Source organism: Stegostoma tigrinum, chromosome 13, assembly GCF_030684315.1.
Source record: "Stegostoma tigrinum isolate sSteTig4 chromosome 13, sSteTig4.hap1, whole genome shotgun sequence".
In the NCBI taxonomy this organism is placed as follows: domain Eukaryota; kingdom Metazoa; phylum Chordata; class Chondrichthyes; order Orectolobiformes; family Stegostomatidae; genus Stegostoma; species Stegostoma tigrinum.
This window is the reverse complement of record NC_081366.1, coordinates 9,575,396-9,719,574: the sequence shown is the minus strand read 5'-3', so window position 1 is coordinate 9,719,574 and position 144,179 is coordinate 9,575,396. Positions and strand designations below refer to the sequence as shown.

The 144,179-nt window shown below is 44.9% G+C and overlaps 1 long non-coding RNA gene across 2 annotated transcripts; it reads right to left on the bottom strand.

The window, feature by feature from the left end:
- Positions 1–24,200: 24,200 nt before the first annotated feature.
- On the bottom strand, positions 24,201–101,558 carry LOC132210464 (uncharacterized). 2 transcript variants are annotated; one of them, XR_009446600.1, is made up of 3 exons: positions 101,409–101,558; positions 47,688–48,124; positions 24,201–24,434 (listed from the first exon to the last, which is right to left on the bottom strand). It is a non-coding gene; the product is annotated as an uncharacterized LOC132210464 (long non-coding RNA). The 2 variants fall into 2 exon arrangements; XR_009446601.1 differs by having other exon boundaries at positions 47,698–48,124.
- Positions 101,559–144,179: the final 42,621 nt, after the last annotated feature.

Below are 144,179 nucleotides of genomic sequence, written 5' to 3'. Positions count from 1 at the left end.
TGCACACACACATAAACACACGCGCACACACACACATACATACCCACACAAACACGCACTCACGAGTGGCACACACACACAGACAAGTGCACACACACACATGCTCGCACATACATGCACACACACACACACATGCACGCACACACACACATTTATGTGAGCACAGACATGCACACATACCTAGTGCAAGGTTACTCAGTATCATCCCTTGGTGTAATAAATAACAAGTTGCTATGATCTGCAAAGTTTTGATTGAAAGGGCCATGAAAGCAAGATTCAGCTATAACTTTTGAAAGGGAACTAGATGGAAGGGGAAATTGAACTTTGAACATATGAAAGGAAATGATTTTCTGAGATGTGGCAAAGACTAGACGGAGTAAATTGAATAGTTCTTTCAAAGGGCCAGCACGTGCATATGCAGTGGGCCAAATGGTCTCCTTTTGTGCTGTGTAAAGAGCATAACTTTTTAAGATAATAAAATGTGAGGCTGGATGAACACAGCAGGCCAGGCAGCATCTCAGGAGCACAAAAGCTGACATTTCGGGCCTAGACCCTTCATCAGAGAGGGGGATGGGGTGAGGGTTCTGGAATAAATAGGGAGAGAGGGGGAGGCGGACCGAAGATGGAGAGAAAAGAAGATAGGTGGGGAGGAGAGTATAGGTGGGGAGGTAGGGAGGGGATAGGTCAGTTCAGGGAAGACGGACAGGTCAAGGAGGTGGGATGAGGTTAGTAGGTAGGAGATGGAGGTGCGGCTTGGGGTGGGAGGAAGGGATGGGTGAGAGGAAGAACAGGTTAGGGAAGCAGAGACAGGTTGGACTGGTTTTGGGATGCAGTGGGTGGAGGAGAAGAGCTGGGCTGGTTGTGTGGTGCAGTGGGGGGAGGGGACGAACTGGGCTGGTTTTGGGATGCGGTGGGGGAAGGGGAGATTTTGAAGCTAGTGAAGTCCACATTGATACCATTGGGCTGCAGGGTTCCCACGCGGAATATGAGTTGCTGTTCCTGCAACCTTCGGGTGGCATCATTGTGGCACTGCAGGAGGCCCATGATGGACATGTCATCTAAAGAATGGGAGGGGGTGTGGAAATGGTTTGTGACTGGGAGGTGCAGTTGTTTATTGCGAACCGAGCGGAGGTGTTCTGCAGAGCGGTCCCCAAGCCTCCGCTTGGTTTCCCCAATGTAGAGGAAGCCACACTGGGTGCAGTGGATGCAGTATACCACATTGGCAGATGTGCAGGTGAACTTCCACACTGCCCTCCAACCCCACCGCACCCGGCACCTTCCCTGCAACTGCAGGAAATGCTACACTTGCCCCCACACCTCCTCCCTCACCCCTATCCCAGGCCCCAAGATGACTTTCCATATTACGCAGAGGGTCTAGGCCTGAAACGTCAGCTTTTGTGCTCCTGAGATGCTGCTTGGCCTGCTGTGTTCATCCAGTCTCACATTTTATTATCTTGAATTCTCCAGCATCTGCAGTTCCCATTATCACAGCATAACTTTTTAATTTTCTTTATTCTCGATTGTGGACCAAGATGATAAAATGATACGAATTTAAAATAAAGGCTGCGGAAAGAGTTGCTTTACTTTTAAGAACAAGTTACTGTAACTCATTGTGAGTTGTGTTTATACTGCTGCCCTGATCCACCACTGGGGGAGTATCTTTGAGACACCTTGACACCACAGGGCTGTGTGCAGAACAAGCTTCACCCAGAGACAGACAGCTGATTGGTTGATGCAGATAGGACCAGTTGTGGAGGTCAGGAGTCATCGGCATGACAACAATTCTCTGAGTGGCTCCTGTCGGAGAGTGTGTGAACAATACAGGAACAGAAACCTCTGCTTGTACAGAAAGGGTCTCTCTGTCTCTCCACAGTGAAGTAACCAAAACCTGAAAGACGGCTAGCTATTCTCTCCCACCAGTTGCCGTAAGCTGTTACCAGTCACTGATAGACTGAACAATTAGCCTGCTAACTTCCCCCGAGATTGCAATAAGGAGCTGAAAAACTACGGGAAGAATGAGAAGCTCAGAAGATCAGAAGGACCTAGGGAGCAAAAGGGACACTGCATCACATCACGTGGACTGATGCTATTGAACTGCATTTCCCCAAAATCTTTTTCTCACTCATAATATCCATGCTTGTCTTCTCCTTTGTGCCTGCGCATGTGTGTGTTTATGTGGTGTGTGCACGTGTGTGTGCATATATGTATGTCAGGATGCGATGTTTGTATGTGCGGGTGCATGTGTGTGGTGTGCGTGCACGTGTGTGTGTACATGTGTGTGCGTGTACGTGTGTGTGTAGTGGTTTGAGAAGGAGGTTAGTGTCAGCTAATAGGGTTAAATGTTGATAATCCATAGCGTGTTTGCCTGTGGTTAGAATTGATTTCTTTGTAACAAAAATGTAGTTTCCTGTTAAGTACAGAAAACTGCTCATGTGTTAACCTGAGTTCATTAGACTGAAAAATTGGAGACTTTGAGTAGTTTAATTAAATGTTTCACATTTGTGATGACCCTGAAATCAGTGGAGCTCAAGTATCAGTGCACTTTCCTAAATGGGTCATGACACATTATTATAGGATTTTAAATAGAGCTACTTAGAAGTTTTTGACAGGTCAGTGTAAAACAGCTAAAATGGAACTTGCAATGTGGTAACGTCATTCAGAATGACAGTACTCTGGTCCAAATCACTCCCCCTGATCGAAATCCCACAGTTCCATCTTCTTTCACATTCCAAAGGTCTCTTACACTGAGAAATTAACTGAGATGTTCTACCCTCATGTTACCATCTTCTGAAAGTGCTGCATCTATGCTATTGCCTGTCTTTTAGGTCATTCTTCAATTATCACCTTCCAACGAGGAACAGTTCCCCTTCCACCATCATTCCTGCTGCAATCTGGTTTTCTAAATTTTAGCGCTTATCACAGAGACCCAGGCTCTTATTAAGCCAGATACCTGGCAGATAATTTAACAATTAAATATGCACACTGATACGACATAAAGCTATACAGCATGGAAACAGGTCCTTCGGTCCAACTCGTCCATGCCGACCAGATATCCTAAATTAATCTAGTCCCATTTACTGGCATTTGGCCCAAATCCCTCTAAACCTTTCCCATTCATATACCCGTCCGGGCGCCTTTTAAATGTTGCAATTGTTCCAGTCTCCACCACTTCCTCTGGATATGTACGCGATTGGGGTTGTAGTTATTTTTAACTACCCTGTTCGTACACACCTCGAGAATGAGTGGTATTTGAACCAAGATCTCTTTGCCCATGTGTTGGAACATGACCACTACACCACGAGAAACCTCTCTGGTTAAATGCATACATGGTGGACTGGCTGACCTGGCTGACCAGCACACTGGCTACCTCTCCAGCTGACAGTAACTGAATGACTGCAGAGAGACTACTTCTTCCACAAGAGCATAACATTTCATCTCTGAGGGAGAGCGCCTTCCAAAATCTGTGCAGTTATGTAACATCCTCCTTTTCCCAAGATACCTGTACTGATAAACATATTTTGAAATGGATATTGGCACATTATTATTATACGTTAAGATAATTCTTTGTCTGGATTTGGTCCTGTTATAATTATCGTGATTGACTGTGCACCTTCTTTATAAGGTGTGCTGCCTGTCATGCAGATAGATGTCAGTTATTTCAGTCCACAGTCAAAAATACAGAAAATAAAAAGGCATAGTTATCTGATGGTACACAGATCTGTGCACACTAATACATAGGAGCAGATGAACATAGTTCTTTGAGAAGGTGACCAAACAGGTAGATGAGAGTAAACCGGTTGATGTGGTGTATATGGATTTCAGCAAGGCGTTCGATAAGATTCCCCACAGTAGGCTATTGTACAAAATGCGGAGGAATGGAATTGTGGGAGATATAGCAGTTTGGATCGGAAATTGGCTTGCTGAAAGAAGACAGAGGGTGGTAGTTGATGGGAAATGTTCATCTTGAAGTCCAGTTACTAGTGGTGTACTGCAAGGGTCGGTGTTGGGTCCACTGTTGTTTGTCATTTTTATAAATGATCTGGATGAGGGCGTAGAAGGATGGGTTAGTAAATTTGCAGACGACACTAAGGTCGGTGAAATTGTGGATAGTGATGAAGGATGCTGTAGGTTGCAGAGAGACATAGATAAGCTGCAGAGCTGGGCTGAGAGGTGGCAAATGGAGTTTAATGCAGATAAGTGTGAGGTGATGCACTTTGGTAGGAGTAACCGGAAGGCAAAGTACTGGGCTAATGGTAAGATTCTTGGTAGTGTAGATGAGCAGAGAGATCTCGGTGTCCATGTACACAGATTCTTGAAAGTTGCCACCCAGGTTGACAGGGCTGTTAAGAAGGCATACAGTGTTTTAGCTTTTATTAACAGAGGGATCGAGTTCCGGAACCAAGAGGTTACGCTGCAGCTGTACAAAACTCTGGTGTGGCCGCACTTGGAGTATTGTGTACAGTCCTGGTCACCGCATTATAAGAAGGAAGTGGAAGCTTTGGAAAGGGTGCAGAGGAGATTTACTAGGATGTTGCCTGGTATGGAGGGAAGGTCTCACGAGGAAAGGCTGAGGGACTTGAGGCTGTTTTCATTAGAGAGAAGAAGGTTGAGAGGTGACTTAATTGAAATATGTAAAATAATCAGAGGGTTAGATAGGGTGAATAGGGAGAGCCTTTTTCCTAGGATGGTGACGGCGAGCACGAGGGGGCACAGCTTTAAATTGAGAGGTGGAGGTGAAAGATATAGGACAGATGTCAGAGGTAGTTTCTTTACTCAGAGAGTAGTCAGGGAATGGAACGCTTTGCCTGCAATGGTAGTAGATTCGCCAACTTTAGGTACATTTAAGTCGTCATTGGATAAGCATATGGACGTACATGGAATAGTGTAGGTTAGATGGGCTTCAGATCGGTATGACAGGTCGGCACAACATCGAGGGCCAAAGGGCCTGTACTGTGCGGTAATGTTCTATGAACATAGAAATTAGGAGCGGTAGTTGGCAGTTCAGCTCTTTCAGCCTGCCCTGCTATTTAACATGATCTTGGCTGATCTTATCCTGGTCTCAACACAACTCTCCTGCCTGCTCTGTATAGCCCTTTATCTGGCTTTTGATCGGAAACATATGTATTTCTTCCTTGGATCTGTTGATCGATTCTGCTTCCACTGCGCTCTGGGACAGTGAGTACCACAAATTCACAGCCCTCTGAGAGAAGTAGTTTCTCCTCATCTCAGTTTTCAACCTACCTCCTCTTACTGTATATCTACGCCCTCTTGTTCGAGACTATCCCACAAGGGGGAATATCTGTCCACCTTATCAATGCTCTTTTTAGCATTTTATATACCTCAATCAGATCCCTCCCTCCCTTTTCTGAACTCCAACAAATGCAAGCCCAAGCTATTCAACCATTCCTTGTAAAATAGCCCTTTCCTTGCTGGAATCAACCCGGTGAACCTCCTCTGATCTGCCTCCAGCTCCACAACATCCTTCCTCAGTAAGGAGACCAAAACTGAGCACAACACTCCAGGTGTGGCCTCACCAATGCCAGTTATAACTGTAACAACACTTCTTTACATTTATAATCCAGTCCTTTGCAATAGGAAACCATTTGCCTTTTTTTATTATATGCTGCACCTACAAACCCACTTGCTGTGATTCATGTACCAGGACCCCCAGATCCCTCTGCAGTGATGCATTTTGAATCTGCTTGCCATTTCAATAATAATTTGCCCTTTTATTTTTCCAGCCAAAAATGCATAACCACACTAAATTCCTTCTGCCAGGTTCTGTTCATTCTCCTAGCCTATCAATATTCACCTGTAAACTCTATCTCCTCATCACAGCCCTCTTTCCCACCTATTTTCGTATTATTTGCAAATTTAATGTAAGAAGTCCATCCCAAGGAACCATATTGACACTGAAGTTGGATAATACCAATGTTGGGGCTGACAGAGCCAATGTAAGCAATTAGACTTTCACATATAGGCTGCTCCTCATTATGCCAATTTCCTGTCAATCCTGGCACATAGAGTGTGTTCTACAGGCCCTTTGGGGAGTATCACTTGGGTGGAGGTGAATGCTTTTCTGATAGTGTTCATGTGGAGTGTCAGATTGATCACATGTACTGTCTGCATGGTGTTTGCAAACTGTAACATTATGGTTACTTCTCAGACTTAGTTGGGAGTTGTGAAATGTGCATGAAATTGTTCCTTGGTTAGCATTTCTTCAGTTGCTGCAGTGCAGAATTTCATTGCACTTTCCCTGAGAACTTGGACTTCTTGCCAACTTTCATCTAATGCCCCCTGGTGATGCACCCAGCCACATCTGGTGCAAGGTGTGGACACTTCTCTGAACCTATCGACAGTCGCAATGATTGTTATAGAATCTAAGAATTTTACAGTACAGAAAGAGGCCGCTCTTCCCATCATATTGGTGTCAGCTCCCAATTCTCCAGCCATCCCTCCTTCGCCCTCTAAATTAATCACTTTCAAATATATATCCATATGTTGAATCAAACACCATTCATTTCTAATGTCCTGCTACAATTACTTCAAATTTGTGTCTTTCTTCTAGCAGTTAACAATACACTCTTGGGCTCCTAGAGATGTGCCTTTCAGAAGGATTTCATGTGTTTAGAGGCAATGACTAGTTCTGTAAGCCTTTAGCTTCAGTGAAATCGCATTCTGTACCATTGTATTGTCATCTGCTACCAAATGATCAATGTTTTCATTTGGATTTTGATGTGAACTCAAGCCTGCATATCCTGAAGTTAACTCAGACCATAAGATGATCATCTAAAAATTAGAAAACTCATCTCAGCAGTCTTGTTGTCATGACTCAAGCTACAGGTGGATTTTATTCTTCACAATTCTTCATTTCCCAAAGTGATAAGAAGTTTGCTTACTTGTCTTTTTTTTACATTAGATCTCAGTTGTTTTACAGACCGAAGATTCCATCTTTCTTTGAATAGTTGAATATCTGACAGTACATCACTGGAATTCCAGTCTACATTCAGATGCTTGTTTTCCTTCCTTCTTATGTTGCTCTCTTGTCATCTCTCTTCAAGGCATAGTGCCCTTTCTCAGGCCTGCACAATGATATCCCAAATGCAATTTTTGCTCTGCATGGTGACGTCTTGAGGGAGTGCAGTGAAGGCTTACCAGGCTGATTCTGGGGATGACGGGAGTGACCTATGGGGAGAGATTCACTAGGCTGGGACTGTTTTCGCTAGAGTTCAGATGAACGAGGTGGGATCTCATAGAGACTAATAAAATCCTTTCAGAGCTGGACAGTGTAGATGCAAGGAGGATGTTCCCAATGGTGGGGATGTCCACGACCAGGAGTCTCAGTCTGAGGATTCGGGGTAGACCATTTGGGACGGAGATGAGGAGACGTTTCTTCGCCCAATGGGTGAGCCTGTGGAATTCATTACCACAGGAAGTAGTTGATGCCAAAACATTGAATGTATTCAAGAAGCGGCTAGACATAGCACTTGGGATGAATGAGACAAAGGTTATGGGGAGAAAACAGGATTAGGCTGTTGATTTGGGCAATCAATCATGATCGTGAAGAATGGCGGAGCAGGCTTGAAGGGCTGAATGACCTCCTCCTGCTCCTATGTTTCACTTAATCCACTAGGACTATGTGTCAGAGTGCTCATTTGTTTTAAACCTTGCCCTATTTTACATTCTACTAAAGGAAATGTGATTGGGTGAGCTTTACGTTAGCTAACGTTCCACATGACAGCTTACAGATATCGTCCCTTAATTCTTCTGCGTGCTCCCTTGAAGGGAGTATCTCTATTTTGTTTAAAAAGCACACAACTTCTGGACAGTCAGTCAATGGGGCACTTTATAAATTCCTGCTTTGAAAATGAAACCAGTATGACTCTCCGTTGAAACACAGACAGATTCTAAACAAGGCCTCACATCAAAAGGTAATAAAGTGTGGAGCCGGATGAACACAGCAGGCCAAGCAGCATCTTTTGTGCTTTTGTGCTCCTAAGATGCTGCTTGGCCTGCTGTGTTCATCCAGCTCCACACTTTAATATCTCAGATTCTCCAGCATCTGCAGTTCCTATTATCTCTGCTCACACCAAAAGGTATTGTGTGACCTGAGATGTCACCTCTTGCATTCATGGATAAAACCTTTTGTTAACGCGGGACATTGAATTGAAAGAAACTCAGAGCGTTGCATATTAATCAATTGAAACCTGCATCTACTTTCTGACTGATTAAGGATTTAACAGGAGGGAGTCAGCCAGCTATTTTAAGGTTATTAAATATATTTGCATTGGTTATATAATCCTTTGATCTTTTACTTATTAATTCTGCGTCTTGACACTTGCTCTCTCAATACACCTGAAGAAGGGGCAGCGCTCAAAAAGCTTATGTGTGTCAACTAAACCTGTTGGACCATAACATGCTGTTGTGTGATTTTTGACCTAGTCCAACACCGGCACCTCCACATCATGGGGAATATAACATCAGCAAGATCACCTTTTTACAACTTAGGGATGGCACCTGATCCCAAAGTGGGCAGGACAAACGCCTTTGAGGGCTCTCTGGGGGCTGGCATTGTAAAATGACATGGGAGGGGCTTGCAGTGACTCACCCAACAAGACACGAGAAGTGGTGAAAATGCAAGGACAGAGAAAGCGGACCCCACGCCATCCCTTGCTCAGAGTGACCATTGTCCTCTTGACCCAGGGCGCAGTGACATCAGCAGTGGCCTCCCGAATAATGACTAACAGCTGACGTCCTGGTTTCAAGGATAAGAGGACAGCATTGGTGATAAATATGTATAATTTCATGATGTGGCTGAAATTGTTACAATATGCATTATTTAGCCAGCTAAATCGTGACTCTTCTTAAACCAGGGAGTGGGTGTAGTTTGTAAATGTATTGTCGTGTTTCTGTCTCCTGGTTAATCAGCCCATCGAGTTACCTCTTGGCTGGATGACACACTGAGGATAGGTGGGGTGCCCATGGCCCATAGTAAATGCAGGCAGATGATCTGTCCCCATTCACCGTTTGATGGCCCTTTATGTAATCTGAAAGGAGTCGCACACTACAAGCCAGCTGGTGCACTGCCAACCCCGCAGTGTCACAAGATGTGGTGGTCACTGCCCATACCGCACTGAGGACACAGCGGTGGTCAGCGATAGGCTGGACCTCCAGCTCTGGATCTCCCTGGGGTCAGGCTAACGGACCCCCAATGAGGGAGGATGGTGGGAGGGAGAGCGATAGAGGCAGGAGAGGATACACTGTTGGCTAGGGTGATTTGGGGAGCTTGCCATTGGCCCTGAAGAGGAAAGGGGACACTTGCAACCCAATGGCACGGCACAAACCTTTACATTTACACTGTTAAATCAGAAAGGTGGTGGAATGAGGCTCTTTGTTGGGCATTAATCACCCAGTTAAGAGGCATTGAGGTGAGAGGCCCAGCCTGTAGCTGGGTGCTAATGGTACGATCAGAAACTGGTGGTAGCTTTGGTCCAATGATGCCCTGCTCCAGTTTACAAGAGTAACCAATTGTTTCTCCATCTACAAGTGATCTCTCTAAAGTGAGGTAAGATATACCACAAATTAATCTGTTTTTCTGCGTGATAAACCTGGTCATTTTAGTTTCAAGGCTATAGCCCAGCTGTTCCTAAACACACTGAATACTTAAGATGATAGATTAATGGCGCTCAATCTATCTTTCTGGCTTGCATATGCTAATCTGTTTAATGTGCAATGAAGTGGGTCAGTTTAATATCTGCTCCAGTTTGGCTCACAAGAAACTGTCTCTTCATTAAAAATACCAAATCATTCTCTATGATCAATGTAATGCACTGCTGCAGCATGCATCATGAGTGTTTTTTTTAATTTACTCTTAGAATTTGGGTGCCATTGTCTGGGTCAGCATTTACTGCCCACCTCATGTTGCCCTTGAGAAGGTGGGGGTGAGCTGCCTTCTTAATCCGCTGCAGTCCACGCGCTGTAGGTTGACCCACAATGCCATTAGGGAGGGAATTCCAGGATTTTGCCCCAGTGATAGTGAAGGAACGGCGATATATTTCCAAGTCTGGATGGTGAGTGGCTCAGAGGGGTCTTGCAGGGTGGTGTTCCCATGTGTCTGTTGCCCTTGTCCTTCTAGATGAAAGTGTTCGTGGGTTTGGAAGGTGCTGTCTGAGGATCTTGGGGGAGGTAATGGCCTAGTGGTATTTTTGCTCGACTGTTAATCCAGAGACCCAGATAATGTTCTGGGGACCTGGGTTCAAATCCCGGCACAGCAGATGTTGGAATCTGAATTCAATGAATATCTGGAATCCAATTTTCTTCCTTAGAAGACATGAGTGAACCAGGCAGGTTTAAAACCGCAGAAGTGAAGATCAGAGGCAGTACTTCACACCCCAAAGTGACAGTTGGTACCACTATATAGACAGCAGAATGTGCGCCCGTGGGACATGGACCAGCACACAGGTCTAGCACTGTGTGGAAACAGGCCCTTAGGCCCAAGAAGGCCACTCTGACTCTCAGAGCATCCCACCCAGACTCATCCCCCCAAAACTTAGCATGGCCAATCCACCTAACCTGCACATCTTTGGACTGCGGAGCACCCGGAGGAAACCCACGCAGACACGGGGAGAATGTGCAAACTCCCCACAGACAGTCACCCGAGGGTGGATTCAAATCCAGGTCCCTGGTGCTATGAGGAAGCAGTGCTCACCACTGAGCCACCGTGCCACCCTACTGGATTACGGCACTTGGCCAGAAACTGTGCTTACATGGAGAGTGACACCAGTGTTAATGCAATCTCCAATGGACAGCTGTAGAACAGCACCATCATCAATCTGAAAGAAACATTGCTAGTAGACGTTGTGATGTTAGTGCATGCACATGCTGTGCAAAAATTTTAGGGACAGTTAAAAGTGAGGATAATGAGTTGCCAACTAACAATCCTAATTCATCTTAAATAAGCTGAAGTCAATAAACTACACAGCAGGAACTGATGTCTTCTAAAGTGACTGCACAAATTTCTCTGTAAAAACTCAGCATCCTGAAATGCAGGAATCCAGGTCCATATTATCATGTTCAATTGTTCTGGGATTACCTGAGTCTGGTAACTTATCCATGTTCACCATGATTAAGCTTTACCAGGGATGGGCTGTGTGGGACATACCTGCCATCTTCCAGTCACCGTTGCTTGTTAGCATTTGTGACTGGAGATCTTCCCTTCCTCAGGGGTCAATTAAGGTCATCCACACTTGGTTAACCCACAGCTGCAGTCCCCATTCACCCGGTCAGTGGAGTGACAGGGTGATCACTTTAAACCATAAGACCTTAAGACACAGGAGTGGAAGTAAGGCCATTCGGCCCATCAAGTCCACTCCGCCATTTAAATCATGGCTGATGGGCATTTCAACTCCACTTCCCTGCACTCTCCCCGTAGCCCTTGATTCCTTGTGAGATCAAGAATTTGTCGATCTCTGCCTCTGACTTTGCACATCATGCACTCCATCATATTACTAAATGGAGGCTCAGGGAGAGGCAGCTACACAGAATGGAATTTGGGGGCAGTGATGGCCTAGTGGTATTAATGAAAGATTATTAATCTCAAGACCAAGGGATCCTGGGTTTGAATCCTGCTATGGCAGGATGTGGATTTTGAACTCAATAAAATTCTGGGATTTTAGTCTAATGATGAGCATGAAACTGTTGCCAATTGTCAGGAAAAACCCATCCGGTTCACTGATGCCTTTTAGGAAAAGAAATCTGCTGCCATTATGGTCTGGTCTACATGTAGCTCTGGACCCACAGCAATGGGCTGGCTCTTAACTGCCCTGTGGACAATTAGGGATGGGCAATAAAATGCTGGCCTGGCCGTGATGCTCCTGGAAGAGTAATGGAGGTGAGGAACCTTGTAACCTTTATTAAAGTACTTGAGTGAGCCCTTGAAGTGTCATAACATTCAAGGCTTTGGGGGCCTAGTGCGGGAAAGTGGGCCAAGAATAGGAAGTAGCATATTTCTGGCAGTTGATTGATTGAGTAACTATCACAAAGTACAGTGAAAAACTTTGTTTATGAGTGGTACAGGCAGATCATAGGAAGCAAAGGATGTACTGATCAAGAAGACTTGGACAGAGGCATAAAAGTTACATTGCACAGGGTGTGCACTAGGCAAGATGAACGTCAGCAAGACTAGCGTTATTTAAGGCTAGAGAGTCCACTCGTCAGTTTGATAACAGCTGGGAAGAAGTTGTTCCCGGAACCTGCTCATGTATTTGCTCAGGCTTTTGTATCTCAAACCTTAACTGTATACAGTATGGACTTGATGGGCCAAAGGGACTCTTCTGTACTGTAAAGTCATCATTCCATTCTATGTGTGCTGTGTCCTGAAGATAGCTCCTTGACAAAAATGATCAGCTGATGGTTCACACTGAACCATCTTTTCTGGCAGTCTGGTCTGTGAAGATTTGCAACTTTGGTCCCAGGCTAGGAATCAAACCTGTGTTATTGGTGATATTCTGAACGATGCACAAACGATACTAATCAGCTTCTCAAAACAGAGCTAAGCAACTGAAATAAACTACGGGATAGAGCATATGAACGTGACAAGTGTTAGAAAGTAAGAAAGACCTAACTTCTCTGTTCTAGCCAAGATGTGGAGGTGCTGGTGTTGGACTGGGGTGGGCAAGGTCAGAAGTCACATGGCACCAGGTTATAGTCCAACAGAGAGAGCAAGAACTGCAGACGCTGGAGTCTGAGATTACACAGCATGGAGCTTGAGGAACACAGCAAGCTGGGCAGCATCAGAGGGGCAAGAACGTTGGTGTTTTGGGTTGGGACCCTTCTTCAGAAATGGGGAGGGGGAAGGGAGCTCAGAAATAGAGAGAGGAGAGGTGGGATGGCGATAGATGAGTGCAAGTAGGCAGTGGTGGGGATGGGTCAGTGAGGCGAGAAGGGCGGATAGGCGGAAGAAACGATGGACAGGTTGTGTCAGATCATGGAGGCGGGGATGAGAGGGAGGGTTGGACATGGATCAGGGAGATTTTAAAAAGAGTAAATTCCACGTTTAGGCCATCAGGTGTTTTGTGCCTCGAATGGAGGTGAGGGGGGAGGTGTAAAAGCAGGTGTAGCATTTCCTGTAGTTTCAGGGAAAGGTGCCGGGGTGGGGTGGGGTTACTGGAGAGAGTGGAGTGGACAAGGGTGTTGCAGAGAGAGTGGCCCCTACGAAAGACAGCTGGATGTGGGGAGGGACATAGCTCTATGGTTATGGGGTCGGATTGTAGGTGGCGGATGTGGCAGAGAATGATACTTTGGATGCAGGATAATATGTGAGGGCAAGGGGAATTCTGTCTTTGTTTGTGCTGGGGGAAGGGATGTGAGGGCAGAAGTGCAGGAATGCAAGAGATGTGGTTAAGAGCATTTTCCAATATATAGTCCAACAGGTTTATCTGAAATCACAAGCTTTGGGAGTGCAGCCCCTTTGTTAGGTAAAGTGAGAAAGAAACACACAGAGTACAGAATAGATGGGCAGGGAGCGATCAAGGGCAGAGAGATCAAAAGACCATACAAATGGTGTAAGTGTAGTGCTGAGTAACAAGTCTCTGCAGGTGATCAGAAGTGTCAGATGGTGTGAGTAAAATATCAACAGCTGAATAATAAAGGGATGACCCATAATCCGATTAAATGGGGCAGAGAGATTATTACAAAACAAAAGGTGGTGCTGGAGACAAACTAAATGACTGGAATAACATGGCAGGTGTAACAGTCGGTGCTGAGGGTCTAATCAAAGTCATAAGAAAACCAGAACTTGGGTTCCTATCACGCTACATGTGACCCCACCAAATTGTTCTGTATCTGTACAATCTTCCTTATTGTCCTGTTTTGTCACCATTACTTTGATAAATTGTTATGATCTCTCTATCTTAATTGGTTTGTACAGTTTTGGATCACTTATGACTTTGGTTAGATCCTCAGCCTGCGATTCTTATAGCTACCATGTTATTCCAGTCATTTAGCCTGTCTCCAGCATCACCTTATTATTAATTTTTTTTTTGCAATTATCTCTCTGCCTCATTTAATTGGATCATAGGTCATCCCTTCACTTGTTATTCAGGTTTTGACACTTTACTCACACCATCTGACATTTTTGATCACTCATAGAGACTTATTACTCGGCACTGCACTCACACCGTTTGTATGGTCTTTTGATCTCTCTGTCCTTGATCACTCTCTGCTCATAAATTCTCTAAATTTCTCTCTCACTTCACCTCCAAAAGCTTTTGGTTTCAAATAAACTTCTTGGACTATAACCTGGTGTCGTACAACTTCTGATCCACTTCTCGTAACACAGGAGGGATTTTAAAATGATAATGTACATTTCAAGAAGATAGAACCATGGAAATAGAATTTGACAGTACAGAAGGATACCATTCAACCCATCCTGCCTATACTAGCTCCTGAAAGAGCAACCCAGTCAGTCCCAAATTCCAGCCCCATCTCTGGAGCCCTCTAAATTCATCACTTTCAAATATATATCCAACTCTCTTTTGGAACATCCGATGGAATCCCACACCATAATTCTCCCAGGCAGCACACTCCAAATCCTAACAACTCACTACGTAGTTTCTCACTTCTTGCCTCACTCCTAGCTCTCTTACTGGCAACTCTTGAAACTGTGACACCTAGTTACCAACTACTGGAAATACAATCTCCTTCTTTACCCTGTCAAAATTGTTCATAGTTTTGACTACCTCAATAAGATCACAACTTAATCTTCTCTGCTCCAAGGAGAATAACTTCAGTCTCTCTAATCTTTTCCTTGCATCTAAAATCCTCCTAAAGATAAAATGCATCTGTTATTTATAATCAGGACTGGATTTATCCCAAAGCCCATACCCAGCAGTTACACTATCCCACTCGCCACAGCCTCTATGTAACACAGATGAAATTCTCTCACCAAACAGTCAGTCACTCGACTTGGAACAGATTTGAGAGTCTGGTGCCATATGAAATGAAATTAAAGCAAAATCCTCAATCAAACATAGCACATAACTTGAATCAATGTCAAACTGTTAAGCAGCAGAGAATGGATAAATATTCAAGCTCTTTCTTTTATTAAATAAAAGAGATAGGAGAACCAAACATTTCGTCAGAGTGATGGTAGCTCAGAGGCACAATTACAGATGAAGTTTTTTCCAATATTCTTTGGTGGATACAGTCAACCCATAGTTCACAATAGCATTGCATCCCATACAACCTGGAATTTTGGTCTTCAACTCCAAAGATGAGGAGTAATGACTGGATCTAATAACTAATTTTTGCAGACAGAGAGGTTAGACTCAGATTTCTTACTACGCCTCTGTCAATCCAGGTGAGGGGAAGTGTGGAAGATAGAAAGCATCTTACTGTGAAGATTTGCAAAAAGGAACCATACACATTGACATCATGCAGCACTACTAGGCTACTTGCAAATATATGCAAACTTTAAAAGCACGCTTAAAAGCTAGTCTGTTCTCTCAGCTCCCAAAGGCAAATATTTACATTTACAGTATCTCTTGATAATCTGTGCAAGCTCCCATTGGCCATGTTATTAAGTGCTCAAAAATAGCCAGCAGCAAACATATTGAGAACCAACCTGTTCAGATGTGTTACAATACAATGGCATGAGCATCACCGAATCCCTCACTCTCCATAACCTAACTGTTTATCATTGACCAGAAACTGAAATGGACCAGCCCAGTAAATTTTTTTTTGTTATTCATTCATGGGATAAGGATGTCGCCGGCCGGGCAGCATTTATTGCCCATCCCTCATTGCCCAGAGGGCAGCTATGAGTCATCCACATTGCTGTGGGTCTGGAGTCACATATAGGTAAGGATGGCAGTTTCCTCCCCGAAAGGACATTTGTGAACCAGATGGGTTTTTCCCAACAATCGGCAATGGATTCACGGTCATCATTAGGCTCTTAGTTCCAGATATTTATTGAATTCATACCCCGCCATCTGCTGTGGCGGGATTCAAACCCGGGTCTCCAGAACATTATCTGGGTCTCTGGAGTAACGGTCCCGCAATAATACCACTAGGCCATCACCTCCTCCAAATATTTTGGGCGCATTTACGGGGTGTAGGTGAGGAGGCTGATGGAATATTCCCCAATTGCCTGGTTGAGTGCAGCTCGAACAACACTAATGACCAGAAGGACAACAACAGCAGATTCAAAGAAGTGCCACCACTTGCAAGTTTCCCTCTGAGCCACTCACCACCCCGACTTTGTGTGAAATTGCCATCCTTTCAGTGTCACTGAAACTTCCTCACAACAGGGCAAGGGTGCTTCCAACACTCGGGACTGCTGCGTGCAAGAAAGTAGCTCACTCCCAACCAAGATAGAAGAGGATGAAATAATGGTCTCCTTTGACGTAACAGCCCTGTTCACATCCATCAACATCAACCTGGCCAAAGAAACACTGACGACACTATTAGAAGAACCGAAGACACATACACCAGACACCACCAACCTCATCAGCAAGGACAACATCATCAAGCTAGTGGACCTATGCCTCACCACCCACTTCACTTTCAATAACAAAACCTACAGACAAACCAACGGTACACCCGTGGGATCTCCGATATCAGGGTTCTTAGCAGAGGCAGTAATGCAGAGACTCGAACAAACAGCTCTGCCAATCATCCAACCCAAACTTTGGGTCCGCAATGTGGATGACACCTTTGTCATCACAAAACAAAACAAATTAGAGGAAACATTCAAGACCATCAATAATACCCTTTACTGGCATAACATTCACAAAAGAGGAGGAAGACAACAACAAACTGCCATTCCTAGATGTCACAGTAGAGCGAACAGCCAATGGGGAACTTCAAACCAGCGTCTACAGGAAAACAACACATACGGACCAAATACTAAACTACAGGAGCTACAGTGGTTCAAGGTGATGGCTAACCATCAACTTCTCGGGACAATTAAGGATAGGAAATAAATGTTCACCTTGCCATTTATACCCACATTGCATGAAAGCTGCTAAGGCAGATTCAGAGCTGGGTGTTGTTAAGGAGATGGGGGTGGAGCCCATATCTGTAGTGACAAGCTCGCTTTGAGGTTAAATGTGACTCCAGGACGGTAGGTATGTCTCAGGCAGTTGCCAGGAAAAGAATGGAGTTGGCCGCTTGGGAACAGAGCTTGTCTTTAGGCCTAAATATAATTGCTTTGGTCTTTCTAATCCTTAGCTAGAGGAGATTTCCACTCATTTGGTATGGAATGTCAGAGATAATAAAGCCACTAGGCACAGGGCATCTACAAACTAATATTAAATAAAACTATTTTATGTAGTTGGTCAGTATAAGAATAGAATCACATGTCAATAAGATATGGTATCATAGAACCCCACAGTGTGGAAGCAGGCCATTCAGCCCAACATGTCCATACTAACCCTCTGAAGAGGATCCCACCCAGATTCATCCCTCTAAACCTGCATTTCCCACAACTGATGCACCTAACCTACGCATCCCTGAACACTATGGGGTAATTTCCCGTGGCCGATCCACCTAGCTTGTACATCTTTGGACTGTTGGAGGAAACCGGAGCACCCGGAGGAAACCCACGCAGACACAGGGAGAATGTGCAAACTCCACACAGACAGTTGACCCAGGCTGGAGCTGAACCCTCTTCCCTGGCGCTGTGAGCCACTACGCCACTCCTAAGAACTTACTTTCTAAGGATTTAAAACTTGATCCTCAAAAGCTTATTTATAATTCTTTCTCAGGCTGTCATAATTTCTACGGGTTTTCTTTAGTTCTCCCTATGTCACCTTGTCCCCTGTAGACGCGGTTTTCCCACATGGAACAGGATGTACCATAAGAGCATGAGATACAGGAGGAGAATTTAGCCATTCAGCCCATCAGGTCTGCTCCATTTGATCATGGCTGATATCCCACTCTCCTGCACACTCTGCACTAACTGACAGTATAAGGAAACTTAAAACTTAAATAGGGACTGACCAGCTCCTCACTAATTAGCAGCTTTCCTTCTGTTAACATTGCTTTTTATAGGAATGTTAAGATAAATTCTTAAAACTGTGTATATTTCACATTTTTTTAATCCACTGACAAGATTAGAACCTTTGTGTTACTGAACCTTGCTATTTAATTATAACCTTATCCTCTAGACCTGACCAGTTAATTAATTAACACCGACTGCAATTATATCATAAATTATCACATTGGTATACGTTTTTGTACTAATTAATTCATTTGGTCTTACCTAAGGTTGAGTAATTTAAATTAAATTAAAATTAAATTAGAATTTGCCATGCCATGTGATTCCGCTTTTCATTTTCTTTCCTTTCTTTGGTTCACATTCATAATCAAAAGCAGCCACCTCCCAGATGGTTTGTGCACAGCTCCACGCCACTCCCAATTTCCTCCTTTACACAGCTCCATTCTGCTCCCAGTCTCTGCTTTCTCATAACTCCACTTCATTCCCAGTTTCCTCTTTTCCACAGGTCCCCTCCACTTCCAGTTTTCCGTTTTGTACTGTTGCATTCTGCTCCCAATTTCCTCCTTTACACAGCTCCATTCTGTTCCCCGAGGTAAGAACCGCAGATGCTGGAGTCGGAGACAGCACAGTGTGGAGCTGGATGAACACAGCAGGCCAGGCAGCATCAGAGGAGCAGGAAAGCTGACGTCTCAGATCAGAACATTTCTGAAGAAGGGTCCTGGCCCAAAACGTCAACTTTCCTGCTCCTCTGATGCTGCCTGGCCTACTACATTCCTCCAGCTCCACGCTGTGCTTTCTCCACTCTGTTCCCAGTTTCTCCTTTCACTCTGCTCCCAGTCTTTGTTTTCTCACCAGTCCGCTTCACTCCTATTCTCTCCTATTCTCTCCTTCTTATAACACAATTCTAATTTTCTAGGGAACTCAGATGAGAATTGCAAAATCTGGCATCAGAGGAATGGAGCCAAGAATAAATTCACAACTGGGATTAATACCAGAATACCTTGCATTTATTCTCCAAATTTCATTTGTGTTTTGGCAACATGACAGAATCCACTGATCTCATCTCACTGAGACAATGTTGCGTTGACAGAATGGTGTGTTAGTCTACATGCATACCCTCTCTGTAATATCTTATCACAGGATGAATTATCACAGGAAAATCAGCTTCAAAAGTAATTAGGAGTGCTGTTCCTTGTAAAAGGACCGAGCCACTGAGCTGGTTAAGGCCAGACATCAACAAATCCGATGTTGATTAAGTCAATCAGACGATAGATTAGTTGAATGAAAATTCATTTGTGTCTGTTTCAAAGCAACCAGACAAAATATTAGCTCAGAATAACAGGTTGCAATGAACATACGTAAAAATAACATTGCCGTGAACGGTCTCAGGAGGAATACTGTATCATCACCAGCTGGTAGCAAACCTAATTGACCAGTTTCACAGCAGCAAGCTGTGTCAGACTGAACAGAGCACATTACAATCAAATTTGCAAAGCATAACAAAGGCCAGGGACCACAGCAATTTTCACCAGACCACACTGGTTACAGAAATATCCAACTACAAAACCCAACTTGATGTAGAGTACAGTAAATAAAAACTGAAAGAACTGCGCATGCTGTAAATCAGAGACAAAAGTAGAAATTGCTGGAAAAGCTCAGCAGGTCTGGCAGCATCTGTGGAGAGAAATCAGAGATGATGTTTCGGGTCAAGTGATCCTTCCTCAGAATTGATTTCTTTTCATGGACCAATTCTGAGGAAGGGTCGCTAGTCCTGAAACATTAACTCTGATTTCTCTCCACAGATGTTGCCAGACCTGCTGAGCTTTTCCAGCAATTTCTACTTCTGTCTCGGGTACAGTATTATCTGTTAAACCACAGTGCACAGTAATGTGCATTTAACTGAAGAGTACAGTAACCTCTGAGAAAACAGAGATACCCGTAACGTCTTAAATCGCAGAGTGCAGTATCCTCTGTTAAACCAGAGTACAATAATTTGCTAAACCTTACAGTACAATCATCGCTATTGACTGTAGGGGACAATAAACCCTCTTAAATTGAAGAGCATAATAATATCTTTTAAACTATAGAATATATTCATCTCTATTGTTGTAGAAACAACAGTCTCTGTAAACCATGATGTTACGACTCACTTGGGAAAACTGGCTCATTCTCAAGCCCCACTCCTCCTGAGGCCCCACCACAAAAATTCATGGGTTGATCAGAGTACAATAAGTTCTTAACTTCCCTGCTTGATGAAATTATTTAACAGAAAACACTGACCAGCTTCTTGGACTTAACAAGAAAAACTGTTTATTACAAATAAATACATTCCAATCATTTGAAGTAAACATTTATGACCTTTCAACATATAGTTGTACTAATTAAAACTCTAAGTGCCTTTTAAAATCCTTCCAGACTCATGCAAAGAAACATTGAGACAGCAAGAACTGCAGATGCTGGAGTCAGAGATATCACAGTGTAGAGCTGGAGGAACACAGCAGGCCAGGCAGCATCAGAGGAGCAGGAAAGTTGACGTTTCAGGTCGGGACACTTGTTCAGAAATGGAGAGGGGGAAGGAAGCTGTGAAATAAATAGAGAGACGAGGGGTCGGGCTGGGGAAGGTGGGTGGGATGGTGATAGGTGAGTGCAGGTAGGGATTGGTCAGTGAGGTGGGAGGGGCGGATAGGTGGGACAGAAGATGGACGGGTTATGTCAGGTCAAGGAGGCGAGAGGGAGGGTTGTTTATGGGATGAGGCCAGGGGTGGGGAGATTTTGAAACTGGTAAAGTCCACATTTAGGCCATTGGGCTGTAGGTTCCCCAGAGGGAATATGAGGTGCTGTTCCTCCAGCTTGCGGGCGGCATCATTGTGGCATTGTGTTTTTTTTACAGGGGTGGGGGATGAGTGAAAGTGGCTGGGAAAGATAGTTTGATGGCAGCAGCCCACGGGGCTCAACGTGATGTACCTTTTGCTTGCCAGCACTTTCTGCTCTTCAGTCTCCTTTCTCCAGGTTCTTCCACACTTCACAGGAAAGACAAGGCAACTGATACACTAACTAGTAACTTTCTCGGTTAAAGGCAACAGCTTACAGCAACTGGTGTGAGAAAATATCTGCCTTTCTTCAGGCTTCAGTAAGCCACACACAGTCAGGAGGGAGAGAGTACACCCAGAGTGAATGACTTTGTAGGTAGTGTGGGCATTCGGTGTAAATGCGGAGATGTGAGCTTTGTCTGCGTTTACAGCTCATTGCTTGTAAGGTCTTTCTAACAGGGTAAACTGAAGCCCAGGGTCAGGGGCCCAGTACAAAAATAAAGAGCAATATCACAAGAAAACTCTATGTTCATTGGTTGGTAATAGGACCAGGGGCAGTATGGTGGTTAGCGCTGCTGCCTCACAGTGGCCACAAATATCATCTACAAGTTTGCCGATGACACCACCGCAGTGGGACGGATATCTGACAATGACGAGTCAAACTACTGAAGGGAGATAGAGGGCTTGGTGTCATGGTGAAATGATAACAACCTCTCTCACCATCAGCAAAACTAAAGAACTGATCATCGACTTCAGAAAGAAAAGAGGAGAACACGCTCCCATCTACATCAATGGAATGGAGGGTGAGAGGGTGGAGAGCATCAAGTTCCTCTTCTTTCTCAGGCGGCTCAGGAAATTGGCCATGTCCATAAGGTCCCTCAACAACTTCTACAGATGCACCATTGAAAGCAAACTGGGTGCATAACAGCCCGGTACGGCAACTGCTCTGCCCAGGACCGAAAAAAACTACAGAGGGTGGTGTGTACAGCCCAGACCATCAGGGAAGCCAACCTTCCATCCACGGACTCCACTGACATGGCTCGCTGCTACCAAAAGGCGGCCAACATCATCAAAGACGCATTGCACCCCGGTAATAATCTCCTACAACCTTTTCTGTCAGGCAGAAGATACAAAAGCCTGAACACATGCACCAGCAGATTCAGGAACACAGATGTAATGGTCAGGCCGCATTTGAAATATTGTGAGCAGTTTTGGGCCCAGTTTTTCAGGAAGGATATGGCGGCATGGGAGGGGTGGTAGAGGAGTTTTACAAGAATGATCCCAGGGACAATGGGCTTGTTGTATGAGGAGCAGCTGAGAACTGTGTGTCCAAACTCAACAGAGCGTAGAGGGATGAGGGGGATCTCATTGAAATTTACAGAATACTGAGAGGCCTGGATACAGTGGACATAGAGAAGATGTTTCCACTAGTAGTACAAACTCTGGGTGTGCAGTCTCAGAGTGAAAGGTTGGCCTTTAGAACTGAGATGAGGAAAAATTTCTTCAGCAGAAGGTGATGAATCTTTGGAACTCACTGCCACAGAGGGCTGTGGAGGGCATCACTGAGTGTCTTTAAGACAATGATTGATGGGTTTGTGACTAGTAAGGGGATCAAGGATTACAGGGAGCAGGAAGGAGATTAGTGTTGAGAAATATATCAGCCAAATGGCAGAACTGACTCAATGGGCTGAATGGCCTAATTCTGTTCCTATATCTTATATTAAACTCCATGGGCTTTCACTGCAGGGAGAGAGAGAGAGAGAAAGAGAAAGAGAGAGAGAGAGAGAGACAGAGAGAGAGAGACAAAGAGAGAGAGACAAAGAGAGAGAGACAGAGAAACAACCCACTGTTCCCATAGTCCAAACACTTCTTCCTGTACATTTCACACCCAAAAAGGTGCTCAGCCACGCAGGAGCAAATCAGAGATTTGTTGTCAGGCTGATGACTTTTGACGCCTGTGACTGATCAGAGTCAAGCCAATCAGATACCTGTTGGTGGCCGAATCTGACGCTGCACACACCCCAGTGTTATGCCATCAACAAACAACATCCCCACTGCCTGAACCATGCAGCAATGTAAACACCACAAACAATGAGTTTTAGTGACTTGTTTTTTCAAAACACAGAAACTCCTTGCACAGTCAGTAGCTTTTAGCAACAATTAAAAATGCAGAAATCAAATTGATATAATCTTTACAGTAGGGTACAGTAATTTCTATCAAACTGGAGGGTCAGACAGCTCTACTGATTATGCAATACAACAATCTTTTGCACTGTAGGGCAACAGAACAGGGTCGAGAACAGAAACTTCTATTAAATTTCTGTACAATACAATAATCACAATTAAATCTTTGGTACAGCAAACCCTATTAAGCTGTAGAGTTTCAATAATCTATGTTGAACTTGGGTATAGTCATTGAATCATACAATTATATAGTGCAGAAGGAGAACATTTGATCCATCATGTCTGTACTGGTGCCTGAAAAAGCTACCCAGCTAGTCCCACTCTCCAGCCCTACTTCCCTGGCCCTTTAAATTCAGCGTTATGGAAGTCATCTCTGTTGTGTCTTGCTTTAACCTGTTAAATGTTACCGTCCAGTAATCTCTATGAAACTGTAGGATATAGTGATCTATGTTAACCTGTAATGTAAAACAATCTCTACTGCACTGAAGACTGCAGCAATTTCTGTTAAACTAATGTTTGTTAAATTATAGAGTAGTTACCTCTATTGAGCAATACGGGATATCATTCTATTAAATTTTTGGGTATAGTAACCTTTATTATACTGTAATGTACATTAATTTCTGTCACTGTAGAGAACAGCAAACTGTTAAATCTTAAGTGAAACATCCTCTGCTAAACTGCATAATACAGTAATCTCTAAGAAACTGAAGGGTGCAATAATCTGTTAAATTGTTGGGTATAGCAATCTCAATTTGACCGCAGCATGCAGTTATTGCTGTTAAACTGTAGGGTAGCGAAAAACCTATTCCTCTTTAGAGTGAATCAATCTCATTAAAACAACAGGTACCACAATCTGTGGCATGCACGGATTATCTCTATTCAGCTGCAGACTACAGTAATCTCTGAAAAACGCGAAATCTGTATCAGACTTCCCTGAGCACAGTATTCTACATGTAATCTCGCTCCATTTGTAGAGTACAGAAATCTGCATTAATTCTCAAATAGCAGAATTTTAGACTGTACAGCAATGTCCACTAAACTATAGAGTACTGTACATCAATCTTGATTAGAGCAAAGCAATTTCTATCAAACCTCACTGAGTGCAGTAATGTCAGAATGCAATCTCTTTCAAACTGTAGGAGTACAGTAATCTTCATCAAACAGAAGAGATTAGCAATCAATGTACTCAGCCATTTCGTCATCTCACATCGGGTGAATTGAATTGGCTAAAGACTGGCACCTGTGCTACTGAGGATTTGGAAAGAAATGGTTCATCCACTCAGTACTCCGAGCTGTAGATGGCTGCGAATCCTTCAGCCTTCTCCTCCACACATCGCCCTACTCTCTACCATCGACGCGGATGGAGCTTTTCTCCTGTTTGGGTTAATCATGCACCGCCCATCCGCAACTGAATGCAAAAGTTCACACATCGTGCCAAAGACCTGTGACCAGGAAAACCCACAGTAAATCACTCATCTTCAAACAAGCGAGCAGTAGATATTTAGAACAACTTTGGTGATAAACAATTCAATGTTAACAGCCCTCATCCCCGAATTTAACAATTTTTAAAAAATTGGACATGTAAAATTGTCCTTTAGCAACTAAAAACGCTCTCAGCCAAAATTTGTTGATTAATTGAAGACTGATGGGATACTTGGCAGTTCTTATCGGGGAGCTGAGTATATTGTATCAGATTCCCTATAAGACAGCTGTAATTGCTGCTCACATTGTTACAGATCCATGCCAGTTGTGTCTGTTCTGATTCACTGTAAACAGGAATACACTGAGCACATAATCTCCAACAGCACAGTAACTCAATGTTTATTCTTCGTCTTCTGTCATATTCAGCAGAAACCAGGGGCTGTACAATTACTCAAAATGGTCACTATTGTTTGAAAATTTCCCTATATCTTCTGAAATTGCTATTTCACTATGTACATGGTTACTATGCTTGAATGCATATATGGCACTGTAGGTTTCCAGATATCCATTACTCAATGCCACACACCAACTGTTCCCCATTTTTTAGTCACCTAGTCCTGGGAGAGAGACTGCATGTTTCTTTTTTCATAAAAAAAATTGATCAAACCTTTGAAAAATGAAAGAATAATCATACAGATCATAGGGTCATTAAATCCCTACAGTATGGAAGCAGGGTATTCGTCTCATTGAGTCCACACTGACCCTCCGTACAGCACACCTTCCAGACACACCTCCCTACCCTATCCCTGTAACCCTGCATTTCCCAGGGCTAACCCACCCACCCTGCACATCCCTGGACACTGTGGCAATTTAGCACGGCTAATCCACCCTAACCTGCACCTTTTTGGACTGTGGGAGGAAACCAGAGTGCCCGGAGGAAACCCACACAGACACGGGGAGAATGTGCAAGCTCCACACAGACAGTCACCCCAGCTTGGAAATTGTTCAGCGCATTTTGGTAATGCAGCAAGCTGAGATTTCTTGTTTTAAAAGAACAATTTCACCAGCCCTGCCTGTGCAGAAATACAAGATTCTTGGATAAGCGGTTAGGAGGGAAAGAGGTACTTTCTGACAGGTATTTCAGGCAATATGATAGATATCAAGGTATGAACCAAGAGCCCTTTGTTGATTGCCTTTTCATCTTTACATGCACTAGATGTGTTCAAGGAAACGTCAATGCGATGACAGCACACTGGAGAAATGCCTGATCAGAACAATGCAGACAAGTATTTGAGGGACGGGGCAGAAGGGCACCGAAGAATGCATCAGCATTCAACCCTAATTGAAATGTCTCATTTAATCAGTTCTTTGATGCTTGCAATTTCACTTTTCATCTGTTTGGTGAAAGTGGGGTTGATAACACTCACCCTTCTGTAGTCCTTTAGGTACGGAAATCTATAAACAGAAGTCCTTTACAGAGGAAGAAAGAAACAAATGGTGTTAAGATTTTCTAAGACTTTTCAGAGAAATGTCCAGCACTTTGATCAATACTGGGCATTTTGAGGGGTTTATCAAAGGGAAACATGCAGCTTTTTCCTTTATGCTTTTTGAATGGGATGTTTGGCTGGTGGAGTTGACATCTGGTGCTTATCTCTAATTGCCCTTGAACTGAATAGGTTGCTAGGCCAATTCAGAGAGATCTTTAGAGCCCACCACTTTGCTGTGGGCCTGAAGTCACTTCGTCATGAAAGAGTTGGACACAGTTCTTAGAGCAAAATGATCAAAGGATAAGGGGGGAAAACTATGATTGTTATAGTGAGTGGTGGAGCAGGCTCAAAGGGCTGAATGGCCTATTCCTATTTATATTTTCTACGTAGACCAAACCAGGCGGGGGAACCTGTGAACCAGATGGTTTATTACTAAATTAATGATAGCCTGCCTAGTTACATCACTAGTGTCACTCAGTTAGGATTTTACCCATTGGACCTGGAGCACTGGTTTGGGCCTTGGGAAAACTAGATAAGTAAAACTAGCATTAATTCACCGCAGTAAGGAGTGTGGGAAAAGCAGGCCGTGTGAGCATCTACCCTCTCATCTTTAAATATTCCACAGGCAAAGTTGCCACAGTTCCAGTGGACTATAAAACTGCGTTTGCATTATAGAGAGAGATAACTGGTTGTGGTTTAACATCTTCATAACCGCTGCCTGGGACAGGAATCGAACCCGCACTGTTGGCATTAATCCAAGTTGCAAATCAACCATCCAGCCAACTGATAACCCTTCCAATGCCTGTTTCTAGTGATCACTGAACTTCATGGCAAGGACAGAAAATAAAACAAAATATAATCAGACCAAGTGAATGTAAGGTTTGATTTTGATTTGATTTATTATCGTCACTTATTCCAAGATACAGTGAAAAATAAAGCTTTGCATGCTAACCAGATAAATCATATCTTATGTCAAGATATCAGGGTTGTAGAACAGAATTCAGAATATAGTGTTACAGCTACAGAGAAGGTGCAGAGAAAGATTAACTCTAATATATGAGAGGTCCATTCATAAAACTAATAATTGCAGGGAAGAAGCTGTTCTTGAATCTGTTGGTGCCTGCTTACAAACTTACAAATTGTTTGTTAGATGGAAAAAAGTATTACTGGGATGAGAGGGATCTTTGATTATGTTGGCTGCTTGTTTTCCTGAGGGGCAGTCAGCAAGCAATGCAGTCAAAAAGGATATTATTAAACTGGCGAGGGTTTAGAAAATATTTACCAGGACATTGCTGGGAATGGAAGGTTTGAATTATAAAGGGAGGCTGGACAAGCTGAGGCTTTTCTCAGTGGAACATAGGACATTGAGAGGTGACCTTATAGAGGTTTATAAAATCATTAGAGGTACAGGTAAGGTGCATGGCTGGTGTGTCTGCCCTAGGGTGGAGGATTTTGAAACTAAAAGGCATAATTTTGAGGTGAGAGGAGAAAGATTTTTAAAAAAGTGAGGCTTTTTTTTGTTACATAGAGAGTGGCTCATGTGTGGAATGAACTTCCAGAGGAAGTGGAGGATGTGGGTGCAGTTACAGCATTTAAAAGACATTTGGATAAGTACATGAATGAGAAATATTTGGAGGGATATGGGCCAAGCACAGGCAGGTGGAACTAGTTTAATTTGGGATTATGGTCAGCATGGACTGGTTGGGCTGAAGGGTCTGTTTCTGTGCTGTATGGCTCTAAACATTTAGTAGAAACATCATCATCCAAAGAAAGGCAAAAAAAAACTTGATTTGCATTTGTATTTTTTAGAACCACCTGACACTTCAAAACTCTTTGCAGCTATTTTGATGAAATATATAAAACACAGCAGCTAGCTTGCACAAGACAATTTCCCACAAACAACAGTATTAATAACCAGATCATCTGTGTTTATAATGGCAACTGAAGGATAAAAATCAGTAGGGACACTGATGAGAACACACTTGTCCTTCTTCAAGATAACACCATGGAATTTTTTTACATTAACCTGAGCAGGAAGATGAGGTCTGGACTGAAAGACAACACCTTTGACAGTGAAGCACTGCTTCAGTATGGCATTGGAGTGTCAGCCCCTGATTTTTGCATGCAAGCCACTCAGAGAAGGGCATGAACCAGAAAATTTGCAATTTGTTTTATTTTTTCATGGGATGTGAGCATAGCTGGCAAGGCCAACATTTGCTCTCCCTAATTGCCCAGAGGCAAGAGTTAAGAATCAATCACTTACCTTGGGTCTGGAGTCACATGTAGGCCAGACCAAGTAAGGACAGCAGATTTCCTTCCTTAAAGGGCATGAGTGAACCAGATAGGTTTTGTACAACAATTGATAACAATCGCCATTATAGTGGAAAGCGTGTGGTATGTACAAATTCAGGAAGTGTTAATACATTTAAGAAGAAGCCAGACAGATACATGAAGTAGCAGAGGGCAAACAACTGAAGTAACAGATTTAGATGAGGAAAAATTGGAGGAGACTCGAGTGAAGCATAAACAGTTATGGACCATGTGCAGGTGGATGGGATTAATTTAGAACGACATCATGTTTGACACAGGTTAAAGGGCCACTTCCCATGCTGTACGGTCCTAGTTTCGAGGAAGGGTCACTTGACCCGAAACATAAACTCTGATTCCTCTCCACAGATGCTGCCAGACTTGCTGAGCTTTTCCAGCAATTTCTATTTTTGTTTCTGATTTACAGCATCCACAGTTTTGTCATTTTCATTTTAAAGTGTGAAACATGTTGTAGACACTAAAATTAATTCTCGGCAGATCAAAAGTTTTAAAATATATAGCTGACTGATTCGACTCAAAACAGAAATGCTGGTGAAATCAGCAGGTCTGGGAACTCTTGCAGAGAGAGAAACGGAGTTAACATTTCAAGTCCAAAGACTCTTCTCCAAACTTTATTTCTGTTCTCGAAACATTAACTACTTCTCTCTCCACAAATTTGCTGAGCCTCTCGAGCACTTTCTACTCCTTTTTCAGACTTCCAGCGTCTGCAGTATTTTGCTTTAATTTGACCAATTGGGTTATAGGGACTGTATCTGTTTAACATATCCTGTGTTAAATATGAAAAAAAATTAATTCATTGAATTTTTAAATTTAATTACAGCTGTGGCATATTCAGTATAAGAATTTAATGTGTTAATTATGGCATTTCAGTACGTTGTTTATGCAATTCACTTTGCAGTTATATTGTATAGGACAGCTCCATGCTAATTTGTGCCAGATAAAAATGTACAAGTGAACACAGGCATACTGTAATACAAAACAGTGGAGAGAGCTGAGGTGATCTCTGCCTTAGAGAGAGGTCTAGGACAGGAAAAGGCCATTTGGCCCATTCTGTCTGTACTGGTCAACACCATGCACCTCAGTATTCTAATCCCATTTTCCAGCATTAGGCCCAGAGCCTATGTAAATACTTCCAAACATTATGAGAGGTTTTGCCTCTGTCACCCCTGCAGGCAGTGAGTTCCAGATTCCCACCATCCTTTGGATGAAGAAAATTCTTTCCTCCCATCTCTTCTAAACTTCCTTTTTGAATTTTTAAATGGACTTTCCAATTAAATTGAAAATTGTGCATGACCTGAAGTGATCTGTAGACCTGCAGAAAACATTGCCAGGTGAGAGGTTTGAAACAGGCAACATTATTGAGAGCAATCAACCAATTTCACATTTTGTCAGAAGTGAGAAATGAAGGTTTTATAGAGAGTAGGAACTGCAGGTGCTGGAGAATCTGAGATAACACGGTGTGGAGCTGGATGAACACAGCAGGCCAGGCAGCATCAGAGGAGCAGGCAAGTTGATGTTTCAGGCCTAGACCCTTCTTCAGAAATGGGGGAGGGTAAGGGGGTTCTGAAATAAATAGGGAGAGAGGGGGAGGCGGATAGAATATGGATAGCCAGAGTTTGTTTTGGAGGGAGGACTAAAGATGCCTGCCCTGAAGAAGTTAACCTCCTCCCTCCGTAGATCCCTTACAGTGCAGAACCAGACCATTCAGGCCAACACGTCCACACCAACCCTCCGAAAAGCAGCCACCCAGTGCCCTATCCCTGTAACCCTGCATTCCCCATGGCTAATTCACCTAGCCTGTACATCCCTGGACAATATGGGCAATTTAGCATGGCCAATCCACCCTAGCCTGCCCATCTTGGGACTGTGAGGGGAAACTGGAGCACCCGGAGGAAACCCACGCAGACTCAGGGAGAATGTGCAAACCCCACGCAGACAGTCGCCTGAGGGTGGAATCAAACCCAGATCCCTGGCGCTGTGAGCCACCGTGCTGCCCATGGGAGAAGATGGTGATGATCTAAAATTGTTACACTCAATGTTGAGTCAAGAAGGCCCAGGGAAAATGAGTGTTCTTCAAACTTGTTCTAGAATTTAGTCAGTACATTACAGCAGATCAAGGGCAGGAAAGTCAGGCTGTGAGAAAGACAGACAATTAAACTAATTGGTAGACGCTGAAAGTATGTTGAGAAACATTTGTAAGACAATAACTGATAGGTCAGTATACTTTCATATTTTGAAACAATATGTGTTAGAAGCAAATTCTTGGAAGTTCAGAAGAATGAGGGCAGATCTCATAGGAACCTATATTCAAGACCAAGGACTTAAGAAAGACCTTAATGTTTGAACTTTCAGCTTTATGCCTTTACTTTCCACTTAAAACTAAAAAGGTTTGCAATGTGTAACTTTTAACCTTATTTTGTATGTTTTAAGCTACTCTATAAGTACCGCAATGTTTAACTTTTAACTTTGTTCTTTCTTTCTACTATGTTTTTAAGATTCTAGGCCTCGGTACTGGTACCCTAAGAATGGCATCATGTGCAGTGACATTATACACCTTGCAATGTGCTCCTGTAGTTTTATACTTGAGTACATTTGACAATAAGACAAAATCAAAATCAGACCAAAATTCTAACAGGACTACACATAGTAAACACAGGAAAAATGTTCCTGCTGGCCTGGGAGTGCAGAACGAGGCAGTCACAGACTAAAGATAAAGGGTAGGCCATTTAAGGCTGAGATGAGGAGAAATTTCTTCACCCAGACAGAAATGAGTCTGTGGAATTCTCTCCCACAGAAAGTGTTTGAGGCCAAACCATTGAAAGTTTTCAAGGAGATGGATACAGTTCTGAGGATTAAAGCCCCTGGGGAGAACGTGGGAACAGGGGACTGCGATGTATGGTCATCCATGATCATATTGAATGGTGGAGCAGGCTCAATGGCCTACTTGGACATTTTCTATGTTTTTGTGTGTTTACTCTAAGGGAGTCTCCTCACTTATAATCAGCTGGAATAGCTCTTGTGGTGGTTCCCATCAACCGGGACTTGCCATGTAAAAAGGTTTAGATTAGATTAGATTCCCTATAGTGTGGAAACAGGCCCTTTGGCCCAACAAGTCCACACCGCCCCTTGAAGTATCCCACCCAGACCAATCCCCCATATAGCCCACACATCCCTGAACACTATGGGCAATTTAGCATGGCCAATCCACCTAACCTGCACATCTTTGGACTGTGGGAGGAAACCGGAGCACCCAGAGGAAACACATACAGACACGGGGAGAATGTGCAAACTCCACACAGACAGTTGCCCGAAGCGGGAATCGAACTCGGGTCCCTGGCGCTGTGTTGAGAAAAATGTGAGGAACCATCCGCAGTGTTGTTGTACGTCAGCCACATTCCCACCGTTACAGCCTGTTTAAACAACAATTTATTCTGTATCCTCACTCTGCCTGAGCCACTCTTCCTAACAAGTGCAGAGCAGCGTTACTGTACAATACTGTCACTCAGTCTTACTGTGCATTATTAAGAATGTCTGGTTGCTCACAACAAACCTGCAATAAACTGATCAATGGCATGAAATGATCCTTCTCAAACCTCACATTTCTGTAATTACATTTTGCCTCCTTCATTGATTATGTAATTACTGTCCCTTACCTCACTAGTTACGTAATTATGGTTTCTTCCTTCACTGATCCTTTTTTTTTCTGCTGGAGGTGTAAATGATGCAGACAGACATTTCCACAATAAATTAAAACTGAACTGCCTGTGCTTTAACTGTTAAATTGAATATTTTAAAGACAGTGTCCCACCAACATGACCAGTGCATGCTGGAATCTGTTGGACCTGGAGTATTGTGAACAGTCGTGAGTGCCACATTGTAGGAAGAATGTGAATGAACTGAAGAGGGCGCAGAATCAATTTACAAGAACAGTTTCAGGAATGAGAGGTTTTAGTGACGAGGATAGATTGAAGAGATCAGATAGAGTTTTCAAAATCAAGAATGTGTTGGACAGAGAAAATGGAGAGAAGCTGTTCCTGCTCGTAAAAGTGACAAGAACGAGATGGAACAAATTCGAACGGATGTGTGAAAGAAGCGGGGTTGATGTGAGAAAAATATTTTTCACACAGCAAATAGTTAGGATGTGAAGTACCCTGCCTGGAAATGTGTAGGAAGCCGATTCAATCGAATAGTTATTGACTGATTATTTGGATAAAAATATACCTGTCTATTAAACCATCAGTTTTGGGTGTCATCCATAAATTTACTAACCATGCCTTCTATATTCTCATCCACATCATTTATGTAAATGACAAAAAAAAGGACCCAGAACCGATCCCTGTGGGACACCACTAGTCACAGACCTCCAGACTGAAAAGCAACCCTCCACCATTATTCTCTGTCTCTTGTTGTTTAAGTGGTGCAGATTAGTACAGTGACAACATTTAAAAGCATTTAAAAATGGTTACACGAATAGCAAGAGTTTAGGGTGATATGGGCCAAATGCTGGAAAATGGGACTAGATTAATTTAGAATATCTGGTCAGTGTGGACAAGTTGGACCAAAAGATCTGTTTCTGTGCTGTACAGCTCTGTAGCTACATGACTGTACAAATGGAGATTTGTTGAAGCAGTAACTTAGGCAGGAAAGTGCTGTCTGAAAGGCAGCATATTGAAGTACACGAGTTGGGCCTGGATGTGCCATTCCTCCAGTTTTATTGAATTGCCTTCTGGGAAATTGCCAAAAGTGATACCAGTTCAAAACACATTCATGACCTGGACGAAGGAACTGGGGGCACTGCTGCTAAGTTTACAGATGGCACAATGGCAGGTGGAGGGACAGGTACTGTTGAGGAAGGAGGAAGGCTGCAGAAGGATTTGGACAGGTAGGGGGAGTGGGCAAAGAAGTGGCAGATGGAAAATGACATGGGCAAGTCTGAGGTGATGCAATTTGATCAGACAAACAGAGGAATAGGCTATTTTCAAAATGGGGAGAGGCTTACAAATTCGGAAGTGCAAAGGGACTCAGGAGTCCTAGATTCTCTTAAGGTTAACGGGCAGGTTCCTTTGGTGGTTAGGAAGACAAATGTAATGTTAGCATTCATTTCAAGAAGGCTATTATTCAAGAGCATAGATATACTGCTTAGGGTATATAAGGCTCTGATCAGACCGTGTTTAGAATATTGAGAGCAATTTTAGGCACTGTACCTAAGAAAGGATCTGCTGGCATTGGAGGGGTGTCCAGAGGAGGTTTACACGAATGATCCTGGGGATGAAGGGCTTATCGTATGAGGCACAGTTGAGGACTCTGGGTCTGTACTCAATGGAGTTTAGAAGGATGGGAGAGAACGTTATTGAAACCTATAGAATACTGAGAGAGATAGTAGGAACTACAGATGCTGGAGAATCTGAGATAACAAGGTGTAGATCTGGATGAACACAGGAGGCCAAGCAGCATCAGAGGAACAGAAAAGCTGATGTTTCAGGCCTAGACCCTTCTTCAGAAAATGTTCTGAAGAAGGGTCTAGGCCCGAAACATCAGCCTTCCTGCTCCTCTGATGCTGCTTGGCCTGCTGTGTTCATCCAGCTCTACATCTTGTTATCTCAGAATACTGAGAGGTCTGTATAGAGTGGATGTAGAGAAGATGTTTTCACTCGTAGGAGCGACTAGGACCTGGGGGCACAGCCTCCGAGTGAAGAAGTGACCCTCTAGAACTGAGATGAGGAGGAATTTCTTCAGCCAGAGGGTGGTGAATCTGTGTAACTCAGTTGCATCAGAGGGCTGTGGAGGCCTAGTAATCGGGTGCATTTAAGACAGAGATAGATAGGTTCTTGATTAGTAAAGGCATCAAGAGTTAAAGGAAGAGTTACAGGAGAATGGGGTTGACAAACGTATCAGCCATGATCAAATGGCACAGCAGAATTGATGAGGTGAATCTCCTAATTCTGCTCCTATGTCTTATGATAATGACGAAGGTGCCCTCCGAATTAATCCAACTAAAGCTGGAAGAAGGCTTAAAGCATGTCCAAAGCAAAACCTGATGCCAGCAGCAGGTGAAAATCTAATCTGTGTACTTGTCCCGAATCAGAAGTATTCTGCATAATTCTGGACCAGAAGCCAATTTTCACTGAGATCTCTGAAGAAGGGTCTAGGCCTGAAACATCAGCTTTCCCACTCCTCTGATGCTGCTTGGCCTGCTGTGATCATCCAGCTCCACACCTTGTTATCACTGAGATTAAACAAGTGCAGTGGGATCCATTCATCCTGAACGACTACAAGACAATAAGACTTTGGTGCAGACATAGGCCATATAGCCCTCTAGAACCTTTATTCATTCATCGGATGATGAATTCGCTGGCCAGGCAGCATTTATTGCCCATCCCTAATTGCCCAGAGGGCAGTTAAGAGTCAACCACATTGCAGTAGGTCTGGAGTCACATGAAGGCCAGACCAGGTAAGGATGCAGTTTCCTTCCTGAAACGACATTAGTGAACCGGATGGGTTTTCACAGCAATCGACAATGGATTCATGGTCATTATTAGACTCTTAATTCCAAATATTTATTGAATTCAAATTCCACCATCTGCTGTGCTGGGATTCGAACCCTGGTCCCACGAACATAATCTGGGTCTCTGGGTGAACAGTCAAATGATAGTACCACTAGGCCATCGCCTTTAGATATTGATGCTTATTTAACTAGACAGTGCAGAAATGATGGGCCAAATTACCGCTGTCTGCATCGTAACAATTCTATGCTTCTGTTAGACCCGAAGGAAATTTAAATTTAATCAAACGTATCTGGAATTAAAAAGCTCATCTCAATAACAGCTCGTTAAATCTGCAAAAACAAGCAAATTTTGTGCACTGACATTCTACAGAGAAGGAAATCTGGCTGCCTCATGTGGCCTGGAGCATATGTGACTCCAGACCAATTGTAGTGTTCTCAGAAATGGCTGGACGAGCCACTTAACTTTATCAAAGCAGAGCCAAAAAGTCACACAAGAGTCAAAATTCATGTTACCTAATACATCATAGAATTGGTACAACGTGGAAGCAGGCCATTCAGCCCATCGGGTCCACACTGACGCTGCAAACAGCATCCACTCCAGATAGGTCACATTCCTGTAATCCTTCATTTCCACAGCAGATCTACCTGGCCTGCACAGCCCTGGTCACTATGGGTAATTTAGCATGGTCAGTCCACCTACCCTGCACATCTTTGTACTGTGGGTGGAAACTGCAGCATCCGGAGGAAACCCACATGGACACAGGGAGAATGTTCAAACTCTACACAGACAGATGCCTGAAGGTGGAATTGAACCTGGGTCCCTGGCGCTGTGAGGCAGCCGTGCTAACCACTGAGCCACCGTGCCACATGAGACATGGGCTGCAGCGGTTTGAGAAGGTGGCTCAATACCTTCTCCCCTTCTCAAGGACATAGAGAGAGGGGCAATAAATGGTAGCCTTGGCAGCACTGCCCACACCCTATTTATGAACAAACTAAACTCGCTGATGAGAGATAGTAGGAACTGCTGGTGCTGGAGAATCTGAGATAACAAGGTGTACAGCTGGATGAACACAGCAGGCCAAGCAGCATCAGAGGAGCAGGAAAGCTGACGTTTCAGGTCTGGACCCTTCTTTAGAAATAATTTCTGAAGAAGGGTCCGGACCTGAAACTTCAACTTTCCTGCTCCTCTGACGCTGCTGGTCCTGCTGTGTTCATCCGGCTCCACACCTTGTCAACTAGTTGACTATTTGCTGTTGTTGGGTCCTTGTTATGCGCACACTAAGTGCCACACGGTAGTGACTGCACATCAAATGTATCCCATTGGTTGTTATGTATTTTAAAGGACTCTGAAGAACAAGCTCCTACTCTGAAGAAGACGAGGAGCAAACCAGCTCAAACTTGTTTGCTGAAGAATTACTGATGTTTCACTTGGTCCATGACTTAAAGTGGCCACATTAAATAAGATGTGTCAATGCGTGCCTGAAAATGACAATAGTGATGGGCAATAGTGGACGCTACATCAGCTGAGATCCAAGGCCAGCAAGTGAAATGGACAGCAATATCCTGAGGCTGTATGTTTCAAAACTGACTTAATTTTTAATTATATTCATGGCACAAGGTGGGAGTTCAACCCTTCCACATCTCAGTTTTAAAAAAAAATCCCTATTATTTTTGAATAATAACTTTGGGGATGTTTCATTATTAACAAGTATTGTGAAGGGTACAGGAGGAATATTTTATGAATTTGTCACTTTTTGATTTCCCATTGAAATTGAAAGGGGGTGCAGCAGCTCAAATGCAATTCTCATTAAATATTGGTGCAGACTTGTGAAGCAGTTTTGCCAACCGTCATATCAATACTCATCTGCTCATAGACAGAGGTACGGTTGGCAACATACATCAGTCTTGTTACTCCTCACCTTCCCAAAGGTGATACCTTACACAGGAAGAACTCCACAGTGAGCGATATTATGTCTCACTTAACCTCCATAGGTAAGTATTTATGGTTGGGCTTTGATGGTGGGAGTGGTAGAGAGTATTACCCGTCAGCTTCACGCTGCCTTTGGTCGTTATGTGTGAGTGTGCATTCCTGTGTTGGCGCATTGCTGCACTGTTGGGGGTTACCATGTGTCAGAGGAGGCATGAAACTGTAGCGCCTGGGCTGACCCTTTCAAGTCGGTGCAAAACAGATCCCAATGGATCATACAATCCCTGGAGGTGCGGAATCAAGCCATTCAGCCCATCAGATCTACACCAACCCTCCAATTAGCATCCCACCCAGACTCACCCTCTCCCTGCAACGCCCATGACTAACCCACCTAGCCAGCACATCCCTGGACACTATGGGCATTTTAGCATGGCCAATCCACCCTAAACGGCACATCTTTGGACTGAGGGCGAAAACTGGTGCACCCAGAGGAAATGCACACAGAGAACACCCAAGTTCTCCCAGAGGCCCAGCCAGTAAGCCAACTAAAAAAATTAGATCTGGGTCACAATACCTCTTTGCTGCTTGTGGGATCCTGCTGTGCACAAATCGATCACAGCATTTCCTACGCCACGACAGCGATTATAAGTCACCAGCCCACAAAGTGCTTCGGGATGCCCTGAGTTCGTAAGGGCATTACAAAAATGCAAGCTGTTCTCTCTCTCTGATCCAAATACAGGCTTGAAGCTAATGCTACAGGACTTAACCAGCAACCCAAGGCTTGCTGTAAAATAACTGTGTTCAAGGATATATTCACTCACTTCTGTGTAGCTGGGACAAAGCGAAGAGGACAGATCAGTCACGTCTAAAGGTGCGCTTGGGACTTTCTCATCAAAAACAAATGGACAGAGGATCAGATGCTGGACCAACACAGCAAGCATTCCCAGCAGTGAGAGAGAGGCTGGACAAAGATATAAATGCATACGATGGATCTTCTCGGCTTTGAGAGAGTAATTCTGAAGGAATGTTCCTTTCATCTCTCTGCGCATCAAAATTTTCCAATCAGCACAATGTTAAAGCTGTGAGGCTAGGCTTGAACCAAGGATTAGTATTATCTTCCAAAAGAAAATCTGAAACTGTCTTGTTTTTGATTGCAGCAAAAGGAGAGAGATGAGGAAGAGCAGGGAGACAAAGTTAAAGTGCAAATGAGAAGGTGATTAATACTCACCAGTGGGAGGTCTGCTATCTGAACCTGTCACACTATGACTGTCACACCAGTATTTTCACATGCTAGAAGGAGTCCATATTCTCCTGTGGCTCTGATAATGGTTCACATGCAATTTATCTGCACATCACAGCCATGTCATTACCGCCTGAATAATTCAGCAGCTACTGAGTCCCACTGCAGCTTTGATCCCAACTGCTCAGACTTTGAGCTTCAGAAACCAAACAGGACAGCCAACTGGTGCCTTCGATGGCAAAGCATAGTAAATAAATTAATTTGCCCCGAGACCATGCTGCAATTTGTCACATGGAACAGGCACCAAACGATTAACAGAAGTTTTAAAGAGCTTAATTTAGGAAAGGTCCCATAATGTGCTAGCTGCAGCTGCAGAATCGCTCTGTCGCTCTTGCACCATAAAGCTATCCCTTGGCGTTCAAACAGGCAATTCTTAGGAAATAGCGAAGATGAAAGATATAAACAACGTTCAGGGTAGGCAAACAAGCAAAGGCAGTTCTTCAAACAATGCAAAATGTTCAGCTTCAAGAAAGTGAGGCAGCTGCAGAAGAGCCTGTCCAAAGGAACAGAGGAGCTGGTTTATCATGCTACATTATCACCACAAGCAACACCAATGGGAGAGCTATAGCCATCTCCATCTGTCCTTTGTTAGCTGTTTATTTCGCTGGTGCTCCTTTCCCCAGAGAAAACAACGTCAATATGATGCAGAGATGTTAGTGGAACAATCACAAGAAAAAAAACCAGGGCAGCTGTAGGTTCAGACCAACTTTGCATGCAGAACGTGGGCTGGTGGGGGGCAGCGGTTTTATATTGACAGGCCTCTCGTTCAGGAGATAAGGAGGAAATTCTTCATACAGCCATACAGCACAGAAATAGACCCTTCAGTCCAACCAGTCCATGCTGACTATAATCCCAAACTAAACTAGTCCCACCTGCCTGCTCCTGGCCCATATCCCTCCGAAACTTTCTTATTCATATATCCATCCAAATGTCTATTAAACACTGTAACTGTGCCCACATCCACCACTTCCTCAGGAAGTTCATTCCACATGTGAACCACTCGCTGTGTAAAAAAAAACTGTCCCTCATGTCTTTTTAAATTTCTCTCCTCTCACCTGAAAAATGGACTGTTTAGTCTTGAAATGCCCCTTCCTTGGCAAAAGACAACTACCATTAACTCTATTTATATTCCTCACGAATTTATAAACTTCTATGAATGTCGCTTCTCAACCTCCAATGCTCCAGTGCAAAAAAAAGTCCCAGCCTATCCAGCCTCTCTTGAGAACTCAAAACTTCCATATCTGGCAACATCCTGGTAAATCCCTTCTGAGCCCACTCCAGTTTAATAATTTTTGTTTCCTTATTTAGGGAGAGATATCCTTCCATTGGAGACAGTTCAGAGAAAGTTCACTCACTTCATTCCTGCACAGAGAGATTACTTATAAGGAAAGGACGTGCTAGCTGGGCCTGTACAGATTGGAATTTAGCTAAATGAGAGTCGACCTCATTGAAACATTTATGATTCTGAGCAGACTTAACAGCAATGATGCTAATAGGAATCCCAATAGGAAACACAGTTTCATAGTAAGTGTTCTGGCATTTTAGACAGATGACTTTCTCAGAAATTCTTGAACCTTTGTGAGACATTCATTGCATCAGAGGCTTGAGTGAGCCATACCAGGACTTTGTGTACAATTCTGGTGCCCTTACTTGAGGAGGAATGTAGATGTGTTGGAGACAGTACAGAGGAGGTTCGCTAGACTGATATCGGAGGTTTGTCTTAGGAAGAGAGATTGAGCAGCGTAAGCCTATACTCTTTCGAGTTCAGAAGAATGAGAGATCTAATTGAGGTATAAGATGCAAAAGCGGATTGGCAAAGTCAACATAGAGTGAATGTTTCCACTTGTGGGGCAATCTAGAACAGGAGGTCATGGTTTTAGAATAATGGGTGGCAGAATTAAAACAGATGAGGAGGAATTATTTCTCTCAAACGGTGGAGAATCTGTGGAATTCATTCCCTCAGAGTGTAGAGGTGCCTGGGCACTGAACAAATTTAAGGAGGAGACACAGATTTTTTTAACTGATAACGAAGTAAAGTGTAATGGGGAGTGGCAGGAGAGTGGAGTAGAGGCCGAGATGGGATCAGCCATAATTGTATTATATGGTGGATCACCTTGAAGGGCTGAATGGCCTACTCTTGGTCCTAGTTCTTACGCTCATTGAAATTCCAGAGCAGAGGAGGTTGAATCACTGTTTAACCTTGAATTAGACTTTTTAAAATATCTACAGGCGAGTTAATGTTTGGGGGTAATTAGGCCAGGATGTGGAATTACAGGGGAGGCGATGGCCCAGGGGCACTATCACTGGACTGTTAATCCAGAGACCCAGATAATGCCCTGGGTACCCAGATGCGAATCCTGCCACGGCAGATGGTAGAATTTGAATTCAATAAATATCTGGAATTAAGAGTCTAATGATGATCATAAATCCATTGCCAATTGTTGGGAAAAATCCATCCGGTTCGTTAATGTCCTTTAGGGAAGGAAAATGCAATCCTTACCTGGTCTGGCTTACACGTGACTCTAAGTCCACAGCAATGTGGTTGACTCTTAACTGTCTGCTGGGCAATTAGGGATGGGCAATAAATGCTACCTGGCCAGTGACACCCTCATCCTGTGAATGAATAAAAGGAAACGAAAAATTGAGGCGATGACCAGAGGGGACGTTGTCCAATTAAATCTGACAGGCCAGGCCCTTTTAACTGTCCAGAGACTTGGAAAGGCGGGCCACTGACCCCAGTTGGAATGCTGTTCTGGCAGTGGCCTCTTAATTGGTCAGCACTGGTGACGTCCTGTCCATCCTGAAATGGCTCCTTTTTTTTGTTGTCAATGGCAGATTTCCAAATTCTAGGAAAATCCAGCACCATAGGTTCACAGCCTGCCTCTTATAGAACTAGGGTGGTCAGTGAGTGCATGGTGAAGAATACTTTCCAGGTCATTGCTTTGTCCCTGGGATACAGAGGGAATGTTTCCGCTTTGTGGGGAACAACATTACGTGATTTCCTTCACTTTTATCAGGGGTAGCATGATAGCCCAGCGGTTAGCACTGCTGCCTCACTGCATCAGAGACCCGGGTTCAATTCCACCCTCAGGTGACTGTCTGTGTGGAGTTTGTACATTCTCCCCATGTCTGCGTGGGTTTCCTCCGGGTGCTCCGGTTTCGTCCCACAGTCCAAAGATGTGCAGGTTAGGTGGATCAGCCATGCTAAATTGCTCCATAGGGTTCAGCTCCACCTTTCGATTATGGTTTTGGCTGATCATCCAATGCTTTCTCTCCATGTCCTTTGATCCCTTTAGCACTAAGAGGTAATCGGTCAAGGGAGAAAGCACATTAGCATGGATAGAAGATTGGCCAGCTGGCAGAAAACAGACCGCATGCGTAAATGAGTCTTTTTCAGATTGGTAGGGTGTGATGTGTCGAGTTCTGCAGGAGTCTGTGCTCAGCCCTCAGATTTATACAATTTCCATCAATGCTGTAAGTGAGGGGAGTGAAGTACGGTGGCCAAATTTGCAGCTGGCCCAAAGATAGGTGCGAAAGTGTGTTGTGAAAGGGTCAAAATGAGGTCGCAGGGACAGATCAGTTGAGTGAGTGAGACAAGAATCTGGTGAATGGGCTATGATGTGAGGAAATGTGAAGTTGCTTACCTTAGTAGGAAAGACTAAAATAAGCAGAGAATTATTGAAATGGGCAACAATGGCAGAATTCTGAGGGGCAGAGAGATCAAGGTGCATAAGTCACTGAAGGTCAGTATAAAATTATAACAGATCATTAATGAGGTTAGTGAAATCTAATTGTTTTTTGTGAGAGGAATTAAACATAAAAGTAAGGATGCTAAACTTTAGTTATACAGGTCATTAATGAGACCACATCTTGAGTAGTGGGCACAGTTTTGCTCTCTTTATTTAAGGAAGAACTGGAGGAAATTCAGAGGAAGTTTACTGGTTGATAGCTGGAAGGAGTGGTTTGACTTATGAGGAAAAGTTGAGCAGTCCGGGCCTGTTCCTGATGGTGTTCACAAAAAGTGAGGTTGGGGGGTGGGGTGATTTGGTTGAAGTGTGTGAATTCCTGAGTAAGTTTGACAAGGTGAACATGGAAAAGATAAAGCCGAGGTCACACAGCATCAGGTTATAATCCAACCAGGTTTATTTGAAATCTCAAGTTTTCAAAGCACTGCCCCTTTGTCAGGTCCCTGACTTCATCCGGCGAAGGAGCGGTCCTCCGAAAGCTTGTGATTTCAGATAAACCTTTTGGACTACAAGCTGGTGTTGTGTGACCTCTGACCTCGTCCACCTCAGTCCAACACCGGCACCTCCACATCATGGAAAAGATGGGTCTGCTTGTGGCTTAAGAAGTAGTAAGGGGCAATGTTTAAAGTTTAAGAGTGTCCCTTTCAGGTCAGAGATGAGGAGAACAATTTTCTCCCAGAGAGTCGTTTGAATTTGGAACTCTCTGCCTCAGCAGGTATATAGATTCTCATTAGTCAGAGAATCAAAAGTTCTTGTACAGGTAGTATCGTGGTTAAAATCCTACACTGATGGTAGGAAGACTTAAGAATGGAGATTAATTTTGTATTTATTCAAGCAACATCAGAGTCTGTCTTCAAACTCCGATACCTTGTGCAGCTCTATCCCATCTCTGTCCAATACAAAAGCCATTAATCTTTATATTCCATGATCATAAATGCATGCATTGTTTATGTTTCATTGTTATACAATTCACAGAAATCTTCCATCCTCAGCCTTTCTCTTATTCTGAGTACAGGAAGCTGTTTATACTCCCTCATTCGCTCTCGAGGCTGACACAGACCTGAGAGAGCATGTGGTACCTTTCCAGTCATTTCTGCCAATGTGAGCCTTTGAAATGCCCACCGGATGCCTGATGTTACCAGCTTGCGAGGTGCTGTCTTACTCCGGCCGCAGCCTCCTTCCTGTGAAATCCTATTTAATTTCCACCACAAACACAAACAGATGACATGGATTAAAGCTCTTTGAGAAGATTTGTGGCTCAGAGGCGCACCGGCGATGTTGCCTAGTGGGAGACGTCTGCAATCAAACACACCTCAGCGTTTACAACCAGATCACACAGATATTGAATGGCAGGGGAGGCTCGAGGGGCTGAAAGCCCTGTTCTGGCTCCTACTTCATATGTCCGTGTGGGTCTGGCCTACATGTGACTCCATGTCCGCAGCAGAGATGCCAATTCTTAACTGGCCTCTGAAATAACCTGGCAAGCCATTCAGTTCAAGGCCAATTAGGTAAATACACAAATGCTGACAATAGCCACGTCCTAGCAAGAGAATAAAGGGAGGGAAAGAAACAAACAAATAAATCAATTCTGGCTTAGTGACTGATGTAAAACATCTTTTTCTGTGCAATTTTTAAACTGTGACTTCAAAATATTTCAATTCTATAGAGCTGGAGGGTAAATCGTCCACTAACAGTGTTATCGCTAGCACAGGCCACAAACGTAAGCATTACTAGGCTGACAAATATAAATACTTGTAAGAGCAATAGTCTGTGTATCATTAACATTGTGCAAAACAAGTGCTGTGACGTACTCTGAGGAACACCAGTTATGTTTACCATCAAGAGATAGAGATGCAGTTTACCTAAATTAGGTGCACAAACGTTAAGCAACCTCTCCCACTACTGTCACACAGTGAACCCACTCCGTTCAATTAAGCAGTTACTCGCTTCATCATCAGCAATACAATTAGTTGCTCGCGATGGGTTAATACTAACCCGCTCACTGGAGATGTAACTGTGAATGTAGATCAATATATCTGCATTTAATGAGGCTTGATTAATAGCATCCAACAAGGAGGTGTTCCCCATTTGGCAGTGGACTCAGAAAGAAGAAAATTCTGACCAAAAACAATAGCAGCCTCCATTCTTACAATGCAAAACGGCATTGTGGACGGCTGCTTGCTTTTTGGGGGGGGGCGGGGGGGGTTGCGGGGTGGTGATCCGCTTCCCTTTTCAAGGTTGGGGTGGAATGAGGGATGGAGAGGAAGAGAGTAACAGCAGTGGCACTGGGCGGTTTGGGGATCAAGGAAGAAGCAGATAGGGATGTGAGGTTGAGGAATGGTCTTTCTGGAGGGTTACACAGATGGGGGACTGAGGGTTAGGGATGGGGGTTTCTAGGGACTATATATAGGGGATGGAGTATCTGAGAAGGGGCTTCTGTAGGGTACAGATAGGGGACTGAGGATTAGGGATAGGGTTTCTAGGGGTATGGATAGGGGAAGGATGATCTGGAATGGGGGCTTCTGTAGGGTACAGATAGAGGGCTGAAGTTCAGGGATGTGTGTTTCGGGGGAGATACAGATAGGGGGCTGAGGTGCAGGGATGGGCTTTTTTGGGGGGAGGTACAGATAAGGGGCTGAGGTGCAGGGATGTGTGTTTCGGAGGGGAGGTACAGACAGGGGCTGAGGTTCGGGGATGGGCGTTTCGGAGGGGAGGTACAGATAGGGGGCGGAGGTTCGGGGATGGGTGTTTCGGAGGGAAGGTACAGAGAGGGGGTGGAGGTTCGTGGATGGGTGTTTCAGAGGGGAGGTACAGAGAGGGGGCTGAGATTCGGGGATGGGTGTTTCGAAGGGGAGGTACAGAGAGGAGGCTGAGATTCGGGGATGGGTGTTTCAGAGGGGAGGTACAGAGAGGGGGCTGAGATTCAGGGATGGGTGTTTCGGGGGGGGAGGTACAGATAGGGGGCTGAGATTCAGGGATGGGTGTTTCGGGGGGGAGGTACAGATAGGGGGCTGAGATTCAGGGATGGGCGTTTCGGAGAGGAGGTACAGAGAGGGGGCTGAGGTGGGTGGTGTGGTGTCTGAATAGCTGGGTGCAGCAGTGATGTAAGTGTGGAGAATGGAAGAAGATCTGAGAGGGATAGTTGGGAAACCTGCAGGCAAAACGAGGGGACTCTACTGGGGATAAACATTCAAAGACAGTTTTCACTGGTGGTGAAGAGGGAATAAAGGGATGAAGACCGAAGATATTCACTGTGGGAGCCAAGCAGCAAGAGAGAATGATAGTCTTTCCAATCGTGAGATACATCACAAACAATGGCTAATCAGGAAGAAACTAGGACATAATTGAAGATAGGAGAAGAAAGATTTGGAGATGAAGAATTTAAGAGGATTAGTCACGTTAAATGTGGGGTTACTGGTATTTAGTAGGATGGTGGGTCTGTGTGGTATGCTCTTCAGAGCATTGGTGCAGTCATTATGGACCCTACGGCCTCTTTCTGCACTGATTTTCTGATCGCGTAGACATGGTCAATTTGAAGAGAACCTGAGGGAGGACAAAAGAAGAGCTAAGGCAGGGGGTAATGTTTTGTTTGGAAAACAGGACTGAATACAGGCTGAAAATTAGCTGGCCGATGGATTCATTAATTCACAAGCTGTGTGTAGTCAGAATCCATAGAGGAGAGAGGAAAGCTCCCCTGGAGATCACAATTCCAATCATGATAATGACACAGGGTGGGAAGCAACATTCCATCCACTTGTGATTCAGCGGCAGCAGCTACAAGTGTGTAGATTTCAGTTGAGAACACATTTGGCTGTAATAATTATTTGTCGTGAGAAACAAGAGGTTCAAGAGCTCGCAATCCCAGACAGCCCACCCTTTACCATCCAGTCAATTCTGAATTCTGCGGATTGACTCATCCTCATGTCGACATCCAACCCTCCGCACCAACAGTAATCCCCTCCAACTCACAAGTCACACGATACCAGGTCATAGCCCGACAGGTTTGTTTGAAAGCACGAGCTTGCTAAGCACTGGTCCTTCGTCGGCTCCAACCCAGCCCACCTCCTGTCCCTGCAAACTGATTTCCGAACCTTCAAACTCTATCTGTGAAATACTCCCTGATCATTGAGTCACTCACTAATCTTTGAGAAAATGGAAGAATGAAAATTAAATGTGTACTCCTTTCCTTTATATGGAGGAGCACAGTTTTTTTTATTACTTATTCCTTGGATGCGGTCATTTATTTTCAAAGAATGTGAGGTGATCTCTTTGAAACATAGAGAATTCTTAACAGGAGAAAATGCAGGACCAGACGGCATAGACTCAGAATATAGGAGCACCAATTTAAGACTGAAATGAGGAGGAATTTCTTCTCTCAGAGGGTTGAGAGTCTTTGGAACCCCTTGCCATGAATACTATGGGGGCAGAGTCCTCGTATATATTTAAGGGTGAGATAGAGTTTCGATCAGGAGAGGAATCAAGGGTTATAGGGAAAGGTTGGCAGCACAGTAACACTGTGGTTAGTGCTGCTGCCTCACAGTGCCAGGGACCCAGGTTCGATTCCAACCTTGGGCGACTGTCTGTGTGGAATTTGCACATTCTCCCCGTTTCTGCCTGGGTTTCCTCCCACAGTCCAAAGATGTGCAGGCTAGGTGGATTGACCACGCTAAATTGCCCATAGTGTTCAGGGATGTGTAGATTAGGCAGGTTACAGGGGGATGGGTCTGTATGGGATGCTCCGAGGGTCAGTGTGGACTTGTTGGGCGAAGGACCTGTTCCCACACTGTAAGGATTTTACGGACAAGAAAGTGGACATGAGGAATGTGTGAGTGGCCACAATCCTCATGAATGCCAGAGCAGGCCCGAGAGGACAGTAGGCCTGCTCTTGTTTCTATTTCTTATGGTCTTATTGCCCATTTGCACCCGTAGGGAGGTTAAGAATCAATCACATTGTCATAGGTATGAAGTCAGATATAGGCAAGACCTAGTAAGGACGGTAGATGTTTTTCCCTGAATCAGGCAGATTTTTAATGACTATGGTCACATGATGGCCATTAGGGCCAACTCTTTTGGTCACTGAATTCAAACTTCACAGCCTGTCCTGCAGGCTTTTGGGCCCATGTCCCCAGAACATTAACCTGTGGCCTCCAGAATGGTAGTCCAGTGATGTTACCACTAAACCATCATTGCTCCTCAAAGTGGGCAAGGAAGTTACGCTAATCACAGAACTGTTACAGCATGGAAGGAGGACATTCGGCCCAGCATGGCTATTCTGGCCCTTGAAATGGGCAATGCACCTCGTCCCATTCCCCTGCATCCTCCCTATAAATCTGTAAGCTTTCCTGTTTCTGATGATAATCCAAATCACCCTTAAATGCTTCGACTGAATTCTCCTTCTTCACACTATCAGTCCAGATCTTAGCCACTGGCTGCGTGAAAAAGTTTTTCCTCCTGTCATGGTTGTTCTTTTGCTTATTCGCTGAAACCTGTGGAAACTGTGCCCAATCTTCCAGTCAACGGGAACACTGGCTCCCTACCTGGTCTGTCCAGAGCCATGTGGGGGTCTGGAGGAAGAGCAGGGGAGGGGTGATAATAGGATAGAAAGCAGCATGTACCCTACCATCTCGATAAAACCCACTTTGTAGGATGGTTAAACCATGGAATAAGAACATTTGCCCCGCTGTGTCCATGCTGGCATTGTGCAGGGACATCTCACGCAGTCGTAATCCCCCACCCTTCCTCCATATGCATTCTTCCCAGAATCCTTTCAAATTACCCTGGCTGTCTCTTCTTCAAATTCTTCTCAAAGTCCCCGTCTTACAGTCACACAGCACAGAAACAGACCCTTTGGTCCAGCCAGCCCACGCCAACCACATTCCCAAACTAAACTAGTCCCACCTGCCTGTACTTGGCCTATATCCCTCCAAATCTTTCCAGTTCATCAACTTATCCAAATGTCTTTTCAATAGTGTAACTGTACCTGCACTCACCACTTCCTCAGGAAGTTCATTCCAAGCACGAAACACCCTTCTTCTCAATAAAACGTTGCCCCTCGTGTCTTTCTTAAACCTTTCTCCTCTCTGGCCAAAAATTCTCGCACTCTCCGTCTTCCTCAATTTCTGACGAGTCCTTTCTGAACCGCTCCCTTGGGAAACCCTCCCACAGGAGACGGTGCTATCCAAATGCAGGCTGGTGCTTGCTGGCTCAGAGCAGGGACCTCAGACCACCAAAAACCACACAGAGAAAACGCTGAAGTAACAAACAAAGGAACCACATTCCTGAGTGAACTTGAAACTTGCGGTAGGTGGAATACGATCTTGCATCACTCGCTGGTGCAGGCTGCGCTGGCACAGCTTCACATTGTCCCAATTTTATCTTCAGGGCTGAGTCCAACTTTTGTCCATGCAGAAATCATACCTACACACCAATAAACATTCCACAGTTAGTACATCAGCCTGGCTGGGCAGGAGTAGAACAACATGGGCTGAAACAGTCCCTCACTTCGTCTAACCCAAATGACTCAAGCGACTGTTTTATCTGAGATAATGAGAACTCCAGATGCTGGAGAATCCGAGATAACAAAGTGCGGAGCTGGATGAACATTGCAGGCCGAGCAGCATCTTAGGAGAACAAAAGCTGATGTTTCGGGCCTAGACCCTTCATCAGAAAAGCCTTTCCTGATGAAGGGTCTAGGTCTGAAACGTCAGCTTTTGTTCTCCTAAGATGCTGCTCGGCCTGCTGTGTCCATCTGGCTCTACACTTTGTTATCTCTACTGTTTTATTCATTGGGAGAAGGGATTGGGGGCATCTCATAGACATTCCAGACACATTATGTTTTCAAGAGACAAGATTGGACCATTAACCACTCAGTCAATATCCCCAATTCACCGCAGGCACCGGCTCAGTGGCAAATGTATCCGCCTCCCCAAGATTAATCACAGAAATCGCTGGCGGAGAGAGAAAGCAAAGTTAGCGTTCTAAGTCCAGTTGCCCTTCTTCAGAAGAGAGTGGCAAAGGAAAGATGACATTTGTGCTGAAGGCAAAGAGTCGGGGGAAGGGGAAGAGTGAGAGGATAGGCAGAGATGGACCGCAGACGGAAAGAGAAGAGGGGAGGGGGGAGAATGACGTAGAGACCAAGGGATCAATAATAGCGTATCAGAGGAAGGAAAAGCTGCTCATGGACACCATTAGTGGGTTGAATGGGTTGACTATGCTGACAGCAGTCAATGTGAAGACAGCACCTGTGATATGGAGAAGCATAAAGGACATGGAAGGAGGTGTTCAAGCCCTAAAATTATTGATCTTGATATTGAGTCAAAAAGGCTGCAGATCCCCAAGCAGAAAATGAGACACTGTTATAGAGTCATATACATGTACAGCACAAAAACAGACCCTTGAGTCCAACTTCAGTCCAGATATCCTAAATTAATCCAGTCCCATTTATCAGCATTTGGCCCATTTCTCTCTAAACCCTTCCTATTCATGTACCCATCCAGATGCCTTTTAAATGTTGTAACTGTACCAGGCTGCTCCATTTCCTCTGGCATCTCATTCCATACACTCACCACCTTCTGTGTGAAAACGTTGCCCCTTAGGTCCCTTTTAAATCATTCCCCTCTCACCTAAAACGTATTCCCTCTATAAGGTCACCCTGCATCCTCCAACACTCCAGGGAAAATAGCCCCAGCCTATTCAGCCTCTCCCCATAGCTCACACCCTCCAGCCCTGGCAACATCCTTGTAAATCTTCATTGAACCCTTTCCAGTTTAGCAACATCTTTCCTACAGCTGGGAGACCGGAACTGAATGCAGTATTCCAAAAGTGACCTAACAAATGTTCTTCCAGCTTGTGCTGAGTTTCGCTGAAGCACTGCAGCAAGTCTGAGACAGAGATGTTGGTCAGGGAACACTGTGCTGTGTTGAATCCTGGCAAGATCAATTTGCTTCCAAAATTTTAAGATACTTACAAGAAAGCCAGCGGGGGGCGGGGGCGCAATACACAGCTTACAGTAAAATGTGAACAGCACTGTATGACATTCGGGCTGGAGCAACCAGGCGATGACATAGTGCTGCTACTCACTGGGCTTAAATAGCACAGCGCTGGTGGAGCTAGTTAGATGTGTCTGGAAATAGACAGAGGGTAGCATATGTAGAGAATAGTCTTAATAACATAACAGTAATATTAGAGCCTGGTAAATCTCAGACTACCATGTTTATTAGTAGTTAGTATTAAGATGCAACACTATGTAATAATGGCGGAGACAGTACCAATAAGAACCATAGAACTAGGAGCAGGAACAGGAAATTTAACCTCTCAAGCCTGTTTCACCATTTAATATTACCATAGCTGATCTCATCTTGTTCTCAACTTCACTTTCCTGACCACTGTGCCTAATCCTTCAACCCATTACAGCCTAATTAAAAAGCCATCTCCGGCTTAAACCTTTTCAGCATCCCAGTGTGAGAGAGAAGTAACTCCTCCTCATCTGTTTAAAAACTGCCACCCCTTAGTCGAAAACTATGACCTCCCATTCGACATTGTCCCACATGAGGGATCCTTCTCTCCAAGTCTACTTTGTTAATCCACTTCAATTAGATCTCCTCTCATTCCCCTAAACTTGAGCTAGCACGGGCTTTAACTGCATGATCTCTCCTCATAAAACAAAGCCTTTCGTCTCTGGGATTAATGTCATCGGACTAGTAATCGCAAACCCAAGGCTGATGTTCTGGGTACAAGGGTTTGGATCCCATCACGGCAGATGGTGAAAGATCTGGAGTAAAGCTGCCTAATTGCCACCACTATCAATTGTCAAAAATATCCATCTGGTTATGTTAGGGGGAGGAAATCTTTATCCATAACTGGCCTGATCTACATGTCACTTCAGACCCACAGCAATATGCTTGACTCTTAACTGTTCTCTGAACAATTAGGATTGGGCAATAAACGCTGGCCTGGACAGTGATGGCTGCATTGTCCTGGGAGAGTGGTCAAGGTAGGAAACCTCACAACCTTTAATAAGTACTTAAATGCCTTCTGGACAACGAGGGAAGGACATTAACTGCTAGTCCAGGCAGCAATGCAGATACTGCAGGAATGAATGAAAACAAAAAGATTTATGAAGAGGGCGAAGACTGAAGATGGTTTTTGATCGATCTATGTAATTTGGACAAGTTGAACGAGCAGGTAAATACTGACAATTGGAGTATAATTGGAGCAAAAAAAAAGTCAGGCAGATTGGTATCTGACTGGGAAAGGGGGAGGCACAGTGAGACCTGGGTATCCCCATACACCCAGTCACTGAGAGTAAGCATTGCAGGCGCAGGAGGTGGGTAAGGAGGTAAATGCGATGTTGGCCTTCACAGCAAGAAAATTCAAGTGCACGAGCAGGGATGTCTTGCTGCAATTGTACAGGGCCTTGGGGAGATCACACCTGGAGTACTGTTCTTGATCTCCTTATCTAAGGATGGATGTTGTAGTGATGGAGGGAGTGCAAAGTAGTTTTTTGCGATAGCTCCTAAGATGCTGCATGGCTTGCTGTGTTCATCCAGTTCCACACCTTGTTATCTTAGTTTTATCAGTCTGATTCCCCAGACGGCAGGACTGACCTAATTCTTTTAAGACTGCGATGAGGAGGAATTTTTTTTTCACTCCGAGAGTGGAATTCTCTGCCGCAGAAAGCGGTTGAGGGGGAAGAACCTGACTCACCATTTGTGAAGCCAATTGTCTCCTCATTGACCTCATGGTCACTGGTGGATTGGCAGCACAGTCTCCACCTCACCCCTGAACCACAAACAAACTGCACGGTGGATCCCTAGGATGGGGGTGGGGACAATAGGGGCTGTAGCACTTGTGTATGTTAACCTCCATTCATCCATACTGCCTAGTCTTCAATTATCTCAGTTATCCCTGCCATTGCACACAGACCCCAGCTCCTCTTCTCTGTTCTAAGCAAACAAAACTACCTTTATGGCTTATTCATTGCTGAACATGTATATCATTCCCAATTCTTTACCAAACAAACAACAGACATCATTTTTACATTACAGGCCCTCCTGAGACCAGGCTGAGGGATTTTATTGTTCCCTGAGACATCAGTCCTGTGTGTATTGCTGGTACACAAGCCCTTTGCTGACACACTTGCACTGCTTGTTATTATTTGTTATTCCAGCATAAGTTCCAGAGAGTTTGAAACAAGCTTGAATGAAAATAGGAGCAAATTATTGCAGAATCTGGAATCTGAAACCAAAAAATGCTGGAAATCAGAGCTCTAATGAAGAGCTATCTAGACTCAAAACATTAGCTTGCTCTCTCTCCATGGATGCTGCCTGGCCCACTGTGATCTCCAGCAGTTTCTGATTTCAATCTTGAGTGAAAATAGTTTTCTTTATCCTCTCACAGAGTGAGAACAGGACCAATGTTCTCCATTATAATAAAGTGTGAAGCTGGATGAACACAGCAGGCCAAGCAGCATCTCAGGAGCACAATTTATTGGGCCTGGAAAGGAGGGGGTCGATGTGTCATTTCAGAGACAGCCAAATTGCTGTGGGTCTGGAGTCACATGTAGGCCAGACCCGGTAAGGACAGCAGATTTCCTTCCCTAACAGGCATTAGTGAGCCAGATGGATTCTTACCACAATGGTTACATAAGGCTAGCTTTGTCATTCGGGATTTTTGTAAATAAAAATGCCATGGTGAGATTCTCAGCACATGAGTCGAAGGTTTTGGATTTAAAAAGCTCAGCAATTAGTGTTGATTTCCTTCATGAATGAAGCAGATGACATTTTGCAATAATTCATGATGGCTCACATGGTCACCATTAGCGAGACTAGCTTTTAATTCCAGATTTATTAGCTGAATTGGAATATAGTTGCATTGGCTGGACTTGAAGCTCTGTCCCCAAAATATTAGGCAGCAGCATTAGATTACCAATCTAGGGGCATTAGCATCACATCACAACCATCTCCCCTTGAATGGAACATGAAGCACAAAGTCTCCAGTCCTTTCCCCACAGTCCTATCATTTGTCTTCTCCTGAGATAATTCTCTATCTCCAGTTTGAAATCCTCAATCGAAGAGGGTTTTTAAGAAAGACTGATTAGCAGATGCTTCAAAAGACAACAAAGACATCAGCAAGGTCAAAAAGAGATAAAGCAACTCTCTCAGAGTCACAGAGAATGTCTTTTGCGACTTTAGTAAAGGTAAGTATGTCATGTCGTATTAATTATGCAGGGGACTGTTCCTTTGAAAAATAGTTCACCGTCTATCCTGATTCAAGTTCACTGCTTCATCAAATTCACTCACGTCCTTCTGCCCTCGATTCTGAAAAAAAAACTGTCAGCACACTCCGTACTGTTTAAGGTCATTGTGTATCCTGCTGCTATACATTTCCAATAGATGGAGCCTTCTTAACACCATCATTCATTTGGTCAGCTTTTGACTGGGCTGTAAAGAAATAAAACATGTCCTGCTGTCAGGTTACACTAGCTGGAAGTAAAAGTAACATCTTAGAAAAGAAGTGGCTCCCCTTTGAATTTATTTAGTCTGGTTTCACACATAGCACCCTCTATTCGATTGCTCACAAAGACCTCATGTCTTTGGAGATAACATAATGGGGTACAAACTAACGGACAAAGCCACATCTCTCCCTAACCCGCTCAACGCTTTCAACGCTCAGTTTGAGCAGAAAACCACCAGCACGGGGTCACCTGCCCCGACAGCCCCAGACACACCTGTTCCTTCCAGCACCACTACAAACATCAGAGTGGTCTTCATGGAAATCAACGCGAGGAAAGGGATGGGCCTGGATGATGTCCTTACCTGTGAACTCAGATCCCATGCGGGCTAAATGGCAGACGTATTCATCAACATCTTCAACCTTTCCCTCCTATAAGCCAAAGTCCCCACCTGCTTCAAGTAGACCACCATCATGCCCATACCCAAGAAAGCACATGCAAAGTACCTTAGTGACTCCCGCTCCGTGGCTCTGACCTCAATAATCACAAAGTGCTCCAAGAAGTTGGTAATGGCCCACTTCAACTCCAATCTACCATCCTGCCTCAATCCCCAACAGTGTGCCTACTGAGAGAACAGGTTCACAGAGCGGATGCCATATCCCTAGCCCTGCACTCACCCCTAGAACATCTGGACAACAAAGACACCTACATCACACTCCTGTTCATTGACTACAGCCCCACCATCAGCACCATTATCCCCTCCAGACTGATCTCAAACCTGGATCACCTTGATCTCGGCCCCACTCTCTCCAACTGGATTCTCAGCTTTCTGACCCACAGGCCACAATCAGTGAGGATAGGGAACTGCTCCACAATGACACTCAATACTGGAGAATCCCCCAGGGTTGCGTTCTCAGCCTGTACTCCCTGTATACCCACAACTGCATTGCCAAATTCCAGAGGAACACCATCTACAACTTTGCTGATAACTATCAAACAACAAGGAGTCAAACTACAGACGGGAGATAGAGAGCTTGATGACTTGGTCCAAAGACGACAACCTCTCTCTCAATGTTGGCAAAACTAAAGAATGGATCATTGGCTTCAGAAAGAAGGGAGGAGAACGTGCTCCCGTCTAAATCAATGGAACCGAGGGTGAGACAGTTAAGAGCGTCAAGTTCCTCAGAGTGATGATAACCGACAACCTGTCCTAGACATCCCACGTGAATGCAAGAGTCAAGAAGGCATAACAAAGCCTCTTCTTCCTCGGGCAGCTCAGGAAATTTGCCATGTCCATAAAGTCCCTCATCAACTTTCTCAGGTACACTGCTGAAAGTATACTATCCAGGTGCATAACAGCCTGGTATAGCAACTGCTCTGCCCAGGACTGTAAGAAACCACAGAAGGTGGTGTGCAAAACCAAACCTCCCATCCATGGACTCTATTTACACTTTCCATTGCCACAGTAAAGCTGCCAAGATCATCAAGGATCTATCGCACCCCAGTAACGATCTCCTACAACCTCTTCCATCAGACAGAAGACACAGAAGCCTGAACACACACACCAGCAGGTTCAGGGACAGCTTCTTCTCTGCCATTATTAGATTGATCTTGTTACTGTTAATTTTGCTTTGCACCCCTCCTGTGCAGCGTAACCTGTAGGCCTCATATTGTCCAAGCACCCTATGATCTGTTTGTCCTTGTCCTTGCCTGCATTGCTCACAAACAAATCTTTTCACTGTACTGAGGTACACATAACAAAAATCAAATCACTTACACTGACCTGTACATTTGTGCTGTTGTCAGTTCTCTTAAGTGTTTAGACATTGTGGCTAAGCTGGCCCCTGGCTAGGATGGGGTAAATACTTGGTTGCAATCAGGGTGTGACTTTGGAAAGTATAAATTTGAGCATCTTCTCTTCTTCTTAGGCAGCCCCTTGGGATTGGGTTCGTGGCGGTGGGGGCGGTAACTTGCCTGTATTCTGGTTCAGTGGGCTCTGAGACTTGCCCAATGTAGACACCTGGGACAGGCAGCACTTGGAGGGTTGAGTAGATGCAGTTTGGAGGTCTGTGCACTCCGTCCAATGCCTCAACCTCACCTCTGCACATCCCCAACCAAGTCCCCTTACGTGTTCATTCTCCGTCCCCACCTCCACAACTAGCCCCCACCCGAACCCCACCCCCTCCCAGTGAGCAGTCCTATTTGCTTACTCAAAAGCCGGCATTTCCCAAGAATCAGCTGGTCTGTTTTGACCTCTCCAATGATGCTTTGAGAATATCAAGAAAGCATTTCAACAGACCTCTTCTGGATCTCCAAGTAAAGATTCACTTTCTAAATGCAAACATAATCACAGTGTTGATGGTCAGAAAGGGACATGAAGTATCCTGGACTTGAGGAGCCCAGCATAATAGTCAGGGGCTAACAATAGTCTGCTCGATATATTCTAAAATTCATTGGACATATTCAAATTAGCAACATATCTTCTTTCTGCCTGGAAGTTAAGAAGAGTTGTTGCTGTGTATATCATTGAAGAATCTTAGAATCTCTACAGTGTGGAAACAGGCCCTTTGGCCCAACAAGTCCACACTGACCTCAGAGTATCCCACCCAGACCCAGTCCCCCCCAAAACCCTCCTAATCTACACATTCCTGAACACTATGGGCAATGTAGCATGGCCAATCGCCTAGCCCACACATCTTTGGACTGTGGGAGGAAACCAGAGCACCCGGAGGAAACCCACACAGACATGGGGGGGAATGTGCAAACTCCACACAGTCATCACCCGAGGCTGGAGTCGAACCCGGGTTCCTGGCGCTATGAGGCAGCAGTGCTAACCACTGAGCCATCTAAGCTATCTAAAAAGAATTGCAGTAAAATAACACTTCACACATTTATTTTCAGACTAACATTTTTCATTGCTGATTCAAATACTATGTTTTCTAAGCCTGAGCCTAAGGACTAATAATTAGATTTTTCAGGGAATCATTCTGCAGCAGGGTTGTTTGATACGTTGGTTTTTGCAATGAAAGAATTCAAGTCCAGGAGCAGGGATGTCTTGCTGCAAATGCACAGAGCCTTGTGAGATCAGACCTGGAGTACTGTGTGCAGTTTTGGTCTCTTTGTCTGAGGAAGGATGTTCTTGCAATGGAGGGAGTGTAGCAAAGGTTTACCAGACTGATTCCTGGGACGGCAGGACTGTCATATCAAGAGAGATTGGTTCAGTGAGCACTATATTCACAGGAATTCAGAAGAATGAAGGGGCATCTCATAGAAACCAATGAAATTCGAACGGGACATGAACAGGGTAAACACAGGAAGATGTTCCCATTGATGAAGGAGTTCAATACCAGGGGTCACATCAAGATAGGCTACTCAGGCCTGAGATGAGGAGAAATGTTTTCACCCAGAGAATGGTGAGCCTGTGGAATTATCTCCCTCAGAAAGTGGTTAAGGCCAAAACATTGAATATTTTCAGAAAAAGGTAGATATAGTAGATAATATTACACAAAATTAAGATGAGATTTTGTTCTTAGAACATCTAAAATGAATTTCGTTAAAAGTAACAACTTACATATATACTTTCAGGCACAACATTTTATACTGCTGATTTGAAAACCATCTTTTCTAAACCAAACCCAAGGTCTGAAAAAGCCTTTATTACACCATTTTAGTGAGCTGCGTTACGGTCTTATGGGAAACATTTTGGATAAGGTTTGGTTGGATGATATTATGCTATTGCTTCTTGTACTAACCAGTGGCTTACTGAAGAAAGTGAGGACAGAGGAAGGGAAGGAGCTAGATTATGAGTAATGATGATCTGTGAAGGTCTGTCAAGACTGGAAATGAAAAGGTTGAGTGGTAACATTATGACTGACTTTTGGATTTTACAGAAATGAGATAAGAAAGACTGTGAGATGGGTCACCATGTCCAGACTGAGTGAACACGAGCTCCATGGTGCCTTTTTCAATGATGGGGTAGTCCAGCTCTGAAATGGGGAGGTATATGAAGAAAATAGTTTTATTTGATTTACATGCAGATTGGGTAAGCTTCTTTCAGAAACTGTTACTAGTATACTATTAGTATTTTAAGGTAAGATATACTTTAATTCTGACATGTTTGGGGAATCCAAAGTCAGCTGTTCCCAGAGTCCCTAATGCTCCCAAACATTGGGCGATCCCTCACTTCACTTCTAGATTGACTGACACAGTTTCATAAAATATATGAAATAAAACGAAGAACTGCCAGTGGCTGGAGATCTGAAAATTACAAATAACAGAAACTGCTGGAGAAATTCAGCAGGTCTGGCAGCATCTGCGGCGAGAGAAACAGAGTTAATGTTTCAGAGCTGAAGAATCCTTTGAATTGGTATTCTTGCAAATTGTCCTATGAGTGCAAGATGGAAGGCTTCAGAAAAATGAAGGAATACTCAGGTTCTGCACTACCAAATGACTATTTGTAAACGTGAACCTTTACAACAGTTGGATTTTAATATGAGAAAGTGCGAGATTATCCATTTATACTGAAAAAGAATCGATCAGAGCTTTTTTCAGAGTACACCAAGTTAGGTGCTGTCGATGTCCAATGAGATTTTGGGGGTTCAGTTGTGTAGTTCTTCATTTGCCATGAACAGGTGTAGAAAATAGTCAAGGCAGCTAATAGAATGATGGCCTTCATATCTAAAGGGCTGGCGTACAGGAATGCAGGCGTTATGTTGTATTTAGACTCCACAGTTAGATTAGATTAGATTCCCTACAGTGTGGAAACAGGCCCTTCGGCCCAACAAGTCCACACCGCCCCTTGGAGCATCCCACCCAGATCCATCCCCCAAAAACCCACAAACCCCTGAACACTACGGGCAATTTAGCATGGCCAATCCACCCAGCCTGCACATCTTTGGACTGTGGGAGGAAACCGGAGCACCCAGAGGAAACCCACACAGACACGGGGAGAATGTGCAAACTCCACACAGACAGTCGCCCGAGGCTGGAATTGAACCCGGGCCCCTGGTGCTGAGAGGCTGCAGTGCTAACCACTGAGCCACCGTGCCACTTCAGAAGGTTAGACCCCACTTAGAGTACTGTGCGCAGATCTGGGCACCTCAGCCCTTATGGAGGATGCTTTGGGCCTGAAGAGAGTTTGGTACAAGCTTGCAAGAATGACTCCTGGACTTCACGGGTCACGTTGTAGGGCAAGATTCAACAAATTAGGCCTTTATTCTGCAGAATTTATAAGGTTAAAGAGTGATCTAATCAAGGTCTTCAGGATATTAACAGGGAGAGACAGAGTAACGAAAGATAAACTATTCCCATTGGTTGAAGATTGTAGAACCAGGTGCATAGTTGAAGAATGATGGCCCAGTCATTTGGGAAAGATGTTAGCAAGCACCCCAACAGTATTGGAGATAACAGTCAATGTTAATTCAATTGTTCAATTTAAATTTGAGCGAGACAAATTTTTATTAAGTCAGGGAATCAAGGGAAAACAGCCAGTAGGCCACAGATCAGCAGGATCTCATTGAATGGCACAGGAGGTTTGATGGGCTGAATGGTCTACACCTTTTTGTATGTTGCTAACAGACACGGAGTTAGAGAAACAGAGTATCACAGGGCTGGCAATGTTGGTGTACCAGCAAAGAGAAAGTGGGTGGAGAAACTGTTGTTAACTTTAAGTGTGCAGGCCAACATCAAAATCAAGTGCAGTGAGAACAAAAAGTGGAATTGACTTTTTGCTGAGGATCTGGGTTTGTTACGCATTTGAGTAGCTGAATGGCAGGTGAACTTTAATATTGCAACTTTAATGGAGGAAAGAGCAGAGTAGATATTTTGGAGGGATTATGCTTCAGGTAGAAAGGGCCCCTGTGCATGCACTAATGTGGGCGGTGATGGGCTGCAGCGCCATCTGCACCAGCACAGTGACACCAACAACATTGCACACTCAGTCTGCCCCTACTGAGGCTGTTGCAACTGCACCCAGGGTGTTAACATTGTTCCCCTTTCCACTGCCTGAGGCCTCTTTATATTTATTCACAGGATGTAGGGATCACTGGCTAGGCCATCCCCTAATTACATAGAGGGCAGGTAAGAGTCAACTGTGCTGCTGTGGGTGTGCAGTCACATGTAGCCCAGACCAGGACGGCCATCTCTCTCCCTGAAGCAGATTTGTGGACCAGTTGGGTGCTTATTGTTCCCCCAAACAATTGACAATGGATTCATGGTCATCACGAGACTCTTAATTCCAGACTTCTATTGAACTAAAATTCTACTATCTACCGGGGTTTTCAGCCCAGCGATAATACCATCAGGATATTGCCTCCTGTCACTTAGGGAGAGAGTTGGGCAGGGTGGGGGGAAACGCTGTGCTTGATGGGATAATAAGGGGGGGGTACTGTGGGGAAGTGGCGGGAGGGCGAAGGATTTGGGTTGTGGGCAAAGTGGAGGTGAAGAGTGGGGCTGGAGGGGGCAAGGGGAAGCAGCCAGGGGAAGCACACTGGGGGGTCTGGCCCCCAGCTAATGGCCTCATGGCTCCAGGAAGGACGCCAACCCAGACAGGAAGGTGTGGCGAGCGCAGGAGCCAAGGTGATACCACTGGGGACGGGGAAGCTCCTTCTCGTCAGTCCCGGCCTCCACCTCATTGAGTCCTGGGTCACAAATTCTGGCAGATTTCTGAACACTGACCACCACTGCTTCCCATTGCCTTGTAACTCTGTGGTGGGCCTCTAAGCATGCGCACACTGTCTGTGTCACCCAGAGGTAATGTTTACATAGCCTTAGTATTTAATGAAGAGAACAGGACTAGCAAAGGGACTTTAATATTGTTCGAGATAGACAAGGGATGACGGCTGTTTTTATTCATTTGCAGGATGTGAGCATTGCCCAGAGAACAGTTACGAGTCAATCACATTGCTGTGGGTCTGGAGGTACATGTAGGCCAGATCAGGTAAGGATGGCAGATTTCCTTCTCTAAAGGTAATCAGTGAGCTAGGTGGCATTTTCTCCTCCCAACAATCAGCATCAGTTTTATGGTCACCACTAGACTCTTAATTCCAGATGTTTATTGAATTCAAATCCCACCACTTTGGGATTTGAACCCAGGTCCCCAGAACATTACCTGGATCTCTGCATTAATGGTCTAATATTAATACAACTTTGCCTCCACATTGCATTTTCAATGTCATCGCAATGTGAAGAAGCAATTAGAAAGGCAAATAGAGCATTGGGATACACAGTCGGAGTAGCACAGTATTCAATTCAGCAGCAGTTACACTGAGGCTTGGTTGACTACACATGGACTTTGCATATATTACTTGTCACACTTCAATAGAAGCATACATACATTTAAAATGTGCAGTGAAGGACAATGAGAATAATCCCAAATGTCAAAGGATGAGCTGTGTAGGAAAGATTAGAGAAGCTTACTTCCTGTTAACAGGAAAGGTGGTTTAGAGGAGATATCGACTTATGAAGTATTAAGTAGCAATGATAAAGTAAATTCAGACCATGACTTCAAGCTAACTTCATCCAACAGGATGGCAGACTGTTACAGCATGGAAGGTGGCCACTCTGCCCCAACTCTTCAAATGATGCTCTCACCTAACGCCGGCCCCTCATCTTCTCACCACAACACCGCTCTCTTCCTTTTCGAGTCTAATTCCCTCGTGAATATCTTAATTGAAGCTGCCTCCTCCACACTCCGTGGGCAGGATGTTCCAGGCTCTGAGCACTCACCATGTGAAAACATTTTTCCTCATATCACTTTTCCATCTTTTGCTAATTGTTTTAAATCAGGGGGTCCATCAGTTCAGGTGGCTGGGTGGCCAGAAACCAACAATATAGGTTCAATTTTCCACCAGCTAAGGTTACCTGGAAAGTCTTTCCTTCTCAACCTCTCCCCTCCTCTGAGGTGTGGTGACCCTCAGGTTAAAACCAATGCCGATTCTCTCTCTTGGATGAAACAGCAGCTCCTATGATCTGGTAGAACTATGGCAAATTTAACTTTTTACCTCTTTTCTTTTAAATCAGCAAACCGAGTACATCCGGATATGATAAATATTTTTAAAAATACATTTAATAATTTAGAGAGGATCTTTATAAGAAGTGATTTACTCAAAAGGACATTTGAAGTGGTAGAACCAAGTAAAAGGAAAGATGAAGGACTTTAGTGTATACAAACTTCAAATGGATGCAGGGTAATCATTCCTGACAAATTTACTAGAATTCTTTGAGGAAGTAATAAGCAAGATACATAAAGGGGAAGCAGTGAGTGTAAACTATTTGTATATTTGTGACCCCTCCTCAGAACCCGACCCGAAATGTTAACTCTGTTTTCTCCTCCATAGGTGCTGCCAGACCTACTAAGCTTTTCCAGCAACTTTGTTTTTGTTCCTGATTTACAGCATCTGCAGTTCTTTTGGTTTTTATTCTGGTGAAGAAGCAACGTTCTGAAAGCTTGTGATTCCAAACAAACCTGTTGGTCTATAACTTGGTCTTAACAAATGGACAATGTAGTTCGGCTGGCTCCTCAGCAGTCTAGCCACACAGCATAACCTGGAGTGTCCTTCAGTCAGGCTCTCTCACGCATACACACTGTCATACAACTGCCTATCCCTTCTGAACTGCTTTTCTGTGACTCTTGAACGGTCTCAAGTGACTTATCAAATATCTTGTAACAAGCTACACCCTGGTTCCTGGGCCAGTTGGAGCATAGACACTCACCAGCCATTGGAACATCTTTTGTTTTAATTATTCACAGGACGTGGATGTAGCTGGCCAGGCCAGCATTTGTTGCCCAGAGAAAAGTTAAGAGTGACCCACATTTGCTGTGGGACTCAAGTCACATGTAGGCCGGACCAGGTGCGGAAGGCAGTTTCCTTCCCTGAAGGATGGGTCTTTCTGACAATCGACAATGGTTTCATGGTTACCATTGAATTATTAATTCCACTTTTTTTAACTGAATTCAAATCCATCTGCAGGATTTGGACCCAGGTCCCCCAGCACACTATCTGGGGCTCTAGATAAACAGTCCAGCAGCAATACCAGTAAGCCATCACTTCCCTTGAATGTTATAATTCAGGATTACTGGCTCCCACAGATCAGTTGGTCACAACAATGAAAATGGAATTCATCACATATTATATTAAAGGGAAATCACTATTGATCATTAATATCACAAAGGAAATAGCACAGTGTCCTAGGGAGATTTGTGGACAGGTGGAATTGAGCAATAAAAGGAGACAGTCTTTACACTCAGCCCTTACAGCGAAGAACAGCAGATCTTCAGGGATACCTGCCTGTGGAGCACTGGTAAATAATGTATTACGCTGGGGAGCTTGGCAAATAGCAGGGCTTATACAGCTTGAACGTTTGGGAAAAAAAACATAGTATCTTCTTCAAAGCTCTTGTATAGGAAAGCAAGTTGAATCAAATGCATTAACTGAGGAGTAAGAAAGGGAAATGTTAGGAATACCCAATAGGTCAGGCAACATCTGCAGTGAGAAACAGAACGACTATTTCACAGGTCGACCAAATTTTATCATGACTGATATCAAACAAATATAGGGGCTCTCAACAAACAGAGAAAGACTGCCATAAAAGTGATTGAGTTTAAGAAATAAAATCTCAACGTTTATTGGAAAACGAAAGAACTTGAAACAGCAAAGGATGGAGGGTTATTCTTTAGACATTATCTTCGGTAAACGTGGCTGATCACAGAGTCAACACTGAGGCTACACAAACATTTTTACAAAAGGCACACTTCTGAGAATGCTGTTTTTACAAGGTTGTGTAGGACTATGTTGTGGTAAGTTGACTGGCAAATGTCATATGGATATTGAATGGTTCTTTTTTAACAGTATTCATGAGGTTTCAAATGTGACGCCGCAGATCATGTTTTCTTCGAGGTCAATGAGATACTGATTGTATAAGTTGTGGCTTTTGACCTAGTGACATTTATGAACATTCACAAACACAATCCTCTGAGCTAGGCAAAGACACAGAGCCTGTCAACAGTCTAATCTGCTGGGAATGAGCCTGACAGCTGTCCCGGAGAGAATCCTCAAAAAAAACACACAAAGACAGGGTCCAGGCAGGATGAGTTTTGCCCATCCAAGCACCCAAACTATCACAAGTCGAGAAAATGTTGATTAACAGCAAAAATTCAAGGCAACATTGCACTTAGCTCTTTGAAATCATTATTAGCAAAGTGTTTGCTAAAACATTCAATAAAGAATAAAATCACAACACCACCCATGCAACAGCTGTTCTTCTTACAACATGCATCTTGTAGAGAATCTGTTCCACCTTTCAACCAGATCGTGGCTGTTTTCATACTCCTCAACTCCACTTTCCTGTCTTTTCCCTGTTAACTCTTGATTCCCTCACCGATTAAATACCTGTCCATCTCAGCCACTGGGGCCCTTAGTGATAAGGAATTCGCCACCGTCTGAAAGATGAAATTCCGCCTCATTTCTATCTTAAATGTGTGACCCCTTATTCCAAGGTTAGTCCCTCTGACCCTAGAGTCTCCCATAAGGGAAACAACCTTTCTGCAGCTATTCTATAAAGTCCCTCGAGTCTCTTTTATCTTTCAAATCAGGTTGCCTTTTATTCTTCTAAACTCCAACGAGTACAAGACTACTTAACCTCTCTTCATAAGACGGTCCCTCTATCCCTAGTCCCAGCCAAGTTAACCTTGGCCTTACAGGAGTGGGGATGACAAAAAAAACCACTTACAATACTAGAGGGGTTTGAATAGGTGTCATTGCCCCAAAAGTACTCACAAGTATCCACTTTCATTTTGAGTTTGATAACGTCAGTAAATTGGTGGTCACAATGTCAAGATTGTTAGCAAGGGAGCCGAGTGTGAGATAAGAGAGGAAAGTTTGAACTCAGTTGTTAGGATTCAGAATGCATTGCCTGAGTGCGTGGTGGAGGCTGATTCCACTGGAGGCCTTAAAAGAGAGCTGGACATATATTTGAAAGTGATGATTTTAGAGGGCTATGGAGATACAGGGCTGGAGAGTGGGTCTAGCTGGGTGGCGCTTTCAGGAGCCAGTACAGACACGATGGGTTGAATGGCCTCATCCTGTAATATAAAAGTTTATGATTCTAGTGAGACAGATGTACTTTTACAACAATCACTGAAACAGCTAATAGCACCAACATCCAAGCCATGATCATCTGAAACCAATTCCGCTGGACTGGCAATATACTTAAAAAAGATGCCTGAGTTCCAGCTGCCAAAGCAAATCATCTTGCCCCAGCTCAAATGAGAGGACGGCAAGGAAAAAGTGTTTCAAAGACTGCCTGAGAGCTTCCCTCAAAAAAATGCAACATAGACGTTAATGTCTGGGAACCCCTCATTCAGAAGAATCACAGTCATAGAGCTGTACAGCACAGAAACAGTCCCTTCGGTCCAACTTGTCCATGCTAACCAGATATCCTAAATTAATCTACTCCCATTTGCCAGTATTTGGCCCATATCCCTCTAAACCCTTCCTCTTCATGTACCCAGCCAGATGCCTTTTAAATGTTGTAATTGTACCATTCTCCACCTCTGTAGGAACACAATTCTTGAGGGGGCACAATTCTTTGATGCACCCACTGGCAAGAGGAAGTACAGAAAAGGAACCAGAGAAAATATTGCCAGTGATCTTGAGGCCAAGGACCAATTCCACCTCCCAGAAACACCTGCCAAAAGTGTGGTGGGAGATGTGACTCTAGGATCAGCCTCATCAGCCAAATAAGGACTCATTGAACCCATGATCAGTGACATGGAATTTCCAAAGTGGACGATCATTCTTGGTAGCATACAACAACGGATCATGGTCACCATCGCTAAAGCTAGTGTTCAACTCCAGACTTTATAATTAATTAATAAGTCCAACAAATGCTGTGATGAGATTTGAACCTATGTCCCTAAAGTCTGAGTCCCCTACAGTACTGGTCAAGTGATGTATGCCACCATCCACGTTTATACCAATCATTCATGCTCGTAAGATTATTGACAAGAAATATTGCTATGGGACAACATCTCAGACAGGTGCTGCCAAATTATGTTGCATTGGGATACGTTCAGAGCAAGTAAGTGTGTATGTAAATATGAAAAACACTTGCTTGTCTCAAGCACATTTAGTTCCATGGGGAAAACAGAAACTACACTCAAGAAATCTTTCAATTAAGACAAAGATTTAGGAGCAGAAATTAGGCCATTTGGCCCATCCAATCTGCTCTGCCATTCAATCATGCCTGATCAGTTCCTCAACCCCTTTCTCCCACTTTTTCCCTGTAACCCTTGATCCCCTTGATAATCAAGAACCTATCCTCCACAGCCTTCTGTAGCAGTAAATTCTATTGATTCACTTCCCTCTGGCTGAAGAGGTTTCTCCTTATCTTCATTCTAAAATGTCTTCCCTTTACTCTAAGGCTGTGCCCTCAGGTCCTAGACTCTCCTACCAATGGAAGCATTTTCCCAACATCCACTCTGTCCAGGCCATTCAGTATTCTGTAAGTTTCAATTAGATCCCACCTCATCCTTCTAAACTCCAATGAGTATAGTCGCAGAGTCCTCAAACATTCCTCATATGTTAAGCTTTCCATTCCTGGGACCTTTCTCGTGAACCTCTTGTGAGCCTGCTCCAGGGCCAGTACATCCTTCCTGAGACATGGGGCCCAAAACTGCACACAACTCTCCAAATGTGGCCTGACCAGAGCCTGATAAAGCCTCAGTAGACCATCCCTGCCTTTTTGTCTGAGTTTGTGGTCACTGCGCTGCATGATCCACTCCACAAAGTTTACTTGAAATTGCAAAATATTTTGGAAACTATTTAAAAAAAACAAATAAGGCTTTCATTGCCTTGTCACCTTTCACAGTCTCAGGGCTATTCATCAATTGACTACTTGCAACACAATTACAGGAAACACTTAAGTCCTACAAACAGCAATGCTAAAGTAATTGAATAGGATTTTCCAGCTGGGGCGAGGAGGGCTTCAGATGGAGGGGGCCTGGACATGCTACTGGTCTACACTGTTGAACATTTATCAACTCCAGCAAGAAGTTGGGCCGGCAAGCAGTAAGTTGGATTGAAGTGTGTCTATTTCAATGCCAGGAGCGTCCGGAATAAGGTGGGTGAACTTGCAGTATGGGTTAGTACCTGGGACTTCGATGTTGTGGCCATTTCGGAGACATGGATAGAGCAGGGACAGGAATGGTTGTTGCAGGTTCTGGGATTTAGATGTTTCAGTAAGAACAGAGAAGATGGTAAAAGGGGCGGAGGTGTGGCATTTTTGGTCAAGGACAGTATTACAGTTGCAGAAAGGATGTTTGGGGACTTGTCAGCTGAGGTTAGAAACAGGAAAGGAGAGGCCACCCTGTTGGGAGTTTTCTATCGGCCTCCGAATAGTTCCAGAGATGTAGAGGAAAGGATAGCAAAGATGATTCTCGATAGGAATGAGAGAGACAGGGTAGTTGTCATGGGGGACTTCAACTTTCCAAATATTGACTGGGAACACTATAGTTCGAGTACTATAGATGGGTCAGTTTTTGTCCAGTGTGTGCAGGAGGGCTTCCTGACACAGTATGTAGATAGGCCAACAAGGGGCGAAGCCACATTAGATTTGGTTCTGGGTAATGAGCCCGGCCAGGTGTTAGATTTGGAAGTAGGTGAGCATTTTGGTGATAGCGATCACAATTCTGTTATGTTTACTTTAGTGATGGAAAGGGATAGGTGTATACCACTGGGCAAGAGTTATAGCTGGGGGAAAGGCAATTACGATGAGATTAGGCAAGATTTAGGGAGCATAGGTTGGGGAAGGAAACTGCAGGGGATGGGCACATTAGAAACATGGAGCTTATTCAAGGAAAAGCTCCTGTGTGTCCGAGATAAGTATGTACCTGCCAGGCAGGGATGAAGCTGTAGGGCGCGGGAGCCGTGGTTTACAAAGGAGGTGGAATCTCTGGTCAAGAGGAAGAAGAAGGCTTATGTTAGGATGAGATGTGAAGGCTCAGTTAGGGCGCTTGAGGGCTACGAGATAGCCAGGAAAGACCCAAAGAGAGAGCTCAGAAGAGCCAGGAGGAGACATGAGAAATTGTTGGCGGATAGGATCGGGTAAACCCTAAGGCTTTCCATAGGTACTTAAGGAATAAAAGAATGACAAAAGTAAGATTAGGGCCAATCAAGGATAGTGGTGGTAAGTTGTGTGTGGAGTCAGATGAGATACAGGAAGTGCTAAATGAATATTTTTCAACAGTATTCACTCTAGAAAACGACAATGTTGTCGAGGAGAATACTGAGATATAGGCTACTAGACTAGGTGGGATTGAGGTTCACAAGGAACAGGTATTAGAAATCCTACAGAGGGTGAAGATAGATAAGTCCCCTGGGCCAGATGGGATTTATCCTAGGATCCTCTGGGAAGCCAGGGAGGACATTGCCGAGCCTTTGGCATTGATCTTTAACTCATCATTGTCTACAGGAATAGTGCCAGATGACTGGAGGATAGCAAATGTGGTTCCCCTGTTCAAGAACGGGAGTAGAGACAACCCTGGTAATTATAGACCAGTGAGCCTTATCTCAGTTGTTGGTAAAGTGTTGGAAAAGGTTATAAGGGATAGGATTTATACTCATCTAGAAAAGAATAAATTGATTAGGGATAGTCAGCATGGTTTTGTGATGGGAAGGTCATGCCTCACTAACTTTATTGAGCTCTTTGAGAAGGTGACCAAACAGGTAGATGAGAATAAACCGGTTGATGTGGTGTATATGGATTTCAGCAAAGCGTTTGATAAGGTTCCCCACAGTAAGCTATTGTACAAAATGCAGAGGAATGGAATTGTGGGAGATATAGCAGTTTGGATCGGAAATTGGCTTGCTGAAAGAAGACGGAGGGTGGTAATTGATGGGAAATGTTCATCCTGGAGACCAATTACTAGTGGTGTACCGCAAGGGTCGGTGTTGGGTCCACTGCTGTTTGTCATTTTTATAAATGACCTGGATGAGGGCGTAGAAGAATGGGTTAGTAAATTTGCAGATGACACTAAGGACGGTGGAGTTGTGGATAGTGACGAAGGATGCTGTAGGTTGCAGAGAGACATAGATAAGCTGCAGAGCTGGGCTGAGAGGTGGCAAATGGAGTTTAATGCGGACAAGTGTGAGGTGATGCACTTTGGTAGGAGTAACTGGAAGGCAAAGTACAGGGCTAATGGTAAGATTCTTCGTAATGTAGATGAGCAGAGAGATCTCGGTGTCCATGTACACAGATCCTTGAAAGTTGCCACCCAGGTTGACAGGGCTGTTAAGAAGGCATACAGTGTTTTAGCTTTTATTAATAGAGGGATCGAGTTCCGGAACCAAGAGGTTATGGTGAAGCTGTACAAAACTCTGGTGTGGCCGCACTTGGAGTATTGTGTACAGTCCTGGTCACCGCATTATAAGAAGGATGTGGAAGCTTTGGAAAGGGTGCAGAGGAGATTTACTAGGATGTTGCCTGGTATGGAGGGAAGGTCTTACGAGGAAAGGCTGAGGGACTTGAGGCTGTTTTCATTCGAGAGAAGAAGGTTGAGAGGTGACTTAATTGAAACATATAAAATAATCAGAGGGTTAGATAGGGTGGATAGGGAGAGCCTTTTTCCTAGGATGGTGACGGCGAGCACGAGGGGGCATAGCTTTCACTTGAGGGGTGAAAGATATAGGACAGATGTCAGAGGTAGTTTCTTCACTCAGAGAGTCGTAAGGGAATGGAACGCTTTGCCTGCAACGGTAGTAGATTCGCCAACTTTAGGTATATTTAAGTCGTCATTGGATAAGCATATGGACGTACATGGAATGGTGTAGGTTAGATTGGCTTGAGATCGGTATGACAGGTCGGCACAACATCGAGGGCCGAAGGGCCTGTACTGTGCTGTAATGTTCTATGTTCTATGTTCTTAATTCATGGAATGTCGGTGTCATTTCCTGTCTGTAACTGGTGGTGGTTACCTGGCTTCTTAAACTGTTGCTGTCCATGTGCTGTAGGTATTCTGCAATGCCATTAGGGACTGCGTTCTAATATTTTGACCCATCACAGTGAAGGAACGATGATGTACTTCCAAATCATTGTGGTGAGTGGGCTGGAGGGGGACTTGCACTTGGTGGTGTTCCTAGGCACCTGCTTTCCACGTACATCCCATCAGCGTTCTCTCTAATTTTCTTTCCGGCTACATGAGCGTCCGGAGCTCGTGTGCAGCAACAACTTCTGGAATTGGAAGTCAATGCCATGACTGGCATGGAAACGCCCATTGCCATGCAATGTTGGAATAGTAGCACATGTGGGCAGCAGTGCAGCTCATGGGAATGTTGCTTCTTGGTGGTAGAGGTCATGGGCTTGCAAGTGCAGTCAAAGGCGATAAGATGCTATAGAGCATCCTGTAGGTGCTAGAGACTGCTGTCACCATGCACAGGTGATACAGGGAGTGAATACTGAAGGTGATGAATGGGGTGACAATCAAGAAAGATGCTTTGCCCTAGATGGCTGTTGGTATTGGATTAGCTTAGTTGGTTGGAAGGCCAATTTGTAATGCAGGGTGATGCCAACAGTGTAGGTTCAATTCTTGCATTGGCTGAGACTCTCCTTCTCAACTTCTCTCCTCGTCTAAGGTGTGGTGGACTTTCAGGTTAAACTCATCACCAGCTGTCTCTCTCTACTGAGAGAGCAGCACTATGGTCTGGTAGGACTATGGTTATTTCACTTTCCCTTTAATGAGGCCTGAGGTTAGGATGATGGATTTGAAATCCATGGGGTCTCCCTGCGCAGGTTTGAGCCATCCTGGCAATTTTTCTCATTTTGAGACTAGGATCCAAGGAAACGGGCTCAGAGTAAAGGGACGACCCTTTAGAACTGAGATGAAGCGGAAATTTTTTTTTCAGCTGGAACCCATTACCATAGAAGGCTGTTGAGACCAAGTCATTGAGTGTATTTAAGACCAAGATAGATAGATCAGTAAGAGGATCAAAGGTTATGGGACGAAGGCAGGACAATAGGGATGAGAAACATATAGGTAGGGTGGCGAGGTGGCTCAGTGGTTAGCACTGCAGCCTCACAGTGCCAGGGACCTGGGTTCGATTCCAGCCTCGGTTGACTGTCTGTGCGGAGTTTGCACATTCTCCTTGTGTCTGCGTGGGTTTCCTCCGGGTGCTCCAGTTTCCCCCTCAGTCCAAAGATGTGCAGGCTAGGTGGATCGGACATGCTAAATTGCCTGTAGTGTTTAGGGAGATGGGTCTAGGTGGGATGCTCCAAGGGGCAGTGTCGACTTATTGGGCCAAAGGGCCTGTTTCCACACTGTAGAGGATTTAATTAATTAATATCAGCCATGATTGAATGGTGGAGCAGACTCAATGGGCCAAATAGCCTAACTCTGATCCTTTCTGTAATTGTCTTAGGGTGTTGAGCCTCTTGAGTGTTGTTGGAATTGCACTCCTCCAAGCAAGTAGGGAGTATTCTATCAGACTCCTGACTTGAGCCTTATGGAATTAAACAGGCTTTGAAGACAAATAGGTGAGTTAATCACTACTTACTCTCGTGGAGAAGCATTGGTTGAGCAGGAATTCACTGGACCCTTCTTCCCAATCCCCTGTGGTTCAACATCACCTAACACCACCGACAATTAGCAAATAGCTTTAATCACACATACTGCACCACCCCGCCAAGTGTGCTCCAGCTGTAACCCTTCCAAATTCCTTTACTTACATTGTTATCCTCATCCTACAGTATCCCACCCACAAGTCACTTTCACCAAATGTATAATGGCCAAAAATGTTCTAAAGTCATGTTGAGGAAGCGAGGGACTCGTGCTCCCTTACTTTTTTCTTGGAAGGCAGACAGGAACGTCAGATTCTCATTCAGCTGGTCCCAAGCAATGACGCAAATCTAAAGGCAGCAAAAAACTGAAGCAGACAACAACCAGAAATTCTCATTTTATTTTCTCTTTTGCACTCTCAGGAAAGGTTAATTAATTTCCATACACTACAATGGAAAGATAGCCCGGTATAAAAATGTTATAAAAGTTGAGAGACTAATGATGCCTAGGACATGGGGTAAATCAACCCTGCCTCTTGGTGAAATAGTAGCCATGGGATTTGATTTGATTGGAATTATTGTTGTCGCATGTACCTAAGTACAGTGAAAAGTTTTGCTTTGAGAGCAGCAGAGGCAGATCATAGCAAACAAGGACATATAGATCATAAGGTGCTCAGATAGAGTGAGGCATACAGGGTTACACTGCACTGGAGGTGTGCAAAGCAAGATTAACATTAGATTTGCAATTCAAGAGGTCCATTCAACAGTCTAATAACAGCAGGGAAGAAGCAGTTCTTAAGAGATGCCGCTTGACCTGCTGTGTTCATCCAGCTCTACACTTTGTTATCTTGGAAGCTATCCGTGAACCTGTTGGTGGATGTGTTTAAGCTTCTGCATCTTCTGCCTGACAGTAGAGGTTGGAAGAGAGCATTGTGGATGGGAGGGACCTTTGATGATGCTGGCCGCCTTTCTGTGACAACAAGAAGTATAAATGGAGTCTATGGATGGGAAGTTGGCTTCCCTGATAGTTTGGGCTGTGCACACAACTCTCTGTAGTCTCTTACATTCCTTGGCAGAGCAGTTGCCATACCAAGCTGTGATGCACAGAATGCTTTCTGTGGAGTGCCTGTAAAGGTTGAGGAGAGTTTTTATGGACATGCCAAATTTCCTCAAGGGTTTGTGGTTAAACATTGTGAGCATCAACAGGGCAGCACTCCTTCAGCACCCTGTTGAAGTTTCAGCTCAGATCTTGTATATAAATAATAATTGGTGCTCAGGGATTATCTTTGGCTTTGAAATCATATCGCACTGGATCATTAATTCCTTTTTTTTGAAGTGGATTGGCCATGAGATGAAGGTTGGACTTGATTGTATTTGCTAAGTGAGAAGGTCAGTATATTAGCAGAACCATTGACTCTGATCCGAACAGTGTTGTGGGATTGAAACATTTATGTAAACCACTAAAACAGCAAATAGCATCTCATCCAATAAATTAAATGGCTGGAGATGAAACAGTTTATTGTCACGGCCTAGCCATTCATTATCACAAATACATTTTAAACAGAAAATGTACAATGTCTGGTGAACTAGAATAAACAAGTCACGATTACTGGCTGTACCGGTGAAATTAGGTTTTCAAAACTAGTTGTGTCCATTAAGCTGGAGAGGTTTAACATTTGTACTTTGGTATAATATGTCTTTGCGCTCTGCAGCAGCTGTAGAATTGAAAGGTGTCTCCAGCACTAAATTTACAAGATCACAAGAAATGGGATGAGGAGCTGGCCATTTGGCCCCTCCAGCCTGTGCTACTGTTTAGTAAGAGGGGATCTGATCTGGTTGTGTCATCAACCTCACTTTCTTCTTAGATTCCCCATAAATCTTGTCTATCAAAGGACTGGATAAATCAAACCTTGGATTTATGACAAAGAGTGATAAGAGACACAGAGAATCATAGAATTTTACAGCACAGAAGGAGGCCCTTCAACCCACCATATCTGCTCCTGAAAGAGCCACCTAACTGATCTCACTCTCTAGCCCTATCTCCACAGCCCTCTACCTTCATTAATTTTAAATCGATATACAGCCCTCTTTGGAAACATCCTGTAGAATCTGCCACTCCACTCTCCCAGGCAGCGCATTCCTAATCCTAACAACTCTCTGAGTCAGAGATAATGGGAACTGCAGATGCTTTAGAATCCGAGATAACAAAGTGTGGAGCTGGATGAACACAGCAGGCCCAGCAGCATCTCAGGAGCACAAAAGCTGACTTTCAGGCCTAGACCCTTCATCAGATTTGTTATCTTGGATTCTCTGAGTCAAGGCCTTTTATCTCAGCTCACCCCTAGCTCTCAGTCTGACAACCTTGAAATTGTGAGAACTTAGTAACTGACATAACAACTCATGGAAACAGAATATTCTCCACTATCGTGTCAAAATTGTTCATAATTTTTAACACCTCAATGAGGTCACCTCTTAACCTTCTCTGCTCCAAGGAAAACAAGCTCAATTTCTCTAATCTTTCTTTGAATCTAAAACCCCTCATTCCTGGAATCATTCTACTAAATCTCCTTTGTATTCTCTCCAGGGCTCTAACATTCTTCCTAAAATAAGGTGCTCAGAACAGAACACAATACTCCAAATATGGCTCAACCAATGATTAATCACTCCCTTGCTTGTATACCCTATGTCTCTATTTATAAATCCAACTGTTTCACCTTGCCTGTTCCACCTTCAGAGAATCAGGCACATGAATTCCAAGGTCCCTCTGCTCTTGTACTCCCCTCAGAGTCGCACCACTGAGCCTGTATTGTCTCTCCATGTCTTTTCAACCCAAGTTCATTGCATCTCATTTCTCTGCATGGATTTTCTGAAATAGCTTGAAAACTTCGATCAAATCACCGCCCAATGTTCTAAATTCCAGAGAAATCAATCAATCTGGATGGACACCCTTTGTCATATTGATGTGTGCAAATCAAAATCAGCATTGTAGGTCAAGGGTCATCCTTATCGCATGCTCAAATGAAGGGGTCAATTCTAATTCAAAACTTCCTCCATAACATTGGACTTCCCTGTATAGCAGCATGTCAGTGCTCTTGTTTACAACATAGAATAGTTTAGCACAGGAACAGGCCCTTCAGCCCATGATGTTGTGCGAAACATTACGCCAGGTAAAACTAATCTCTTCTGCTTGCCCATGGTCAATATCAGAGGGAAACGTAGAAATTACAGAGGACATGGGGTGGGGAGAGATAGAGAATAAATACAGTTTAAGGCTGATATGAGATTACCTCCAAAAGGGTACCCGATATGGCCAGACTCATGTTATCCCTTGTAACATGAGACTCGGTGTGGTTACTGTGGTATTGAAGAATCCAACAGGCATTCATTATAGCTAAGTATTACACATAAAAATTATATTTGCAGGCATCAATGAATTAAACTATAAGTTTACAATAGAGCGGCATGGTTCCAATAGCATTACATGCTTCAAGTGATTCAGGTTAAGATTGAATCTGAGATCTTTTTATCCGCAACATCATGTGATAATATCATGACCATGTCTCTTAATGATGACTAACATACTTTTTTTTTAATACAGTCACAGGGTGTCCCTGGCTAAGCCAGTATTTATTGTCCATCCCTAATTGCCCATAGGGCTGTTAAGAGTCAACCACATTGCTGTGGGTCTGGAGTCACATGTGGGCCAGCTCAGGTAAGGATGGCAATTTTCTTCCGTAAAGGGCATTAGTGAACCAGATGGGTTTTTCCAACCATTGACAATGAATTCACAGTCATCACTAGACTCTTAACTCCAGATATTTATTGAATTCAAATTCCACCATCTGCCATGGCAGGATTCGAACGTAGGTCTCCAGAACAGTACCTGACTCTCTGTATTAATAGTATAGTGATAATACCACTAGGCCATTGCATCCCCATGCTGACCATGAAACATTCACACAACAAAGGCTGGATGGAGAACATTTGAGGAACTTTGGCCAGCTGGGCGAGCAGAAGAGTGGGACAACACAGAGGCAGTCAATTGAACAGTGCTGATATTGTACAAAACGCGGAGGAATGGAATTGTGGGAGATATAGCAGTTTGGATCGGAAATTGGCTTGCTGAAAGAAGACAGAGGGTGGTAGTTGATGGGAAATGTTCATCCTGGAGACCAGTTACTAGTGGTGTACCGCAAGGGTCGGTGTTGGGTCCACTGCTGTTTGTCATTTTTATAAATGACCTGGATGAGGGCGTAGAAGGATGGGTTAGTAAATTTACAGACGACACTAAGGTTGGTGGAGTTGTGGATAGTGACAAAGGATGCTGTAGGTTGCAGAGAGACATAGATAAGCTGCAGAGCTGGGCTGAGAGGTGGCAAATGGAGTTTAATGCGGACAAGTGTGAGGTGATGCACTTCGGTAGGAGTAACCGGAAGGCAAAGTACTGGGCTAATGGTAAGATTCTTAGTAGTGTAGATGAGCAGAGAGATCTCGGTGCCCATGTACACAGATCCTTGAAAGTTGCCACCCAGGTTGACAGGGCTGCTAAGAAGGCGTACAGTGTTTTAGCTTTTATTAATGGAGGAATCGAGTTCCAGAACCAAGAGGTTATGGCGAAGCTGTACAAAACTCTGGTGTGGCCGCACTTGGAGTATTGCGTACAGTTCTGGTCACCGCATTATAAGAAGGATGTGGAAGCTTTGGAAAGGGTGCAGAGGAGATTTACTAGGATGTTGCCTGGTATGGAGGGAAGGTCTTACGAGGAAAGGCTGAGGGACTTGAGGCTGTTTTCATTAGAGGGAAGAAGGTTGAGAGGTGACTTAATTGAAACATATAAAATAATCAGAGGGTTAGATAGGGTGAATAGGGAGAGCCTTTTTCCTAGGATGGTGACGGCGAGCACGAGGGGGCATAGCTTTAAATTGAGGGGTGAAAGATATAGGACAGATGTCAGAGGTAGTTTCTTTACTCAGAGAGAGTAGTAAGGGAATGGAACGCTTTGCCTGCAACGGTAGTAGATTCACCAACTTTAGGTACATTTAAGTCGTCATTGGATAAGCATATGGACGTACATGGAATAGTGTAGGTTAGATGGGCTTGAGATCGGTATGACAGGTCGGCACAACATCGAGGGCCGAAGGGCCTGTACTGTGCTGTAATGTTCTAATTAGTGACAAGACAGTTCTTGCAATTGCTGTTGAGGGTGAGAGATGTTGAGACAGGGGAAAGGGACGGAAGAAGATTGGTGTAAAGAAAGGAGTATGTGAGGATAATCCTGAAATAGAATGCAATTATAGCAGATGAAATCCAAACTCAATAATGCAATGGTCCACCAGACCTGTAATGAGATGGTCAAACTAGCTGTCATCTGCATTCTTTCAAGATTTACTTTATGCTAAGTATGAGAGCGTGAGAGACATTCAGGGTGAAAGAGAAATAGAGGACTAAATGAATTCAAACACATTAAATCAAGGAAGAAGTTTGGTGCAGGTAATATTAATGTGTCAAAAAACATTTGCCTTTTGTTATTTGTAATGGATTTTTGATGGAGCAATTATTGTTTAATTTCTGAAAGCAGTCTCAAGGTTTGAAGTCATGGTTTGCATTTTCTAAATTTTGACTTCAGTCAGCGAGCAAGATGGGGAGACTTAGAGTATAATTACACAAACGGTCATTTCCAAAATCGAAAAGCTTACATTTATCGGGATTATTCATGCAAAAGTCATTAAAATTAGACCAAAGCTCATTAACTATAGACGATTTTAAAAAATCATCAATGTCCTCTATCTCATTACAGCAAGAACACAAGGGAAAATTGAAATGCAGTGCATTAGTATAAAGCTCAGTAGATAGATAATATCTCTATAATTTTAAAGTAACTCTTCCATTTTATTAAAAACCGAGTAACTAAAATAAGGAATTTCATTTTAAAAGTTTCAGTAGTCTCTTAATGCCTCATCCACCAAACTTTGCTGTTGGTAGCAGAACAATTGAGCCCATTTCAAACAAATCTCTTCAATTTGAAACTCGAGTTAATGTTTCCATAAACATATAAGAATGTTGCATATTAATCTTGTAACTGTGGCAAAACCTCACGTCAATTTAAAGTAACCACTTTGTTTTGGAAATGTATCAAAGCGGCGATACCTGTCTCTTCAGAGTTTTGGTAAAATCAAATCTTATCTGAAGTGCCAGAAAAGTTACAAATGGTCTACTAGGCTTTGTTCGCTGATATCAGCTTGCTGCCAAAAACAAGATCTGGAAATATTTGCTGTGCAGGTTGAATTATTGTTTTTTTTTATTTCTGGTGTCTGAATGGATGTGGGACTACTCTAATTGCTCAAAATTTCCTGGGGGAGAGAGGGGGAAATCTAGTTACAGACCCAACTTCTGCTTAGTGTGCCCTGTTAGCTACATTAGTTAAGCTTGTATTGCCTATTCTAAGTCAAACATTAACTTGGCATAAACTATCTAGCCTTTAAAATTATTAGAATGTGACCCCTGTAAGAGTCCATGCTTTCAGGGCATAAAAGTTAGTGATACTTTTCAAATGCCACAGAATTTCTGGTTGCCTCAGTCCCTTCATTCATTCTGCTTCATACAAAATATGTAATCAATCTATAAGTGCATATCTATTAAAAATTCAGAGGATTGTTCAAGAACTCTCGCTCAACATGAGGAGAGCGCAGATTTACTTTTTTTAAAAATCGTCCAGTGTTGTCTCATCATAAACAAAGCTCAAAATAAAACATGCATTGTATTTACTGTTGCCAACATTGGATGCAGTGTGGTGAAGTTTATGGGGTTTGGCAGGGAGAGATGGTAAGATTACACACACCATTCCCCATTCCCCCCCCCATTTGGAAAGTCTGCACCCAACTCTTGGACCAGAATTCCTGCGATTCCCACATCACAATAAGCAGCTAAGGGGCAGCCATCACTGATTCATATTGGGACCACTGCCCTCCCCTTGGTGTACCTCCAATGGGTACTGAAGACCCCTTCCCAAGGGAGGAATTCCCAACCTCCCTTCCCCAACTCCCAGAAACCTGTGTAGTGGAAGTTTCTGAGCTGCCAACGTTGCCTCTGCTTTCTCCTGCCACATACATCACAGTGGCAAGATGTAGGAGTAAGACCTCCAAGTGGCCAGCAACAGAACTCTCAGGGGCCTCTGAAGGTCAAAGGATGGACAGCCTGCCTGAAACCTTCCTACTACTCTTTACGATGGGAGACAGGTGGGGTGGTATGTGTGGGTCAGAAGGCGGCAGGCACACTGACCACTTTGTTTTCGTGTCGCATCCCTCCCTCCCCTGCCATTTTTAAAAACCCTGACACAGTGCCACACAGTTCACCCTTTGGATCACATCATACACGATCAGGAGTGTGATGGAATACTGCCCACTTGCCTGGATGGGTGCAGCTCCAACGACACTCAAGAAGCCTGGCACCATCCAGGACAAAGCAGCCCGCTTGAATGGCACTGCATGCACCAGCATCCACTCCCTCCACCAGCTACACTCAGTATATACCACTCACCATCCTAACCTGGAAACATATCACTTTTTCTTCACTGTCATTGGGTCAAAATCCTAGGGCTGCCTCCCTGAAGGCAATGTGGGTCTACCTACAGCACACGGACAATGCAGCTCAAGAAAGGAGCTCAGCACCACCGTCTCAATGGGACAGTCAGCGAAGCTTCCGTCCCCAAAATTATACAACTCACTGACTATCTGGTCATTATCACGATGAAACATTCAAAGAAACACACATCACATGTGTTATGCTACTTAACCAGTCTATTATTAATTATATTGTATGGAGATTGCCAAACTATTTCAAAGAAAGGACGAGCACAAGAGAATAGAAATATAAAATTTAATGTAAGAAACCTTAGCTGGAGATTACAAGATAATAAAATGTGAGGCAAGCCTCACATTTTATTATCTTGGATTCTCCAGCATCTGCAGTTCCCATTATCACTGGAGATTACAAGAAATGTTTCTCACACTGAAGGTTGAAAAACTCTGGTGGATCTACACCAACAGAGACTGGTAGGATTGACTGGTCTGTCCCCGTGGTGTAATTATTATTCAAAGTTTGATTCAAGTCTCAGTTAATCTGTAATCATCCAGATGAACTCCTGAATACTTTTAATGGACCTTATTCTGTCAATGGTTTAACCGTTAATTGGGAGAATCTGCTCATGTATTGGTTACTTCCCCACAGAACCATGAGAAAGTTCTGGAACAGAAACAGATTATTTGGCCCACCAAATGTTTCTGTCCACATGAGCAAGGCTAATGATTCTCTCCAGCTTAAATCCATTGAATTTGACACAGCTCTTCTCTCAAGCACAATCCACATTAACGTCTCTACTTTGGCAAGTCTGTGGCAGATTCATAGCCAGTTGCAACACATACAAATCTTTTCATTTTCCCAACAACCACTTAAAATTCTTTTTTGTGGTTACATTAAACTTAACACATTTGATACTAATTTGAAAAGCTCTTCTTCAGAATGTGCACATCACTGGCATTTTCAATGACAAATTTCTTTGGCAAGCATCTGGTTCATTTTGCCAAAGTTTGTTTTCCAGTGGGTTGTGTCGTAGCCTGATCCCTCCATTATTATATAATTTGTAACAACTAAGCTACCAATTCACGCCCAACATATTTTTTGGATGCCGTGTTTTCTGAATGTGCAAAATTTATTAAATACTATTCGAAGATTAAGTTGTTAAACAAGTTCTTAGATAGTTTCTTGAAATGTATGATGTAAGAATGTTGTTAAATCCCATTCCAAATCCCTGTAGAGAATCCAGTAAAATGTAATTTTGAAAGCACTACAATTAAGTTAAGAAGTAACTGTCTAGCTAAAGAGTTTAATAGTGAAGAGTTGTCTTCTTCAATTTTAGTCTACACAAGCGTACGAAATAGACACAGACATTAACCCCCTGATACTGGTCCGCCATTCAATTAAATCACAACTAAGCTGTTTGTGTTTTGAATTCCACTTTCCCATCCACACATAATCAAAACCAGAAGTTGCTGGAGGCACTCAGCAGGTCTGGCAGCAACTCTGGAGAGAAAGCAGAGCTAATGTTGAGTCCAGTGACCCTTCTTCAAAACCCCAATGGCATTCACTTCCACTGCCTAATTTTCGAACTATCACTGATTTTTCATTACTTTAGTTTTATTCTTTTATCACTTTTGGTTTGGAGCTGTGAACTGTGAGATGGAGAAAACCTTTGGGCTATGAGCAGCAGCTGGTGTTAAAAGGACAAACAAGCTGTTGTGAGGCCAGGCCTGAAAAGTTAATTCAGGTTGGTTCTCGATCAAAAGATTACAAAAAGGATTCAACACCAGGGGAGGTCAGTGTGTTTAAACAGATAGCAGTTAGGCCATTGATGAGGTCAGTACCTGGGAATTGGTGTCAGCAAGTCTGGAAGCAAACATGATGGTCAAATAGAGGGAAGGGAAAGAGAGTTGAACTGTTTATTTTTTGGGCTGTGTTTCTGAGAGAAGAAGTTTGACTGCTGATGCTATAGCATGAAGTTCTGAAATAAGATAATAAAATGTGAGGCTGGATGAACACAGCAGGCCAAGCAGCATCTCAGGAGCACAAAAGCTGACGTTTCAGGCCTAGACCCTTCATCATCTGATGAAGGGTCTAGGCCCGAAACGTCAGCTTTTGTGCTCCTGAGATGCTGCTTGGCCTGCTGTGTTCATCCAGCCTCACATTCTATTATCTTGGAATTCTCCAGCATCTGCAGTTCCCATTATCTATGAAGTTCTGAAAGTTTCCTGCCTAGCCTCCCATTATCAGCCACTGTAAATTCTAAGCCCTAAGTATTACTGAACCCCCCCTCAGAGTGAACTGTAGAAGTGACTCCTGTTCAATGTCTTCAGAAAATTGACCAAGAGACACTGTGAATGTCTGTGGAACAATGAAACGTTTCTGTAAACTGCCCAGTCTTGTTATTTTCTGTGTTTGTCTGTTTGCCCTATGTGGGGCTGAAAACAAACATTGTTGGTTTCATAAACCCCAATTAGATTACTTTGCTAATTAATTTTGCTTTTCTGTCATTACTACATAATTAATAAATAGTTAAGTCTTTTGATTAAGCTACAAACCCAGCGTCTAGAATTGATCATTCACCAAATCTGAGATTGGTTATTCAAAAAAAGACTGGTTAGGAGCCATTAGGACCAATCTCAAGGGTCTTTGAAGATTTTAATTTTACTGTGTTGCGAATTGCACGGGTTCAGAAGGTTAATCTGATTTGGCTGTCTTTAAGATTTTCACTAGTGTTACAACAATCTACCTTTGTCTTAAAAATATTCAATAACTCTGTCTCAAATGCCTTCTGAGGCATAGACCTCCAAAGTCACTCAACCCTCTTAGAGAAATGTCTTTTCATTTCTGTTCTGAAAGGGTAACCTTAAATTTTAAATCCGAAATTGATCTGAAACATCCTTTCCAGATCAGTCTTGTCAAGATTAGTCAGGGTCTTATATATTTCAATCAAGTCACCCTTCAATCTTCTTAGCTCCAACAGGTTTTATAAAAATTTTAGAGGTAGTAGGAACTGCAGATGCTGGAGAATCCAAGATAACAAGGTGTGGAGCTGGATGAACACAGCAGGCCAAGCAGCAGAGGAGCAGGAAAGCTGACATTTCAGGCCGAGACCTTTCATCAGAAAAGGGGGAGGGGAAGGCAGTTCTGAAATAAATAGGGAGAGAGGGGGAGGCAGATAGAAGATGGATAGAGGAGAAGATAGGTGGAGAGGAGACAGACAAGTCAAAGAGGCAGGGATGGAGCCAGTAAAGGTGAGTGTAGGTGGGGAGATAGGGAAGGGATAGGTCAGTCCAGGGAGGACGGACAGGTCAAGGGGGCGGGATGAGGTTCATAGGTATGAGATGGGGGTGGAGCTTGAGGTGGGAGGAGGAGATAGTTGGGAGGAAGAACAGGTTAGAGAGGCAGGGACGAGCTGGGCTGGTTTTGGGATGCAGTGGGGGGAGGGGAGAGTTGAAGTTGAAATCTTCTCCTCTATCCATCTTCTATCTGGCTCCCCCTCTCTCCCGATTTATTTCAGAACCCCCTTCCCCTCCCTCATTTCTGAAGAAGGGTCTAGGCCCAAAACACTAGCCTTCTGCTCCTGAGATGCTGCTTGGCCTGCTGTGTTCATCCAACTCCACACGTTGTTATCTGTTTATAAAATATTTTATTGCTTTGTGGGATGTGGATGTAATCGGTAGAGCCGGCATTCATTGCCCATCCCTAACTGCCCCTGGAATAGCTTAATAGGATATTTCAGAATCAACCTATTGCTGTGGGCCTGAGTTACAGATAGACCAATCTGGGTAAAGACAACAGATTTTTTTCCCCAATTGAAAATTGACTGTCACAATTGCATAAGATTAGCCCACAAGCCCAGGCTCTCCTATTTAAATTCAAATCCCACTAGATGCTCTGGTGAGATTTGAACGTGTGACCCTCATGCAATATTACTCATTTTTCAGCTTTAATTGCAGTAAGGTTTTGCTCAAAAGCTTTTACTTTTGTTGTTACTCCTGGGTATAGATTTTCAAAAATTAATCATGCAAAATAAATTATTTCATAAATCTGTACTTTTATCAGTTTCTTATCAACCGAACATCTGAGTGTCCAAATTCATCAGCCACCTTCTGAAGACTAATTAACACAATTCCACATTTTCAGCACATCTAGACAATCACTTGGACCAATCCTTCATTCTTGAAATGTAGTTACAGGCAAATGCGTGAAACAATTGCACACAGCAGGGTTTCACAAAATAGCAAGGAGATAAATTACGAGTTCATTAAAATTCCTCCATCAACATCATAAAAATGGATTAACTGGTTGAATGCTCAATATACACAGGGTTCCGAGTGCAGATTAGCTCTGAAAGCAAGCAAGATGGTCCTGGAATTTAAATGGGGATGTGACGAATCAGACACTCGCAGCCCCACCCCACCCCTTATACCAGAATGGATAGAATCTCTGAGGAACTGCTCCTCCAATCACAAGGCTGATTCTTCCCTGTGCTTGCTGCTAATTGGTTCAAAATGAGCCTACCAGCAATTAACAAGGGAGAAAAACAGCTTGTGATTCAAGCAGAATAATGCCATTCGGCCAATTGAGCCTGGTCCACCATTCAATCCTGGCCGATGCTTCTCAACCTCATTCTCCTGCCTTCTCCTTTACTAATCGAGAACCTATCTATCTCCATCTTAAAGGCAATCAATGACTTGGCAATGAATTCTACAGATTCACCACCACTTAGCTGGAGAAATTCCTCCTCATTTCAGTTAATTTCCCTTCACTCTGAGACTGTACCTCTGGGTGCTGGTCTCTCCTGCTTAATGGTAACGTCTTCTCCACATCCATTGTATCCAAGCCTCTTAGTATTCGATAAGTTAAGAAGGCAGAGTGTCTGGGCGAAGCCATGTGGGGTGTAAAGGAATGGAGAGGGAAGGTTGCCAAGCCTGGGCTGGTAGAGGGAGGTCAGAGGTCAGGGAGTGAGGCAAGGCTACAAAGTGATGAAATGGGGCCGCAAAAGCAGCTGAAGGCTGACATCTTGATATTCTTTATCCCAATAGTGACAACTACTCAGGAATTACCTCTTAAAATCAGATGTGCAGGGGGCCCACAAAGGAGAAGGAGGATCATCAAAGGACAAGGAGCAGACTTAAAGCATTCAAAAAAGGAGTACTGCATGAAATGGGAACTAGGAAAACTACACTGCATGGATTGACCTCTTGAAAATTTGGTAAAATTGTACCATATGATGTACCATGGCCAGATGGCATGAAGAGAAATCCCAATGTACATTTTCATGTTAAGAAACCTTAATGAACTCATAAATTAAGTTTTCCTTAAAATCTGCAATGCCGGACTTCTTACTGCTCTGTTTTTCTAAGAACTGTAACCGAAGAAGCTGTACGTAGATCCCTTAGTACCAAAGATGGTGCTATAGACAGTAACTTATACACTTGTCACTGTACACATTTGAGTACATATGACAATGAAGCTAATTCTAAATTCTAATCTAAATGGCTGAGACTGATCACATCGCAGTGTTTTCAGCAGCTTCCAAGCCCCCTTTGCTGATGTGAAGCTGACACAAAGGACTCGGAGCGAGTCGTCTGCCTCCAGTCAGCTCTGGGCAAAGAAAATCACCAAGATCCATTTTGCTAAAATGTCACAAATGTTTTTACAGATACTCCTAACGTCCCAGTGGAACCTGTAATGGGTCAGGAGGTAAAGCAACATTGTTAGCCTAATGCTCTTTCTATTAGCCCACTGAGATAGGCCGCCAGCACCTAAAATATCTGTCGGGACTGAAAGTAGAGCTGGTTTGAATCATTTAAGTGGACAGCTTTAGAATTCTAGGTTTATTTCTGAGTCAGCTGCCTGCCCCAATCTTGAATCGCTATCTCCAAGCCACTGGCCAGAAAGAAGTCTACACTTTGCCTGCATGTGGGAAAGTGACTGGACTGAGCTCAATGAAGTCTCTATTACTGGACACTGACATCTGGAAGGCTGTGATTTATGTGAATTGATTTTTAATGCCTCTGAATTTACCAAAACACATTACTTCTAGCCTATCTCATCTCCTGTCCTGTTTTCCTTAATGTTCTGAGTGCATGTGCATGTAGGATGGAGTGCTTCACCAGTGTTTAGAATGTTTTATTAATAAATGCTATCTTTGATTTCATTTTTAAGGATTTTGCTGCGCGTAGATTTCAAAAATTGGAATTCAAAAGCCAGAGTGTGGAGACCACCCATCAATAAGATTAGACCAAACAATACCTCACTGCCTCAGTACAAGAGGGGAATTATAACTTAAAATCGTCTGCATTCCTCCACCCTCCAAGACAGGGCGTTACCTCATCTCTGACCAAATTTGATTTGCCTCTGTAGTGATTGTAACGAGGTCAGGCAGCTAGATCTCACAGAATATGAGTTCCCTGATTGGAGCTGAGAATCTGGTCCAATTAGGGAGCCCTGGCTGACAGAAAAGGATACTAGGACCCAGTGAGAGACAATGCTACTGTCAAATGCTCTGTATTTGTAAATAAAGTGTGGCTGATGACGGGATGCTGGCCCATAAAGAGCTACTTTGTCTTTGTCTTACACAGATTGAAGGACAACAATGAAGAGGATAATTGGCCAAAAGATCTTCAAAGACGCAGGGGTTTCTTAAAATCTTTACTATTGAGAGAATGGTAGAGGTTTTGGAGGTAATTCCTGAGTAGTTGTCACTATTGGGATAAAGAATATCAAGATGTCATAAGAAGAACACAGAAACTTCAGCAGCTTGAGGCCGAAGATAACTGATGTGGGAATACATGAAGTTGTGGAAAGTTAGAACATAAGAACTAGTAACAGGAGCAGTCCATTCAGCCCCACAAGCCTGCTCTCCTATTTAATACAGAAATAACTCCACAGAAGCCAGTATCCCATCACCAAAATCTCCCTTTATTTACATGTGCACTTTACACGTACTCTGACCGGCCAGTCCCTAGAGTGAGGAGACTCTGAGACTTCTGTTCATGTCTGTCAGCCCAAATCAACAGCCCCAATCGGAGGACTCCTACTCAATGAGATCCACCTAGCCAACACTGTTCCAATCACCACAAATACCAAGTCAGCCTCGACTCCACTTTCCTGACTGTTCCCCACAACCCTTCAACCCATTGCTAATTAAAAATCTGCCTATCTCCTCATTACATTTATTTAATGACCCAGCATCCACCAAATTCTCGGCTAGTGAATTTTACAGATTCATTTTGAGAGAAGTAATTCCTCCTCATGTCTGTTTTAAACCTGTAACCCTTTATCCTAGAATTATGACCTCTCATTCGAAATTGTCCCACAAGGGAAAACATCCTCTCCATGTCTACTTTGTCAATCCCCTTCAGCATCTTGTGCACCTCAATTAGATTTCCTCTCATTCTTCTAAATTCAGACGGGCCTAAAATGCACAATCCTAAGACTTTATTTTGAAGAAGCTTTGAGGGATATGGGCCAAATGCTGGCAAATGGGATTAGATTAATTTCGGATGTGGACGAGTTGGATTGAAGGGTCTGTCTCTGTGCTGTATATCTCTATGACTCTATGACAAGGATGAGAATTTGTAATTTGAAGTGTTGGGAGCTGGAAGTCATTTTAGTGACCACCGGGAGAGAGAAGTACAGGACATGGTATCAGTTAGAAAATAGACAATAAATTTCTCACAAGCCAATCAAGGTTAATCCTGTTTCTTTAATCTCTCCAAAAGTGAAATATAGGGATGCACATTAGACTACTGATCAAAAGGGTTCATCAGCTGTAAAATGTTAGTTAAAATAAACTGAATAAAATGAAGCAACTGATGAAAGGTGTAAACCCGAAACATCGGCTTTCCAGTTCCTATGATGCTGCCTGACCTGCAGTGCCTCCAGCTCCACACTGTGTTGACATTGAAGTGCAAGTAGGAATAGTTCATTTTCGATTCAGAAATTATAAACAACAGGAAAAAGTGCACAGGGCAAGGAAAGCGAGAGAGAGAGAGAGAGAGAGAAAAACCAAACATACGAAAGATTAAATGACATTGAGAGCGGGAGATGGAGTTTGGTAGTTTCATTATGATGTGGTTTAGAAAAAAACATGTTATCAGCAAAGAATGTAACAGCATATCAGCCAGTACTGTACCATAAAGAGATATCTCTGGGAACAGTTAAATTACTCCTCTATTAAGTGTTTCACATTTCTTAGCCAAAGACTTGAGCCTATTTATTCCTGTAACATGAACTATCAGGGGAACAGGATTAACATGCGAGGAGGACGAAACAGCTGCTGCTTCTCATGCTTGCTAACACCATTGGGGAAAGGCAGCAATCTTCTAATGACTGCAACCAATCAGAAATGCTGAAGAGCCTGCACTTTCTTACTTTGACACACACACAGGCTTCAGGCTTCTTCAGATGCAGTGATAGTGTCCTTGCCTCTGAGCCAGGAGACTTGGGTTCAATCCCACTTGCTCCACAGGCAGTCACTGTCCGCAGGTCCTCATGTGGCCGATGGTGTGGATTATGGTTTGGACTAACCATTCTGTCTGGTTATACATTTAAGGTGTGGAAAGATGAAAATGGGCCCCCTTCGCTGAAATCAAAGTAAATAAGACAAGCCTATGGTGGGGAGGAGGAGGAGGCAGGATGTGAGATAAGTGATGAACAAATCTTATGAGGTCGGCTGCAAACCTGTGGAACTTAATATTGACTGCTAGAGGTTGTAAGTGGGAAATGAGCCGTTGTTCCGACAGAACATGTTGTACTTTATTTATTCATTCATGGGATGAGAGCGTGGCTGGCCAGGCAACATCTATTGCCCATCCCTAATTACCCAAGGGCAGTTAAGAGTCAATGTTGCTGTGGGCCTGGAGTCACATGTAGGCCAGACCAAGTAAGGATGGCAGTTTCCTTCCCTAAAGGACATTAGTGAACCAGATAGGTTTTTCCAACAATCAACAATGGATTCATGGTTACCATTAGACTCTTTATTCCAGATTTTCTTTTTCCTTGAATTGAAATTCTACCACATGCTGTGGCAGGTTTGAACACTGGTGCCCAGAACGTTATCTGGATTTCTGGATTAACAGTCCAGCAATAATACCACTAGACTATTGCATCCCCTTGGCCTCATTGGAACCCTGCAGTAAACCCAGGTCAGAATTGTTAGCATGAGAGCAAAGGGGTGTATTGAAATGGCGATCAACTGGAAGGTTGGGGTCATTCCTACAGTGACAGTGGGGATGTTCTGCAAAGCGATCACCCAGTTTGCATTTAGTCTCACTAATTTCAACCAGACTGGAATGTTTGCAGCAAATACAGCAGGCTAGATTGAAAGAAGTGCAAACTAAATTCTGCTTCACCTGGAAGGTGTGTCTGGGACTTTGGACAGTGAGGTGGATGAAGGTGAATGTGCATTAGGAGTGATAGAGGAGATGCTATCCAGTCCATAGTCCCACACCATATTTAGTGCCTCTGCAGTGACCTCAGCAAGTGGCGCCTGTTTTAAACAAGCATTTCAGTTCAGTTAAAACAACCGCTGTGGGCCTCCATTGCACACACGAGAACGCACTAGAGACACATACACATACACAGGCACACATACACAGGCACACATACACAGGCACACATACACAGGCACACATACACAGGCACACATACACATACACAGGCACACATACACATACAGGCAGAGATACACATAGACACACACACACGGAAGCAGACACAGGTGCACACACACAGACCTGTAACTCTTGTCACACTCTGATGGCCAGCTTCCCAAGATAGCATGACATAAGCAACGTCGTAAATATCTGTTATTTTACTTTGTTGAGCGTTTGTGCGTGTTACAGGCTGGGCCAGATTTTATCAGCCATCTGTAATTACCATTGAGATGGTGACGGGGTGTTCTGTATTCGTGAGCCACTGCAGTCCCGGGGGTGGAGGGACATGAACAGTGCTGTTACGGAGGGAGTTCCAGGATTTTAACCTTGTGACAGTGAAGGAGCGGTGGTATATTTCCAAATCATGATGGTGAGCGGCCAAGTGGGGAAATTATCAGGGGTCTTGTTCTATGTAGCTGCGACCCTTGTCCTTCCAGATGGAGGTGGTCATGGATTTTGAATGAGTGGTCTAAGGATTTTTATAATCCTTTAGAGTATTGATTATTCATCACTGTAGGTTTCCATTGATTTATACAGGGTTTACACCACAGTAAAGACTGCACCATGATTATGCTCCACTCAATCCCTCTCCTATCAGTTTTCACAGTGGTGGTGGGGGTTCAGGGATGGGGTCTGGATGGGGCTGTTGTTCGCGGTAGTGGCAACTGCGAAGTCATTGCACTGGGTTAATATCGTTGGGACACGTTTTCAAATCCTACCGCAGCAGACGGTGAAATTTGAACTCAATACAAAAGAAAAATCTATAATCCAGAAACCAGTGTCACACTGACCATGCAACAGTTTGTCATAAAACAGTGAACCACCTGGCTCACAAATGACCTTTAGGGAGGGAAATCTGCCATCCTCACCTGGTGTGACCGACATCTGACTCCAGACACACAGCAAATTGGGTGACTCTGAACTGCTCTCTGAAATCGCTTAGGAAGCGCCTCGGCTCAAGGGTAGTTAGGGGCAGACAACAATTTCTCACCTTGACAGTGATATCTGTGTCCCATGCGAGGAATTCTGTTTTCTTAGAAACCATAATTTTGCATCTGCATATCATTTTTGTGAAGTAACATTCTAAAGGGATTTGGAAAGGTAGACACTGAACTCTTGTCTCCCCATGGTGGGAAATGCAGAATATGGAGCACCATCTCAGTATAAGATGGTTTTCATTCAGGACTGAGGTGGTTGGGGGTGGGGGGGGGTGGTGGTGGGGAAGAGATGGGGGTGGAGGGGGCTTCATTTGGGAAATTACTACACTCAAGGAATTCTTGAACCTTTGGAATTCTCGATCCCTGAAGATTCTGGAAGCTCCATCACTGAATAATTTTATTACGATTTGAATAGGATTATTTTCATTGGAAAGATGGAGGGTGAGGGGGGTGGTACCTGATTGAGGTCTACAAAATCATGAGGGGTATAGACAGGGTGGATAGCAAGAAGCTTTTCCCCCCCAGAGTGGGGGACTCAATTACTAGGGGTCATGAGTTCCCAGTGAGAGGAGGGAAGTTTAAGGGAGATATGCGTGGGAAGTTCTTTACGCAGATGGTGGTGGGTGCCTGGAACGCATTGCCAGCGGAGGTGGTAGACACAGACACGTTAGCGTCTTTTAAGATATATTTGGACAGGTACATGGATGGGCAGGGAGCAAATGGACACAGACCCTTAGAAAATAGGTTTAGACAGAGGATCTCGATCGGCGCAGGCTTGGAGGGCCGAAGGGCCAATTCCTGTGCTGTAATTTTCTTTGTTCTTTGAATATATTGACAGCTGAGATAGACTGTTTTTTCATCTCTCAGGGGATCAAGAGTTCAAGGAATAATAGAATTATTACAGATCAGGAGGCTAATCAGCCGTACTGTGTGTACCAGCTATCTAAGCAAGCACTTCACATTGTACCATTCTTCCACCTTCTCCCTGTAACCTTGCACGGTTTTCCTTTTCAGATAACAGCCCAATTCCCTTTGGAAAGCTTCCATTAAAACTTGCTCCACCACACTCTCAGAAACAATCCAGACCTTAACCACTCCCTGCATGAAAAGGTTATGGGATAATTCCTTTACAATCTCTATCCCTTTGGAAGTGAACCCTTGTACTGGGTTTGCAGCCTTATTAACCTGTATCACTTTTTTTTTGTCATTCAAATGGATAAAAAAACGAAAGCCTTGCATTTATACCTCGGTCCACTTGGTACAACTTCAGGGTGTCGCAAACTGCTCTGCAGCTAATGAAACAATTTCAAAGAATTTCAGTGCTGGAAGCGTAATATAGTATTTTTGCCTCTGCTTCCACCAGCAATGAGATAAAAACTGATGATCTGTTTTAGGGATGTTGGTTGATCAATAAGTATTGACCCAGGATTGTGGATATGACTGCTATGCTCTTCTTTGAAGTAGTGCAAAGAGTCTTTGAGGGGATGTTACACAGGTCTCACGTCTCACGTGACAGACTGGCACCTTCAACAGCATAGCACTCCCACTGCTTGGGAGGGTCACCTTTAACTTTCACACTTGAGCCCTGGGGTTAGTCTTGGACACTCAACTTCTGATTCAAAGGTGGTTTTAATGTGTAGCAGTACCTACATTATTTATTTCTCAGCATACGCGACCTCCTGATCTTTCCTGACAGAAGTAGAACTCTACTTTGAAATGTATTTGCCAAATTGCAGGTCAATTCTGCAATCTTATTTGTGTTGTGTAAAATACTGAAGCCCCTTTCAGTGTTGAATATTGCAAGTGTCCTAGAGCAACAAGTATTCCATACCAAATAGCCTTGAAGCATTTCTTGATGTAGCAATTTGTAGGAAGGGTTGGTTAGCGTGGGCGGCTAGTTAGCTACACCAAGTGTTGGTTCAGTTCCTGCATCACCTGGTCCTTCTCAACCTCCCCCCTCAACTGAGGCGTGATGGCCCTCAGGTTAGGCCGCCACCAGTTGCGTCTCTCTACAGGGAGAGCAGGACTGTGGGACTAGAACTACGTCTGAATTATTTAGTAGAGAAATACAACAAAAAAAAAGATGCACAGTTATTCCCATAATCAGCAGTAGGAAAAATGGCCTGATCACTTAAGTGGCATTGTCTGTAGAACAAATGCTGGCTCTGAAATCCAACCTTGAGGCATGCAGAGGTTGAACAAGAGCATGAAGCCAGAAGATTTTGCTCTTAAAATGTCTGACCTTCTGAAAAAGGATGAACAAAACAATTTCCTCCACACCAATAAGGGAGATAGGGAGCAAACTGAATCATTCAATAAAAACAGGAAGAACTGCGGGCGCTGTGAATCAGAAACAATAATTGAAATTGCTAGAAAAGCTGAGCAGATCTGTGGAGAGAAATCAGGCTTAATGTATTAGGTCAAGCGGAAGGGTCACTGGACCCAAAACACTAACTCTGAATTCTGTCCACAGATGCTGATGAGGTTGTCCAGCAATTTCTATTTTTCACTCAGAAGTATTCAATGGTCAGTGTTATATAGTTAATTTGGCTCAGAGCAATGTAGAGATAATGCTAAGTTTCAACATGTTTATTCACAAGTCTTCTAAAACATCTCAGTGATCACAAAATGTCTGCTCCATCTTCTACCAGTGTCTTCTGTTTATTTTGCTCCGAGTCAACGCCCTGGCTAAATCAATTAAGCAAGGGGAACACAGATCAGTTACCAGGCTTTCATAATCAAACACAAAGCTTTGAATGTAATAACCACCTCTGCACTGATCAAACTGAAACATAACTACTCGGACAACAGCTGGTTAAAAGAAGTGATCTACAATATCCACACACAACAGGTACAATTCCAAAATAGGTACAGAAAGTGCGGGAGAGACTCAGGGCGTCATGCAGAAACTGTGGAGGGAGAATCAGAGTTAACATATTGAGTTCTGTTTGACTTTGCTTCCAGCCTGACATTTGAAATATGAAGTTCCAAATTCTGAACCCAGCATTGTCTTAGTATTCTACGCGAGTCCCAGCAAATATTACCAAACATGAGAATTCTACATTTTGACACACTTTGCTTCAATATTTGTGTCAAATAGGACATTTTAAATGATTTCATATGCCTCTCAGCTTTTCAAATAAATTGCTAATATTGACAAAGCAAAATGCAATTTTACACAAGCTGAATATGTATTGCAATGCTCAGTCACACTTTGCTTTCTCGAAGCTGAAAGCAGGAAGTTTGAGTCACCTATCTTATGTGTGGCAATTCATTGCTTCAAATGGGTGGTGGCCCTGGGTACTGAGCAAAACAGCACATTTTGAAAATAGAGTTAAAAGTCGACAGGTCTGCAATCAATACCAAAACTGATACGGCTATTTTGTTCAATATTCTCATGTGTACTGTGCATATCGTTGGCAATGTCAGCAATTGTCGTCCAACCCTAACTTCCCTTGAACTGAACGTCTGTTTTATTTGGGCTGGTTTGGAGGGAAGCTAAGAGTCATTGAATCTCTACTATGTGGAAGCAAGCCATTTGGCCCATCAGGTCCATACAGACCCAGCGACGAGCATCTCACCCAGACCCACTCCCCTACCTTATCACTGTAACCCTGCATTTCCCATGGCTAATTCATCTAACCTACACATCCCTGGACATGATAGAACATCGAACAGTACAGCGAAATACAGGCCCTTCAGCCCACGATGTTGTGCTGACCTTTTACCCCAATGCTAAGGTCTATCTAACCTCCGCCCCTACCTTATACTACCATCCATTCGCCCATCTAATAGCCACTTAAATGCTCCTAATGAGGCTGACTCCACTCTCCAGAAATGCATTCCAAGCCGCTACTACTCTGAGTAAAGAACTTATCTCTGATGTCTCCACTATATCTACATCAACTCATTTTAAAGCTATGTCCCCTTGTAATAGCAAGTAGATTGGCAGTTTAGCATGGCCAATCCACCTAATCTGCACATTTTTGGACTGCGGTAGCTTTGGAGTCACATGTAGGCCAGACTGGAAATCTGTTATCCTTACCCATCGCTGAAAAAAAGTATAAATATTCAAGGATAATGGGAACTGCAGATGCTGGAGAATTCCAAGATAATAAAATGTGAGGCTGGATGAACACAGCAGGCCAAGCAGCATCTCAGGAGCACAAAAGCTGACGTTTCCGGCCTAGACCCTTCAGAGAGGGGGATAGGGATGGGGAGAGGGAACTGGAATAAATAGGGAGAGAGGGGGAGGCGGACCGAAGATGGAGAGTAAAGAAGATAGGTGGAGAGAGTGTAGGTGGGGAGGTAGGGAGGGGATAGGTCAGTCCAGGGAAGACGGACAGGTCAAGGAGGTGGGATGAGGTTAGTAGGTAGCTGGGGGTGCGGCTTGGGGTGGGAGGAAGGGATGGGTGAGAGGAAGAACCGGTTAGGGAGGCAGAGACAGGTTGGACTGGTTTTGGGATGCAGTGGGTGGGGGGGAAGAGCTGGGCTGGTTGTGTGGTGCAGTGGGGGGAGGGGACGAACTGGGCTGGTTTAGGGATGCAGTAGGGGAAGGGGAGATTTTGAAACTGGTGAAGTCCACATTGATACCATATGGCTGCAGGCTTCCCAGGCGGAATATGAGTTGCTGTTCCTGCAACCTTCGGGTGGCATCATTGTGGCACTGCAGGAGGCCCATGATGGATATGTCATCTAGAGAATGGGAGGGGGAGTGGAAATGGTTTGCGACTGGGAGGTGCAGTTGTTTGTTGCGAACTGAGCGGAGGTGTTCTGCAAAGCGGTCCCCAAGCCTCCGCTTGGTTTCCCCAATGTAGAGGAAGCCGCACCGGGTACAGTGGATGCAGTATACCACATTGGCAGATGTGCAGGTGAACCTCTGCTTAATGTGGAATGTCATCTTGGGGCCTGGGATGGGGGTGAGGGAAGAGGTGTGGGGACAGGTGTAGCATTTCCTGCGGTTGCAGGGGAAGGTGCCGGGTGTGGTGGGGTTGGAGGGCAGTGTGGAGCGAACAAGGGAGTCACGGAGAGAGTGGTCTCTCCGGAAAGCAGACAGGGGTGGGGATGGAAAAATGTCTTGGGTGGTGGGGTCAGATTGTAAATGGCGGAAGTGTCGGAGGATAATTCGTTGTATCCGGAGGTTGGTAGGGTGGTGTGTGAGAACGAGGGGGATCCTCTTGGGGCGGTTGTGGCGGGGGCGGGGTGTGAGGGATGTGTTGCGGGAAATGCGGGAGACACGGTCAAGGGCGTTCTCGATCACTGTGGGGGGAAAGTTGCGGTCCTTAAAGAACTTGGACATCTGGGATGTGCGGGAGTGGAATGTCTTATCGTGGGAGCAGATGTGGCGGAGGTGGAGGAATTGGGAATAGGGGATGGAATTTTTGCAGGAGGGTGGGTGGGAGGAGGTGTATTCTAGGTAGCTGTGGGAGTCGGTGGGCTTGAAATGGACACCAGTTACAAGCTGGTTGCCTGAGATGGAGACTGAGAGGTCCAGGAAGGTGAGGGATGTGCTGGAGATGGCCCAGGTGAACTGAAGGTTGGGGTGGAAGGTGTTGGTGAAGTGGATGAACTGTTCGAGCTCCTCTGGGGAGCAAGAGGCGGCGCCGATACAGTCATCAATGTACCGGAGGAAGAGGTAGGGTTTGGGGCCTGTGTAGGTGTGGAAGAGGGACTGTTCCACGTAACCTACAAAGAGGCAGGCATAGCTGGGGCCCATGCTGGTGCCCATGGCCACCCCCTTAGTCTGTAGGAAGTGGGAGGAGTCAAAAGAGAAGTTGTTGAGTGTGAGGACGAGTTCAGCTAGGCGGATGAGAGTGTCGGTCGAGGGGGACTGGTCGGGCCTGCGGGATAGGAAGAAGCGGAGGGCCTTGAGGCCATCTCCATGCGGAATGCAGGTGTACAGGGACTGGACGTCCATGGTGAATATGAGGTGTTGGGGGCCCGGGAATTGGAAGTCCTGGAGGAGGTGGAGGGCATGGGTGGTATCACGGACGGACGTCTTCGGTCCGCCTCCCCCTCTCTCCCTATTTATTCCAGTTCCCTCTCCCCATCCCCCTCTCTGATGAAGGGTCTAGGCCTGAAACGTCAGCTTTGGTGCTCCTGAGATGCTGCTTGACCTGCTGTGTTCATCCAGCCTCACATTTTATGATAAATATTCAAGGATAGTTTTTTTATTAACAAAAATGAAGAATGGTTTTCTGGATGCCATTACACTAGCTTTTAATTTCAGATTTCACTGAATTAAAAATTTCACCGTCTTTCACGATGTTGTTTGAGGGATAAATTTTGACCCGAATGCTGGGGAAAACAACCCTGCACTTTGCACAGTGTCATAGAATGTTCTACAGCTATCTGAGAGGCCATCACAAGCTCAGTTTAATGTCTCATCAAAGCTAACAGCTCCCACAGTGCAGGGCTCTGTCTGCCTCACACTGGAATCTCAGCCTTACACTCTGCACTGAAGGCTGTTGATAGAACCTATGGCAACCCATGTTAGCAGTGAATTTGCAATCACTGAGGCTTGAAGACAAAGGCACAATTTTCAAGTAAACAAAAATCTTTCTTGCTCTCTTTGACAAGATGCTTTGTTGATCCAGTTAAAAATAAATTATAATGGTTGACCAGACAACGATCTCCCTGTTAGTCAACAGCCATAGAATCATACGGTACGGAAACAGACCCTTCAGTCCAACTCGTCTACGCCAACCAGGTTCCCAAATTAGTCCCATTTTCCTGCGTTTGACCCATATCCCTCTAAATCTTTTCTATTAATGTACTTGACTAAATGCCTTTTAAATGCTGTAACTGTGCCTGCATCTACCATTTCCTCAGGCAGTTCATTCCACACACAAACCACCCTCTGTGTGGAAAGGTTGCCCCTCAGGTCCCTTTTAAATCATTCCCCTCGCACCTTAAACCTATGTCCCCCCAGTTTTGAACTCTCCTACCCTCAGGAAAAGACCTTTTCCGTTCACCTTAACTATGTCCCTCATGATTTGACAAACCACTATAAAGTCACCTCTCAACTTGCTACAACCCAGTGAAAGAAGTCCGGCCCATTCAGCCTTTCCTTATAACTCAAACCCTTTGGTCCCGGCAAAATCCTGGTAAACCTTTTGCGAACCCTCTCCAATTTAATAATATGCCACCTATAGCAGGGTGACCAGAACTGCACACAGCACTCCAAAAGTGGCCTCACCAATATCCTGTACCGAGACAACATGACTTCCCAACTCCTATACTCAATGGTCTGAGCAATGAAGGAAGCATGCCAAACACCTCCATTACCTGTTTCCCTGCAACACAACTTTCAAAGACCGATGTACCTGAACCCCTGGGTCTCTGTGGAACTGGCACAGAGTGCTGGAGAATCTCTGTAGATCTGGCAGTATCCACCAAGAAAGATGCAGAGCTAACGTTTCAGGTCCAGTCTGACTCTTCTTTGGAACTAACAGCTGGTGGAAAATGGTTTCTTAAAATAAGTTTGAGGCCAGCGCGAAATGACAAAGGATAAAACCAAGATCTGTGCAATGCTGGAGATTTTAAAACAGAAACAGAAATTGCTAGAGAAATCCAACACCATCTGTGGGAAGCAAGTGTAGTTAATGTTTTGCGTTCAGCAACCCTTCCTCAATCAAGACAAAAACAAGACAAGGCTCTCTGTGTGAGAATGAGAGCGGGGAACGGGGCTTTGGGGGAGGCAGATGGTGCAGTGGAGAAGAGATTATAAGGAAAATGGGGACTAGACAGATATCATAACCGGACCTAGGAATGTTAATGCTGTTTCTCTCTCCGCAGATGCGGCATGGTGGCTTGTTCAGCAGTTAGCATTGCTGGGGACCTAAACTTGATTCCACTCTCCAGCAACTGTCTGTGTGGAGTTTGCACATTCTCCCTCTGTCTGTGTGGGTTTCCTCTGGGTGCTCTGGCTTCCTCACACAGTCCAAAGATGTGCAGGTTAGGTGGAATGACCATGCTAAATTACCCGCAGTGTTCAGGGATGTGCCGGCTGGGTGGAGTAGCCATGGGAAATGCAGGGTTACTAGGATAGGGTAGGGGTGGGCGAGTGTGGCTGGGATGCACTTCGGAGGGTCGGGATGGACTCGATGGGCTAAAAGGCCTGCTTCTGCACTATATGGATTTGATGATTCCAAAACCCTGTTAGAATAACAGGACGCACTGCCTAATGCCCCCATGTGACTCCAGCTTCATTGGCTGGGACTGGTTTGTAGATCAAGGAAGGGGGATGCTGTTTGACAGTTTCAATAGGAGGCCCTGTGATCATTATCTAAGAATGGTATCTTTCCACACAGTCAAGCCCTACTCAACCTATCACTTTTCCCCGAACCTTATCACCTACAAATGTGGTGTGCTGATCATTTGGTTCGTCAATAAACGGCTTTGTTTTTGGTTCGAGTGATGCTACGTAGTCCTTGGGTGCAAAATGCAGCAGAGACAATTCAAAACCCACAAATCAAAAGGACCAAAATTGAAATGGAACTGCAGAGAAAACTTTGCAGTGAGGCACCACAGCAGCAAGACCTCGTCACCCATTTCCTAAAATGCTCTTTCAATTTCCACTCCATTTCAGGTTGACTGGTCAGTCCCTGTTCAAAGTACGATTATTTTAATCGTGCACATAGGAAGAGCTATCACTCAACCCATCTCTTAAAGTCCCACTTCCTTACTTCCTCCCTGAGATCCACAAACAGCTTTCTCTTTTTAAACCCATAGCTTCAGCTTGCTCCTGCCCTATTGAACCATCAGCTCCTCCCGTTTCCAATTGGTTTTCACTTACTTTGTCTGGTTTGTATTCACAACCTCAGTTTAACAGTGCCCCAACCCTAATCATCTCTTTTCTACAAACAAATAGGAACAAGAGTAGGCCCCACAAGCCTTTTTTGCTGTTCCTTAGGATCAATGTTGATCCAACCAACATTCCTCATGTCCTCTTTCCTGCCCTTGATTCACCAGTTTCACCAGGGGCGCTGTCAGCCTCTGCTCTACAGACTGTTCCCGATCTCTGTAACTGGGCTCACTGCAGGGCATTAAAGCAGCTCGCATGATATCAGTCTTGACAGTGCAATTTCCTTTGTATCTAAATGGAGGCACTTGTGATGATAAAAGTATTGCTCGAGAAATGTGATGGTTTCGGGGCACCTTCACCACCCCCAACAAAGCACAGGTGGAGGGCTCTCCATTTTTGTTTCAAATATTCCCTATCCAGCCCCCAACTAACTCCATCCTCCTCCTACTCCTTAGTCTCCTGGGAGGAGAGTATTTAGCTCAGTTGGTTAGATGCTCTTCTATGACGTAGAGAGACACCAACTGTGTGCGTTCAATTCCCACAGCAGCTGGGGTTACCATGAAGGACCCTCTGTCTCAAACTTGCCCCTCACTCTAGTGACTCCCAGGTTAAATCTACACCAGCCATATCTCTCTAATGAGATAGCAACCCAGAAGGGTTATGGTGGCTTTATCTTTACCTCCTCCTGGGCTGGGGCTGTTCTCAAATTTTCCTTTCACTACCTCCCAGTGAAAGGATTTCCTCTGAAAAACTGTATATCTCAGCTCTGCCTGCCTCGACAATAAATATATCAATAGAAATATATGAATGAGGACCAAGAGTCAGCCTATTGGGCCTTTGATCTCTCTCTGCCATTCTGTGAAATCATGGCTGACCTGATTTTGACTTTAAATCCACATTCTTGCCAATCCCAGATAACGTTTCCCCATCTTCTTTATTCAGAATCTATCTCCCTCTGCTTTAAAAAATGTTCAAAAATTCCGCTTCCACACTCTTTAGAGGGAGAGCTGTAAAAACCCACAACCTGCTGAGGGAAGCAGTTTCTCCTTAAAAAGAACAAACAAACAAAATTACAGCACAGGAACAGGCCCTTCAAGCCTGCGCCGACATGCTGCCCGTCACAACTAAAACTCCCTACCCTTCTGGGGACTGCATCCCTCTATTCCCATCCTGTGCATATATTTGTCAAAACTCCCTTTAAAAGTCACTACAGTTGCTGCTTCCACTACCTCCCCCGGCAGCGAGTTCCAGGCACCCACCACCCTCTGTGTTAAAAACTTTCCTCGTACATCACCTTTAACCCTTGCCCCTCGCATCTTAACCCTATGGCTCCCAATAACTGAGTCTTCCCGAAGCTGGGAAAAAGTTTCTGACTGTCCACGCCCTTCATAATCTTGTAGACCTCTATCAGGTCCCCCCTCAACCTCCGTCATTCCAGTTGGAACAACCCAAGTTTCTCCAACCTCTCCTCATTGCTAATGCCCTCCATACCAGGCAACATTCTGGTAAATCATTTCTGTACCCTCTTCAAGGCCACCACATCCTTCTGGTAGTGTGGCAACCAGAATTGAACACAATATTCCAAATGTGGCCTAAGGTTCTCTAAAGCTGCAACATTACCTGCTAATTTTTAAACTCACTGCCCCAGCCGATGAAAGCAAGCATGCCATACGCCTTGTTGATGACCATCTCCACCTGCATTGCCACTTTCAGTGACCTGTGTACCTGTACACCGAGATCACCCTGCCTACCAGTACTCTTAAGGGTTGCTGGTCCTCATTGCTATTTGCAATTCCACCAACCTTTGTGTCATCAGCAAACTTACTAATCAGACCAGTTATATTCTCCTCCAAATCATTCACATATATTACAAACAGCAAAGGCCCTAACAGTGATCCCTGAGGAATGCCATTAGTCACAGCCCTCCATTTAGCAACACACACCTCCACTGCTATCCTCTGTCTTCTATGGCCAAGCCAGTGTTTTTATCCATCTTGCAAGCTCACCTGTGACTCCATGCGACTTTACGCTCTGTATCAGGAAACCTACGCAGATGTGCAGGAGAATATGCTGAAGATCAAGAGGAAACTGATGGAGCAGCAATGGTATGGGATTCTTCCTGCTTTTTTGTGGAGTGGGCATACCCGGGCAATGGTTACACTGTTGTGTAGTTTCTCGTGACTTTCTCGTGACATCACTGTCACTTTCTGTGGCAATTTCTAGTGAATGCACACAAGATACAACATCTGGTCTTTTACCACTTCTTTTCTCACTGGACGCCACCCCAAAGCACTCCTCCCAGGTGAGATAGTGATTTATTTGTACTTTCAACTGAATATACCAGATCCACTGCTCATCATGTGAGCCCCTCTACACAGTCTGGGTCAGCACCGCTGTTCAGTCCATGTAACTTTAAGCTTCTAGATGTCTCTCTTTTTTACTCTGATCCCACTCTAACCTCTCTATCCTCAACCTAATGCACTGCCCCACTCAGCCAGAGGTTACCTTGCGGAACAGCACCTCACGTTCCGATTGGGAATTCCAGACACAACGCAAATTTCACCAATTCTAGATCACGAGCATTGCACCTTTAGGCAGCAGCTACTTCAAATGATTCCATATGTCTCACTTAAACCTGCAATCATGGAATCGCTACAGTGCGGAAGCAGGCCATTCAGCCCATCGAGTCCACACTGACCCTCCAAAGAGCAGCCCACTGAGACCCACCCACCTATCTCTGTAGCCCCGTATTTCCATGGCCAATCCATCTAACCTGTATATCTCTCCACACTAGGGGCAATTTAGCACGGCCAATCCACCCAGCCTGCATATCTCTGGACTGTGGGAAGAAACTGGAGCACCCAGAGGAAACCCACACAGACTCAGGGAGAATGTGCAAACTCCACACAGATGGTCGCCCGAGGGTGAAATCAAACTTGAGTCCCTGGTGCTGTGAGGGAGCAGTGCAAACCACTGAGCCACCTCCTGTTCCAGTCAGGGAATGCTATCTCCTCCTGCTTTGCAACATCATCTCATTGATCAACCCCACACCTTCCCTTTCGTTTCCTCCACTCTTTCCCTGCCTCCCTATTTGCCTCAAACCCCGTACGCCCCTCTTCTGACAAATAGCTTTTGACACGAAGCATCAACTGTTTCTCCCTTCACGTCTGCTCCTTCGCATTTCCAGCATTTTCCCGTTTTATTTCAGATTTCCAGCATCTGCAGTATTTGCCTGTTGTATTTTGTCTTACAAACAGGTAGTTGGTGAGGTGAGGGGATGTGAATGTTATTTGAATTATTCTAATTTAATCAATATTTCAACAGGACAGCTCCAGCTCATAAGCATTTGTCGACGAACCTTACGATCTGCTTTAAAATGTTGGCTGTATTTTGTCTGAAACCCTTGCTTTAAAAGCCGGCTTTGAACTGTGCCTAAAGCTCAGCTGTTTCGAATCGAACTGGTAGCTGGTTGCAACACTGCACAGAGCTCTAAGCTCACTCTCTATCCTTTCACCTCTCATCACTTGGAATTTCAGTCTCTTTCGCTGTCCCCGACTGTTCTCTGCTTCAGCTGAACCACATGAGCCGTCTTTCTCTTTGAGTGAAGATCCTGCGAGGCAGCTCAGGCCTGCAAACTCTATACATTCACACACATTACACATAGACACACAGTCAGTCATCACAAAGGCTGCAATCGTTGAAGGCAGCAACTCACCGGCACACAGCTGCACGTTGCCTGTGCTTTTGTTCAACCTCGAGGATTTCCCTTCGGTTCTGTCTTTCCTTCTTCTCACTCTCTCGCAAACTCTGAAGAAAAAATGCGAGGAGAGGGCCTCGTTATCTGCACAAAGAGGAAAGGCAAGCAGCTGAGACACAACACTCACTAGAGGGCATCTTGCAGACATGACAGAGCCTTCAAACTTAACCGTTTCCTAACCAACTGCAATTAGAGTCATAGACCTGTACAGCGCGGAAACACAGCTTTCCATCCATTCAACCATACCGACCAAATATCCTAAATTAATCTTGTCCCGTTTACCAGCATTTGGCCCATATCCCTCTAAGCCCTTCCTAATCACTTAGCCTGTTATAACACGGTGTAGAGCTGGATGAACACAGCAGGCCAAGCAGCATCAGAAATCATTTCATCCATTTCTGAAAAGGGGTCTAGACCCAGAAGGTCAGCTTTCCTGCTCCTCTGATGCTGCTTGTCCTGCTGTGTTCATCCAGCTCTACGCTTTGTTATCTCAGATTCTCCAGCATCAGCAGTTCCTATTATCTCTAATCATATATCCATCCAGATGCCTTTTAAATATTGTAATTGTACCGACCTCCAACACTTCCTCTGGCACCTCATTCCATACACGTACCTCCCTCTGTTTGAAAAGAATGACCCGTGGGGTCCCTTTTATATCTTTCCCCTCTCACCTTAAACCTATGCTCTCTAGATTTGATCTCCCCTTCCCCCACCGCATCACAAAACCAGTCCAACCTGTCTCTGCCTCCCTAACCTGTTCTTCCTCTCACCCATCCCTTCCTCCCACCTCAAGCCGCACCTCCATTTCCTACCTAACACCTCATCCCGCCTCCTTGACCTGCCCGTCTTCCCTGGACTGACCTATCCCCTCCCTACCTCCACACCCATACTCTCCTCTCCACCTATCTTCTTTTCTCTCTATCTTCGGTCCGCCTCTCCCTCTCTCCCTATTTATTCCAGTTCCGTCTCCCCATCCCCCTCTCTGATGAAGGGTCTAGGCCCGAAACGTCAGCTTTTGTGCTCCTGAGATACTGCTTCACCAATGTTCTTCTAGCTGGGCTGAGTTTTACTGAAACACTGCAGCAAGCCTGAGTTGGAGATGTTGGCCAGGGAACTCAGTGGTGTGTTGAATCCCACCCTGAACACTACATTTAAAGAGAAAAAGAATTGTTTCCACCAATGTAGATTTTAGCTTGGAAGTATTGTGGTTCACTTTTAACTTGTAGTCTCCAGTGCAGAATAAGTTTTGGGGTGTTAGGCATGCATAATGCTGGCCAAACTGTACAAGATGATGAGAGGCATCGATAGAATGGATAGCCAGAGACTTTTTCCCAGGGTGGAAATAGCTACTACGAGGGGGCGTAATTTTAAGGTGATTAGCAGAAGGTATAAGGGAGATGTCAGAGGTAGGTTCTTCACACAGAGAGTGGTGGGTGTGTGGAATGAGCTGTCGGAGGTGGTAGTGGAGTCAGATACTTTAGAGACTCTTAAGCAATCCTTGGATGGGCACATGGAGGATTGTAAAATGTAGGGTATATTGATCTCAGTAGGATAATAGGATGGCACAACATCGTGGACCGAAGGGCCTGTACTGTGCTGTACTGTTCTATGCCCTGTAATGGAGACACAGGGAGTAGGTTTTAAACTTATTGGATTAGCGAGATAAAGAGATGATTGATGGTAAGTTTAACCTGAGAGTCACCACACCTCATGCGAGGGGAGAGTATGAGAAGGGGGGTCCTTCATGGTAACTTCAGCTGGTGCAGGAATCAAATCCATGCTGGTTTTTTTTTCAGTCTGATTGTGTGACGTGAGCATCACTGGCTGGGCCCACCATTTCTTTCCCATCTCTAGTTGCCCCTTGAGAAAGTGGTGGGTGAGCTGCTTTCTTGAACTGCAGTAGTTCATGTGCTGTAGGTGGACCCACTATGTTTTTAGGGAACAAGTTCTAGGTTTTTGACTAGTGACGGTGAAGGAATGGCTATATATTTCCAAGCTAGGAAGCTGAGTGTCTTAGAAGGGAACTTGAAAGTGGCAGTGTTCCCATATACTTGGAGCTCTCTTGTCCTTCTAGATGGAAGTGATTGTAGGTTTGGAAGATGCTGTCTAAGGATTTTTGGTGGATTTCTGCAGTGTGTCTTGTAGATAGTGCACAGTGCTGCTATTTGAGCATTGTTGATAGAGGGAGCAGATGCTTGTGGATGAGGTGCTAATGAAGCAGGCTGCTTTGTCCTGGTTGGTGTCAAGCTTCGTGAGTGTTATTGGGGCTGCACACATCCAGGCAAGTGGGGAGCATTCCATCACATTCCTGACTAGTGCCTTATAGATGGTGGACAGGCTTTGAGGAGTCGGGAAGTGAGTTACTCACCACAGTGTTCCGAGTCTCTGACCTGCTCTTGTAGCCACTGTGTTTATGTGGTGAGCCCATTTCAGTTTCTGGTCAATAGGAACCTCAAGGATGCTGAAAATCGGGGGTTCATGATGGTTACACTATTAAATGTCAAAGAGCGGTGATTAGATCTTACTAGAGATGGCCATTGCCTGGTGTCATGGTGCTGTTAGTTAGTTCAGTTGGCTGGGCAGCTGGTTGGCAATGCAGGAGAGGCACCAACAATACAGGCTCAATTCCACTGGCCGAGGTAACCATGAAGATCCTCCTCTCAATCCCTCCCTTGCTAGAGGTGTGGTGACCCTCAGGTTAAACCATCATCATTGCTCTCTCTCTCTAATGAGAGAGGAGACCAATGGTCCTCTGGGATTAGGCTGTCACTACTTATGCTTACTCAGATCCCCCTACTGCCCAGTGCCAGGGCTTGGTTTAAACAAGAGCTCCATGGAAGAAATTGATGAAATTGGTGAGGTCTCTTTTTTTCACATTAACCTTTCTTTCAATGAGGAGCTGGAGCTATAACATCTTGCCTATTCAATCAAAACCTGAGAAAAATGTCGCAATAAATGGAAAATCTAGAGATGATGAACAATTTTGACAGGATGGTGGATAGGCCCTTGAGTGAAATGAGCTTGTGAGACTGAGGAATAGAACTGTGGAGATTCCACGGAGAGCCGGTATTGATTAAATGGGCCCAATGGCTATCTTCTATTATGAAGGTCACTTTGCCACTGAGGCCATGGCTCAATAACTTCTTGATTAAATGAAACTTCATTTTCTTTTCAAAAAGTGCTTTATTCATAAAATTTATAAAAGTGAATCTAATGACCATTCCAAGTCTGACATTACAGAGGTTCAAACTAAACAACATCATAGTTCCATGCTCTAAGGTCATCCACCTTATTTCTGATACTTCCAGCATTGAAGTATACACACTTCAAACCATCTCTGTGTCCATAATTACGCTCCATCGTCTGCTTTTCTTTATTAACAGCCTCACTCCCAGTTGTGTCTGTTGGAAGGCTGAACACCTCATCCTCCGAATTACAAATCTGGCTCCCCACCCCTGGCCAGTCTAGGAAATCTATCAATATCTACCTTAAATGTACTCAAAGACAGAACTTCCACAGCCCACTGTGATAGAGAGTTCCAGAGGCATTGGTGTGAGACTAGAGTCACATTTGGGTCCAAACTGAGTCACAAACCATAGACATAGAAGACATTTAGTGAACCAGATCAGTTTTTATGTGCAATCTGGGAGTACTCTGTCCAAATTCTAAATCATTGGCTTTAACTTCATCCTGAATAATACTTGAACATTTGGTTCAACTAAAGTACGTGGCTCCTTGGGGAAAATGCAATCTGAATTAAATCAAGTTGAATCTAACACGAGTTAATGGTACAACCAGATATTACTCCAAACTCCAAAAGGATATCTTCACATACAAAATGCAGGGACTATGTATCAACAGTAAAATATCACTAGCACACTTTTAACATTAGAATTCTTTCTCCTTTACTTGAAAAACCTGGATAAATGTGTTTGTCCCGCGCACGTAGTTCCATTGCTAAAACAAGTAGTAATGGCCAAAAGAGACCAAGTTCTCCTCATCTTCCTTCCAAAACAGGAAAGCAATCTCTTTCATTACTATGGAGAACTATTGCATGTACAATTGGACCATATCTACAGGTAAAGTCAATACTTTTTCGACAGTGTGAAACTCGTTCAGCAATGTTTGGGTGTGCTTACATAAGAAATATAGAAATTTAGCTTGTAGATGAGGCAAGTGTATGAGGGTAAGTTATACAGTTTTTAAGAGCATTTTAGGGGAAGTGAGCATGATGGAAAGGTTCAGGACAGGTATTCCAAGACCTGGGAACACAGGTAACTGAAGGAATGTCTGTCAATATTTTTACATTTGTTTTAGAATGTGGGCAGCACTGGCCTGACCAATACTTATGTTTCATCTCTAATTGCCCTGGAGACATTGGTGGTGAGCTACTTTCTGGAACTATAACAGTCCTTGTAATGTAGGTAGACCCAAAATGCCTTAAGGGGGCAAGTTCCAGGATTTGGACCCAGTGGCAGTGAAGGAACGATGAGATATTTCTCAAGTCAGGATGGTGAGTGCTTTGGAGGGGAACTGGCAGGTGATGGTGTTCCCATGTATCTGCTGCCCTTGTCCTTCTAGATGGAAGTGGTTGCGGTCTGGAAGGCGCTGGCAAAGTGAGTTAATGCAGTCCATCCTGTAGATGGTGGGCAGGCTTTGGGGTATTGGAAGGCGAGTTGCATGTTACAAAATTCCTAGCCTCTGATCTGTTCACGTAGCCATACCATTTAGAAGGCTGATCCCATTCAGTTGCTGGTTAAAGGGTGTGCATGGTCAGTGGTAGAGGAATTAATGTCGACGATGGGCAATAGGTCAAAATTGAAACAGTGTCTGCCATGGGGCTAGGTGAGCTTACAGACAGGGGGAGGGATGAGGCCATGGAGGGATTTCAAAACAAGGATAAGAATTTTGAAATCAAGTTATTGCTTGACTGGAAGCCAGAGTCGGTGAGAGGGTATTTGGGGAACAGAGATTTGCTGTGAGTTAGACATGAGCACTAGAGTTTTGGCTCAGTTCACGTTTCCGCGAGGATAGACTGTGGAAGACCAGCCAGAAATATAATCGTGAAAACGGACCACTGTGTGGAGTAGAGGGAGTCAGTGCTCGGCATATGGCCTGGAATCCCAAAGTTTTTTGATATTTTTATACCGCCACCTTTGTTGTCTACACCATGACCAGGAACAAAGCTCCCCGATATCTGTGTACACTCTCATCTCAATCTTTCAGCTGGTTCATTGATCGTAGCTAATGATGTAGGCATCCAGTCTTGGTAAGATAGTAAGAAAATCTACTCTGTGAGTTCTGTGTTCTGTCACAGTGTCTTTTAAAGAAAGAAATCGACTATGCATATCCAGAATGGCCTACACGTGACTCCAAACCCACAGCTTTGTAGTTGATTCTGAAACTGCCCTTCGGTGTGCTCAAGTCACTCAGGTGATGGGTAATTCAGAAATGGCAACAAAATGCTGGTTTTGGAAGTGACAGCTGCACCTATGATAGGTTCTGAGGTGGGTTGACAGTGTAAAAGGTGAGGCAATCGTTTTAGTCTGCTGGAAGAATCTAGATTTTGGGAAGCAGTTTAAAGGCAAGGGTTGTCATAGTTAAAATAAAGATCAGGAGGAATTTCTTCCCCAAAGGATTCAGTGGAATTCCCTTCCACTGCACCCAGTCATTGAGTATATTTAAAGCTGATTTAGTAGGTTTTTAATTGACATGGGAATGAAATATTAGAATTTTGATTGAGATTTTATTGTCATGTACGCTCAAGTACAGGAATACAGGAGTACAGTTAAAAGTGTTCAGCACTATCTTAGTATACAAAGGACAGGATTAAAAACTGAAGCAGAGAGAAAAGAAACAGCCAAAAGAAAAGGAAATGTCTGGATCACTCCCCAGCCTCTGCCATCAGTCCTTGCTGCCAGATAAACAAAGCCACAAAGTCTATCCCTCGGTCTGCAAACTGTCAGGAGCCCTGAGTCCCCACACACCACCACAGCTGGATTGTCACTGTCTCTGACATAAGGTACCAGGGCCTGGCCATGTGCTGTAGCCTCATCGTTGCTGCTGGAAACATGTTGCCATTCTTCAGCGCCAAATTAACTCCACCAACACCATCGCTGCCGCGAGTCTGCTGAAGCCATTGGGTCCCAAACTGGGCCCAAACGCGATTCTGGGCCAGGAAAGTAGAATTGAAGCCACAGTTAGATTAGTCATGAGCATATTGAATGGAGGAGCATGCTCAAATAGGCCGAATGGTCTCATCCCATTCCATGCTCTTGTCACCATGGTTTTTTAAAAATGTTAACAGCATTTTATAAGTGGTGTGAAATATGGAGCCTCAGAAATTGTCTTAGGATATCTTGTTATGGGAAAGGTATTACAAAACTGAAAGTTTTTGATGTCAGCAGCAGAAGTAAAAGATGTGGAGAGCACATTAAATGTTGTCAAATGAATTGTCAACTGTAAGCCTGTGGATTTATGTTCCCTGGAGACTTTGTCAAGTATTTCTCTGCTGATAATTAATGCCAATTACACTGTTAATGCAATGAGTAAGTCCTGCTATTTCACAAATTGTTGCTACTGATTGCAGTTGTTCCTATATCAGGGTTGAAACCTCTCCAGTGGAGTCAGTACAGTGCTTCACCATAAACTGCTGGAACAGGGCTTACTGAACTATCTGTAAAACATTACAGTGTTAACAATCCACTCAATGACCCAGTTTGACCAGTGAAGTTCCCAAAAGTATAGCCAAAACCACCCAAGAGCTTAACCCATATCCTCAATCCATACAGGGAGGGGTCATGCTTACAATGTCACTTTAGACCCCTTCCTATGGGAATAGGAGTGCGTGGTCCAAGACATTGCAGCATTCTGTGATTGGATGTGACCAGAGGGTTAAAGGATGGGGACTTTAAGTAAGTTGTCCCTCACTCTTCTAAACTCCAGTGGAAACAAGCACAGCCCGTTCAACCTTTCCTCATGAGACATTTTATTTTCCAGGTATCACTCTTATCAGTCTCCTCTGAACTAAATAAAGCAAAGAAATGCAGAAACTGGAAATCTGAAACAAAGACAAAAACAAAACAGCAAATGTTTGTTTTTGATCCTTACTTTTAGGCTCAGTTCCACTTATCATAAAGGATAGCATCCATGAGCCTTCTGATTCCTTGCTGAACCTACATGCTGATATTCTACGAACTGTTGGACGAGAAAAACTAATGTCTCTGCATCTTGAAATTTGCCATTCCACAAATATTCAAAAAACAGAATTAAAAACCAGCTCTAATCCTGGACTATGTGTGCTTGTGAGCTGATGTATTCATGTCGACTAGCCTGAGTTCAAATGCTGGTGTGCTGTGAAGACCACAGTGGAAGAACCACCCATGAATCGCCCCAACATTGCAGGTAAAATGATTCTTTTTCTCTGAGTGTTAGAAGACAGCTGGTCGGTAAGCTTGTCAAAGGGAAGAAGGGCATCAGATAGACTCTCTCTCACTCTGAGTATGACCATCCAACCACCATCACAAGGCATTGATCAAAAGAATTCCAATTATCTGCAAAGGCAACATTCCACTATCTACCTTTCACAGAGCACTGATCTAAATGCTAAATATCCCTTAATTTTTAACTTTATTTGGATACATCTCTTATTTCTAATCTGTGTGAATGTGTATTTTATTATTCTTTCACATTACGTTTATACCTAATGAACTCACTCTTTTCTTAATTCCAGAAAGCCTGGTTAAATTTAAAACATTTTGCCTGGGAGAAAACCATCCATACTTAATTGTATTTGAATTAAACTCACCGTATCCAACAGGGGGAGTGGGTGAATAAGCGGGGGGAGCCGGTTTATTCGTTTTTACAAAGAGACTTAACAATTTGGAATATCTGACTGGAACTGTGATAACCTGGTGAATCTCACCCGAAGTCTGGTTGTAGCAGGGCGTGTTTGAAATTTGGCATTCTTACCTTTGTCCTGATGAGTGCAAGACAACAATACATCTATCTTTTCAGTAGCCACGACCTGCAGGATTAGGCCAATAACTAATGTCTAAAATATGACTCAGCTTCAGAAAGAATTAAGAAAACTCTCTCTCTCCCAGATTCTACAGATATCTGACAAGGTGCCAGGACCCGTGAGATTAGAGAAAAGGCTTAAGGGTTGAAAGCAGTTTGAGAGCTGCCTTTGAGGATGCTGGGTTTAATTTTAAAAAGAAGGGAGACAAAATTACCATGAATGCCATTCTGTGAATCAATCCCTTTTCTGCTACCTTACAGTGCAGGTAGAATCAATTCAATTGTGTTTAAATTTCATCAAATGGTGTGTTAAATGGCACAAGGAATTATATTGTATACGGCTTCAGTGTAAATTGCAGAATCTATCCATGACCTTGAGTGATTCATTCTTTATCATCATCAGCAGCTTATGGTTAAAAAGGAAAAAAACTACAGAAGATAAACTTGATAAACAAGAGTTGAGGTTCTCCCCTGTCCAGCTGTCATGTGAATTTCAGAGCATTGCAGGGCTGTTATAAGGTCAAAGGAGGATATTTGGCCCATCGTGACGATGAGGACGAGCAGTCTGCCCATTACTATTCCTGTTACCTAAGGAAGGACGGATACATATTCCACTTGGGAACCCTGCAGCCCAATGGTATCAAAGTGGACTTCACCAGCTTCAAAATTTCTCCTTCCCCCAATGCATCCCAAAACCAACCCAGCCTGTCTCTGCCTCCCTAACCTGTTCTTCCTCTCACCTATCCCTTCCTCCCACCTCAAGCCGCACCTCCATTTCCTACCTACTAACCTCATCCCGCATCCTTGACCTGTCCGTCTTCCCTGGACAAACCTATCCCCTCCCCACCTCCCCACCTATACTCTCCTCTCCACCTATCTTCTCCTCTATCCATCTTAGGTCCGCCTCTCCCCTCTCCCTATTTATTCCAGAACCCTCTCCCCATCCCCATCTCTGATGAAGGGTCTAGGCCCAAAATGTCAGCTTTCGTGCTCCTGAGATGCTCCTTGGCCTGCTGTGTTCATCCAGCTTCACGCTTTGTTATCTCGGCTTCTCCAGCATCTGCAGTTCCCATTATCTCTGAAGGACGGATACCCTGTTTTTTCACTGGAATGTAGAAAGTAGCTTAATAGAGATTTATAAAATCATGAGGGGTATAGATAGGGTGAATGGTAGGTGTCTTTCCCTAGGGTGGGGGATTTCAAGGCTAGGGGGCATATTTTTAAGAGTTCATTTCCAAGTAATGTTGCTTTTTGCCCTCTGGGTAATCTCAGGAATTATGACTGTGGCAATCATCATCAGTTCTAATGAAAAGATGTTTGCTTCACTATTAGCCTTTAGAGGAAGGAAGTCTGCCATTGCCACAGGGCTAGTAAGAACTGCTGATACTGGAGCCAGAGATAACACAGTGTGGAGCTGGAGGAACACAGCAGGCCTTCTGAAGAAGGGTCCCAACACAAAACATCAGCTTTCTTGCTCCTCTGATGCTGCATGGCCTGCTGTGTTTCTTCAGCTCCGCACTGTGTTCCTCCAGCTCCGCGCTGTGTTCTTCCTGTCCCACATGGTGCTCCTCCAGCACCGCACTGTGGTCCTCCAGCCCCACATGGTGCTCCTCCAGCTCCGCACTGTGTTCCTCCAGCCCCACATGGTGCTCCTCCAGCTCCGCACTGTGTTCCTCCAGCCCCACATGGTGCTCCTCCAGCTCCGCACTGTGTTTCTCCAGCCCCACATGGTGCTCCTCCAGCTCCGCACTGTGTTCCTCCAGCTCCGCACTGTGTTCCTCCAGCTCCGCACTGTGTTTCTCCAGCTCCACATGGTGCTCCTCCAGCTCCGCACTGTGTTCCTCCAGCTCCACATGGTGCTCCTCCAGCTCCGCATTGTGTTCCTCCAGCTCCTCACTGTGTTTCTCCAGCTCCACATGGTGCTCCTCCAGCTGCGCACTGTGTTTCTCTTGCTCCACTTTGGTGCTCCTCCAGCTCCGCACAGTGTTCCTCCAGCTCCACATGGTGCTCCTCCAGCCCCACACTGTGTTCCTCCAGCTCCACATGGTGCTCCTCCAGCTCCGCACTGTGTTCCTCCAGCCCCGCACTGTGCTCCTCCTGCCCCACACTGTGTTCCTCCAGCTCCGCGCTGTGTTCCTCCAGCTCCGCACTATGTTCCTCCAGCCCCACATGGTGCTCCTCCAGCTCCGCACTTTGTTCCTCCAGCTCCACACTGTGTTCCTCCAGCTCTGCGCTGTGTTCCTCCAGTCCCACATGGTGCTCCTCCAGCTCCGCACTGTGTTCCTCCAGCTCCGCGCTGTGTTCGTCCAGCTCCACATGGTGCTCGTCCAGCCCCACACTTTGTTCCTCCAGCTCTGCACTGTGTTCCTCCAGCTCCGCACTGTGTTCCTCCAGCCCCACACTGTGTTCCTCCAGCTCCGCGCTGTGTTCCTCCAGCTCCACACTGTGTTCCTCCAGCTCCACATTGGTGCTCCTCCAGCACCGCACTGTGTTCCTCCAGCTCCACAGGGTGTTCCTCCAGCCCCACACTGTGTTCCTCCTGCTCCGCGCTGTGTTCCTCCAGCTCCACACTGTGTCCCTCCAGCTCCGCACTGTGTTCCTCCAGCCCCACATGGTGCTCCTCCAGCTCCGTACTGTGTTCCTCCAGCCCCACATGTTGAACCTCCAGCTCCGCGCTGTGGTCCTCGAGCCCCACATGGTGCTCCTCCAGCTCCGCGCTGTGTTCCTCCAGCTCCACACTGTGTTCCTCCAGCTCCACATGGTGCTCCTCCAGCTCAACACTGTGTTCCTCCCGCCCCACATGGTGCTCCTCCAGCTCCGTACTGTGTTCCTCCAGCCCCACATGTTGAACCTCCAGCTCCGCACTGTGGTCCTCGAGCCCCACATGGTGCTCCTCCAGCTCCGCATTGTGTTCCTCCAGCTCCTCACTGTGTTTCTCCAGCTCCACATGGTGCTCCTCCAGCTGCGCACTGTGTTTCTCTTGCTCCACTTTGGTGCTCCTCCAGCTCCGCACAGTGTTCCTCCAGCTCCACATGGTGCTCCTCCAGCCCCACACTGTGTTCCTCCAGCTCCACATGGTGCTCCTCCAGCTCCGCACTGTGTTCCTCCAGCCCCGCACTGTGCTCCTCCTGCCCCACACTGTGTTCCTCCAGCTCCGCGCTGTGTTCCTCCAGCTCCGCACTATGTTCCTCCAGCCCCACATGGTGCTCCTCCAGCTCCGCACTTTGTTCCTCCAGCTCCACACTGTGTTCCTCCAGCTCTGCGCTGTGTTCCTCCAGTCCCACATGGTGCTCCTCCAGCTCCGCACTGTGTTCCTCCAGCTCCGCGCTGTGTTCGTCCAGCTCCACATGGTGCTCGTCCAGCCCCACACTTTGTTCCTCCAGCTCTGCACTGTGTTCCTCCAGCTCCGCACTGTGTTCCTCCAGCCCCACACTGTGTTCCTCCAGCTCCGCGCTGTGTTCCTCCAGCTCCACACTGTGTTCCTCCAGCTCCACATTGGTGCTCCTCCAGCACCGCACTGTGTTCCTCCAGCTCCACAGGGTGTTCCTCCAGCCCCACACTGTGTTCCTCCTGCTCCGCGCTGTGTTCCTCCAGCTCCACACTGTGTCCCTCCAGCTCCGCACTGTGTTCCTCCAGCCCCACATGGTGCTCCTCCAGCTCCGTACTGTGTTCCTCCAGCCCCACATGTTGAACCTCCAGCTCCGCGCTGTGGTCCTCGAGCCCCACATGGTGCTCCTCCAGCTCCGCGCTGTGTTCCTCCAGCTCCACACTGTGTTCCTCCAGCTCCACATGGTGCTCCTCCAGCTCAACACTGTGTTCCTCCCGCCCCACATGGTGCTCCTCCAGCCCCATGCTGTGATCCTCCAGCTCCGCACTATGTTCCTCCCACTCCGCGCTGTGTTCCTCCAGCTCCGCACTGTGTTCCTCCATCCCCACACGGTGCTCCTCCAGCTCTGCACTGTGTTCCTCCAGCTCCGCGCTGTTTTCCTCCAGCTTCACATGGTGCTCCTCCAGCCCCGCACTGTGCTCCTCCAGCCCCACATGGTGCTCCTCCAGCCCCGCACTGTGCTCCTCCAGCCACACACTGTGCTCCTCCAGCTCCGCGCAGTGTTCCTCCAGCTTCACATGGTGTTCCTCCAGCCCCACACTGTGTTCCTCCAGCCCCACACTGTGCTCCTCCAGCTCCGCACTGTGTTCCTCCAGCCCCACAAGGTGCTCCTCCAGCTTCGTGCTGTGTTCCTCCAGCTCTGCGCTGTGTTCCTCCAGCTCCACACTGTGCTCCTCCAGCTCCGCACTGTGTTCCTCCAGCTCCGCGCTGTGTTCCTCCAGCCCCACATGGTGCTCCTCCAGCTCCGCACTGTGTTCTTCCAGCTCCACATGGTGCTCCTCCAGCCCCAGGCTGTGTTCCTCCAGCTCCACACTGTGTTCCTCCAGCCCCACACGGTGCTCCTCCAGCTCCGCACTGTGTTCCTCCAGCTCCGCGCTGTGTTCCTCCAGCTTCACAGGGTGTTCCTCCAGCTCCGCACTATGTTCCTCCAGCCCCACATGGTGCTCCTCCAGCCCCGCACTGTGCTCCTCCAGCCCCACACTGTGCTCCTCCAGCTCCGCGTTGTGTTCCTCCAGCTCCGCGTTGTGTTCCTCCAGCTCCACACTGTGTTCCTCCAGCCCCACATTGTGCTCCTCCAGCTCCGCACTGTGTTCCTCCAGCCCCACGAGGTGCTCCTCCAGCTTCGTGCTGTGTTCCTCCAGCTCTGCGCTGTGTTCCTCCAGCTCCACACTGTGTTCCTCCAGCTCCGCACTGTGTTCCTCCAGCTCCGCACTGTGTTCCTCCAGCCCCACATGGTGCTCCTCCAGCTCCGCACTGTGTTCCTCCAGCCCCACATGGTGCTCCTCCAGCTCCACACTGTGTTCCTCCAGCCCCACACTGTGCTCCTCCAGCTCCGCGCAGTGTTCCTCCAGCTCCGCGCAGTGTTCCTCCAGCTCCACATGGTGCTCCTCCAGCCCCACACTTTGTTCCTAAATCATCGCGCAGTGTTCGTCCAGCTCCACATGGTGCTCGTCCAGCCCCACACTTTGTTCCTCCAGCTCTGCACTGTGTTCCTCCAGCTCCGCACTGTGTTCCTCCAGCCCCACACTGTGTTCCTCCAGCTCCACGCTGTGTTCCTCCAGCTCCACACTGTGTTCCTCCAACTCCACATTGGTGCTCCTCCAGCACCGCACTGTGTTCCTCCAGCTCCACATGGTGTTCCTCCAGCCCCACACGGTGTTCCTCCTGCTCCGCGCTGTGTTCCTCCAGCTCCACACTGTGTCCCTCCAGCTCCGCACTGTGTTCCTCCAGCCCCACATCGTGCTCCTCCAGCTCCGCGCTGTGTTCCTCCAGCTCCACACTGTGTTCCTTCTGCTCCGCGCTGTGTTCCTCCAGCTCCACACTGTGTCCCTCCAGCTCCGCACTGTGTTCCTCCAGCCCCACATGGTGCTCCTCCAGCTCCGTACTGTGTTCCTCCAGCCCCACATGTTGAACGTCCAGTTCCGCGCTGTGGTCCTCGAGCCCCACATGGTGCTCCTCCAGCTCCACGCTGTGTTCCTCCAGCTCCACACTGTGTTTCCTCCAGCCCCACATGGTGCTCCTCCAGCTCAACACTGTGTTCCTCCCGCCCCACATGGTGCTCCTCCAGCCCCATGCTGTGTACCTCCAGCTCCGCGCTGTGTTCCTCCCCCTCCGCGCTGTGTTCCTCCAGCTCCGCACTGTGTTCCTCCAGCTTCACATGGTGTTCCTCCAGCTCCGCACTATGTTCCTCCAGCCCCACTTGGTGCTCCTCCAGCCCCGCACTGTGCTCCTCCAGCCCCACATGGTGCTCCTCCAGCTCCGCACTGTGTTCCTCCAGCTCCGCACTATGTTCCTCCAGCCCCACATGGTGCTCCTCCAGCCCCGCACTGTGCTCCTCCAGCCCCACACTGTGCTCCTCCAGCTCCGCGCTGTGTTCCTCCAGCTTCACATGGTGTTCCTCCAGCTCCGCACTATGTTCCTCCAGCCCAACATGGTGCTCCTCCAGCCCCGCACTGTGCTCCTCCAGCCCCACACTGTGCTCCTCCCGCTCCGCGTTGTGTTCCTCCAGCTCCGCACTGTGTTCCTCCAGCTCCGCACTGTGTTCCTCCAGCCCCACATGGTGCTCCTCCAGCTCCGCACTGTGTTCCTCCAGCCCCACAAGGTGCTCCTCCAGCTTCGTGCTGTGTTCCTCCAGCTCTGCGCTGTGTTCCTCCAGCTCCACACTGTGTTCCTCCAGCTTCGCGCTGTGTTCCTCCAGCTCCGCGCTGTGTTCCTCCAGCTCCACACTGTGTTCCTCCAGCTCCACATGGTGTTCCTCCATCTCCACATGGTGCTCTTCCAGTTCCGCGCTGTGCTCCTCCAGCCCCGCACTATGTTCCTCCAGTTCCGCACTGTGTTCCTCCAGCTCTGCGCTGTGTTCCTCCAGCTCCACATGGCTCTCCTCCAGCTCCGCGCTGTGTTCCTCCAGCTCCACATGGTGCTCCTCCAGCTCTGCACTGTGTTCCTCCAGCTCCGCCTGTGTTCCTCCAGCTCCACACTGTGCTGCTCCAGCTCCACATGGTGCTCCTCCAGCTCCGCGCTGTGTTCCTCCAGCCCCACACTGTGTTCCTCCAGCTCCGCCTGTATTCCTCCAGCTCCACACTGTGTTCCTCCAGCTCCACACTGCCAATCTCACGGTCTTGTTTACATGTCTCTCCAAGCACAAGGCAAAGTGGCTCACTCTTAATTACCCTCAAAAGTGACCCTAGCAAGTCATTCAGTTCAAGGGGCATTTAGGGATGGGCAACAAATCTTGGCCTTGCCAGTGAAATTGACATCCCACGTAAGAATAAAATCAAATTTGTATTGTTAAATTATTACTTTCCTCGGTAGTTCAGTGTACATTGACCCTACAGTGTGAAGATATATAATGTGGAAGACTATGCTGAAGAATGTCAATTAGATACTTCGCTGCTGTAGCAACTGAAAGGTGTTACACCGAATTGTAGGCTCGCAAACAACCTGAAGAATGTTTTGTGACTACCTCAAACAAAAAGACAATCCTTATGTATCACAGGCTCAACTGGAAACAATCGATAACTGCTTGGATAGTCCTTTGATGTTGTACTGAGCACACCTCAAAGTTCTTCCTTCTCCTACCATCTTAATGCAAGCATTCCATCTTATTGTTGGTCTAATTTAAGATTTTTGATAATGAATTAAAATTCCCAGACAATCCCTGGTCAAATGGATTGAAAGATCTGTCATGCAGTTTCCTTCCTTAAAGGACATTAGTGAACCAGATGAGTTATTGTTCCCCTGACAATCAATAATGAATTCAAAGTCATCACTGAATTCTTAAATCTAGATTTTGATTGAATTCAAATTCCACCATCTGCCATAGCAAGATTTGGACCCCAGTCCCCAGAACATTATCAGGATCTCTGGGTTAAACGTCCAGCGATAATACCACTAGGCCACCATTTCCACATGGGGCTTAGAATTTTAAAATAGGAAAGCCACGTTTCAACTCCACAGAGACTTGGTTAGGGTGCACCGGGAGTACTGTGTAAAGTTTTAGTTCTTGAATTTAAGGAAAAATATACAGGTATTGGATGCAGCTCAAAAAGAGATTCATTTGACTGCTTGATAACAAGGTGTGCAGCTGGGTGAACACAGCAGGCCAAGCAGCATCTTAGGAGCAGGAAAACTGACGTTTTGGGCCTAGACCCTTCATCAGAAAAGGGGGAGGGGGAGAGGGCTCTGAAATAAATAAGGAGAGAGAGGGACGTGGATCGAAGATGGATAGAGGAGAAGATAAGTGGAGAGGAGACAGACAAGTTAAAGGGGCGGGGATGGAGCCAGTAAAGGTGAGTGTTGGTGGGGAGGTAGGGAGGAGATAGGTCAGTCCGGGGAGGACGGACAGGTCAAGGGGGCAGGATGAGGTAAGTAGGTAGGGAATGGAGGTGCGGCTTGACGTGGGAAGAGTGGATAGGTGAGAGGACGAACAGGTTAAGGAGGTGGGGACGAGCATCTTAGGAGCAGGAAAGCTGACATTTCGGGCCTAGATCCTTCATTTGGCCACTGCCTGAAAAGAAAGGGTTGATCTGTTATGAACGGTTAAATAGGTTATGCCTTTATTGAAGAAAGTTCAAATGAATGAGGGGTGATGTTATTGAAACACACAATTCTGAAGAGGTTTTACAGGGTAGATATTGAGAAACAAACACACAGAATGCTAGAGAAACTTAGCAGTTCCAGGAGTATTTGTGGAGAGAAATCAGTGGAGAGCAACGATGCCACCTGAAGGCTGCAGGAACAGCATCTCATATTTCACTTGGGAATGCTGCAGCCGAATGGTATCAATGTGGACTTCAAAAGCTTCAAAATCTCCCCTCCTCCGACTGCATCCCAAAACCAGCCCAGCTCGATTCCGCCTCCCTAACCTGTCCTTCCTCCCACCTGCCACCTCTCCCACCTCAAGCCCCACCCTCATCTCCTCCCTACTCACCTCATCCTGCCTCCTTGATCTGTCCGTCCTCCCTGGGCTGACCTATCCCCTCCCTAATTCCCCACCTACACTCACCTTTACTGGCTCCATCCCTGCCTCTTTGACCTGTCTGTCTCCTCTCCACCTATCTTCTCCTCTATCCATCTTCTATCCGCCTCCCCCTGTCTCCCTATTTATTTCAGAATCCCCTTTCCCTCCCTTATTTCTGCAGAAAGGTCGAGATCCAAAATGTCAGCTTTCCTGCTCCTCTGATGCTGCTTGGCCTGCTGTGTTCATCCAGCTCTACACCTTATTATCTCAGATTCTCCAGCATCAGCAGTTCCTACTATCTCTTGTGGAGAGAAACACAGTTTTTGAGTGTAATGATCCTTCTTAGAACTCTGTGTTTGCAAAGTTAACTCAGTTTCTCTCTCCATTCTTGCTGCCAGACCTGCTGAGTTACTCCAATACTCCCTGTGTTTGCTTCAGATTTTGCTTTGTTTAAGTGTTAAGAATATGTTTCTACTAGTAGGGGAGTCTTCTACAAGGGAACATACATACTGAATAAGGGGACACTAATTTAAAACTAAGACATGGAGGAATTTCTTCTCTTAGTGATACTGAATGCCTGGATTTCTGTACTCCAGAGGGTTGTGGGGGCTAGATCGCTGAAAACACTTAAAGAGGAGGAAGGTAGATTTTTGAAATATAAGGGCTTTGAGAGGCGCTAGCCTGAATGAGGAGCTGAAGCCTGGAGCAAATTAACCTCTATCATATAGAATGGCAGGACAGGTTTGAAAGGTTGAATGACACACTCATGCTCCTATTTCTTGTGTTCTTAATTTCTTCCAAACAATTGAAGGACCTTGCAGTTTGGTTCAATCAGCCAATCACTGAATATGTGGCCTAGGGAAAATGCAATGAAATTTATACACAATGCTGTCCAACTGTGAAGTTCTAAGATGGATCATTACACTCAAAAGCTGTGTCTCTCTCCACAAGAGATAGTAGGAACTGCCGATGCTGGAGAATCTGAGATAACAAGGTGTGGAGCTGGATGAACACAGCAGGCCAAGCAGCACCAGAGGAGCAGGAAGGCTGACATTTTGGATCTAGACCTTTCTGCAGAAATAAGGGAGGGAAAGGGGATTCTGAAATAAATAGGGAGACAGGGGGAAGCGGATAGAAGATGGATAAAGATAGGTGGAGAGGAGATGAATATTTCCCTTGGAACTTTTATTCTTGCTTTTAAAACTTCTTGCTTTCTGAGCCTATTTTTGTAATACTTTTACCTTTATGGAAACATTTGAGCTAGACTGAGGAGTTTGCAGGTTTGCAGTTGTACCCATTTGGTATTTTGTATGAAACCCAGCAAGCAATGATCTGATTAGGGCTGACATTATCTTGTAGGATAGTGGACTTTTCCCCAGCTATCATCGGTCCTGAGGAAGGGTCACTCGACTCGAAACGTTAACTCTGATTTCTCTCCACCGATGTTGCCAGACCTGCTGAGATTTTCCAGCAATTTCTGTTTTTGTCTCTGATTTACAGCATCCGCAGTTCTTTCTGCATCAATGTTACACATTGTACTATTTCAGTAGCCATGCGAGTGATATTTCCAAAAGCAGAAAGCTGTCCCCACTTCAAATAGATGTTCCACACAATGGAGCTTTGGCATGAATGGATTTCTGTGATACCACAGTGTGGAGCTGGAGGAACAGAGCAGGCCAGGCAGCATCAGAAGAGCAGGAAAGCTGCCATTTCGTATCAGGACACTCCTTCACATCTTAGTTCATTTTTTTTTCCCGAAGAAATGTCCCAGCCCGAAACGTCAACTTTCCTGCTCCTCTGATGCTGCCTGGCCTGCTGTGTTCCTCCAGCTCCACGCTGCGTTATCTCTGACTCCAGCATCAGCAGTTCTTGCTATATCTGAATGGATTTCTGTGCTGCTGTGATTGTAAGGAATGGAAGCCATACATCTCAGCATTTAGCAACTGAAATGACATGATTGTTCAGTTCTTGGTAATGGGCAGAGTGTTGTAGGTACTCTCACAGGGAGGTCTGCTGATGCAGTGGGTAGATTCCAGCCTCTACGCCCATAAAGCCAGAAAGTGCACACAGAGAGAAAGACTCACATTCACAGCTACCAGCTGTGTCACAGCATTTAACATAAGTATGAAAAGGCTGGGAGCAGGAGTAGGCCATTCAGCCCCTCAAGCCTGCTCCAACATTTAGTACGATCATGTCTGACCTCAGCTCAGTCCCCACTCCATTTTCTTGACCATCATCCATTAACCCATTGCTAATTAAAAATCTGTTTTATCTCCTTCTTAAATTTACTCGATGCCCCAACATCCACGACCCTCTGGGATGGTGAATTCCACAACATCATGACTCTTTGAGAGAAGTAGTTCTTTCTCATATAACAAAGTGTGAAGCTGAATGAACACAACAGGCCAAGCGGCATCTTACAGCACAAAAGCTGATGTTTTCCTGCTCCTCTGATGCTGCCTGGCCTGCTGTGTTCCTCCAGCTTCACGCTGTGTTATCCAGCTGATGCTGGAGTCAGAGATAACACAGCGTGGAGCTGGAGGAACACAGCAGGCCAGGCAGCATCAGAGGAGCAGGAAAACATCAGCTTTTGTGCTCTTAAGATGCCGCTTGGCCTGCTGTGTTCATCCAGCTTCACACTTTGTTATCTCGGATTCTCCAGCATCAGCAGTTCCCATTATCTCTAATTCCCTCTCATCTCTGTTTAAATCTGTCACCCTGTAACCTAGAACTATTGTAGGTTACCTCTCATTGTAGGTTGCCCAACATCCTCTCCATGTCTACTTTGTCAATCTCCTTTAGCATCTTTATACACCTCAATTGGATCTCCTCTCATTCCTTGAAACATCAAATTAGTACTGTGATCTCTCTCTCTCTGTTAGCAACGTGTTCAGGAACTGATAATCTGTCTGTTTTTGGTGATGTTTGATGGACCAATATTGTCCTGGGCACTCAAGAGAACACTCCTGTTCTCCTTTCCAAGGAAGAAATTTAGAATGGAATCTCTTCTACTTAATCGAGCAGGGGAATGTGTTTTATCAACAGGGCAGCACTCCCCCAGTACTGAACTCGGGTAGCAGGTTTAACCCTGTTATTTGGACCTGAGAACTTGTGATTCAAACCAGAAAGACATCAGCCCAACTGAGCCAGGGACTGTGTCATGAGAATGTAAGCTGCCTGTGTGTTTGCAACACAGTGCTGGCTGGTGGGTGGGCGTTGATGGTGTGAATACATGTGACTGCTGATCTTTCTTTCATTTCTACAGATCAGTGCTTCTCAGAACAGCAGTGAGTGTCTCCTCCAGTTTCACTTTTTGTGTTCTTGACAATACAATGCCTGCTAGGAGCAGCATGTCCACAGCAGCCGATCATCAGAACACAATAGTCAAAGCCAACATTTCAGTCAGAACAAAGAACACTGCAGGAAGTCATACGCTTTCTAAAGCAAGCGAAGGACATGAATTATTTGTGGCATAAACATTCATTGTGTTAGATCACAGAAGCCAGTGATCAGGATGATAAAAATAAACACATATAGATTAATGATGGGTAAGCAGCACTTATTTTAATCATCTCTCCTGATATTTACGAATGTTATTCATTCAATTAAAATTATCCTGTTTTCTGACTTTTATATAATGTGTATTTAAAGTGTAGCTGAAGAAATGCCACGCAGTTATTATATTCCACATGAGCCCTGTAGCAATAATCAGACAGGGTTCAATGATACGTTTGAACAAGATTCTATGTAAGATACCTGTTATAGTTATTTTCTAATCAATCTGGTCAGAGATGTTATTACAGTCCCATGGGGCAGGCCAAACCTGAACCCAGGCCTCCTGGCTCAGAGATAGGGACATTATCACTACACCATGCTATATTGAGTGACAGTATTTAGAGGCTGCTATTTTAAATTCAGTTGTCCATAGTGATGCTCTGGTATCAGTGTTGAAATACCTTGCCACGTGAAAAAACTTGGAAAAGCTTTTAGAGTCATGGAGTTAATGTGAATGAAAGGAGTCCATTCTGCCCATTGAGCGTATGTTGAATCTCCGTAGAACAATTGATGCAATGCCTAAATACAAAATAATGCTATCCCTACCCATTGTCTGTTGGCTTATTGTATAAACGTGCCATCTGATGTAACTTGGAGAGGATCAAGACAGAAATAGCCAGGCTGTGATGCCTTCACTAGTCAAATTGCTTACTGACATTTCTCCAATGAAATGATACCTTTGTTTAAAGAAGGGGACCAAAACTGCTCTCAGTACTCCACATATCGTCTCACCTCCCCAGTTACTCCATGCTGAAACCATGTCTTTTCCCAAATTCCCGCATTTATAAGGGTCTCTCCCACAATCCTCACCATTTACAGGACCCCTCCAATTGTCCCAGTATCTGGTGGCGTCCTACGCGATTCCCCTATTCTGCAGATGTCATTTATATTCACTACCCGCTGACATTCAGTGTGTTTTGTCCTGCTTGGAGCAGCTATGCCAGGCTGGTCAAATTTCAGTGCAAAGCCCACGTGTGCAACACTCAACTTTCAAACTCCCAGTGAGCCTGAGCTGTAAGCAACACTGTCCATAGCCACATGATGGCACCATCCCTCAACAGTCATTCTATTGATCTGAAACAGTAGCTGTTTACAGCATTAAACCAGCCAATTTTAATGGGCAGCAGGAAACATCAGCGAGCGAATAATCTACACTGAGCAGTTTACTGAAAGATTAGCTCCTGGGTAAGTTCAGGGCTGTTCGACTCCCAGCCTAGTGTGACCAGCAGCTTCAATATTTTCAGTGGCATTTTCCCAAGTACCAATGTCAAGGGAAGATTTTGGTACAATGTAATGTCATCAGGTGGTTTCATAAATTAGGTCAGCTTTTGGCACGAGAGGTCTGTTTCCCCACCCTCCCACCCTGTAAAAGCATAAGAGCCAGAGCTGGCCATTCAGCCCCAGGAACCTGCTCCATATTTAGTACAAACATGGCTGATCTCATCTCAGCCTCAACTCCACTTTCCTGCCCATCACCCTTCAACCTAATTAAAAATATGTCTGCCTCCTCCCTACGTTTGTTCAGTGTCCCAGCACATTCTGAGATAGTGAATTCCGCAGATTCACGGCACTTTGAGAAAAGTAATCCGTCCTTACCTCTGTTTTAAATTTGCTACCCATCATCTTAAAGATATGACCTCTCATTCTAGGTGGTCCCACAAGACCCAGGGTACACACAGCCCCGACTGTCCTCAGCTGTCAGCTGCTGGCTGTAACACATGTGTTTATGTTTCTGCCATACAATGGAATCACTCGATCGCTCCCGTTATGGTTAGTTTGAGGGATAAATCACCAGAAATAAACACTTGCTGGAGTCACCACATCTGTGGTATGATACCTCCCAAACTTATAGCAATCTATTAACCCAGTTAAGGCTAATATGAGAACACAATAACACTGGTGCAGTGTGAGGTAACCACGTTATGGAAATCTAAACCTTCAGTAAGCCTAAGATTAAAAGAAATATCAATTATAAATTTAAAAAATAGACAAATGTGCATTGAAGTCACTGTGTTAGATTGCCAAGGACTGGAACAGGTTTGCGGGACTAAGTGGCTTGCGTGCTCATGTTACTTGTTTGTGTGTTCATATTGAAACGAAGCGGAGAGGTTATTTTGTGTTTGTGTGTGTGTGTGTCTGTGTGTCTGTGTGTGTCTGTGTGTGTGTGTATGTGTGTGTCTGTGTGTGTGTGTGTGTGTGTGTGTGTGTGTGTGTAACTGGCGATTAGGGACAGGACAGAAAAGGTGAAAGTGCATTTACATGCACAAAGCAGGCAATTTTTGTTATTCTTCCATGGGGTATGGACATTGCTGGCTAATGCTGGCACTTACCCGTCTCTAATTGCCCAAAGGGTAGTTAAGAGCTTTCCAGCCAATAATGCACATTTCAAAATGCAGTCATTGTTGTAATGTGGGAGATGTGACTGCCGATTTACAACAAGAACCAATCTGTGCTTTCTTTGTTCTTTTATAAGATACCGTCTCTCTGTCAGGACCAACATTCTGCTGTCATCCCAAATTGCACTTGAGTTGAGAGGCTTGCTCAACTATTTCAGAGGACAATTAAGGATCATTAATAAACAATATTTACACTGTACTCGAAGGCTCAAAGTATGCTGTACTTGCATGTATTGGAATCCACATGTATTGATACACAGGTCTTTGTTCTTCAAAGACTGAAAGAACATGTACATGAACTGCACCTGTTTCAATTCAACAAAAGTGATGACAGCCATTTGCTGGTTCATATTTCAGGAGCAACCCCCTGGCCAATGAGAATCAACTTGTTTTGATTAAAATTTAAACAAAGATTGGCAGTTAACTGTCAGTCATCTGACTGGTGCATTCTCTATTTCAATGCCTTTACCAGTCAATCTACCAATCAAGCACTCCTCCTCTCATACCTGTGGCTTTCCCATTAACATTGGTATTTCTTGTGAATTGTCCTGATGACTGCAAGACAAAAAGCCTTGCAAAATGTGTCTTTTTTGGCAATGTTGCAGCATTGAATGACCAAGGAATGTTTACCTTCTATGATCCTCAGCTGTCATAATATGTCTCCAAAGCCTCATGGCTACTAGACCAGTAATATTGCTGCCAAGCTAGAATCTCCTCTAAATACTAACAGTTGCACAGCAGAGACGTCATCTGAGAGACCATCAGTTAGGCATGAAGAACACAGTTCAGGCCTAATACTTTCAAAAAGTCAAGGCTGAATGATCTGTAACAAGATTTCAAGATGTTTGAAAAGAAATTATAGTTCAGTGAAAACATTCACAGCATTAAACAAGATGCAAATTGCTTTCAAACTCACCTCTAATAATCACAGAATTGTTACAGCACAGATAGAGGCCTTTCAGCCCGTTGTGCTTGCACCAGCTCTTCAAAGGAGCAGCATCATTGAGTGGATATATATTTGAAGAAGTGATGACTCTACAGGACAATACAGATATGGATGGAGAATGGGACTAGTTGGGTAGCTCTTTCAGGAACTACTACAGTCATGATAGATCAGGTGTCTTCCTTCTGTGCTATAAAATTCTGTGCTTCTATAATTGTCTGCAGATCTCCTGTTTCTTTCCCCCATGCCCTTGTGCAGTATTTCAATCTAAATAACCACCTAATGCTCTTTTCAATGCCTCAATTGAACCTGCCTCCAACATATTCCAGGCAGTGCACTCCAAATCCTAACTGCTTGCTGAGTGTACATTTCTTTCTAGCTCCACATTTGTTTCTTTTGCAAAACACTTTTACATCTATAAAATGTCTGGTTCTTCATCCTTCACAGACTGGAGCAGCTTCTCCCCATCTAATTTATCCAGCCTACTCTTGCTTTTGAAAACCTCTATCAGCATCAAAATGGGGCACGGTGGCTCAGTGGTTAGCACTGCTGCCTCACGTGTGCCAGGGACCCAGGTTCAATCCCACCCTCGGGTGACTGTCTGTGTGGAGTCTGTACATTCTCCCTGTGTCTGTGTGGGTTTCCTTTGGGAGCTCAGGTTTCCTCCCACAGTCCAAAGATGTGCAGGTTAGGTGGATTGGCCATGCTAAATTGTCGATATTGTGCAGGCTGGGTGAATTAGCCATGGATAAATGTTACAGGGATGCTCTTCAGAGGAAAAGTGTAGACTTGATGGGTCGAATGGCCTGCTTCCACAGATGCTATGATCTCTCAGCCTTCTTCTCTAGAAGGAGAGCATTCCCAACCTTATCAATCTATCCTCACTGAAATTCTTCATTCCTGGAACCATCCTTGTAATTCACTTCCGCATTATCTTCGACACATTCACATCTGTCCTGTAATGTGGTACCCATCACTGCTCACAATATTCCAGCTCAGGTCCAACACACATCTTGTACAAGTTCAACATCACCTCCCTGCTCTTGTACTCTATGCCCTTATTAATATATCCAAGGATACTATATGCCTTACTCAGTGCTGTTTCCATTTTCAATGATATGAACACATACAGACCTCAAAAAAACCCCAAAGAACAGTGGATGCTGGGAATCAGAAACAAAAACAGAATTGCTGAAAAAGCTCAGCAGGTCTGGCAGTACCTGTGAAAAGAAGCCTGAGTTAATATTCTGGGTCCAGAGACCCTTCTTCATAGAGTCCACGCTGACCCTCTGAAGAGCATCAGATTTGTACACACCTCCCTAAACCCTATCCCTGTAACCCTGCATTTCCCCTTGTTAACCCATCTAGCCTGCACATCATGGGATGCTATGGACAATTTAGCACGGCCAATCCACTTAACCTGCACATCATGGGACTGTGGGAGGAAACCTGAGCACACAGAGGAAACCCACGCAGACACGGGGAGAGTGTGGAAACTCCGCACAGACAGTCGCCTGAGGCTGGAATCAAACCCGGGTCCCTGGTGCTGTGAGGCAGCATTGCTAACCACTGAGCCACCGTGCCACCCCGTGTGTGCTTGATGGCTAACACAGAGACGGTGGGCTGAAGGGGTTTGAAAAAAGTGCAGTCACTCCATAACAGATAAATCCATTCAGTAATGAGCTGCTGGAAATAAAAATACAACTTGAATCTTCTGAACGAACCAGAATTAAGGCCTAAATCTCCTAAAGCTCACAGCGTCTGCAGTTCCAGGAGCTCGGGTTCGAAGTTGATGAGATAGAGGCTGAGATGTATGCACTGGACAAGGGAAGGTGAAAATCACCTGCATGTTCCATTTTAGTAGGTGGTCACACCCCCTGAAGGGGGGAATTATCTGATTTGTCCAGTAGTCAGGGTCAGGATCAGGGTCAAATTAGGCCCAACAGCAAGTGAGGCAGGCATGGGGAGCGGAGTTGCAGTTAGACAGGGCGGTGAAGAAGGTGTTTGGCACGTCTGCCTTTATTGGTCAGTGCATTGCGTACAGGAATTGGGATGACATATTGCAACTGTACAGGACATTGGTTAGGGCCACTTTTGGAATACTGCATTCAGTTCCAGCCTCCCTGCTATAGCAAAGAAGTTGTGAAAGTTAAAAACGTGCTTAAAAGATTTACAAGATGTTTACTGGGGCTGGAAGGTTTAAGCTATATGGAGAGGCTGAATAGGCTGAGGCGATTTTCCCTTCATCTTTGGGGGCTAAGGGGTGACCTTATTGAGGTTTTCGAAGGACACGGATAAGATGAATTGCCAAAGTCTTTTTCCCAGGGAAGGAGGCACCAAAACTAGAGGGGCATAGGTTTAAGGTGAGAGGGGACAGTTTTAAAAGGGACCTTAGGGGCAATTTCTTCCCACAGAGGGTGATGCGCGTAAGGAATGAACTGCCAGAGGAGGTGGTAGAGGCTGGTACAATTTTAACATTTAAAAGGCATCTGGATGGGTATATGAATAGGAAGGGTTCAAAAGGTCATGGACCAAATGCTGGCAAATGGGACTAGATTAATTTAGGATATGTGTTCAGCCTGCACAAGTTAAATGAAGGGCCTGTTTCTGTGCTGAACATCTCTATGACTCTATGAAGGAACTACAGCCCTGGTAATTGCTCAATGGGTGAGAGCATGTACATGGGAAATTGATGGATGCAGGGTGAATGTCTAATCAACCATGACATTATGGTACAGGAAGCCATTCATACATGTGAACCTCTACAACCAAGGCTTAGAGTCTAGAATAAAATGAAGAACTGCAAACATTGGAAAGCTGAAGCACAAGCAGAAATTGCTGGAGAAACGCGGCAGGTCTGGCAGCATCTGTGGAGAAACAAGCAGAGCTAACATTTTGAATGCAGTGACCCTAAACATTGTTTTGATTTGCATCAAGTGCCACTTGGCTGAGGTTCTAATTGTGATACCCATGTCATTGACAGAGAAACAGCAGGTGATAGAACATAGAACATAGAACAATACAGCGCAGAACAGGCCCTTCGGCCCTCGATGTTGCGCCGACCTGTGAACTAATCTCAGCGCCTCCCCCTACACTATCCCGATATTTGTGTTCAGTGCACTTGAAATAAAACGACTAGTGATGGAATGGAAATGAAGAAAACGCTGGGTTCAAATTTTAGAATCAACAGAAAACAAAGCTGGTCTTCAGAGGAAATCAAATATGGAAAAGTTTTAGATCTCAGGTTATATCACCCACTCTAACTGTTTGGACTTCTGATGGCTACATGGGTGAAGGCACCACCATGATACAGTTAAGAAAGTCTCAATCCAGTGGTGATTTCTGTTGAGAACATTTCAACTGTTGAGCAATTGTGAGCAATACAATTGCCCTGGGGAAGGGTGAGGGGAGAGTTGCAGTTAGGGTTTCTGTTCCTGATCGCTTGTCCCATCAGAGTGTGCCCTGCGTGGACATCAGTCCAAGTGTTGCCTCCCATGACTAACATCTTTGTCAGCACTCGCAGACCTTTATATAGGGCAGACATCATCTTTTATATCACCACTGACTCATCGAATCATGCAGTACAGAAGAGGCCTTTTGACCCATCAAGTCTGTACTGCCAAAACTATGCCACAACCTACACTAGTCCCACTCAGCTACAATAGCCTTGAATGTTATGTCACTTCAACTGCTCTTCCCAGTACTTTTTAAAGGTTGGGGGTTTTTTTACCTCAACTTCCCTCCCAGGTCGTGCACTCCAGATGCTTACCACGCTCTGGTTGAAAACGATTTTCCTCCAATCCCCTCTAAACCTCCTGTTTTTCCCTTTAAAGTAAATCCCCTTGTTACTGACCCTTTGACTAAGAGGAATGACTGCTTCCCTGTCCCTGATAATCTGGCACACCTCTATCAGATCCCCTCTCAGCCTTCCCTGCTCCGAGGAAAACAACCTGAGCTAATCCAGCCTCTCGGTATTGCTAAGCAGCTCCACCACGGGCAACATCCTGGTGAATCTCCTCTGCACCCTCTCCTGTGCGATCACATCCTTCCTGTAGTGTGATGATCAGTAATGCACGCAGTACTCCAGCTATGGCCTAAGCAAAGTTCTGTATAGCTCCAACATGATGTCCTTGCTCTTGTAAACTATTCCACAACGCAAGATAATAAAATGTGAGGCTGGATGAACACAGCAGGCCAAGCAGCATCTCAGGAGCACAAAAGCTGACGTTTCGGGCCTAGACCCTTCATCACAACGCAAGCACTGCATTTGCCTTCTTAACTATCCTACTCGCCTGGCTTGCCACCTTCAGGGATCTGAGTATGTCAAGGTCCCTCTGTTCCTCTGAGTATTCTAGTGTCCGGTTTTTCATTGAGTACTCCCTTGTCTTGTTCCTTCTCCCAAAGTGCATCACCTCACATTTATCAGGGTTAAATTCCACCTGCCACTGATCTGCCCATCTGGCCAATCCATTTATATCCCCCCGTAACCTAACACCTTCCAGCTCACTGTCAACAACTCAGCCAATGTTTGTTTCCTGCGCAAACTAACTTATCAACCTGCCCCCACATCCTCGTCTATATCAGTTATGAATATCCCAAACAATAAGTGCTGATCGTCATAGTTTATCAAGTAATGTGGTGAAGCTTCCACTAGAGGGATTAATGAAGCAACTGTCTCTCTTGAACAAAAATGGTTCAGTGAATTCCATTGTGCAGCCAACAAGCCCCCATGGATCTTATAACCTGTCTTTGGGAAAAAAAACACACCACACGACCCTCTTTATGCTCCTACATCCTGATTGTAACACATCCTTATGAAGATTAACATTGACAGCTGGAATTCAAAGGATTTGTTTTCTTACAGATCACATGAAAGCTAACACATGCAACAATTTAACAGCACAGATTAATATGGAAAATAAAATTCAAAGTCATGTCACAGCATTTACGATCTTTTTTTGAGACATATAAAGCAAATGTTTTAGTTTGACAATCTTCAGTAATGTCGTACTTAAAATTACGCCTTGTGGGTTGTTTTGGTCTGCTCTAGCTGTTATTCAGCACACAGTGAGGCAGCAGGAAGCTAGTGTTTGGTCAGACGAAACCACAGCACCAAATCCAACAGAGCAATCCTTCCCAATTTATTGCTTAAATGTGACTTGAAAGTCATTACATAAGATTGCTGAACTGAGCACTGAAAATAGCCATGCAGAGTTATTCCTCAATTGGTCAGGAACAAGCGAGGGTCAAAAAGCAGTTTATAGAATCAAAGAATGGGATAGCACATAAGGAGACCATTCAGCCCATCTTTCCTGCTATTTGAAAGAACGCTCCAACTATCCATCATTGCCGCTTGCACTGATCGGCTTGCTAGTGCCATCCCAGATGGCAGTTAAGAGTCAAAAACATTGCTGTAGGTCCGGAATCTTACGTAGGCCAGACCAGGTGAGGATGGCAGATTTCCCTCCCTACAGGACATTAGTGAACCAGATAGATTTTTCGGACAATCAACAATGCTTTCATTTTCTAAAAATATATTCGTGGATGGGGATGTCACAGGCTGGCTAACATCTATTGTAGTCCCTAGTTGCCCCCTTGAGAACCTGGTGGTGAGCTGCCTTCTTCAACCACTGCAGTCCGCCTGCTGCAGATAGACCTACAATGCCACTAGGGAGGGAATTCCAAGATTTTAACTAGTTACATAGAAGGAATCGCATATATTTCCAAGTTAGGAAGGTGAGTGACTTGGAGGGGAATTTGCAGAGGGTGATGTTCCCAATAATCTGCTGCCCTTGTCCTTCTAGATGGAAGTGGTTATTGAAATAACTCCACGGAGGCTGGTATCCCATCACCAAGTCACCCCTTTAGTTACACGTGGACAGTGCCTGACACTGATCCAATTTCCGCAGAGCCAGCTTTTAGACTGAACAGAACCTCTCACATTCCTGTTTATATCTCTCAGCCAGGGCTCCCTGGTTGACCAGATTAACAGCCCCAATCAGGGAACTCATATTCTACGTAGACAACCTAGCTGCCCTCGTTACAATCACTACATTTCTCCCCCTCTGAGCCTGAGGGCAGAGGCTGGTTCTATTTTTTTATGTAACTCATCCCAGGGCAATTTAGCCTCTGCCTCTGATACTGGGAGGGGGGCGGGGGTCTTGGTATAGCACCCGTTAGCTCCCCTCTTGTATCCGGAGTGTCTGGGAAGAAATTCATTCTGCTCTTCAGGTGAAAGGCATCGAGGAGGCAACATCACCATGTCCATCCCAGATTCCAAGTCATGCTCAATGCTTGAGAGAGAGGGAGAACACGTGGGTTCCAAAACGGGCAGAAAGGCTGCTGAGGAGCCAGGCATATTTTGCTCCCATATCGTTTGCAAGTTTTCAGCATTCATATGGTCCACATGTTTGTTCAAGACCATCACACCTACCCAAATGTCATATGTCACTGTGCCTGACCTTGTTCAGCCATGCTTCTTACCCATGCAGGGCCATTCCTGTTGTTTCTTACACCAAGCTCCATTCCCTGATGTAAACTGTCTCTCTCACATAGCCAAGTCTAGTGTGTGATATTGGTGTTCCTGATGCTATTTACCCTCCCCACACTGTACCCCCCCCACCCAGGTCCCAGAAGATCAGACTTCACCTGGTGTGGAGTCTTCTCCTCATTGGCAACTCTGCTGGAGCTATCCCTGTAGTTGCATGAGGGGGTGGTTCTATAATCAAATAGGAACCCTGGACAGTTTGGTTACTTGTGAAGCCATAAGCTGTTCCTTTCCAGCTTGCCTTCAAAATTTGGACTTCTCTTTCTACCAGATCATCTGATGATGGATGGCTTGGAGCTGTCTGTGTATAACAAATACCATTTGAACTTAGGAAACACTCAAATTCCCAGCTGGTGAATGATGGCCCTTTATCTGTGACCAACACTTCCGGGAGTTGAGCATTGCAAAAGATGTGTGCAGTTTTTATAACATTGTCCTTGGGGCATGACAAATGAACTCAAAGCACATTGCCAGCTGCTTTGCAGGGGGGTCTACAATGAGCATGGACATTGAGCCCATAAGAGGACCTGCACAGACAATGTGTGACCAAGTCCAGGGTTTACTCGGCCATTCCCATGAATGAGGACGAGCTGCTGGAAGTAATCTCTGTCCTTGTTGGCACTGGGCACTGCCCCATGAATGCAGCTATGTCTTCGTCCAATTCTTTCAACCAGACATAGTGTCTCGTTGACATCCTCATTCTGGAAACTCTTGGATGGCCCTGGTATCTGATGGTAACTTTACCGAGGGACAATCAGCCTGATTCCCCCCATAATAACACACTGTCCTCCACTCAGATCTGATCTCCCTGGGTCCAAAATAGTTTCAATTTGGATTGTGCCATCCCTTTGGACTCCCCCGTCACCACCAACTGTTTCAGTTTTGTCAGGACCGGAACTTTCGGCATCCAAAGTCTGATATCATCAGCTGCGACTGGAAACCTGTCCCGAAAATTTAAATCCATTACAGGCACTTCCTGTGGGAGATGACTCAATGTATCTGCATTTGTTACTTGCCTTGTCACATTTTCCAGTGATAAAACCACTTGTAGTGCCTGTTTGAAGCCTGTTGGGGCTCAGCTGGTAGGTTCTTCTTGGTTCCATCATCAATCCAATATACCAGACAGTCTCTCTGCATCTCATCAAGGATTAAACAAAAGCTACTTGCTTTTGCTGGTTGTCTTATCCGACATGAATTCTCCTTATTCTCAAATTGCTGAGTAAAACCGCTAACATCTCAGAATTAGAGGAGGCTTGGGGTCATAACATTCCTTGAATAAATCTGTCAACTCTTGAATGATTTTAGTATCTGGTACCTCATGGAAAAATATGGCTCCTAATAACCGAAAATGTTGTGGATCCGCAAGCTGTTAGGAGAATTACTCGTTACTTTTGGGGTGGCACAGTGGCTCAGTGGTTAGCACTACTGCATCACAGTGCTAGGGACCTGGGCTCGATTCCATCCTTGGGCACTGTCTGTGTGGAGTTTGCACATTATCCCCATACCTGTGTGGGTTCCCACTGGGTGCTCAGGTTTCCTCCCACAGTCCAAAGATGTGCAGGCTAGGATGGATTGGCCATGCTAAATTGCCCAGTGTTCCGGAATGTGTCGATTAGGTGGGTTATAGGGGGATGGGTCTGGGTGTGATGCTCCAAGGGCCGGTATGGAATTGTTGGGCTGAGGGGCCTGTTTCCACACTGTAGGGATTCTATGATTTACAATCTTTTCATCTGCCCTAATGCCATTTGCTTGGGAAAAAAAAACATATTCTTTTCACATGCTGGCCCCAGTCTTTAATGGCAAGGTCAACCAATTAAGCTTCCGAAATATAGCATGATACCAGACACTTTTACAACAATGCAAAGATGACTGTTGCAAATTAATTTCTTCAGGAGCATGCTTTTCTCTTCTAGCCACTTATATAACTCGACAGAGGCTAGTATCCCATCAAAAAGTCATGCTTTAATTACACTTAGAGAGCCCTCAACACTGATCCAGCTGCCTCAGAGACAGCTCTCGGAGTACACAGAACCTCCCAACCCCACCTCCGAAACTGCTAACCTCATCCCGCCTCCTTGACCTGTCCGTTCTCCCTTGACTGATCTATCCCCTCCATAACTCCTCACCTACATTCACCTTTACTGGCTCCATCCCTGCCGCTTTGACCTGTCTGTCTCCTCCCCACCTATCTTCTCCTTTATCCATCTTCTATCCGCCTCCCTGTCTCTCCCTATTTATTTCAGAATCCCCTTCCCGTCCCCCATTTCTGATAGAACATAGAACATAGAACATAGAACAGTACAGCACAGAACAGGCCCTTCAGCCCACAATGTTGTGCCGACCATTGATCCTCATGTATGCACCCTCAAATTTCTGTGACCATATACATGTCCAGCAGTCTCTTAAATGACCCCAATGACCTTGCTTCCACAACTGCTGCTGGCAACGCATTCCATGCTCTCACAACTCTCTGCGTAAAGAACCTGCCTCTGACATCCCCTCTATACTTTCCACCAACCAGCTTAAAACTATGACCCCTCGTGCTAGCCATTTCTGCCCTGGGAAATAGTCTCTGGCTATCAACTCTATCTATGCCTCTCATTATCTTGTATACCTCAATTAGGTCCCCTCTCCTCCTCCTTTTCTCCAATGAAAAGAGACCGAGCTCAGTCAACCTCTCTTCATAAGATAAGCCCTCCAGTCCAGGCAGCATCCTGGTAAACCTCCTCTGAACCCTCTCCAAAGCATCCACATCTTTCCTATAATACGGCGACCAGAACTGGACGCAGTATTCCAAGTGCGGTCTAACCAAAGTTTTATAGAGCTGCAACAAGATCTCACGACTCTTAAATTCAATTCCCCTGTCAATGAAAGCCAAAACACCATATGCTTTCTTAACAACCCTGTCCACTTGGGTGGCCATTTTAAGGGATCTATGTATCTGCACACCAAGATCCCTCTGTTCCTCCACGCTGCCAAGAATCCTATCCTTAATCCTGTACTCAGCTTTCAAATTCGACCTTCCAAAATCCATCACCTCGCATTTATCCAGGTTGAACTCCATCTGCCACCTCTCAGCCCATCTCTGCATCCTGTCAATGTCCCGCTGCAGCCTACAACAGCCCTCTACACTGTCAACGACACCTCCAACCTTTGTGTCGTCTGCAAACTTGCCTACCCATCCTTCAATCCCCTCATCCAAGTCATTAATAAAAATTACAAACAGTAGAGGCCCAAGGACAGAGCCCTGTGGAACCCCACTCACCACTGACTTCCAGGCAGAATATTTTCCTTCTACTACCACTCGCTGTCTTCTGTTGGCCAGCCAATTCTGTATCCAAGCAGCTAAGTTCCCCTGTATCCCATTCCTCCTGACCTTCTGAATGAGCCTACCATGGGGAACCTTATCAAATGCCTTACTGAAGTCCATATACACCACATCCACAGCTCGACCCTCATCAACTTTTCTAGTCACATCCTCAAAAAACTCGATAAGGTTTGTAAGGCATGACCTACCCCTCACAAAGCCGTGTTGACTGTATTTGATCAAGCCATGCTCTTCCAGATGGTCATAAATCTTATACCTCAGAATCCTTTCTAACACCTTGCAGACGACAGACGTGAGACCTACTGGTCTATAATTGCCGGGGATTTCCCTATTTCCTTTCTTGAAGAGAGGAATTACATTTGCCTCTCTCCAGTCCTCAGGTACGACTCCAGTGGAGAGCGAGGATACAAAGATCTTCGCAAGTGGCGAAGCAATTGCATTTCTCGCTTCCCAAAGCAGCCGAGGACAAATCTGGTCCGGGCCTGGCGACTTGTCAATCTTAATGTTTGACAAAATTTTCAGCACATCAGCTTCCTCTATCTCTATCCATTCCAGCATGCACACCTGCTCTTCAAAGGTTTCATTCACTACAAAGTTCGTTTCTTTCGTAAAGACAGAAGCAAAAAACTCATTTAGGGCTTCCCCTACCTCCTCAGACTCCACACACAAGTTCCCTATGCTATCCCTGATCGGCCCTACTCTTTCTTTGACCATTCTCTTATTCCTCACATAAGTGTAAAATGCCTTTGTGTTTTCCCTGATTCCTTCTGCCAAGCCTTTCTCGTGCCCCCTCCTGGCTCTCCTCAGACCATTTTTGAGCTCCTTCCTTGCCTGCATGTAATCCTCTCTAGCTGAACTTGACCCTAGCTTCCTCCACCTTATGTAAGCTACCTTCTTCCTTTTCACAAGAAGCTCCACCGCTCTCGTCATCGAAGGTTCCTTTATCTTACCCCTTCTTGCCTGTCTCAGAGGGACATATTTACTCATCACTCCCAACAACTGTTCCTTAAACAGTCTCCACATATCTATAGTGCCTTTACCATGGAACAATTGCTCCCAGTCCATGCTTCCTAACTCATGTCTAATCGCATCATAGTTTCCTCTTCCCCAATTAAATATCCTCCCATTTTGCCTAATCCTCTCCTTCTCCATAGCTATGTAGAATGTGAGGCAGTTATGGTCACTTTCACCAAAATGCTCTCCCACCACAAGATCTGATACCTGCCCCGGCTCGTTTCCGAGCACCAAGTCTAGAATGGCCTCTCCCCTCGTCGGCCTGTCAACGTACTGCGTTAGGAAACCCTCCTGAACACACCTTACAAAAACAGCTCCATTCAAATCTTCTGCTCGAAGGAGGTTCCAATCAATATTAGGAAAGTTAAAGTCACCCATTACAACAACCCTACTGCGTCCACACTTTTCCAAAATCTGCCGACCTATGCTTTCTTCAATCTCCCTGCTGCTATTGGGGGGCCTGTAGTAAACCCCTAACGAGGTGACTACTCCCTTGCTGTTCCTAATTTCCACCCATACTGACTCAGTAGGCAGATCTTCCTCGACAAAGGAAGCTTCTGTAGCTGTGATGCCCTCTCTGATTAGTAGTGCTACACCCCCTCCTCTTTTTCCCCCCTCCCTATTCTTTTTAAATGTTCTAAACCCTGGAAGATCCAGCAACCATTCCTGCCCATGAGAAACCCATGTCTCTGAAGGGTCTCGGCCCAAAACGTCAGCTTTCCTGCTCCTCTGATACTGCTTGGCCTGCTGTGTCCATCCAGCTCTGCACCTCGTTATCTCAGAACCTCTTACACTCCTGTTTGTAGCTCTCAGCCAGGTTAACCAGATTAATAGTCCCAATCAGGGAACTCATATTTGGCAAGGCCCACTTAGCTGACCTCATTACATTCACTACAGTTATAGGTTTGGGAAAGTGCCACCTGGGGATCTTGTCAATAGTACACACTGCTGCTACTGAACATCTCTGCTGGATGGAATGGATGCTTGAGAATGTGGTGACAATCAAGTGAACTGCATGAGTGTCACTGTTCCAGGTCTTCCAGTGATCTAACTTTCATCATCTGTCATTGCGAGATTCAAACCCACGCTCTGGGGCATTATTAGCTGGATTACTCATGATGGAAACTGGCTGAGGAGCATGGAAGGGAAAAGGGTGATGTGAGCCAGCGGGATGGGGGGAGCACATGCTGGCATGAGTTAGCACTAGATTGGCAAAGTGGTTGTTAAACATCATGGAGGATGGGCAGAGGGAAACAATGTCATGGAGGCAATGAGGACTAAGGTGATTGGCTCAGGTTTTGGCATGGGTGGGGCATGGGGTTGTGGACAATGCGAGTGGTGGAAAGTTGTGTTTCCAGACATATTGATATTCGCTTGGCTCCCCGCTGCCCTTGGTCACGGCCAAACAAGCTATTGTTCAAAAAGAGGACAGTACGTCATCTTTTTAAGATTAAGATGGGCGATTAATGCCAACAAAGGAAGGCATGGATGGAAAATTTGCTGATGACATCAAGATAGAGAGGAGAGTAAGTTGTGAAGAGGACATAGAATTCTGCAGGGGGTTGGAAATAGTTTAAGTGAATAGGTGAAGATCTGATAAATGGAGTATAATGTGAGAAAATGTAGAATTGTCCATTTTGGAAAATAGTGAGAATAGGAACACATAATCCAAATGGTGAGAGGTCGCAGTGTGCCGAGACGCAGAGAGTTCTGGATATCTGAGTGCAACAGGTTAGTAAGCAGATCCAATAAATAATATTCTAACTTATCATGAGGGGAATTGGTTATAAAAGCAGGGAAATTATGCTTCAGTTGCACAGTGAGACCATATCTGGAGCAATGTGCACAGTGATGGTCATGTTATTTAAGGAAAGATAGAAATGTTGTGGAGCAGTTCTGAGAAGTGTGAGCAGAATAAGTGTGAGAGTGAGGGTGTTGCCTCATAACAAAATGTTGATTTGATGTATTTATTGTCATGCATATTTTGTTGCAAAATGCAGTGAAAAGTGTTTAGTGTCGCCACTCTCATCAAAAAACACAGAAAGATAATTCAAAAGATAGAATATAAAGGCAGAAAAATGAAGAAAAAGTGTTTGACTTTATGGTGTTTCTTGTTAAGTGCTCTGTCATGGGCCTTGGGCCTGGTGGCCAGGCATGGGAACCCGCACCGCGCTGACATCACTGAAACGCAAGCCTCCACTTTCAGCGCCGTCTCGCCTACACCGATATTCTCGCCTCTAAGAGTCCTCGATGAACCCCGTCAATGCAGGCACTATTGAAGCTACCAGCGATCCAAACTCCACCTGGCATGGTTGCTCAGTGGTTAGCACCGCTGCCTCACAGAGCTGGGGACCTGGGTTCGACACCACCCTTGGGCACATTCTCCCCGTTGTCTGCATTGGTTTCCTATTACATTCCAAAAATATGCATGTTAGGGTGGAATGGCCATGCTAGATTGCTATATGGTGTCCAGGGGTGCGGGTGGGTTAGCCATGGTAAATGCAGGATTACAGGGATGGGATTGCATAGGTCTGGGTGGGATGATCTGGGCCAGATGCCCTGTTTCCATACTGTAGGGATTCTATGGGCTCTGCCTCTGCAATGTGTCCGCTTTGAACCCACCTCACCAATACAGCCACTGCTGGCCTCATACTTGGACCAAGGCCACCTCTGCCACCATCTCCATTAGTCTGTGCTGGACACAGACACTGTTGGGAACACAAATTCACAAGCTCAGGCAAGCCAGTGTTGTATCCATAAAATCCGAAGAGATCCTGACAAGATCGATGTGGAGAAGTTATGATGGGCTGAATGGCCTCCTCCAGATCCTTGCCGATATGTTCACATGTAACCCATAATAGTGCCCATAAGCTGTGAATGAATTGTGACAGACCTAACATCAAGAAGGTGTGTAGTATTGGTCAACCATAAACTCACTATGTGTCTCATCCCAAATATGTGAATGTTCTGATTTGGAGATCCTGGATTAAAAATTCTGGAAATCAGATTTTGCATCCCATTCTGCTGGCTTCAGAATTCAAAATCAGTTTGAAAATTCTACAAACAAGCATGCTACTGTAACTCTATACTACACTGCCAGGATGAAACACAAGACCCACACAACTTCCCCCCCACCTCAGCCACCACCCACCAATCTAGGTGACTCCAGTCCAAGACTCTTAATCACCCTCTGATTGAGCTCTGCAATGCTTCCAGTCATCACGGAAAGAACAGGCAGCACCTGGACAAGATCACCCCACTGCCACCATCGTGGGGCATTCCAGAAACGGGTAATGAATGCCCCCCTTTATCCTTTATGTCACACCATGAATTAACTGCAAAGAATTAAGCTGCGGGAGAGAGAAACTGCTATTCCATTTTGGCCGCAGAACTGGGAGGTCCAGGTGTAAGAAATAAAAGTCCATGCATACAAATTCTTTCCTCAGTGTACTTTATACAAAGATTTACTTATGAAACATAAGGACTGTCGTATATAGTGAGTGTTGCATGCAACAGTTGTTGACAACCAGGAATTTTCCATGCACTGCAAAATGAAAGATCCAATAAATCTTTGCTGTCATGGTTGAGGAGCATTATTTTTTAAATTCATTAGTGGGACCCTCGTTGCCCTTGAGAAGGTGGTGGTGAGCTGCCTTCTTGAACTGCTGCAGTCTATTGACTAAAGCAAGGTTAGAATTCTGATTCTGATTTGATTAGTGCCCACATGTCCATGAGCAACAACAACAGTATTATTTCTGACCTGCTCTGAGGAGGGGTCACTGGAAGTGAAACGTTAACTCTGATTTCTCTCCACAGATGCTGCCAGACCTACTGAGCTTTCCCAGCAACTTCTGCTTTTGTTTCTGATTTACAGCATCTGCAGTTCTTACGGATCTTCTTTAAGAGCATCATTAACCTGGTAAACATAACAGGACACTTCAAAGAAGGGTAATCAGGCAAAAGAATCATGGCTGACCTAAAGTAGGAGATAAAGGTGGAGCGAAGAAAGATTTGGCCAAAGTACAGTTCTGGTCACCGCACTACCAGGAGGACGTGGATATTATGGAGAGGGTACAGAAAAGGTTTACCAGGATGAAAATTGAAAGAACTGTGGATGCTGTAAATCAGAAATTGCTGGAGAAGATCAGCAAGTCTGGCTGCATCCATGAAGAATACGTACTGCGCAGAAACAGGCCATTCAGCCCAATGTGCCCAACAATGACCCTCCAAAGTGCATCCCACCCAGACCCATTCCCCTATCCTATCCCTGCATTCCTGAACACTACAGGTAATTTAGCATGGCCAGCCCACTTAATATACACAGTTTGGTCAGCGGAAGGAAACTGGAGCAGCCAGCAGAAGCCCACGCAGACACAAGGAGAGCATGCATCCTCCTCTGACGATGGCATTGAACCTAGGTCCCTGGTGCTACAGAGCTGTAGTGCTAACTACTGAGCCACCAAGCTGCCTGCAGTTCTGAGGAAGGGTCACCGGATCTGAAATGCTAACTCTGATTTTCTCCTCACAGTTGCTGCCAGATCTGCTGAGATTTTCCAGCAGTTTCTGTTTTTGTTTCAGGTTTATCAGGATGCCGTCTGGTATGCGGGATTTTAACTGTGGGGAAAGGTTGGGTGGACTGGGTGTGTTTTCACTGGAATGCAGGAGATTGAGGGGCCACCTGATAGAAGTTTATAAGATTGTGAACGGCATGAGTAGAGTGGAAGTATGAGGCTTCTTCCCAGGGTGGAGGGATCAACTACTAGGGAACACAAGGTTTGAGGTTCAGGGAGCTGATGGGGCTTGGTGAGGGAGGGAAGTTTTGAAGAGATGTGCAAGGCAGGTTTTTCACACAAAGGGTGGTGAGTGCCTGGAATGTGCTGCTCGAGGAGGGGGTGAAAGCAGACACAATAGTAGCGTTCAAGCAGCACCTGGACAAATACATGACTAGGAAGGGAACAGAGGGATACAGACCCTGTAAGTGAAGGCAGTTTTAGAATGGAAAGGCAAAATGTACCAGCAGAGGGCTGAATGGCCTGTTCCTGTGCTATATTGTTCTTTGTTCTTAGGTTGGTTTAGGATCGTCGTCAACACTCTTGACAATTTGAGGATGCGTCTACTCAGGGATCGTGAGTTTCTATGAGATGCATTGCGACTTCCTGATCTTATCATGCACTATTCCTTCTGCATTACTCTAAGGTTTAATGCAATTGTTGGAAATGCACAATCTATCGATACAGAAGTAAAAATTGGCTGCTACCAAATTCAGTTTTGAACTTGCCTTTCGGAGAGATGTAAAAAGATCTTTTCTTTAAAATAATGCATAATTATTGAGAATGGAGCATTTGTTTTTCATGACAATTGATTAATGTAGGACAAGAAAATTAACATTATCAACCATACTGACAAAGGCCTTGATGTAGTCTCCCAATGGAGTGTTTTTTTATATTTCTTGGTGTAAAATATGAATTGGTGGCCACTCAACGGAGAGTTGTGCAAAACAGCCACACCTGAATGGGTTAATTGGCATCATGAGGTAATATTCATTCATCATGATATAAAGGACTGTTCTTGGAAGGAGATATCAAGGTGTAGAGCTGGATGAACACAACAGGCCAAGCAGCATCAGAGGAGCAGGAAAAAGGCCTCGACCCTTCTTCAGAAGGAGCTGTGCTCTCCATGTCCTCTCTCGAGTTTTGTCACCTTTCCAAACGCTGCTAACAGCTTATTAACAATAAACACAACATAGTCCCATCAGCAAAGAGAGATGCATGACTGGTGGTGAGTTTAACAGGAGAGTCACCATCCCTCATGCAAGGTGCAAGGTTGGAAAGGCAAGGCATTCACTGTAACTTCAGCCAGTGTGGGGCTTGAGCCTGTGTTGTTTGTATTATCTTACATTAGCATACAAACCAACCAACCAACTGAGCTAACCAAACCCTCCAAGCATAACCAGTGTGTACTTTATGTTTGGTTGAGTTTATTCTCTCAAGAGACAATCACAAACAATAGGTGTAAGGATGTAATAAATACAAGTAGGTCATCTGGACATCCTTTGTCACTTAGTGTCAACAACTTAACTAACACCAAGAAGAAGGATTGATAGCAGTGAATTGATCCATAGTGTGTGGACAGAGCTGACAGCTAACATCATAAAAAGTTACAGAAACATTCTCTCTGCTCATCATTTCTGCCAGAGAAAGATGAGGGTCAAATGGCCAAAAGCAGTGAAACACAGGTAACACTTTGGTAGTTTTTAAAAGTTGGCCATCCTTTATCGGCTGATGTACTTTCCAGGTCCGTCCGTGACTGAGAAAGAGAGCGCGGACCGGTCAGGTGGCATGTGTAAAAGTAAAACAGAGATAATATTTTGAATCCATTGACCCATGTTCAGGATTCCAAAACTGCACTTCTGAAGAAGGGTTACTGGACTCAAAATATTAACTGTTTCTCTCTCCACAGATGCTGCTAGGCCTGCTGAGTTTTTCCAGTGATTCTCATCATAAAATCCCCACAGTGTGGAAACACGGCCTTTGGCCCAACAAGTCCACCCCAACCCTCAGAGCACCCACCCAAACCCATCCCCCTATAGCCCACCTATTGTACACACCCCTGAACATTACAGGCAATGTAGCATGGTCAATCCACCTAGCCTGCACATCTTTGGACTATGGGAGAAAAACCAGACCAGCCGGAGGAAACTCACACAGACACAGGCAGAATGTGCAAATTCCACACAGCTGCCTGAGGGTGGAGTTGAACCTGGGTTCCTGGGGCTGTGAGGCAGCAGTGCTAAACACTGAGCCACCGTGCTGCCTTCAAATCAGAGATGGTGACTCTTCTGTTAAACTCACCACCAGTCATGCATCACTCTCTGCTGATGGGACTGTGTTATGTTTATTGTTACTGTGCTGATTTCTGTAACTGTTTATTGCAGAGCTCCAGCACGCATAGTTCTTTGCTTTAATCATGTTAGAAAGTGGGCAGATTTTCTCAGGATGCAAATGGTCTATCTACCGAACAAACTCTCCTCTCTGACCTCCCTAGCTCAAAAATGTCTGAAATAGAGCAGCACTTGCATCTGCTGTTCATCCTCATATTGAGGTGGCACAAAATCTTTACAAGGGATGGTTTGCACAAATCTCCCAGGATGTCTGTAATTAATTGTGCAAGGAATTCACTGTAAATCTATCTGGGCTTGAATAAATGTCTGTGAAATATGTGCACCTACACAAAACAGCTACTTGTACAGATTTCCTGTCACAGCAGCAAAATCGAGTCTATTTTATCAGTTGAACGTCCCGACCTTAAATAACTCCTTGCCCATCCTTTTCCGTCCTGTTTGCATGCTGACCAGTTTCCTGCAGCCACTCCCAGCTTCCTACCATGTCCCAAAAGCCTGCCTCCTGAACCTGTGCAGAACTCAGCAATGTGAGCAAATGTCCAGCCTCTCAACAATGGCCAACAACTGAGAAATTCACTTCCTGGCTATCGTTTGTGAGCCATTGATATTGGAGAGCTTAAAGACAGGCACTTTACATTGTCCTATTTGATCCATGAATAGTCCTTAACCAATTTATTGTCAGCGATGCATGAATTGGAGGAACTATGACTTAATTCCGTGCTATCAGTCTTCCAGGATAACATCAAGTTTTGAAGGGTTACAATTTCCGATGCTGAACACAGGGAAGGATGAGGTCATTGTTTTCACAGCTACCCCCCTAATGGCCACTGGCTCCGACCTTCTGGGGCCACTTGCTGATGCTGAGCCAATGCCATGTGTAACCTTGTGAAACCTGTTTGTCCCAGAACGCACTGTAACCTCCATGTCGCCGAGATGCTTTTGACCTCCCTGTGGTCTGAAGTCCTACGGTAACACTTGCCTCAGCATCTCTACGATTGACATTAATGTCTCCAATTTCAGTAGCCCATGCCCCAGCGCCTCCTATCTCTTCTGCACGTATCTGCGGCTGAGAGTAGGTCACTCAGCCCCTTGAAATCGCACTGTTGTTCTACAAGATCATAGTCAATCTGATTATGGCCTCAGATGCCTCCTTCACACCTTGGCTACCTGTGATGCCACACTGAAGGAACTATGTACCTGCATTCTTCACTCTCTCCGTTAACAACACTCCCCAGGGCCATACCATTAAGTCTTGCCAAAATGCAACATGGTGTATTTATCTAAATTAAACTCCCTCATACTGCAGTGAAGGCAATTTCTAACGTAACTCTCATAGTTCCGATGAAAGTTTGGTGATCTGAAACATTAACTCAGACTCCCTCACCACAGATGCTGTCTGGCCGAGAATTGCTACAATGTGGGAGCAGGCCAAGCGGCCCATCAAGTCCACATTGACCCT